Here is a 120,781-nt window from a genome sequence, read left to right as displayed (position 1 = left end):
ATAAAGATAACATTGTGACAAACAACCCCATAGTGTGTGACAACCGACCCCTTGATGGGGTTGGTTGTCACAATGTGTTAGAGTGTCTTTGATGGTAAATTTCTTCTTTATTACAATAAGTTAGAAAAAGTGAGGGGTTCACATTTCAAGCCAACACCTTAAGCTTCAATTTAATGTAGGAATGACTATTGAAAGATGTTTAGGTGATGAGCAATTCTCACTAGAGTAAAAAGTGTGCCTACTTACCCCGGTCTCCCCTAGGCCTTCTTTGAAACAGTTCACCCAATCCAGTTCCAAACCCTGAGGTAGGCCTCACACATGCACTGCAGAAACATACTAAAGCTCATCTCCCTCATCCCTTATCACATTTTCTCTATTTCCTACACATAGGTAGTCTATAATGACGTGATTAGTTCTCAGATAAGGTGGCAAATTTGTATAGCTGAACAATTCACATAAGCATTCATCTTACACAATACACACACCACCACAGTTAGTTATTCAGAAAAACGTTAGCTGTCCTTGAATGTGCATCTGAGCTGGCTTTGTACTTCAGCAGCAGCCATAATCCTAAAGCACTTTCTCACCGTGTTATCTCTGCTGTTCAAGGGAAGGAACCATTGTTCACACACATGTACATTAATCATTAATAAAGGACTGTTCCATATCTCTATGCAATGCACAAGAGCCTGATATGCTTTGGATACGAACAACTACAATGCCCTTTTCAAACCGTGCACTATATGTGACGTTATTTTGCATACCATGCAAATTATTCTCAACATGATCACGGCTGCATTCAGATTTTATGTAAATTACACGTAATAATTTGTTCACAAAGTTCAGGAAATGTGGAATAAATATTGCTGAGGCAGGCGACACAATGCGTTATCTTCAAACTTTTCTTGGGTGGGTCTAAACAGATAAGCCATTTAAAAAGGAAGGATCAGAGGCTTCTCTTATGTCAGTGATTAACACAAGTAAACAACTGTCCCGGGGGGTTATTGAGGAAACTGTACATGTGACAGAAAACCAAGAATACTCAACTACTGCGAGTTTGAAAATTGGTGTGAAGTTGCAGCAGAGAACAATCTCACTTCTGGAGTCATGTATTTCCACCGGCACCTTTTTTTTCAATATTTCATCCACTCTGTATTTCTAGTTGTCAGTTCAGGGATGAAATACTGCACTTTTTACTACACTAGTATTTATTTAACAACCCACCCACACCCCAAAGATAAATTTAAAAAAAAGTCAATCTTAAAACATTAGTCACATTCTCTTGTGTACATTGAACAAGTTATCAGTTGCTGTAATCTTACATGCTCTCAATACTGTCCGTGAAAAGATTTCTTTATAAGTCTCCCTTGAAAGAGATTGGGGACACCGCCCATTTTCAGGCCAAAAATATAAGCTTTTTAACAGCGTTAATTCTAGTGACTATTGTTTTTGTATTACAAATAAAGCCTGAATGAAAACTCATAATAACTTAAGTTGGACTTTTTTGTATACAGAATAAGGAATTTTTGTCCCCCATCACTTTAAATTGCTTGCACATTAACATTGCTTTCAGATTTCTGCAGTGTGTATGGACAGGAGGAAACGATTACAGTACAGTTGTACAGGAGTGAGCAGATTGTGTGTGTGTGTGTGTGTGTGTGTGTGTGTGTGTGTGTGTGTGTGTGTGTGTGTGTGTGTGTGTGTGTGTGTGTGTGTGTGTGTGTGTGTGTGTATATGTATAAAGAGGTCAATTTCAGAGTAATGTATTTATATTATATTCTTGGATTTTCATGTGTTAATGTCTACATCACTTTGATGTTGCAACATGAGTTCATATTACCTTAGGCCTATATACTGCTGGATAGTTAAACAGAAGCAGTCTCATCTTGCCTCTGGAGTAGAAGAAAAAAAACTAGCAGAAAATGTTAATACTCAAGTAAAGTACACAACTTCCTCTTCACCTCTGGCTGGTTCTATGTACCAGCTATGTCCCTGTGTGCTTCCCTCATGAATGATGCTGCAGCCTGTCTCCCTGCTCCTCTCTGGCGCCCCCTGTCGGTCCCTGCAGCCTGTCTAGCTTCCACAAGTCATTCACAAGCTCAGAGCAGATGCAAAGCGCCATCCACTGGCAGACACACTGAATGGAAACTTGTGCGTAATAAGGTCTCTCAACGTGGGTCACAGAGTTCACGAATTGGTTCAACACGCGTCTCATTCAAACAAACAAAAAATAACCCAATGTAGTAGCGTACAACACACAGCCGCTAAAAAACACTGTAGCTGCGACGTATTGAAGCAACAGTCTCAAAGTCTTACCTTTTATCTTCGGATAAGAATGAAGCTTTTATCCAGTCGTTTAAAACATGTCCCTCGCTTTCTACGGCCACCAATGACCTTTCAAAATGTCGACAGCAAAGTTAATCCTGATGTTATCCACTGGGACGGACGGGGTTTCTTAGAACAAATCCTCGAGGGTGAATCCTCGAAGCGGGGGCGGCGGCCAGCAGCCACCTGCATATCAACACACTTGATTAGGCTGCCAATCTCTGCTAATTACTATGCAGCCTATAGGCGCCACCTGGCGACCGTAATTAACGCCTTCGAATTCATTTTATTTTTAGCTGTTGACGATTTTCAGTGAAGGCAGGTGAGGGGTGTAAAAATAAATAACATAATTATATAAGTGCATAGGCATATGTGTGTGTGTGTGACGTGCATAATGCCTTTGAGTATGATTCATCTCAAGGCAACAGAAATATACGCTATTTCATCATAGATCCTTTTTTTTTTTTTGTCTTTTCATTTCATAATTCAGCTCCCTACCATCACAACAATTAACAGAACACTGGCTGTCAGTTCCTCAAAGTAGGCCTACAATTACAGTGGTGTTCAATTTACTTGGGGGCCCCTCGAGAGCCCTCGGAGGGCCCCTTTGACTCTGGATGGACCCCACTTTGTCAATGATTGATACAGTGACCTGAGATGGGTTTCACATCAATTGATAATTTAATTAAACTGGAATGCCAAGAAGCGGCACACAACCCACTCCTCGAGGCAAACTACACCAGCACGCCCGTCGCTATCAAGCTGTACAGATGGCCCATGTTGAATGGGGCCGTCGGTTTAATTCCCTGTGATCCCAAACTCATTTTATACACAAACAAACAAAACAGAAAAACACACACACACAAATTAAAAACAACTGAAGGGTGCTGCTGGAGATATTTCACAGAGCTTTTCATGGGCATGCTTATCATTATGTAACAGCTGAACATGAATTTCACATGGCCCATGTCATGGAGCGGTAAATGGTTTGTTTACATCCATAATGTTCATAAATAGTGTGGGTCACTAAGAGGCCTCGTGATTTCTGAGAAAATGAGGCCTGAGGAAAATACCCACGCTCGCTGTGATTGAAGCCTTTTCTCCGGCACTAAAACGGCACCTTCAGGGCAGTATGAGTTTGTCATCTGGAACTCTGGAAAATGATTGCGTATTCCAGGCAGCTCACTGTGCCCATCAAAATGCCCCATTATAAAAAGCCACAGTAAGTACCTTAAGAACCACAGGTGTCGCTTTCAAGGCACATTTTTTCTGAGGAAATGGAACAGTTCAACATGTGTCTGACCTTGTGGTAAAAGTGTGGTCCGAATGAATCAATCTCAAAATGAAATAAAATTGTGGAAGACTCAATTGCTTAAATAAAAGTACCACCATTTTAAATAGTTAAATACTGAAGTAATGAAAAGGACACTCTCAGAGTTATGTTATCATATACATTATTTGTACATAATTATTTAATTTTCGAGGTTATTGCGAGCTGCAGCTAATTGTATTTATCCAGTTAGTTTGTTTAAATTCAATGTACTTGAATTAAAGTTTCAATGTAATCAATGGGGTTATTGGGGAAAGGATGAATGCTGGAGGCAGTGTGGTTGAAAATAAATGTCTGACCATTTTCATAGTTCCTGGGCTTTGTCCTAAACTTCTTTCCATATTGGTTAGAGATTGCTAAAGAAATAAAGAAGATTTCTTTTGGATATGTAGTCGTATGCTGCTTTTTTTCTCATTATACTGTACCTGGGCAGCATCCCAGGCAAACTCATTGCTCAGCTGAATGTCTCTTTATAGTACTAATAGCTGCTCACAAGAACGCTTTCACATAGAAATGGCTGCAGACATACTCTCCAGCAGAAAAGTTGAATCCACACCAGGACAATCCATTCCCAGCGAGTTCTGGGTAACAATAAAACGAAACAAAAAGACAATTAAAACACAAGCATTTCACCATGTTTACTGGTGTCCAGATGTCACTTTCCACATTAAAAAGCTTGTATATTAGTTTGTTACCATTGTAGACCCGTCCAGCTCATTCCAAATTGTTGCACAATGAAAATGCAGGCTGCTCTTGAACGCAGCTTTCCTCAATAGTTTAGTAAATTGTCCACAATGTGGAAAAATTGTCTCTGGCTTCACCACAGAGCATTAAAAACAACACAAGACAGACATTTGTTTTACCATTATACATGATGGTGGACAGTTTAGTGGACAACAATGTATCAAATGAAATACGACCATATGTATGGTTTGTAATGTAAAATCTCAATCTGTTACGTAGCTGTTAAATGTAGCCATCAGATAAATGTAGTGTATAAATGTCCCTCTACAATGTAATGGAAGTACTAAGCAGCGGTGAAAGAAGTATCCAGTAGAAAATATAGAAAACAATACTATTCTATATTAGAGAAACCTCTATTCAAAGTTCTACTTGATCTTTACTTGTTTTACATGTAAGAGTACAGAATACTAACAGAAAGATGTACTAGTATCAAAAGCACTCAGAAGGAGAGTGGAGTGCTATATTATTGTGTTACAATTACATGCACAATATTTTACTACTTTATACACTTAAGCTGCATATATCTTATAAACTTATCATACCTTTCCCATGTAAAATCGTATCTGTATATTATATATTATCCTATGGTTCTTATTATTATTCCATTACTTATGATACATGTTTTAAAAGGAAAGAGTATCTACTATGCATCATATCTTTGATATTATAAATATATTGAAGTGCAACAGCACTGCATAATGTGCAATCGGGTGTAGGAGGGTTTTTTTTTTCGAAAAAGCCTTCATAATTCAGTGTCAACATTTTCTTCATTCAATGTGAACCAATCAGCAATTCTACAGTGTGATACAGATGCCATGACTCAAACCTTTTTGCCGATTGAAAGAATGCAATCTCTCATTGTGTACAGTAGAAGCAATATCTGAACCATGTGACTGACTGTCTGCGCTACATTTAATATAATGAGGAAAAACGAATGCCAAGGAGAAAGCAAAGAGCGATCAGGAGTTCAAAAAGCTCTTAGTGACGTGTGTGAGATCACCATCATACGGGAAACAAGTGGTGAGGTGAGCCTTACTCATCACTAGGCGTGTCAGCGGCTCCACAGCATCAATGTGATTAGTGAGACTGGGTGGGGGGGGGGGGGGGGGGAGTGAGAAGAGAGATGACCTAATACCCGTAAAAAGAAATGAAGTCATGCTACCTGACTCATATTCCCAGCTGACACAAGCTCTCCCAATCACAACGTCCCAGTGCATGTGTTTGTGCATGTTTGCATGTGAGTGTGTGTGTGTTTGTTGTTAAGAGCGTGAGGGGAAAGTGTGTATGTGCGTACGTGTAACAGCTTCATATGCATGTGAGTGTTTCACAGCAGGTAAGGACAGACTGTAACCTCTGTGAATGTGTGAAGGGTGAACCAAATAAAATGTGAAGACATTTTTTTATCCTACCAAATGATTATTACCGAACACGAAACAATGAGCTAATTAAGGACAAGATTTGGATCGACAATGGTTTTGAGAACTGATTATTCATTTATCAAGCAAATTAGTCAAACATTCTCTGGTTACAGCTTCTGATGATTTGGCTGTTTTTCTCTCTCTCTCTTTCATATCATTTCATTTTGAATATATATTCATACTTGGGTTTTGTACAGTCGGTCGAACTATCTCTGGAAAAACAGCAAATTGACTAAAACACTGAGATGTCTCACTCACACAGTCATTTTCCTCTGATCAATGAGCAAATCCCCAAGCATTGTAAGAAGTGAATAAGCATACCCAACAGGATTGATTCCAGTGAGGAATAAAAACAACCTAGGGCTGACATTAAATTTAAATGAAATTTGGGCTATGCTTGAAATTATCAGCAATAACTCATCTCTTTACACTCTCCTTAGAATGTCTTTAATTATGTAATCCAAAACGGTTGTTTTAAATCTGTATGTTTGACATGAACATTTAGCTTCACTTTTTACTAATAAAAGTGCAGCTTAATGTAGTGATCTTTGCTGACTTACATCGAAGACAGAACAGATTTTGGAAAAAAAAAAGAGATGTCATTGTCTGGGCCAATGCACGATGCCCAACCTGCAGGAGCAAACTGATGATTCCACATGATGTTAAAGAAACACCCAGATCCTCCACCAGCCTCTCCAACCTTCTCTCTCTCTCTCTCTCTATCTCTCTCTCTCTCTATTTTCACAGACCTATTGTTTGTTTGTGTTGTTTTTTATTATCATTGCATTCAGCTTGACCTGTGCTGCTGCCGCCCTGCTCTCCCTTCAAAAAGAAAAATATCTCAACTGTGGGAAAAGCAGAAACTTAAAATAAAATAAACAAACACAATTATTAAAATAATAAAATACAGAAGGGAAACCCCCACACACAAAGTGGCTTGTGCGTTTAGATTTTAATTTGTCCAGCTGATGGACTTCAGGGCCGTCGACATCTTATGAGCAGAGGATGTGGTATCATTTGCATGAGGTCTTACATCATCCCTGAGAGCCCGTTCACTGTGGCATCAGCACGTGGTGCTTAGCCAACATACCCCTTTGTGCTCGCAGAAGCCTCATTCAAGTAGCAGTGGGGCTCCAGAAAACTCTTGAAAAGGACATCTGGCCACGGAAAGTCAAAGGGATGTCCTTTAGGGATTCTCCAACATGTCTTCCCAGCCCATTAAGCCTGTCTTCACTGAAAGACAGACACTGTCCGTAGGTGAGAGCTACATTTGCATGAGCTCTCGGACAAAGGAATTGGTATGTGTCTCTGCGGCACAGTAAACCACAGCATCTCTCCCCAAAGATGCCAGTTAGGGGGAGAGAAGGAGAGAGAAACGGCACCACTGTGATGACCAGATGGTCAAGATCATTGAGTTTTCTATGTGCAAGTAACATGACCTCAGCACTCTGGGTTTCACAAGTATCCTGTAGCTCTGCCACACACACACACACACACATGCACACAGAGACATAAGTGTACAAATGACAATTGTAGCACACAGCTATATAGGCAGTGAGGTCTGAATGAAAATCAGACCTCCACTGTGGCCCATTCAGAGACAGAGAGAGGGTTTAGTTCAAGATTTCACATTTTATGTGGTGATACGGCAGCACAAATCAGGCCTCCAATAAGGCCACACCGTCCGAGCAGAGAGGGGTGTGTGTCGAAGATTGGTGGAAACATTATCCCAGATCCATGATTTTTATTGATTGGGACTCTGGACTCCCAGCGGACCCCTTTTAATGGAGCCAGACGACCTCTTGGACACACTGACACACTTGATGCAACACTGAGAGGTTTCTGGTCTGGCCCTTGTGTGGTGCTCGTCCCCATCCCTTCCCAGCTCCGGCTTTCACCCAATCATCGGGCCTCTCCACTGGGTGGGGTGGGGATTGGGGGCAGACCCCCCCTGGGGCCACCCTCTGGTCCTCCAGGCATCACGCTATCCCCTTCTCCTCCTGCTGCTGCTGTTCTTTATCCGTGTCATTGGATGGAGTGAGGATGTTTTAATCCCAGGACCAGGAGTCTCCCTGTAGGTTCTCATCTGCAACACACCCTCTGGGAAACAAGCCCCTTTTCCTGATTGGCACCCATAGAGCGCGTCTAGACTATACGATTATGTATGTAAATACACCTGCTCTGTCTTCCACTGGTGCCGTTCTATCACAACATTTATCTTGTTTCTATTTTCAGACGCAGTGTTTGGAAATTTGTGATTGTATTGTCACTCCATTCTATGTGTTATTAAAAGGCAGAAGGCATTCACACAAGAAATTATAAAATATTCATGCCGAATCTCTCTAGTCACATGCCACGCTCAGGCTGTCATATGAGACCCAATGAAAGACTGTATGTTTTTGTTTGTGTTATTACAGCTATGCAGTTGCAGCGTGGGGGATGCACCGCCTATGATAGAGGAAAACAAATTGTAAATACTAATGAGGTTAAACTGCAGAAAAAAAAACTACAGTGAATTCAACACCTCCCTTGGGGGAACACAAGCAACATACACACCAAGACATTTTACAGAAAGGTGTAGTCAGCAATTCTGGAGAACGCTTGTTGTCAATTTTTGTCAAATTCAGTGAATATCTCCTCAAGGTCTGCTACCTGTCCATGTGTGTGTGCTAAAAAAAATCCACTGTTAATACACAGCCTAAACTCTGTAAACCGGTATGTAAACAAAGGGTTTGTAAACAAAGGGGCCCACCACATGCCCGTTTACAAAGCCAAGGCTGTGTTTTACCACTGGATTTTTTTTTACTCCATCACACACATTAAGGACAGGTATCAAACTGTGAGGAGATATTCACTGATTTTGACAAAAAGTGATTTTGATAACAACAATTATACAGAATCACCAACTCCACCTTTAACAGCGGCTTAAACACATGCACTGATAGGCTATCTGTATTTTCTGGTGGGTTGAAGAAATACAATGTGGATGGTGAAGTGAAACATCTAGTGTTATCTAAACATCCCCGGAGTGTCCCTTGTCAGTCAGTCAGGTACTCTTGCGCAACACATCACTATTTACCACCATACATATGCACAGATGGTAACGGCAGGCTAAGCTGGAGCTATACTGACACTTTGAGGAAAACTAAAAACATGGACATCAGTTGTTGATCAGTACTGCATGGCAATTTACATAGCCTACCAGGTCCAATGTTTCCTCAACTAAGTATTTATGGTGGTGTGATTCAACTAGTGTAATAATACTTTACAACTCAGTGATAAAATATATTATGAGAAAATGTCTCTACTTTATTTATCTGATCATATTTGTTTATTGTTGTAGTTACTTTTCTGTTTAAAACCTAAACAATTCCAAAAAGGGACAAAGACAGCTTGATATACACAGACTGTATTGATTTATATTTTTATTGATATGTTTTCATCATTATTTTTTATTACTGCAGTTTGAGTCTTTGTGTTGTACTACAACCATGCCGTCAGGCGTGGCTTCTGTCGAGGACATCTTGGAGAGTGTGTGCGCGAAACGAACGGCGCGGTTCTTTGTTCACCGGGGCTGCTGCAAAACCCTTGCTTTTTTTTTAAGGGAAATGTGCGAGGGCTTTTCTGATGTTCCCCCGCTGCATAGGGTCTGCAACGCCTGTCTGACAACTCCCTTTCTCTTCTGCTGCTCGTATACAGCCCCCACCGCCCCCCTCCAGACACACACACACACACACTCTCTCTATCCCTCCTATACATAACATCCTCATGCGCAACGGCGCCGGAGAAACAACGCGGTGACCTGCCGCAAAGCACGGCTACATGGAGGTGTGGGCGGACCCTCCCCCCCCATCAAAAAATGTCCCTAAACTCCTTTCCTCCACAAAATTCATGTTAGATGGTCCACAGTGCACCTCATATTATGCAGGAGTTGCTTTCCCTTTTTTTGTATCTCTGAGTGAAAGAGTTGACATCATCTTTTTCAGCAGCACCGCCAGATCGATGACCATGTGCGCACTGTACTTGCACCTTTGTGATTAGCAACTGTTTACAACCTGGACGGTTACATAAGTCGCCCCAAATGCGTATTACCAGGCTACATTGCAGCTCCTAACTGATTCGCACAAGTATACCTTATAGAGCTGAACGATGAGGTATTTTCTTCATTTCTATAGGTGACTTTGGGAGGGAAGCTTAGGGTTTGTGAGGTGCCACAGGCTCGGGAACCTGAGACGGAATGGTACAACGGGAGGGCGGCTCGTTTTGTCTCGGCGAGCTGTGTAAACCAGACTGGGTGGAGTCAACACATTGCCCGCCCCCATCCATCGTGCAGACGGCCTTGTGTCCCGTTCGCCTGCCTGGAGCTCGGAGAGAGACTACTGTACTGAAAAGTCTGGCGGTTGGAGAGAGAGAGATAGAAAGAGAGAGAGAGAGAGAGACGGAGGGGGACGGTCTATGGGAGGGACTAGCGCATAGGGGGGAATTGGAAGGAGGAGGGGGCGAGCGAGGAGGAGGCGGCACGGGTGCTGTTTCTCCAGTCTCTTTCCCCTGTCTTTGTCTCACACACTCTTTTGTTAGCCATGCCTAGCCTGCTGGTTTTAGCAGGGATCATGGAGAAAAATGGGGGCTTCGGCGGGGATCTGGCCGGATCCGCGTTCGGAAGCGACGGTCTCCTCGTGCCGCCCGACGACGAGGAAGACGACTCCCGTGCCCTGCGGGTCGCGCTGGGCCAGTTGTCTCTGCTGGGGCTCGGGGAAGGCGAGGACGGCGGCGGTGCCCCAACCACGGGAGTACAGGACCGGAGTAACAATAACAACAACCTCCACAACCACTCGAACAACGTCGGTGGCGGGGACACGGCGATCCTGCAAGGCAAGAGCAAGTTGTGCGCCCTGTACGAGAGCTCCTCAAGTGAGACGAAAGGACGAGGCTGCAACATAACAGAATGCGTCCCAGTGCCCAGCTCTGAACATGTGGCCGAAATAGTGGGGAGACAAGGTAAACCGCTGGCTTGCAAATTATTTCCCTCCCTCAAACTTGTGTGCTTTTCTCTCGCTAACGGTGCTGCATTATTCCCGCCGTGGTTTCCTGCGTGCTTTGTTTTTTTTTGTTCCCTAACTGTTACCTGGTGTTATTTGACAAAGAAAAGGGAGTGGTGTGTGTGTGTGTGCTCGCATGCTTTTTGTACTCCCCCGAGACATCAGCCTCCCACTTTTTCTGCTACAATGTTGCAAGTTCTCTTGTGCACTCATCTTAGCGTACATTGAAACAAGTCGTCCGCTGCTGCCTTGTGTTTATTTATTTTTTATTTTTTGGGTGGGTAATTTTGCAGAGAGGCATGAGGGAGCCCCGCTCTCCACTGGGCGAATTATTCTACATCCACGCCATCAATGTCAGCGCACAGACACACACACTGGAGCACGGAGAGCACTTGCTTCCTTTGTCGTCTGAGACGCGCCAGACTGTTCAAAAAAAGCAACGTGCGGCTGGCTAAGAGAGGGGGAATTCCTTTCACTTTGAATAGATTGCTAGGGAAAATAACCACATTAACACATTTGCTCTCAACGGTTAAATATGTTTTACCCTCAGTCCACATTTATCCAGCTCGTTGTTGTTTATGTTGCGCACTGGCCCAGTGACACAATTGGACAATAGAGCGAGCGTGGCCCACTTGTTTTTTGTTTATTTTTTTCAATCCAGGCGATTTGGAAAGTTTAACTCCGGACACATTATAGACTCTTTACGTGTTTTCGTACAGTTTAGAGGTATTTTGGGGAACAAAGAGCTGAACTTGAATGACAGCAGCTGTCAAACAAAGGTGTGAAAGTCTGGGGGGGGGATGATGAGGGGAGGGGCGCATTAATACAGTGTTGCTGCCTGGCACACGGGGTGGCCTTAAAGGGTGACTCAGCGAGAAGTGGCACAAGGAGGTGGGAATCCCTTTTTAAATACAGAATATAATTTTTTTTGTGCATAGCTAAATTTGTTTTCAAGTGATTTTTCACTTCATTCAAGTTAATATTTATGTGTGCAATCCAGCTCAAAACAAGCTTGAAAATAAGTTGGATATGAAGCATGGAGGCCGTAGTAATAGTATTATTTTTGTCTTGTTCTTTGTGCCTTGTGGTGGTGTTTATGTGGCTGCACCCATTGTTAGCTGTTTGTGATGAACCCATGGGTGAGAGGGGAAGGGAAAACAAGGATAGGGACGGAAGGGCCAGTATATAGCATCTGAAAAAGCTGAATGGGAGTCACGCCTTGGAGCCCAGCACAAGGGGGGGCTCACTCCACTGCACACTCTCAATACCACATGGTTTTTTGTCAGGAGAGGGAGGAAAATGCGGGGGGGACCAGGGAGAAGTACAAAGACTGCAGGGTTTGGTAAGGTACCGTTGGCAGACCCTGATTTATCTCGCCCACAAAAACAAACATGTCTGGAATAATGTAAAAAAGCGTTCCAAAGGAGTTGAGATGGCTTCTTCTTTTTCCCAATACAATACAGTGGATTTGTGCTGCTAAGAGCCCCTTGTCTGAGTTGTCTCCCATCTACCATCTCCCCGTTTTCCTTTACTGTTAAGTTTTGAATTTTAATGGGGGGGGGGGTAACCAAAGACAGCCTGAGGGTGGATCCAGTGAGCGTGAGTGCAAGGAGAGAGGGCCCGTTTTGCCCTGATGGAGAAGATCTGCCGATTTGGGGGGATTTGAGTCGAATCGAGCTCCTTTTGATTCTGGCCCTTCGTTAGTTGGCAGTACTATACGTACACACGCCCATTCCCCATTAGCACCGTGCACCGGAGGCCGCCTGGTGAAATCTGGCCAACGGATCATCCTGCCACAGAGAATGGGTTGGATGTGATTGTTTTCCTCCTGTCAAGAGTCACAGGCATGGATGTGTACCGGATGCTATTCAGATCAAGGGTGGCGTTGTTTTGAATTGCGTCTTACACCACAGTGTAACAGTTGCAAAATAAACGAGTCTCAAGTGACCTTCATTTCTGGTGGTTAACTTGCGATTAATTAATCTCTGCCTATTTTGTTGACGGATAGTTCTGTAATGGAGACGTTACTTTGGACTAATTGAAAGGTGCGATGTAGGTCAAGGAAAATATATTTCGCAATTGCTCTTTGATCCCCTGTGACATGGACAGGTCTATTAGCCTAATACCAGGGAATGGCCACAAAGGGAATTTTCAGATTTTCGGTGTATGAGCAACACTAAACCTTTTAGAGTATCACTCCCCCTTCTGTCCGTACCAATGGCCCCAGAGAAGTAAGTGTTCCTGAACAAAGTGGGCCTATTTAGTAGCATTAGAGCAGCGTTCGACTTCAACTCAAGGTTTATTTTAAGCTCTTGATACCTGCTGCTGCTGTATGATAGGTAATGCAATGACATGCTGTGTGATCTGAAGCACATGGAGTGTAGTAAGATAGGACATATATTTTATTTTTCAGTGAGTACATGCCAGATGATTCTTGTTTGTCCAAAGAGACGCACTAGCCTTTTTTTTTTAGACAAGGCCAAAATGGAAAAAAAATAGATGCATAAATTGCATACATTTGATTACACACATACATGTGATTAAAAACTTACCTGCATAATGCTTGACGCATTCATCATGGGGTAACATAGACAAGATGTCTGACATGGCCAGTCCATGTGTTGTCTTTCCACCTTCCTCTTCACCTCAAATCTACCTTGAAATCCTCCGAAATAATCAAACGTACTGTTCCGTCCCATTACAACGTCAGGTCATTTGTTATTCAATAACATTTACCCATACTCCTCTCATAATTAGACTCTGCCTTAAAAGCACTTAGTGGAGTAAACTATTACACAACAACAGGGCAGACATGGAGGGATAAATTGCCCAAAAAGAACCATATGTGGGTTGACTGTATTGTCTCGGCAAGTTCAAGGAGAGGTCAGGAAGCGATTGCTCACCAGTGAAGTGCAAATGTATTGCGTCTGTTGTTACTCTTAAAAAGCTCACCAAAACAGTAATGTCTACCCTGCCGATACCTCCGCACCACTCATGTACAGTATCTCCTAGTTAGACATGTGTCTGATTCGGAGCTAGTGAATAAGTGCACTTATGCTACTTAGATGTCGGAAATATCATAAATCATGGTAATTAATCTGTCTTAATTATCAGTATGATTATGCAACTTGCTCATAATGGGTGAACAAATCTGAATTCACTGTGAACATTGGAGAGTTGAGGATTTCTCTTGGCTCCAGTAGTAAAGTGTGTTCTCACTAGTCACCGTTTGACGTTATTCGTGAATCACAACATTTAACCGATGTATCATGTTTACTTATTTTTAAAATGTATGTTGTTGTCTCCGCAGGTTGCAAGATCAAAGCCCTGCGGGCCAAGACCAACACCTACATCAAAACCCCCGTAAGAGGAGAGGAGCCTGTGTTCTTAATCACCGGTCGGAAGGAGGATGTTGCGCTGGCCCGCCGTGAAATCATCTCTGCTGCAGAGCACTTCTCCATGCTGCGGGCGTCCCGCAACAAGCTGGGCGTGTCCTTTAGCGGCTCCCCGCCCACGCCTCTGCCCGGTCAGACCACCATTCAGGTGAGAGTGCCATACCGTGTGGTGGGCCTGGTCGTGGGGCCTAAAGGCTCCACCATCAAACGCATCCAGCAGCAAACCTGCACGTACATCGTAACTCCCAGTCGAGACCGTGACCCCGTCTTTGAAATCACGGGGTCGCCAAGCAACGCCGAGCGGGCCCGCGAGGAGATCGAAGCACACATTGCCTTCCGAACAGGAGGCCTGCACGACCACAATAATGAGAATGACTGTCTGGGGCCGAACGGTGGAAGCAGCCCAGTGGGCAGCAGCAGCGGTCTGGAGAGCCGGCTACAGCAGGTGTGGGGGCTGCAGGGGGGCCAGCGCAAGCCTCTCACCAGCAGCTACCGCCAGAACTTCTCCGATGTCATGGTCGGAGGGGGAGGAGGCGAGGGAGTGGGGATCTACAACAAGAGCAACTTCTCCAGCTCTACGGAGAAGCCTTGCTCTTACTTTGGATCCGAGGGCACCCAGAGCTGGGGCGACCCAGACTACCCCAAACAGGTGGCCTTCTATGCCCAGCAGCGTTCCAAGAGCTTCGGAGGCCTCCCGCTCCCCCTGACCAGACTATCCCCTGGCTTAAATGAGTCCTGCGGAGGTGGAAACAACAACAACAACTCTTCAGTCACCAGCATTGTGCCCATATCCGGCTCACCTCACGCCCAGGCCCGCCGCGCCCACAGTGAGCCCACCTCAGTCGGTGAGGGGTTCCCGGGCCGTATGCCAGTGCCGGACTCGCCACCCATGGTGCGGGACTGCATGACCTGCTTTGAAAGCAAAGTGACGGCTGCCTTGGTGCCATGTGGCCACAACCTCTTCTGCATGGAGTGTGCCATCCGAATCTGTGAGCTCAACCACCCGGAGTGCCCAGTGTGCCACACCCAGGTCACACAGGCCATCCGAATATTCTCTTAAGGAACCACATCAGTTTTTATCATTAGTTTTGTCAGTGTTTGTTCAATAATGATTTACTGTTATTATGATTATTATTATTATAAGACACATTTTTGTTTTTCAGAAAATTTAAAAACAATCAAGCAGATATTTTAGAAGGCACTGCTTGCTTTACTAAAAACTATAAGAAATATTTTTAAGTTTTTCTTTTATATATATATGCATATATATTTTATAAAAGTTTTGTTTATAAGAGAAGTATAGTACCTTGCATTTTCAGTTTTTGACTGCTGCTGTTTTTCATTCATGAATCGCAGTGTAGGCAAAGGTAGACAGTAATGTGAACATTTTATTATTCAAATTTTTTATTTTACCATGAAGTGGGTTTATATGGAAGGAAGAAGATGATTGTTTAGGTACCCAATCTGCACCTGACTGACATAGGAAGTCAATGTTGTTATTAGAAGGAAAAAAAACATAGAATTTTCATTGCACCTTACAATCATCTTGGTCTAAAATAGGATTTTCAATCATACCTTGAAATTTCGGGAGCTGATATGAAGATGAATTCCGGCTTTTCAGTTTGACTGTGATTGTCGTATGATAGAATTGGTCCAAAATACATATTAATTGTAGCAAAATGAAAATGTGAATTGATTGGTTCCAGTCGAATCTTTGCAATCTTTACTAAAAAACAAAAAAAAGCACCCCCCTTGTTTCATTCTTACAGATTTAAAGTCTTATAAATGAGAGTAATTTTTAAAAGGGATTAGGCCGTTACATGATTTATTTAAATGTATTTTATTGATATCATTATTCACAGAAATAGATGCAAGTTGTGTAAAGTATCAGTCAAATTTCCTTTCCAGTAGCCATTGATTACACTTTGGTCACTGTTTGTTGAAAAGATTCAGTAATGCTTGCTCCTCGTGGCACTTGAAAAGCATGTGGTTCTTCGGTTGGCTTAAAGCACTGATTTAATTTGTGAGGCCGAAAGCCTTGGAATTGGTCCAGTTGGCTAGTTTCTCCATATCTGTCTCCCCAATGGACTTGTTTCAAAGCCACCTAAACCGCGCTTTATTGTCTCGCGTGGTCATTTGGCCACAGTCGCTGAACAATATAGGAAACGGCAAGAGCTCCAGTCACCAAGCTTTTTTTTGAGGTGTGCATTGTAAATAACGAGGAGAATTAGTATGTGGACAGAAGCCGAGTAAAACTGTAAAATGTTTCCCTGAATCAGCAGCAGACTCGTTTCAAAATAGTTGACACTGTAAAATGCAGAGTCCCAAATCAGTAATCCTTACTCCACGACGTCCCCAATGCTTACAGCATTATGTGTGAGCTCCAAGGGGCCAGCTGTCTCCCCTGTAATTAGCAAAGCTGTACAGGAGCAGGTGTTTCATGGCACACTGTGGCTGTGACCCAGAGTTGGAGGTCTCGCCTAGCCCTCTTTCTTTCTCTCTTTTCTTCGGCTTTTATGTCTCCCCCTGCTTACAGTTCCAACGTTTGCTTTGGAAGGCCTCTCTGAGCGCGGGGCGTATTGTCTGGGCCCGGTAGCGGCGTGGGCTGCAGAGTGCTTGCTCGGACACGGCCTGGATCTCCTCATTGATAATTAGGCAAATGGGGCTGGTCCAGGTGCGGACCGTGTGGGGACTCTGGAGCTGTATGTAGGGTAAGACAGGGTCCCGCAGCGAGCCCCCTTACTTTACCCCACCCCAATGTTACAAGCACAGAAGGGGCTGGATGGTCTGGATGCAGCTGGGCAAATGGGAACCCCTCCTTCCACTCCCTCTTGCCCCTTCCTCCCCCCCTTTTCCTCTCCTTTTTCTGCTGCTCTGAGCTGTCCCCACTGCGGAGAGAGGGGGCCTCTTTTGTCCCAAAAAGCGCACACACAAAATTTGAAAGACACTAGCTGAATTTGGCAGTGCCTGTGAAATGAGGGAAGGCTTGGAAGCGAAATAAATAATCTACCGTTTATCAGGAGACCAGTTACCTGTTCTCGACAATGACGGCACACAATTTGCCATAAACACTTTGTAAATGATGAACATGTACATGTTCGTAGACAAAAGAATGATTGCGTGATCTTATCACGCGGGTGCAGCATTAACTCCCCCCTCACTCCCCAACTGCACCGCCCTGGGGTCCTGTGTTATTGTGAAGGAGCCAGTTCAGGCCGTGTCAGCTCACTACTGTATGGGACATCCTGCAGCTGCCCCTTCACTATGGACACCCGGGCTTCAGCCAATGGCAGCCCCCCTTTTGCTTTTGAGCTTCCAGAAAGAAATCAGACAATTGTAATTGACAGGAAAGCAGAGGAAACGCCCCATTTAACCAGCACTCATGCTGAATCAAATTACACACCCTCTGCGTCTGCCTTAGCCCCAGCTTGGGGATTTTGGAGGGCTAGAGGAGAGCGGATGGGGGTAGGGATTAAAGCTGTTGAATGATAGAGGGGGTGTGAGTGGGGGGGGGGGGATTCATTTTGGCTGGAGAAAGAGAGAAGCATGCTCCCAAAAAATGAAACCTTGCACATCTAGCAATGGTCATACAAGATTTCAGTTGTTTCATGTGGTCCAGCTTTGAGGACAGGCAACACCGGAGATTCATTAGGCCTCTCTTGTGTGTTGCTTGGGACAACAATTCAACTCGGCTTCTGTCTCAGAAAATAATTTACAATTACAAATTGCGTCTTCTAGCACACAAAGGGCCCTCCTTTAAAAAACATCAAACATATAAATCAGACCACATGCATTACGTGTGGACTGCAGGGAAAGCACTGTACTTCACAAGTACCCTGTAATCTATGAAAAGTAGAAGTAAAGAATAGTTATGATTTTATGGATGGAGAAATTGCACAGTGGTTTGGCCTAAGCTTTCAATGTCAAATTCAAGGCAGTGTGACACTGTTCTTCGAACTTAATATTTTTGTTATTTTGTTTTCTGCCTTAATAGTTTTTTATCAAAATATTGCCATTACTTTGGTACAAGGTAGCGACTTTGGCCTTTGATAGCACCACCCCCGAAATAAACTTTTAAAGTACTTATTTTTGAAAGGAACAAAACAGAATGTGAATCAAACTGCTTGGGAGGGATTCAGGAAATTAGGCTCCTAAAACACACTTAACATATAAAGTACCATAGAGCACCTTATTGCAAACCATGCGCATTTAATTAATACCAAACCGACCACTGATGGTGAAATACATTTCATAGAATTTGAAAGACATGCACATAAGGATTCCCTATCATTTTTTTTTTGTATTATGGTGGTTCTTGTTCTTAATACTACAGTAGTACTAGTGATAATTTGGGAGAGCTCTCATCCATTTAGTCAATGCTGATGACTTGGTTGAGTTTTGCACTGGTTCAATGAAGAGCGGGCTAATTGGAGATTCTCCCTGTTTAGACGCTGTATAAGTTAATGAGTATTGTACTTTATGGGAAAGCACTCTGAGCATCTTTGTAAATACAGTATGTGTATTGGTTATGAACAGCCAGACAAAGGCCCGCTTAAAGTGAGGTTTTGATTATTTTTACAAACTGAAAGTGTCATTGTCAATGTTTAAAAGTATGGATTTCCAAATGTTTCCGAGTTTTTAGGGAGAGTAAATCTTTTATATATGCGCCCCATCATCCTTTTAACTATAATAGTATATGAGATAGATCCATACATTTTAAGAAATATTATTTAAACTGATTAACTTAGTATTTCATCCAAATATATATCAAAGAAATTAACCAGACACTACTATAAATTGTAATAATCCAGTCTGAAGTGTAAACACAGAAGAATAGTATGCGTAGTAACCTAACCCCTAATGAACAAATCCGTCTATATGTATATTAGGATGAAAAGCAATAATAGGACTATACTGGGACAATAAACAGAGTCAGTTCTTTAAATAATATTCTATTCAGAAATTGACCTTGATTATTAGGATAATACCGTCACATTTCTGTCTCATATCTGCCTAAAATTAATTATGGATTCATGCCAGTGAGGAAACAGAGCTATAATTAATTAGTAACAGTTTCAGGATATGTAATTCTTGTTGTGTTCATCAGGGTATTTTATTGCTTTTTCTATTTTATTTTTTAGGTTGAATATCAATCAGAACACAGGGCGAGTCAGGACAAACTTAAGGATTCCTTCTCCTGAGTAGCACTGAAATGATGAAACTGCAGTTTTTGTGACTTAGAGCAAATCTCATTGCGCTGTATAAAAGTGATCCCTCAAGTGTAAACAAACAGCAAGACCAGAGCGTAAGCACAGAGGTCTTTCGTGTTGGTTAAAAAGCAGGAGCTGGTGACTTCACTTATGACAGACTGACTGTCTGGAAGGCTTTGATGTCATTCACACAGCAGTGAGACGAAGTAGGGGGCAGGATAACAGGATGTGATGTACTGTATCGGTCACGCTTTGACTCTTTACACTCATTATTCTTAAACTACATAACGGGGTTGACATGTTGCTTATAGCATAACTTAATAGGATTTTTGTTTACATAGTAATATGTTGATTTCATGGCTCTATTTAATTCTTATTTTGCACCTACTTTTTTTCTTTGATTTTTTTTTTTAAACTGTATTGATTTGAAAGAAAAAAGGTCAGACATAGCCAAAGAACAAAATACAAGGAGAGAACATGAGCTCATTTACCACTTCAGTTAACTTATTTTAGCTTCAAAAACAGCTTGGTTTAGACTTTATTCAATCAGGATTATTAAGAAAATAATCTCATAGCTAGAATTACCCTGTTAACCCAAAAGTCTTGGAGGCCACTCAATCGATATCTGTGAAATGAAGGCAGTTCATGTTTCAGTGTTGTAAGATTAGTTAAACACTACAGAGGCGCCGGTAACAGACTTACTTCTCCCCAAAGAGATCAGTTTAAAGCACATCCTGGCACTTACACAGTCCTTTGAGTAGTTTTTTTTATTGGCCTGTTATGGTTATAAAGCAGTCCTGGGAAGGTTTTAGTCTTTCTGATAAACTCAAACCATCTCGACAGGTTTAGACAAAAAGGGTCTGCCCAAGTCATTTAAAAAAAATAAACTGAGAAGGAATCGTGTAGACAATGACAAGTCAGTGACAATTGAGGCTGAATTCCTTATATTTTAACACCCTCGGAGTAAACCGTAAGGGATTATGATTAGATGTAAACAAAGTGACAGTGTACTAGTAAACAAATCAACACTGTGGTTTTATTTGCTATCTTTTAGAGAGCCATTGACTGTATCCTTAAGTTTAACTGCATGTTAGTACAATATATTACAGTAGGTAAGATTTATCAGAAACATGTTAAGATGGCATAAAGAATCCAGCAGCCTGATACCTAAAGTGTATAAAAAAAAGCTTTAAGATCTTAAAGTGAACATCGGTTTAAAATCATATATTTACCGTGTAGTTTAACTAATTGATACATAAAGTTTAATTATGATTCTTAAGAATATGATAAGGTGTAAGTTTCATTTGTCCAACACACCCTGTATGAGATACGTTTTAATTCAGTGGTGCAACAAAGGTGTGGGGTGTCTCAGTGACATTTGATTCATTAAGTTCTTGTTAGTATTATTTACAATATTGTATTAAGCTTACTATTATAGTAATGGTAGAAACTGTTGATGTTTTTCTTCTCTTGATATGAAAAAGTCTTTATGCATTTATGTAGAATCCCTTTTAAGGAGTGATAGGAAATCCTTATTTTCAATGGATGCACTTAAGCAATTGTACCAACCTGTCTAAATCACACATTGAGCAAGAAATGCATTTGAATGTAAAAAAAAACTAAAAAACTAAAAAAAAAGACCACTCGATGCACTCCTTACGCTTTTTTTTCTACTTTGGTCAATTTACAAGTGAGCTTTAAGTTTTTGTTTGTTTTTTGGAAAGATTTTGCGACAGGTTTTCAACGTAGACTATATTTGAGTTCTTCCACGTACATTTATAGAAAGTAACATAAAATGAATAAAAAAAAAACATATTACAATTTCTCAAATCTATTTTGCTAACATGGGTTATTATTTCATAGAAAGCAGAGGAAAAAAAAGTCAGTATCTGGATGTTATTTATGAAAAGTGAAAAAAAAAATGAAGCAACATATTTATGAGTATCCTCAAGACATTTTGTTTTTTAATTAAAATTACAAGAAGTTAATATATTTCTAAACACAGGGAAGTCGGTTTCTACTAATAGGTCAAATGAGAAAAGAAGTTTAGAAGTTTTATTTATGAAAGTTATGGACGCTCGCCTTTTCCACGAACTTCATGGAAAATGAAGTCAATTAAAGGCGAGTTCCCCATAGCTTAAATTTTAACTTCAGACATGCACCATTGTAAATGCACTCAGTGCGTTCACAATGGAATAATTACAGAAAATAATATAATATTTTTTAGAATTTGGAGATATTTTAGTCACAGAGCATCAATTTTGTGCCTCAATTATATATTTTTCCTGCATCAGCATTCTTTGTACAGTGCTGCTTGCTGTAACCCCTTTCTCCCCCCTTCAACTAACCCCATGTTGCTGACTGAAACGCATAACTCATTTCCTCTGTAATCTAAACTCGCTTTTACTTATCAAACGTATAAAACATGTTACGACTGCAATGCTTGGTATGAATGAGGCAGCTGTGACCCACACACACCAATAGGGCCACAAATAACTTGTACACACTTTCATTCATACATTTTCTACATCTACTACTCAGACCGTTTGTCATCACTAGCGACCGCTTAAAGAAGGCCTGTGAGAGTTTCCCTAATGTGTACATTAGGCGAATTGTGCAAATTGACAGAGGCATCTGAGAGAGGACAACAGCGCACTGTGTAGTAGATCTATGTAACTAGATGCACACATTTACACACAACAGATTCATTACCGTACTAGTTTGCATGTATGTTGTATGGTCACTTAGACGGGAGAAGCGGCGCAGGTCCTGTGTTATCCGTTAACAATCAGTGCACTTGGGCTGTTTCTCCTCTGTAGATTTTCATAGTTGGAGTCTCTTTGGAAACTGGAAAGTTGACATGAGTTTGGAGCCAGGCAAACGAGGCCATTTCAGTCCCCACAAACAAAGTTGGATTTTGTATTCTCAGTAACCCGTTAGTGATGAAATGACTGCTTGCACCTCATAGGAATTGACTTGAAGTTCTTCGTTTGTATGAGAGCTGATACAGATCTCAAAGAAAACTTGACAAAATACACTACAATGGCACATTTTCTGCTGCATGAAAAGGACGGGGACTGAAGTGGCACTTGCTGGTCAAACACTAAACCTTTCCAAAGAGGCCAATACTGTCTGACAGTTTGTCTTTGGTAGCGTTTCCGATTTTTCCAGCACAGTAGAGGTTGTTCATACCGGTCTAATAGTGGTCGTAGTGCATTAGTTATTGGGCCAGCATCACCTGGCGTTAGTTTCTGGTTTCTCTGTGAACAGTGAAAGAGGGTTGCCAATGTGGCCCTCTGTGGCTGACCGTCAACTTTGATGGATGGACAAAAAAAAAAGAAGTCTTTGAACTCCATGCCCTTACAAGGCATGTGATATTGCAGGTTTATTTGTTATAGCACATGTTTTTTTGTGAATTACATTTTTTGGAGACTTTTATTATTATTATTGTATCTGCGCCATGTTAGTTCTGGTTCTTTGTTATTTTTCCAAGATTCAAGATGTATTGTAAATGTTTCTAATAAAACAAAAATGAAATGATCTCCAATTGAAACAAATTGTCTTTTTTTCTGCTTGAAAGAAGATTTTAGGGTTAAATTGATCTTTTGAAGGTGATGCATATTCATATTTCAATCTCAGTGATTAAAAAAGCATACATTTACAGCAAGTATCTTACATAAAAGTGGACATTCATAATTTAATAATATCTTATAGCTATTCTGTGATTAGCCTAAGGCTGTCTACCGTTTTCACTAATGAAGAAGCCAGTAACTTGCACCTTTTATTGAAAAGCATCTTTAAAAAGACATGAAAAAAGGCAGGCATATAACAAATGCAATTTATTTATACATATGCAGTCCAAATATACATATATTAGAATAAATGTTAAAAAGCCCTAACCTACACCACCCAGTTTTAAGACATGTGATTCCAACAGAAGACAATGTTGATGCAGAAACACATCAGCAGGATAAACACCATCTGTGTGCATAACCTTTGGATTTAATTAAGCCCCTCCTGACAATACCATCCTTTCTCCTTTTCCTCATCTATACCACTATTAGAAACTACCAACCCCAATGCTGGTTCCTTTAAACAAACCTGCGCCCTCTCTCAAAAGGAAATACAGACAAGTGAGGGCGAGGGCAGACCTCAGGGAGATCCCAGAGTCCTGTTCCAGTTACATACAGTATAGAGACACAGAAATGAGTAGGTGAGCAGCAGTGGAGGATTTCACTTACAGTAAAACAAGCCATCTAGCCAGACCAGAGGAGCAGGGCAGGGCTGAGTGCCCTCACTAACTCATCCCCTGAAACATTATCCATCTATCTATCTATCCCAGCAAGCAGGCAGCGAAAGCCGAAGGTTGTCCATGCATGCATTTAAACCAATTCCCTAAACTCTCTCCACACCCAAAGGGTCAGGGCAGGGCTAAAACCAGTCTTTTATCCCATCAACTCTCAAGGCAGTTAACCCATTCATTAGTGATGCAGCTATCCCATCTCATTTAGAGTTAACGCAGTGCACAGCTTGAAAGAGCATGACTCATCTGTAGAGAACAAAGTGTGCACAGAGCGGGAAAGCCTTCCAAACAAAGATCAAAAGCAATCAAAAAGAAATGACATGGCACTGTTAAGGGAGGGAGGCTTTTGCTCCGAGTGGTCTGGTGGAACACAACTTCAACCAACCAACTTAGACCAAATTCCAGCATGTGCATTTAGGAAAAAATTACTTTAAGCCCTTGTTCCTCCATTAGTGAGGGGTAGTTGCCCTTAGAAGCTCATTCACATACAGATATGATTGTGGGGGGAGAGGCGTTAAAAAAGCAAGAGAGCTCCCTTTTCTGTCAAGCGATCCGCGCGGAAAATCTAAATCAACTAGTGTTAAATTGCTAAACCCGTTGGCCTTAATCTAGTGTTCAATAAATATTGTAAGGGACTTAATCTTCTTAATATTATACATTTAGGGAGAATGGGAATGATAGTGGAGACAGAGGGGTTGCAGTTCAGTCTATTAACTGAGAGAAAGCATTCACTAGCTTGTTAAATAAGAGCTTTCAACAGGAGACAGTTTGCAAAGACAGAAATCGTGATGAGATACAAAAAAGGGACTTGAAAACTGTTTAATTTTTCATGAGATTTGAGAACCTGTTCTGATCATGTTCCTCTTTTGAAGCTTAATGTGCTGCGGTACAGTGCCTCTCACCTGTTGTCTTTCTATTGATACAAATCTTCCCTCATCACAGCCCCCCCTGTCTGTCTATCTACACTTCTTCACCATCTCTCCTACACTGGTCTTTCATACTGTATTACGTTTGCTTTACCAGATAAAACACAAATCAACTACAGTACAAATGTCCTTGTGTGAAATCTCTACCTGTCTCCCTGTCTGTCTGTGTGTCTGTCTGTCTGTCTGTTTCTTCAATTGCCTGGAGGTGAAAGAGGAGGTGAGTGGTACGGTGGGGGTCTCAGTTGCTCTGGCAGCACACACCCTTGCTGGCGGAGTTTTGGGTGGGCTCCACCGTGATGGGCACTACGTTGGAGGCTGGGGAGAAGTCGGAGTCGGTTCGCCCGGACATCTGTCTCTGTGACACAATGTTGTAGATGGCTGTGATAGGGAGAGAGAGAGAGAGGAGGGTGAAAGGGAATGATGATTATGTGAAGATTATTAGCCTGAAAAACCAGCCAACAGTGGGACATATTGTGATAAGGACAAACAGCATGACGACGCTGAACAACAACTGTTCCATCCAGACTCCTGGCAGCAGTGATATGAGGGGTTCTTTCCATCCTAAACTGGCATGGCTATGTCATGTGGCAGTACCAAGTCTCATTTTAGGCATTCCCTGATTCCTACAATATGCAATACATTTTAAATTTAAATTGCAATAAATTATACATACTGTCAATTGACCCTGCTGCTACTACTAAGCAGAAAAAACAATAAAGTTACATATGGCTGACAAGAGCTGTTCACCCAGGGGGAACTTCAGTGTATTTTCTTTTTTCAGGTTACTTGACATCTGCATTTGCTTCTTCAATACTTCAATGTTTCCAAATGTAATTAGCATACACTTCAGCTTAGATGCCATTGGGGTGGTTATGTCATTAACTTGAGAGAGGAGAACAGCCCTAGTACAAGCATCCCTCTGATTTACTGTTGCTTTACCTCTAAAGTAAAGCCAGATGTGGAACAAAACAGTCCTGAAATAAAAACTGCCGATGAAGCAGGAAGGTTTAATGCAAAGCAAAACTCCTGGCTGAGTCGTGACGCGAGCCATCAGGTGGTGAAACTATGAGTCATTACTACAGAGACTGCACAGCACCAGCAGCTGCTGGGCCTATTGAGACAATAATCCAGCAGGTTGACCCTCTGGGACCTGCACTCTGATATCTACACGTGACATCTTGTCTGCTGCACTGGGTCTAATTCTCAGTTCTTAGCAGAGCATTAGCAGGCCAGTAACTTCCTCTTCTCCCTTAATGAACTAATAACCAATGTTAGCTCAGTGGGGCTTGTTGTTTTGAAGATTTTATGAATTAGAAATGACTGATTAAGCTGTGGTACGGACAGAATGGCTCAAAGGGCTTAGGCGTATGGGTATTGAACATGCAGCAGAAGCTGAATACAAACAGTAAGCGGTACATCCTTGCAGACTGATAGCCCCTGGAGCAATTGAAGTGGAAGGACCACTCACTGTTGGATTGTCCCTTCAGGCACTCCAGGGGTTGACTCAGTCACATCAATTGCTTTTCTCTCCATGTTACCAAATCTCAAACATCAAATACGCTTGTTAGCATGGCAATATGCCTCCAGGGGAAATCGCTCAAAGACATTTTCTTGAGAAAATGTATCTGTGAACCAGGATCACAATTAACTTTTTGAACAGATGCATCTGTTGGATTTGAGTCCACAAATAAAGATTTCAATTTCCATTGTTTTGCTGGTGACTGGCCATCTTCATAAAGGATCTCATAGGGATTGACTGGCTGAGTGGGTTTCAGCGTGCCAATGACCCTTTTTTTTTTTTTACAAAATAAACCCCCACAATGATTCAGGTGCTATTCTTGCCACACACTCACTGCACATCAGTGAATGGGCCTGGATAACTGACAAGATAGATTTTTGCTGCCACCTACTGGCCACAATGGGTGTTGTCATGTAAAAAAAAAAAAAGACTTGATGGAGATGGAAGACTTTCTGGCAAATCAATATACGGTTTACATAAAGAATCAACACTAGGTGGCTTAGAAGCATTAGACACCACTGCCAGGACGGATCAACTGTCTTTTCATTCTACCATTTTATACAAACAAAGAGGGGAAACTTACCTGTGAGGATAGTCTGGAAAGCCAGCTCCACATTGGATGAGTCTAACGCTGATGTCTCCAGGAAAGACAGGCCATGCTTCTCTGTAAAACACACATGCACATGATGCCACAACAGGTTAGGGACCTGCATTATTATTTTTGCTTTTACTGTATAACTACCTACACTGAGCTGAGGAAGGCGTTGTGCCTTTGTACTGTAGTGACATCAGCACTGCACTGATTCAGTCATTGATTTCTTCTGCATAATGCAGTCACTCCAGGGTTCTCCACAAGAACTGTAGTCATTTCAAATGCCTCCTGTTTGATTGCTGATCTGCTTTGTAATTATAGAAAATATAATGAGTTGTGCGACTGGCAGCTGACTGGTCTGTTTGGTAATGTTGATTTACAATCTGATGAAATGCAATATTGTTATTCATAAAGACGGAGTAAAAATGAAAAAAAATAAACGTAATTGTATTTAAAAAAGGATCCAAGCGAAATGTAGCTTTTAGCTGATCATCACCTGCAGGTGGCTTTAGGAAGCTGTAAAGGGGAATTTGCTATGTTTTCTTATGCTTTACAGACCAGGTGATTAATTGATAATGTAAATAATTGTTGATAGCAGCCCTAAATAATATAGAAAACAATATATCAATCAAACCCATCAACATTTCTATTGATTTATTATCAATTTACTTATTTTTCAGCACTATTATATCATTTTCTCCATCAGTTACAATTTTAAGTATAAAAGGATATTATGAACATAAATTTGTATATTTGTGTATTCGTATATTTGATTTCTTTCAGGCACTCTCATAAAGAGTCATTTACCTGTTAAATGCAGATGTAACACAGATTCGGCCATAAGCCAATAAACTCAAGGTCAATGGTAAGCAAGTGTAACCACTGTAAAGTAATACAAGTGTCAAAAGGTTTGACAATTGAATAATACTTAAGTAACTACAGGCTGACTGTACAAACTAAAACCTGCTGTGAAAAATAAATAAATAACCAAAGCCTTGTAATTCACAGTGAGACTGAATCATTTTTTCTTTATAACCTTTTCAGTCCTTTTGACTAAGTGCTGTGATTTCTCAAACAAATTCAAGACAAGGACATGGGCCACCTGGTGGACACATTAATATAAATGTCTTAGCACAGTGCAAACCTTTCTAACATGGGTTCACCCAGTGGGAATGTCTGCACAACACTTAACAAAACAAAAAGCTGTTCAAAACTAAATTTAAAAAGGTAACCTATTACATGAGCATTAAGTACATTAACTGTTAGCATCACACATATAATATATTGTACATAAAGACCTCATAAATGACAAGATGGGGGGGTCAGTCCATCTATGCTCAATATCACAGTTTTAGCCTGATAATCACACACACACACACACAATACCTGCAAATGCCTTGGCCTCATCTGTGGGCACGGCCCTGAGGTGGCGTAGATCGCTTTTGTTGCCCACTAGCATGATGACGATGTTGCTGTCAGCGTGGTCCTGCAGTTCCTTCAGCCAGCGCTCAGCATTTTCATATGTCAGGTGTTTGGCAATGTCATAAACCAAGAGAGCTCCAACTGCTCCACGGTAGTATCTGCACAACATCATCATAATATTAATTGTGGTAGAAAACATTTTCTTGTCACAGCCTGTTGATTTTAGGATTATTCGTGGCTTTGTCACATGGGCTCCGTCAGTTCTGAAGTACACTGACATCTGATCAACTACAATGGTAGAAACACTAGTAATAAAACAGCTCAAGTGAACTTTGACTGACATGATTTATTTTAATTAGAGCCCGGCTGTGTTTGCTTCCTTCTTCCTTACTGCCTGCGGGGGCTTGACACAGCACAGGCCGATGCCTCAGGGCGGCCTGCTGCATCCAGGGGCAGACGACTCAAAAAGAGTCACTAATGTTTGGACGGGAACTTGACCATGACAGGAGGAGGAAGCTGTGATAACCAAAACACCTTCGGCCCCAGATGCCCCAGGCCAAAAAGGTGCAATTTGCAGCTTTAAATCACCTTTGGAAAATCTCTTTCTAGCATTTTTAGAAATTATACAGCAGTAAGGATTCTAACTTAGATTCATGGATGGATAGTAGGCCTTGGTTAGAAGTGGATAACCCTTAAACTACAACCCCAGCCATTCATAATCCAGCCAAACCTCCCCTGACTGAACAACAGCTTTAAAAGAGAATGGCACTATACACATGAATGAAGAAGCATAAGGGGCACTAGTTCCTGTGAATAGTATGCATGTAAATGTAAATGTAAATGTAGAGTGAGTGAGTGAGTGAGTGAGTGAGTGAGTGAGTGAGTGAGTGTGTGTGTGCATGTTTGCGTGTATGTTTGCGTGTGTGTGTGCATGTTTGCGTGTGTGTGTTTGCTCGACTTTTTTGTTTCTGCCTATTGTGAGTGAAGTGAGTCTATGTACACCATTGTGACGGTGCATCCACAAGGGTTTTCATTGATGCAGTGTACTCACGCAGAGGTGATGGCTCTGTATCGCTCTTGTCCTGCTGTGTCCCAGATCTGAGCCTTGACCGTCTTGCCTTCTACCGCGATGCTGCGTGTCGCAAACTCCACGCCGATGGTGCTCTTGCTCTCCAGGTTGAACTCATTACGGGTGAAGCGGGACAGAAGGTTACTCTTCCCTACACCTGAATCTCCAATCAGCACCACTACATGGGACAAAGGGGAAGAAAGAACAACCATCGTTATACTGAAGAGTCAACTCAAACAGTGAAAACACTATGTGCATCTAAAAGAATTTGAATATCAAGGAAAAGTCCATTCAAAAGTAAAACACTCATTTATTCAAGAGTCATTACACAAAGTGAAATACTGTATGTCAGGCCTTTCTTTTGATTTGATTTTGATAATTACAGCTTATGGAATAAAAAAAATCAAGTATCTCAAAATATAAGAATATTACATCAAATCAACCAACAACAAAAAAAAGATTTATAATACAGAAATGACAACCTTCTGAAAAGTATGTTCATTCTAGATTCATTCCACTTTATGTGCAATGAGTCTAAAAATATATGAACGTTTCACTTTTGGAATTTTGAAGAATATTTGCTTTTCATTGATATTCTTACTTTTTGAGATGCACTTGTATGTTTTTCACCATTTTTAATTCTAGTCTATTGACTGATAGGCACACAACAGAGTATCATTTTCAAGAACATAGAAATAATGGCAGCTGTAAAGGCATATCCATGATAGATATGTGGTGTAACAGTTAGTGAAACCACAAAAGAAGTTAAAATGAACAAGACAGATGCACTTAAAAAATAAAATAAAAGAAATCATTCTATGAGATAGCCTGCCTCGCCAGTGACACACATGTATGGCTCCCAGCCAAGGTGCAGCAGAAACTCAGGGGACTCCCACTGAGTTAACAAAATATTAGAACCACCTGCTGTTTTCAGGAAGTGCAGACAGACGGAGCGCATTAATCTAGGATACACCAGTGATTTGCTGCAGATTTCACACATCAAATATACTTCAGTCATCATGATAGTATTTGACTGAGGGGGAGTAAAGAAGTTTAATAGGTTTTTTATCATCTTCAATAAAACTGAGCCATAGAAAATACCACATTATGCTGCTTTTATTTGTATGAGTAAGTTGTCCTGCTGTTTTAAAGGCATATATATATATTTTTTTAAATCACTGCGTCATTACTGTGACTAAGCATTCAAACAAAAAAGCAATGGGCCCTTTAATAATATCTAAACCTTCCATTTGGAATAAGTTAGTTCCTCTACTAAATATTGTCCTAAATGTACTTGCTACTATAACAGCCATTATTAGGGTGAGTGTCAGAAAACTACTTCCACAATTGTTAGGTGAGTCAGTTTGTCAAAGGGAACCTGCCACACCAACACATCACCAGCTATTATGAAGTAGGAACTTGTTAAGGAATGTGGAAATTACATTTACAAAATCGACCAGTGTGTCTACACTTGCATTTAAGCAATGCTGCTCAAAGGGAATCTGAGTGTTACAGTTTGGCAGTGTTACTATGTTGTAACACAAGCACAAGAAGAAACCTGTTCATATTAAAAGTTTTCTTATTTTGACTCTGAAATAGTCGAATTATGGCAAACCTATGGGAACTACACGACAAGTGTGGCTCTCCTACACAACAGAAAATGGGAACACTGCCATTCTTTTTTATTTCGTCCGACACAAAAGATCTTGGGCGGAGAAGAAAAATCATTATGCAACCATTTCAAGGTGCCCTGCCATCAGACAGGTATTATCACGGTTGCATTACACACCCATTCACTAACCTATTGTTGGCTTTGCATTCTTCAGGTAAAAAGATGTGACGCCACTCTTTTATATTCTACAACCCTGCCTGCACCCAGTCATGTCCTAGCCTACACATTATGACTGTTTGAATGTAGACTGAATGGAGAATTAAACTGTAATACTGACAATCGGACTCTGCCTGTCTATTCAGTGAGATTAACTGATACACGAGATCTCCTGAATCCCTATAAATGGAATAAAAAGATCCTGGTCTTGTCTAATTTCACCTTTCCATTTCATGATGTGACATTAAAGCTGTGTATAATGCTGACAAAGGCTGGCAATTTAAAAGAGTTACCTTGTATTAACGTCTAATTATTTTCTCATCAGTGCTTAATTTATGGAAACAAATTGCACCAATGAGATTGAAAACATTAAAAATATAAATCAATAAATAAAAAGCAGATGTCTTTAACATAATTTACTCGGCCGGGTAGTGAAACGTGCTTGAATCCAATAAGATATGTCTTGTGAGAAAGAACCTAAGTGAAGCGGTTAGAATGAGATTGGTTGTGTAGGAGCCCCAGCATTGAGGCTCATAAACATCACATGACTAAAATGACAGTGAGCAGCACCAGGAAACCGGTATATGGCTATATCAGGATGGATGACTTCCTGTGCTGATGTGCCCATCATCACTGGGGAAAGGTTTTCAGTGACTCACTACGAGCTCACCCAACTTGAGTCATGCTATCCAACAGCAAAGGGACAAAAGGGAGGGCTGTAGGAACAAAGGAGAGCCTTAACACAAAACTCAAGCACTTTCCTGGTTGAAGCGTAAGACAGAATGGCAGCCACCTTATCAGCGACCTTGCTCCGCAAATTATTCAGATAACTTTGCCATTTGGTCACCACGAAATCATGTCACTTTACCCGAGAGTGAGTGAGAGAGAGAGAGAGAGAGAGAGAGAGCAAATCTCATCTCCTCTACGCTCAGAGACAGAGCTTCTTAGGGGCCAAAAACACACACACATCATGCAGGTATTTCCAGTTTGACAACACACACTTCTTGTTTAGTGTTCTATATTTGAACAGACCATGGGCATTTTATTTTCCCTTTGCTTATGACAAACTGCAGCTACGCACAACTGTTTCTTACAGGCATCAACAAGGGAAGAAAAATACACTGCCCCAATTACAGTATGGTTATTAGGCCTACAGATTGATCATTCAAACTAGCAAAGAAATATCTGGCCAGCAGGCAAGCCTTTTTATATATATAGCCCAACAATAAATACGTTTTTTTTGTTTAATTGTTTTTTCAACTATTTGTTGGACCATATTGACATCTGTTAATCATTCAAATGAAGGTGGTGTAATAGCCCAATTAGAGCTAGTACATGATAGCTGACAAAACAAAACAGGTGCCAAGACCTGTATTTTAACTAGCCTACTAAACACGGGTCATTTCCAGTAAATCCTGAAGTCCACTGTTACAACAGTTGTGTCTTTTCTAAGAAAGTCTGGACGGAGGGTGTTTATTTAGCCTATTGGTTGTCCTGCCACAGTTAATGCCCCCCCACTACATCACAAGATGATTGCATAATCGGCCTGGAATGATGATGACTCTACAGATGCTACATAAAAGTGTTTATAAGCTGACCAAGGTTGCAATCATATGGCTGGGTGGCTATAAAAACCGTGTCGTAATTTATGCCTCAACTAACAACAGTTAAAGTTACAGCTCGTAGCAGGTGCTTTTGACTCTAGGTCATTGTCGCGTTACACCTTGTTGTCATGCACGCGCGTTCAGCACCCAGGCATCAAATGACACAGGTGAAGCCTCGGTATAAAATAAATAAATAGCCTAATAAAAAGAATAGCCTAGATAAAACACCAACTCACCTTTAAAAAGATAGTCATATTCGTCTTCCCTGTTCGTCATGGCTTCTGCTCTTTGACGACTTTTTTACGTTTTTACTCGAAGTCGAACAAACTTCTGGTGTAGGCTGTTCAGCCACTTCTTCGACACCGTTCACGACTTCTAGCCTCACACGAAAAGACGTTTCCGTTCTCACTCAATACGACCACTAACGCCGAGTCACTGTCAAAGTCGAAGAATAGGACAAAGCTGTTGTTTTACAGCATGAAAAATTACAACGGCAACCAGCAGCTGGAAACAAAAAAAAGTTTCGCCTCGTCTTCCTCAACCTCTGTCACTTGCCATTACCGAGGATGCGACGTAACGTCAGTGTCTTTGTCCCGCCCCCTTTGTTCGCTCTTAATGGTCAATAGCTGATCAACACCTGTCACGAGCGGTGACGTGATTGGTCCGCCCCGCTGCCGTTCACGATTTCACCCTCTCGCTGATAACTGGGATGACGTTTGCGGCTCCAAGCCTCAACAGGTACTATCGAGCCTCAGGTAAGTTAACAGCAACATAAAAAAGCCAAGCCTGTAAACTGCGCTATCACAAATATGTCACTGCAGCAGGCATAGGCCTACGTGTCTTTAATTTGTTTAATGGACATTTGATTTTTTGATTGTGTTAGGCTATTTCTTTGCCACTAGATCTATTTCTATTTATCTCTGCAGCTTATTGATTTCCTAATTTTCTTTGCTTGCATCAGCAAATCCATTGAAGGCTTTGATTTGATTCAAATTGTGTCACATCAAAGCTGGCGTTCATTGCCTTCATAGTCAATAGTTGGGCTGTGGGTTTTGGCTATTAGAAGCAACCTTTTCGATACATGCAGTGCTCCCTTCCCATCTGCTTCGTGGAGGACAATACAAGATAGTAAAAACATTTGTGACCGAGCCAATATGTTGGCTAAAAGTGTGACAATCTGATTCATATTTTTGTAGGCTACTTCATCTATAATTGATGTTCATTGTACCTGCCCCACCTCCAAATCCATACATAAATCTGACAAACATAACAAACACATTCGCAGCAATGAGTTTTTTTCACACATCCTCTGCACTTTAAAGAAGCCTGTGCACACCTGCACTACATGCATTATATTCCGGAGCCACCATTCATTTTTTGGATGCAGTCAGAGGAAAAAGAGATATCATACTTAAAAAAGCTTGCCCATCCCTGACCAACTCCCATGGAGAAGAATCCCCACCAGTAAAATTAATTCCTGTTTTTGCTCTGAAGTTTTTGCTACATCTTTATAGCCTTTCATGTTGCTCCAGCATTTCAGACCTCATTATGGAGTTCCCATACGGTTATGAACCTCCAATGCAACAACTTATTAAATGTAAAGTAGTTTGAGAAAGGATTGGAAACAGAGATTGACCGAATATGGTTTAGTACTTTACTTTGACTCATAAAACAGAAGAGTTTCCTACATAGTTAAGCTAACCACAGATTTTGAATTATTGGTCAGTTAATCAGTGTGTGTGTGTGTGTGTGTGTGTGTGTGTGTGTGTGTGAGAGAGAAAACTGTCCTTTTATTAGAATTGAATCACAAGATTTAATAGGTCTTCATCACTGCAGACATTTTGACATTTCGTCATGAGTACAGAAGTTGTTTGTTTTAGTTTGCTCTATTTTTTTCAAATTTCCCAGAGCCGGCCCCTCAAAACCGAAGCAGCCAGACGGAGTTCACAATCGTGCATTTTATTATTTACACCTCTGATTTTCTACTGTTTCATTCCAAAATGTCCTCTGCCAAAAGACCCGTCTTTTTGTTAAAAGTAAAATATAACAAACAATGTTTCCACAAATCATTTATTACTCCACATTCCCACAATTCGCCACCAACCGATGATTTAGGAAAACACAAAACAGTCAAGCGTCATTTACATTTAAAAACATTTCACGTGTCCTGATGCATCGATCTTATTATACTCAAATTCCTTGCATGGATTATAAATATATTATCTTACAGGTGAAAGCACTTAGTGTTACCTGTAAATTTTAACTTTTTGACCTATATGTTCAATAGTCAGCATGGACTCTTTAAAGATTGATGTTAGTCTCTATAGCCAGTCACATTCATTCACATACTAATCATCTTTGAATACAGACAATGCTCATAGACCTTGTTTATCAGTCATTTTTCAAAGTGCCATCACTTTTCAAAGTGGCACCCCTGGTTGTGGCCCGCCTCTGCCCGGGCTTAAAGCACAGGGTTGTGGGTTTAAGGAGGATTTCAGCCGTCACCCACCCGGAGGCCCTGGGTCTCCTGAAGGACCTTGTGATCAGATATTCCTGCAGCAGGGCTTGTCCTCCTCTGTGGTTTCTGCTTTGGGTCTGTTCAAGGTCACAGCACTGATAGAGCCCCGGACCACCTCCTTACTGCTCACCTTCTTTTGAATCTCTGTGGCAGCAAATGTATAAATATATTTATTATACATTTACATTTACATTATGCTTGAATAGAAAAGAGCTCCAGTGTTCCCAGGCTTTGAGAGGAATAAGTAGTTCTATATAACAAAAAGCACATATACCACTTATTCCTGACTTACCTGATCCGCAAAATCTGACAAGCAAAGCTTTTAAGGGGGGGGGGGGGGGGTTACATTTTCTATGGAACAAATTGGAGTGAACCCACATGCACTTTGTATTTCTGCAGATTTAGACATGAACAATTTTTTTACACAGTAGAAAAAAGTGAAATGCATTCAAATGAATTACCTGCTAGCACATTGTTGAATGCTGCTTCCACATTAGTCGACTCCAAAGCAGAGGTCTCCAGAAACAATAGACCGTTCCGTTCTAGAAAATACAATTGAGCTGTGTTAGTTATTTGATATATGTTATTTATTCAATTCACATTTGTAGTTATTTTCTTGCAATTGTTACTTTAAAGATATATTTCCAATTCACAAAATATCATTGTTGATCCTCTCATTTATAATCGTCAAAATGAGGAATTAGGGGAGAAGTACTGTGCCCTATTAGCCTGTACAACATCACGCAATATATCATTAATCAACGATTAGAATAGGAATTAAGAGTCAGTTTTATCACCATGAAGTATTATTTATTTCAAGAATTTTGGTTGCTCTACCAGTTCCCCCTTTTGGAAGAGAGTCATTTGCATTATCTAGAAACCTCATGAATTCAGTTTCCAGTGACCAGTTATGAACAATGAGTATACACATCCTACGCAGTGCAGTGATTTTCAGCGTTGTACCTGCGAAGGCTTGAGCCTCCTCAGTGGGCACGGATCGGTCTGACTCCAGGTCAGTCTTGTTGCCCACCAGCATCACCACAATGTGTGGGTCGGCGTGGTCGTACAGCTCCTTCAGCCAGCGCTCCACGCTCTCATAGGTCAGGTGTTTGGTGATGTCATAGACCAACAGGGCTCCCACAGCACCTCTGTAATACCTGTGCAGAGAGGGCAGACTTTACAGTGACTGCCTATGTGCATTTTAGAGTGTCTTTGTTATCCGTAATGCTATTTTTAGGGCAGGTGTGGCGCTGCCTGTAAAAATAAATGAGTGATATAATATTGTCAAAGTCAAAATACGTCACGGAAGCTAAGCATTAATCCACACACACTCTCCAGCAGCACAACCTGTAATAACTGATTTCTTGGCCACTCGAGGGCAACAGGAAAAAGCTGTAAATGCTTCATTTACATCTCAATGTTTTTTGTTTGTTTTATTTTTATTTTGTAACAGTAATCTGTGTATCTGAATCCGAATTTGATGAAAATGGGGGCGGGACCTGATAAGCCTTTGGCTTCTTCCGTCTCCCTTCGGACAACACAAAGTATGATGTATGAATATTTGCAAGAGAAAATTGTGTATTGTGTGGAATTGTCCGAAAGAATAATAAATAAATAAATAAATCCATCATCATTTTCAAGTTATGGAGCAACATAAGCATACATTTGGAGTTGTGTTTGTGGCCAATTGATGAATTTACATCTTTACTGTCCTTTTAGCTCTGTTTTGGTATCCTCCAACTTTTTTGTAGCTGCTAAATACTTCACCAGCTCAGTGTTAACTTTGTCTGTCTGCTGTTATGGTGCGTGGCAAATAGCATATAATACAACGATATGAAAGCAGTGACAGTGAAATAAAAAACAGTAACGTCGGGGCCTGGCAAACCAAAATACCCTCTGCAGAGCTGAGGGCAGTCGGGTGATAATTCTCTGTGGATTCATCACTTAAAATGACCCAATTCAAAATATAGTCATTTTATTATGGGACTCTTTGAGTATTGTCCCCTCTTTCTTCATTGAGAAAAATCAGTTTCTCCTGCTGTCAATTGAAAGAAATCTAAAGGCCAACGATTGCGGTGAGGTCATGAACCAGCAAATACTTATACACAGTTAAATTTCTGCTCCCCTCTTTCAGTAGCATAATTAATTCCACTTTAATAGGTTTTAGCTGCTCGTTACAGCACAAATGGGAATTTCCATGGGAGCGTGAATTTGCATACTGGAATAAGTCGGCAAGTAATTACTCAAAAAGCCAAGCTGTCAAAAAAGAGCTAATCCAGCTGTGTAGAATATCCTCAGATTTTCCCATGTCTTAAAAATAAAACTGACATGGTCCCATTGTTTTAAAACCACTTTCCATGCTGTAAATCCTTGTACTTTAATTAAAAAACGAAAGAATCAGGGGCACCCTCAGATAGAACAGAATGTGTTCATACCAAAGGCCTCGGCTTTACCCAATTGGATTTTGGAACCCTAGTGTGCCAGTTTGAAACTGACATGAGACAAGAATGTGCTCGTTGTTCAGCTAATGTGGGAGGAAACCGAGGATCAGTGCCTGTACTTGCGCGTGTTTTGGCTGATAACAGCAACACCTTAAGATGCAGACACACAGGTTGCTCAACAACTATGGAGCAAGAGATGTTGATTTCAAATACTGTCTTCACTTTCCGCTTGCCTGCTTAAAAAGTGTGAATTTTTTTTCAAACAAGTGCAATACTCAAACACTATGCATAGTGACAGCTCCAGATACAATTAAAATAATTCAATACTTTCATCATAACACATAGGGAATGCACTTGTTTTTTAAAGTTGCATTAGATAGGCACTTATGAACAAACAACACTTGTATTAGTCATAATAGAATGATGTAAAATGTTGTTCACTAATTAACATGTTGACTGGTTGGCTGCATCCATTGTGTATACTGTATACGTATAAAATAGTGGGCTTTAGACCTGCAGCTATGGTAGGTTAGATGGACGAAGCCAGGCTAGCAGTTTCCCTTCTCAGACTCCTCAGTCTTTTTGCTGAGCTTTTTGGCCTTTTGTATGGATGTTTAACATTAATAGAGCTTGAAAATCCTAGTGGAATACAAAGAGATATTGACAGTAAGACCATACAATAATAATACAACAGTGATACATGTTAAAAATACAATTTAAATGATCTGCTCTTTGCTCTTTTAAATGTCAGCAAGCAGTAATTGGACTGAAAAGAACAAGATCACTACTTTTTCTCTTTGTGTTTGTGTAGGTAATCAATAAGTTAAGTGCATAGACTGTATGGTTTAGTGCAAGTGTAGTGAAGACAGTTCAATGTAAAGTTGCTGCGATGGGTCTCTTACGCAGAAGTGATGGCCCGGTATCTCTCCAGCCCGGCCGTGTCCCAGATCTGGGCCTTGATGGTGAAGCCGCTGAGCTGCACGGTGCGAGTGCTGAACTCCACCCCGATGGTTGTGCGACTGTCGAGGCAGAACTCGTTTTTGGTGAAGCGGGACAGCATATTGCTCTTTCCTACACCAGACTCTCCTATTAGAACCACTGCAGAGGACACACAAACACAGTCAGCACAAATATTAAAATCAGTTTTTTTTGAGTGGTTTGGCTGTTAAACAAACACAGTATTTTTTGGATAAAGGGGACGACACTCATAATAACAGAGCCTAATACTGTATGTGCCAATCCTGTGATGACGTCCACTTCATCCTATTGCAACCCTTCTTAATTGGAGACTTTAGTCTAGGTGTGTCTTTTTCTTGGTTTCTCCATAAGTCCTCAGTCTAAGACTAGGGCTAATCAGACCATTAGGGATATGATGCCCTATGTGTAACAACAGCACCACACCCTGAAGTTAAATGAGTTGATCGTATTAGCTCTTAAGCATGCAGAGCAAATAGTGCAGAGGGAAGACAAGTTGAGTGAACTACAGTGGAAATACTTGGGATGTTGATCTGTAACAGATTACACAAGGTTATTGATTGGTTAAATGATAACATTCTTGGGCTGTAGTCAATACCAGCATGCACCAGTGAGATGCCAGTGATAAAATACACGGATTGTATGGATTATTAAGACAGCAAGGAGTACATGTGACATTTGAGCACAGGCTGGTTTACAGTAGAATCCTAACTATTTTGGGCAGAGATGTGTTTGCAGAAGTGGATGACATTTTGAAGATATTCCTTTAGTTTTGATTCATTGAGTGTGTTTATGTTTATCTCTATTATATAATTATAAATATATTTTAATAATCATTTAAGCTCTGCAGCACAACCAGTTTAAATATTTGGTCAGTGCCTCACTTGTGGTACGAGGGGTTGGTTGTACAGACATTTTAGCTGAACTAATTTACTGTTATGTCTTTTCCTATACTCTACTGAAAACTTTTTTAGAGGGCGACCACGACACACTTCCCCCTCTGGAAATCTCTGGTAAAAAAAAAAAGAAGTCTCACAAGTGAACCTTTGTTTTCAGGATATTAAACAGTCCCTCAGAGAGTAGGGCGATTTCAAATCAGGTGGAACAAGTCCGGCCGCTACTTCCTTTTATCTTGGTCAGAGGAACCTACCTACTGGGTAAACAAGACTAGAAATAACACTGACACCCCCTATGTGCATTTTAGTGACTAATGTTTGGGTTTCAGTTGTGAGTCGCTGTACTGAGCACAAGAGAGAGAGAGAGAGAGAGAGAAAGAAAAAAGGCTTGGCTTAATTGGCCCAGATAGAACAGTTTAACGGCACTATGAAAACACAGTGGCACTGGGATCCCTGCACAACTGGGTAAGGCACAGTCACAGCTTGTTGCTGAGGCGTGTTGAGCATGTGAACACTGAGATAATGATCCAAATTCCGATGACATCTCCACCACCGCAATTAAATATGGATCAAGGGTGTGATGATGAGCGTTAAACGAGCAGTAGGACAATAAATGAAATATGCTTTCTTCCAGACAGTTAGAAGAGAGAGGATTGATGCAACTCTTAATACCTGTAGGCCTATGTGAAATATGAAGCTACAGTCAGTAGGTGATTAGCTTAGCTTAGCTTAAAGACTGGAAGTATTGGGAAACAGCTGGACTGTCTCAGTTAGAGGTGAAAAAAAGATCCAAGTCATTGATTAGCATGTCTTATCTTGTTTGTTAAAAAAACAAAATGTTTGGCCAAGTTTGAAAACGTTTCAGTGGTGGAGGTAAAGGGAGTTTTTTTTCCAGTACCTTATACATCTGTTTCAGTTACATTTCAAACGTGAATGAATATTATACTATTTTTCTTCACTGATCTGACAGTTATAGTAGCTAGGTACTTTTCAGTTCAAGATTTTATACCTTAAACATGATCGGTTTATGACTTTTTATAGATTAAAATAGCCAACATGAGTGGTTTGAATTAGCTACACCTTGATAACATTGAAATGCTGCTTACATGGGCACATGGATGAATCAGTAATAATATTCCAATAATATGTAATACAACATACTTTCAAAATTAGCACTTTTACTGTGATTCTTAATGTATGTAATCATAGTATTGTTTATTATCCTTAAGTAAAGGACATGCATACTTCTTCTCCCACAGTTGAGAAAACATTTTAACCACAAGGTCCATTTTAGTAACGGTGGAGCTTTCAATCATATCACATGACCCTCATCATCAGAGTTTCCCCAGTCATGGACTAACTGTTAGTCCATGATAAATTTCCACCGACGTCTGCGCAAGATCATCTGATATAACTGAAAGAGCCAGATCAGTTTGGCTACAAAGTGAACCTTGTATCAAGAGCATTTTCCAAACTTTTTTTTTATTTTGAGAATGGACTTCAACTTTTAAGCCCAACTTGGACATGAAGTACAAAATAAAAATTCCAAAATAAATGCTAACAACAATTTGTTTCCAACTGGGTAAACTTCTGCTGATGACGACTAGGCCTATGTGATTGAAAGTGCAAGAAAAGATGATAAATTGATTTCATGGTGCGATTGTTTTCTCAACCTCTGTATTCAAGGCCAAGAACTAACTTCAGTGGAAGTTTCCAAATCAATGAATCACCGTTCACTAGTCAGAGAATCGCAAATTCAAAAATGCTGGTTAGTTTTTCCTGCACCTCCTGCTGACTCCCATAACGGTATACTCTGAAAGCACACATTGCTTGGTCCCAATTCTTGACTAACATTAACCTGAAGTGTATAGGTCATGGCAAAGAATGTTTCTCAAGTTTGCTTAACTCTTGGAGGTAATTGTTCACTCTGCAGCCAAATGTAATGTTCTGCTTTTTGTTTCAGTGGGTGGGGTGAGAATGCCTGCTTTCGCCCTCTTCTCCACAACTGAGTAACTTCTTATGCAAACAATACCCCTGGTTTCTATGGAGATACAGGCTGAGAGGCCTTCAAGCTCTGCTCTGACTCCTGATACTAAGGAAGCTTGGGAGAAGTTGATGCGTTGCGGTGAAGATTAAATGATTTGTTTACATGACCTTCAAGAGTGGAAATGTAACTACTGTACTGTTCGCAGTAGCCCACTGCCACTGCTTACAGCCCTGACAACTTGGTGGAAATTTAAGAATAAGTTTATAATGAGGATTATAGGCTATGCAAAGCTTTATTCTGAAATGCTTCTTATTCATTTATAGATAAAAGTCACTATTAAGACAGATAGTTTTAATTTAAAATGTGTTTATACTTTTTTGATGAGTTAGATAATAATAACAATACTACTCTCATGTCTGTATGGAAAAGGCTACATATACTGTAGCAGGCAGTTAGATTAGTATAAAGACTGGAAGCAGGAGGAAATAGTGGTAACTTCCTTGTGGCAGTGTGCCTGACCAAGTAAATACTCTTCCCCTCCATAAAACCACAACATGTTGTCCTTACATCTCAGGATGAAGCAAATAAGATTGATGTGTTAATGAGTGAGCTTTGGAGGAGCTGGTAGGACTATTGTCTTACCTCTGGACAATGCCATGCTAACAGTTTCCCCTGTGTCTTTATGATAGGCTGAGCTAGGCAGATAACTATATTTAATTTTGTGTGTTTCTGGAAGTGTAAATCTAGAGAGGAAATGTAGGGCGAGAACGGGGTGCGTGACATATACAAACAAAGGTTCCCAGGTGAATGTGAACCAGGGATGTGGTTGTCATGGTATTCAACTGAACCATTAGGCTCCTGGCCCTGCCCCAAAAGCCCTCCAGGGCAAATGTATCATGTGTGATTGTGGGCTATATGAATACGATTAACTTGATCTCATTTTGCAGTGGAAGTCATTAGTGATGCTATTTGATGTTTTGGACTCCGTTACTTTAGCTTTACCATTCACCTGCAAATCCCTGTACCTGAACCAAACCACCTTAGTGTATGCCTTTCACTTCTCTCACACATCTGCTGAGAGCCTAAAGTGCCTTAAGTGGTTGCTTAACCAGCTGCTTATAAGGGTACTGTTCAATGTAGGTTGAGTTCAGAATAAATAGAGTGAGTAGGATAAGGTATAACTTTAAAAAAAGAAGAAGAAAAAACTTGTACTCACTATATGAGTGAAATGCAGCCTGTATGAGTGAAATGCACCGGTATCTCTTTTGGCACTGATAAACTGTTATAAACCAGACACTATGATACAATGGTGTTTTGCATGATAGGCAGATAAGCAGGAATTAAAGTACACATCCTGGTTTCAACAATAACCTGTTGCATGCATGCCTTCCCAGGGACAATGTGCTGGATTGGTAACATGATTTCAGTATCACTCACTCATCCTTGTACGCAACTCACCTCAAGTGTTTTGCATAGGCTACAGTATTTACCTAAACAGCTGATTTGAACTGCTAACAACCAGAAACATGAGTTCAGGTTATCAGCATTCTAAGCTGTGCATTACTATTTACTGTAGGTTGCACTACGCTGTTTACTACACATGACCTGTTGCATCTTGTTGACACACATATTCCTATTGAAAAAGACCACGTTGATAGTATAAACAAGGAAGTGAACTTTGAAGCACAAAGGAACATTACCAAAATGACACCTTCCAAAGACCGTTTAGGAAGGTATTTGGAGATCAGATCAAATGAGCAGGAGAACACTCACCCTTAAAGACAAAGTTGTAGGCCTCATCTGACCCCATATTATGTCCATTCAGTGTTGCCTCTCCACTGTTTACTGCTGTGTCTCCAGCGCTCCAGAGATTGCTCACTGGGTGTAAGGTGACACTGACTCACACCACCAACCAACCTGTCCCCCCCCTCCGATTCCTCAGGCTTCACGATAGAGAAAATGGCTTCAAATAATGTTTTGACAACATGAATGCCAGTCGTCGCCACCTTTTTCTCTGCCCTTCACTAGCCTTTCTCTATCTGAGTTAATAGGACGCTGGCTTGTTTGAACAAGACATGCTGAGTGTATCCCAGGTGGCTGTGCTGCATAAGGCGGAGCTTGTGTCAGGGAGTGGTGGTTGTTGCAGCAGCAGTAGCGGTGGAGGTGGAGGTGTGTTTTAGTAGCAGAGACAGTGCAGGGCAGGTTGGACAGGTGAGGCAACAGACAGGTACAGCTGACTGGCACTGGAGGGGACTGCCAGGCGCCCCCTGCTGGACCAATCAAATTACTCCATGCAGGAAGCAGGAAGCAAGTCTTCTTGCTACATCACTACAAAGGCTGTAACACAGAGATACCATTGTATTTCTCTAATACTGTACCACAAAGATAGGATTTCAGAATTTCTATCTGTTTAAGATGAACAGGTCTGTTGTTCTCATTTGATCCTATTTGGTCATAGAGACTAGATCATGTACAGTATGGATCATGTACATTATTGTATGTTTTTGTAAGGTCTGTTTCAAGATGCATCGTCAAAACATACTTTTATTGTATCATATAATTTGTTAAAAAAAATTCTATGACGTCTGATGTTGATACCTGAAGTTGTTCATTTAATTAATCATACCTATTTCATGTTCCTCCAGTTTGTCTATGCCAATCACTTCAAGGTCACAATAGAAGGGTCTTGGATTACATGACATAAATACACTAGAACCTATTCATAAGCCTTTTACTTATTGAGCTTTGTCGTGTTTAAATCGATTGTGTTTGTCAGACTGTAATTGTGCTAAACTATGTTCACATTTGAGTTTGGGGCTTGATCTTAAACAGTACTTTGTCAATATGTCTTAGAGTATTGCCCATGTTTGTCCATAATCACTGCAATGAAACAAACACACTGGAAATATATTATCTTGTTTGAATCAATTTGATTTAAATCTATGTGCAAGCCCCGGGCTGTGACTGCTCAAGTTTTTATTTATTCTTAGCTTTCCTGTCAGAACGCTACTCAAATCATTCTATCAATGTTTATTTCAGAATTTAAGGCAGGTGAGCAACCAAAGAGTCAAACATGTGATAAAAAAATAAGCTTTGTAAAACAGAAATAATACATTGAAACTAAACATAAACTTAAGAGGTTTGACATTGAAAGCACTATTAAATACATATCAGATAATAGTAATACTATGGCTCATCTCAAGGCCTGGTAATCCTGGTTATAATCTTAATAAACCTGATATAATGTTGTGAAATCTATGCTTCATCTTTCTCTTTGAACCCATCTCAGTTTAGAGAATAAACACAAAATATGTGAATAATAATCCAAACATTTTTTATTTGACAGCTTTGAAGCAAAACGAAACACATACTTTTAACTGGATTTCATCAGACAGAAATTCTGATGAGGGTTCCCACCAATATTTGTACAATATGTTTTTAGATATAATTCAAAGTGTTACATTTTCTGATTGACAAGCCTAAACTAAAATAGCAAACAAATAAATAAACCATGGGACCAGTTGTTTCAGCAGTACACCAGTTCTACACTCTTCTTACTGCAGACAAATTATGTGGAGTTTCAGAGCAAACCATCAGAAGAACATGTTAAAGGCAAGTAGTTAATGAGTTATGAATGATGCTTTTTTTTCCGAGGGTAGATGACAGGCACATCTTCAGGCACCTCTCCACTATGATGCTGCCACTTGGGTTAATGGCTCCTCCAGGTACAGCACCAGGGCTTCTGCCTATAAGCGCAAAATACACAGATTAGTGTTAACAAAGGATGTATTCAGAGTGACCAGTAATACTGCATTCGTTTAAGCCTTTGTTGTATGTGTGTTGTGTGTCCTTGTAGGCTTCCTTCAAAACTAAACTGAGAAAAACTTATTATATAATTAATTACTTACAGGTTTCTAACAGCTTACATGATTGTTTTTAAATTACTTCAAGCTGCACACTACAGGGTGCAGTATAGCATAAAGTATTTTTTAAACTATCAGTTCATCTTTTAAAATTTTACATGTTGCTTATATTGATCCAAAGTTGGAGGTTTCGAGACTCACAACCTTCAATATGACCCTGACATGGGGCTACATCTCCTATCAAATTCCAATACCTGAAACTGATCTGCAGTGTTTAAGAAAATGTCCAAATCTATTGGCAGACCATTTTTTCCATGAACAACCAGCTTGCAGTACAGCGCCAACCTTAGTGACGGAATTAAGGTTGAATAAAAACCAATTTTTCTCTACATAACCCCACCACATGTCAAATGAATGCATTTTTTGTTGACTACGGTGGAGGTCATAACAGTGCTGTAACCTTGAATACATAAACAAGCTTGGCCCGTGCCAACCACAATGAATGCATGACATACAGTGCCTTTGAAAGCAGGACAGTGCTTGTATGTGAAACAAATGACTGAGGTCAGCACTGTCTGCAAAAGTGTTAAAACTCTCACCTTGGCTTTAAGCATGCCAAAGCCCACCGTCTCTTTGGCGTACATACACAGTAGTAGGTTGGCTACCCGAGTGATGGCCACTCTTCCTTCCTGAGAGAGAAACACAGAGAGAGACAGAGACAGAGAGAGAGAGAGAGAGAGAGAGAGAGAGAGAGAGAGAGAGAGAGAGAGAGAGAGAGAGAGAGAGAGAGAGAAAGAAAGAGAAAAAGAGAGAAAATGCCCCAGTGTCAGGTGTCTGATTCACAGATTTATAATCAGAACTGAGCCTGTAATAGTTGAAACTGTTCATATGCGTTAGGGCAATTGCCCCCTTTACCATGCAATCCATGAGTATGAATTTGAGTTTGTCTTCGTTAAAGGCTTGGTGGCCATTCTTGTCGTAGGCCGCCCAGATGTTGCTGGCAATGGCGGCTGTCACGCGTGCGTCAGTGTCTCCGTACCCAGAGTAAGCCAGAAGTGAACCTTCATTATTCAGTAAGCTGGGGGGAAATGAAAAGGTGGCGTTTCAGTATCCAGCATAAATGTGAAATTATTTTACAATATAGGCTACTGCCAGGGTGGGGAGTTTACTTAAGCTGCTTAACACTGCTGGCAATACAGCTATATGGATAGGGAAGCAAGGGACCAGCTGAACACAAGATTACCCATACCAATATAGTAATAATGAAATATAATCAAATTAATTTCTCCTCAGAGGGGCCATTGATTGTGCAGCAGCAAACACAGTTAACCGATAATAATATACACACTATCATCAGATCATACACACAATTTTGTCAAAGTAATTCCATCAGAGCTGAAACTATTACTATCACACAAAAAAGGATTTCGCAACTGTATTGAACAATATTTTGTTGATTAGTCTAAAAAAACATGCAGACGTCAAGAGGACATTTCTTACGACTGTTATTTTCACTTTTTCTGAATATGTATAGCCTACACAACGAGAGCAATAATATGCATTTAAAGCTATTGTAGCTTAGCTTACTCACAGTGTGCTTTGGACTCCGTTAGTATTCGCTTGGCTGAGAACCTGCGTTAACGCTTTTGGTCGTAACATAACTACTCACTCACTAACCTTTAACAATGTTAAAATAAAAAAGAAATAAGCCGTTTCTATTCTTAAAACGACTAAGCAACTGCCTTCATACTGTCAAGAACTACTCATAAACACGGGCAGTCAAGTCAGCTGACTGGTTTCTTCCCGTTCCGGATGCTCACAATGCATTGTGGGAATTGTAGGCAGCTGACCCATTCTGAAAAAAATAGATAGATACCGTAGCCTACTAGTTTGTAGTGTTGCAGTAAAAATAATTCACAATTCTGGTGACCTTTCGGTGATCACTGGAAGCAGTAAACAATTTGTCACGGGCTGCAAGCAAAAAGCCCAATGTACTGTAGGTAGAAATGGAAATGACAATGAGGGATTCATATTATACAAATGTCAAATTTCATTGCCAAAATAAATCATTCAGACACACACAAACACATTGCAAATAATTTATTGGATTGAATAAAAATACTATTTTTTTCTGTCCACGGATAGACATACAATAGAATTCAATGATGATTTTGCAATATACTGAAGAAACCGACATTATACTTGTGCACTACAATGTTAGTATGGAAATTCACAACTATATTATTGTGAAAGGGTCTAATTCAATAAAATTATCCAATGGCTTCTCATCATGTTCTATTTTTATTCAGTTAATATTTTATTAATCCATAACCACAATTAATCACATCCTCTTTACACAATTCATGGGGAGACAACATTTTAATAGAATAACCAATTTGAAATCAACTTGGTCCAAAGCAGTTTGCTGAAGCCCATGTCAAAGTTTATGTACTTTTTAAGTCAATATTGTGATTTTGGACCTGCCATTGTAGAGTCGGCAATATAGCCAGATATATTAAAAGGGACGTCAACAAAACAGATTTTCTACCAGTTTGAAAAGTCTCCATTCTCCCACTGTGTAACTGTTCCTTCGTCCACACGCATTATAGCTTTGGTCATACAACCTGAAAACTCTCCCTCGCTTCTCCGTTTATAAACCATTTTGGGCAGCAACGCAAACAATACAAACAAGATTCAGTGCTGAGAAACAGACACATCCTAGAGTGTCAAGAAACCTGTCAGGGTTAAAAAAATAATGTTTTTAATAATATGAGAAGCTTCAATAAATACCAGTGAGTCAGGCAAGAAGATGAAGAGTTTTTTTTTAAAACAAAGCTAGGTCTCCAAACAGAGAGCTCAGAACGCCAACATCCAACCTGATGCAACCACAACCTGATTGGAAAAACTCTTTATCTCACCACCTGAAAACACAGCCTGTTAAAATGAAATGATGGAAAAGATGAATAACTATTACAAAGTGAATTCCTTTTGTTACAAAAAAAAAAGTAGACATCCAGTGAATGAGCACTTTGTCATGTCATAAATCATCGCTGGTGCACTGCAAGGAGGAAAACGCAGTGATATAGTCGTGCAAAGGACCCAAATCTCTCAGAAACCATCAACATCCCTCCTCCACCTTCCCTGCTCCCCCTTTTCCTATGATTTAAAGATCAGCTGAAGAGAGAACTAGTGATTGGGATACCACTGAGTCTATCAGGGCGATCACGAAAGAGGGCTGCGTGCCTGTTTTTTTTGTTTTTTTTCTGATCTTGTATGGCCTCTAGCCGTCTTCCACCCTCCTCTACCCCCTCAGAGTGGAGTGAGTTAGGAGGCCAGAATTCTCTCGATGGCAGCGTTGACGTCCCCTCCCGTGGCGATGAGCGCCTGCAGGTTGGCCGCGCGGTCACCAAAGCCCATGGCGGTGAGCTGGTCCAGTTGCATCTGGAAACGAACCTCTGGGGTCTGAAGCTGTGAGGGCAAGAGACGAGGCAGGAGGTCAGAGACTAAGTATTCACACATGGGAAGTATTTATAGGATTCTGATCTCATTGATTTGTATTCTTTATTGGAGTGAGTGTACCAACTGTTTCTTTATACCAGCTGATTTGAAATGGTTTGACACATTTGCTTTTTTGAATAAAATCAAGGCCTGGGTTTTTAACTTGTTGCCTAATTGATCAATCAAAATAAAATACTGAAATTTAAAACGCATATCAATTGACACTTTGATTGTTCAAAAATGTTCATTAATTAATTAATTAAACAACTTCCACTTTAACTCAAAGTTTTCAGCACTTCTCATTCATAATGAACTCCTAAGCAACTGAATCCCCCGATTTTATTTATATATATACACACGACACGGGTATATATTTTATTTTTGGTCATTTAACTTTCAGATCTCATCAATTCATTTGTTTTCATTCAATTTTTTTTATCTCTTTTTTGTCCAATTCACAAAATAAAAAAAAAAGGTTATTTTGCATTGTACTGATGTGTAAAACGTATTTTTCTGAAAACCAATTAACACAATACAAATAAAAAATGAATTCAGACAGTGGGATGAAACCTACCGATGGCCCTCCGCCTGCAAACATCTGTACCATCTGCTGCATGAGCTGCTGCTGAGAGGGGCTGCTGGCTGACAGGGGGCTGGAGCCTGTGGTCATGTCAGCGGGCTGGGGGTTAACTGGTGGGATGCTGCCCCCTGTGGCGGGAGGAACTGTGAAACCTCCGGGAGACATTCTAGAGAGGGCAGATAAATGTCAAAAATCCAGACAACTGAAGTGTACAGGGGGGTTAAAAGTATCTGATTTAAAAAAGGCAAAACAGCAGATACCTGGTCATGAATCCTGGGGCTTCTGTCTGTAAGGTCTGCAGGCCCTGTTGGATCTGCATGAGGGCCTGTGTGACTCTGGGGTTGGTCAGCATGGACAGTGTGTCAGGACTCTGCATCTGCTCAGTGACAAACATGAGTCAAGTTAACAACACATTGGATATTTGCAAACATTCTCTGGAGGGAATTTTTAAACCCCAAAGGACACTCTCGAGGTTACTAAGCGGCCAGTCACTGGTTAAGCAATGCCTCTTGCATCATCGCTAGATTCCTCACCGACTTCTTGAGTGGAACAATGGCCATCTGTGCTAATCTTCAAGCTTGTTAGGACTTGCTAGTGAACTTTTACAACTACTAAACTGTATTCCAGCCCATTTGACCTGATTAAGTTGCACTTGGGATCCTATTTCTGGCATAAACAGTATGTAAAACGATAAGTCAGAAGGGAACTACATCAGCCTCGTGGTTTGGGTGACCGACCGTAACAGAAAGAAAACTGTGATGTAAAGAGCATGGCTGGAAACTCCCTTAAACAATCCCTAGTCATTTGAAGACATTGCTTTTGACTCTTGGGAAATTATGGAGGGTATTTTTCACTAGTATTATCTGACTTTTTGATAGCCTAAACATTTGAGCAAACAAAAAGCCAACTTGAGCCCCAGCCCTGATATATTTTTTGTCTTCTGGTCTGCATATAGATTGATTTATTTGTATTATTTTGTCATGCATAACAACATACCCAAAAAAAAAAAAAAACAGCTTACAAGACAGCATTATTAACACAAAAAGATTAAATAAAATGTATAGACTATTTGAGGATTTTGAATGAACATGTGATTTATCAAAGGCATTCTCAGTGCACCGCCCCACCCCCTCTCCCCCCCATTGCTGAAGCCCTTATGACACTCTTACTGCTTCTCTTCTACGGTACATGTGCACAATCCCAGGTGTGAAACTGATAAAACTACTGCTTTTAATTACGACGCTTCTGTTTGTGTATATAACTCCACAAAGGCTCTTGAACATTAAAAGCGCTGTCTGTCTTCACCCACCTGTCTCATTAGCTCGGGGTTGTTGAACATGCGCGAGACGTCCGGGTTCTGATCCACCAGCTGCTGCATCTGAGGATTGCCGGCCATCATCTGTCTCATCATGTCCGGGTTGGACATCATGTTCTGGACCAGCGGGTTGCCCAGCACCTGGGACATCATCTGGGGGTCGGACATCAGCTGCCTCTGCACCTGCTGCTGCATGTCCATGAAGCTGGACGAACCCATGCCCAGCCCGCCTAGACCGCCGCCTAACCCGCCTAGCCCACCTAGCCCACCCAGACCCAACAAGCCTGAGAGGTCACCCAGTCCACCTGAGGAGGAAGAGGAGGAGGAGATGGAGGGGTAAAGCCAAGGGTTAGATCCATCCTGGTCACAATATCTTGCTGCAGTTTGAAAAGCTAGCGAGTTGTTAAAGCTATAGTGCGTGACTTTTGTCACCCCCATGAGGAATTCTGAGTAATTATACATGAAAAACACTATCGTCTCATCTACGCGAGGTAAGGCTTTGGTGATAGCGCGTGGTTTTTATAACATCTGCTGTACGTCCAGGTTTTTTCTAAGCAGTAGAATCGACAACTGAAACATTTCTTAGGCGGCACCAGTTTGTAAACGCTGCTATACATATACTGAGAAAATACAGAGAGTGTTTTGTGGAGCTGATGGGCTTCATCAACTTTGTGTCAACTCATTCGGCAATGACTAGAATGTAAGCGACATGAAAAAGTTACGGACTATAGCTCTAAATGTATACACAGACCTGCAAACTCATAGGAGGTGAAAAAGGTGACAAACACCCGTCCCTTCTAGGGGGGTCGGGTGTTTTTCGCTGTCCAAACGATTGGCTATTGTTAAATATCATTCACACAACCAGAGTTCTCCACTATTGCCTCCAATGTCCAGCTGGGTGAAAATAATAGCCAGCTGAGATCCTGACCCTCCTAGGGGGGTCCGGGGGTATGCCCCCCCGGGAGATTTTTTTTAAACTTTTTAAAGTGAAATGCATGAATCTGGTGCACTTTGAGAGGGAAATTAAGAGGCTAAATCTGAGGAATTTTGTGTGAACAAATAATTTGGAGACACTGGGTCGGATGAATTAGAAGCTTCTTGGATTTTCCATTAAAATGTTCATTTAAAATAAAATATTATGCAGGGTCCTCTGGGTTGGGCTTGGTGCTCTTTTTCTTTTATGGGACATATTTCTCTGTAATATAATGAATACATTTAAATGCAGTGAGAGGAATGAAGCAGAAGAACTCTGTTGTCCAGCTATCTTTTTTTCCACAGATGAGGCTGAAATAGGTTATACAGTGCATGGGCATCTGAGCCCCATTTCCAAATGTCTTTAAATAAACTCAATACACACTGGACGTGAACGTGACGTGATCAGTTAAACTTGGATTACCTCCCAGATGAACTGATTAAATTATTGGGCTATTAACTAGGCTATCTAGATCAAAACATTGTATTATTTTTTTTGTATGATATAATAATATGATGTTAATATCAAACACACAAACTAAAAAATAAAAATAAAAATAAATTGGGGGGGGCGGGGCTGTCGGTCGGCTCTGATTGTGAGCGCACTGCAGACACTTCATTTCTGCAATGTGCGCTCATTAAACTGTCAGCTTCACTTAAGAGTCCTGTGTGGGTCAACAGTGCAGTGCAAACTATGCAGCATAAAGTTATAACATTCGTCTACGACCGTGATGTTAAATCACCTTCACACAAAGTCTCCGCCCCAGCAAAGCAGCGAGTCGATCGCTGTGACGGTGAAAATCACCGGGACCCGGGAGACCCAGTGAGCGAGTGAGACGCCGCTCAGAAAAAACTCTGTGGTTTGATGGATGAAATCAGTCGGGGATATCCTGCCCGTTAACTTTGTCTACGGGAACGGCTTCCGCGATCTTTTTCTATGTCTCGAGTCTAACAGAGAGCCATGTCGGCAAACTGACAGCGTGACTAAATACAGTGAGCTGCGTCCCTCCGTATAGTTTCTGTTTCAGTAGGCTGTTACATTAACCTCTGAAGCATTGACAGTGTTTAATCAAAGCCTCTAATTTTTTATTATCAAAAGGGTTTTGATTGAGACTTTTAGCCAATTCTAAAGTCTGAACACACAGCGGCAGCAGTGATGCTTGTGCCCGATCTTAACGCTGATTGGACAATAGGCTACTCATGACGTCTACCAAAGATGTTTTATTGCCAAGATAACGATATTCCCTTGTCTCACACTACGGTAACTCGCCCACACAGTCCAGTCTGGGAAGCGCTGGCTGACTTCTCTGGCAGCTGCCGCTACCCCCCCCCCCCCCCTCCCTCCCAAAAACAAAAACTCTTCGGATCTATACGATTCACGTGGGTCATATATTTTGATTCTAAACGGCGATTTTCGCCGAAAAGCGACGAGTTTGCAGGTATGATACACTGTCTTACTCAATGCGTTAGCAGGTGGTGTTGGCGTCTGACTGATGCCACCTCCTGTTCTGTCTGTTGTGCCAGAGCTGCTGCTGCTGCTGCTGCTGCTGTAGCTATGAGTTGGTGCAGAACTGGAGCTCCCCTGAGATGAACTGCCACCTGTAGATCTAAGAGAGAAAGCAACCATCAAAAAAACAAAGTCTTGAGATTTTGCCTATTCACTTAAACACAGCTCATAGTAGATTGCACTTACTTCGGGGTTGCCTTTATAACGAGATGCACGGTCAACCCGTCTTTGATACCGTGCTGGGTTAAAGTGTCACCGTCCTTCAGAATCTTTCCCGCAAATATCAACACCAGCTGGTCCAGCTTGGCATCAAACTTTTTCGATACCTCCTGTTTAAACTGGACAAATAAAACAAGAGCAAGGGGGGGATTACCAACCAGGCAACGTGTTCTTAAATCATGTGAGGTGACACAGACTGTCGCTCTTTTAATAATGGGAACTTCTGAAATACTTTATCATCAGAAAATTCTGTAAACATAGAAGAGCCTGATTGAGTTACAGTGTAATCAAATCGATGTTCCTCGGCAGTGATCAAAGTATTCTTACATAGCCTAAATTATTGACCGAGAATATATAAATAAATATAGTATTTGATGAGTCTTGTGTGTGACTTGGTAAAACATGCTAAAAGGGATCAGTAAACGTCGGTGTGCAGCTTCACATTTATGACAGGCTGACAGAAATATGCTCAGTGTTATCGATGTAAGAACCCATTGATAAAAATGAAGCAGTGAAACAAACAATACTTTTGTATTGAGAGCATGTCCATGATGTCTCAAATGAACGATATGAGCGCTGAGAATATTGAGCTGTTTGATGATGGATACAAATGGGAAATCGATGAAGTGATCAAACATCCCGATGGAGATTTCTGTGGAGTATTTGAGTCATTGAAACAACACCTGCCATCAGCGAGCGGGTTAGGTTTGCTGAGGATGTTACCGTGGCATCCGAAAACTCAAAGAGTTTCCACTAAACCCGCTTTCTGAAACTAACCACTGCTCAATAATGTTGCTCGTCACCAGCACCACACCCAGCTACCGAGAAAGATGTTATCCAAGTGACAGCGACCTGTCACTCACACCATTTAAGATAGCGTCAATTTATTATCGCTTGTCTGAATTGTGCTATATAAATAAACTTGCCTTGACTTGCCTAAAAGCCAAACCGAACAGACAAAAATGTCAGTACACTTGAAATGTCAATGAGTGATGTAACGTTCACTTGCAACGCTAACTTCAATGCTATCTCACAGGTTTCTACTGGTTTTGGAAATACTGGATCTACACGTAGAATTTCGCCTCTTTTTGCATCTATGAGAACACGTAAATACACCTTAAAACACATCCCGCTGCTGTACAACAAGTCATAAATGAACATTTTGAACATTTCTCCTGAGGTTTCCGGGGCGACGCTATCAAACGCAGCGTGATTTCCCCCTGTCAGATGTTAAATATCGGTCTGTTAACGCACCTGGACGACGGAACAATCCTCCGAAATCCTAATTTCCTCTTTTCCATTTGGAGTTTTGACGTTGACAACCATGGTAGGTTCTGCGGGAGTAACATTTTGATCTACGTTGTCATCGCCAGCCTGCTCTGTGCCGCTGTTGTCCGCCATCTTTGCTGCTCCTTTTTCTTCCTCGGTACTTCCCGGGAGAGATGACGGTGCAATGGCGTGTTGCTGCCTCAACTTGTGGTGCATTACCGCCACCTTCTGGACTGGAGTTTGAATCAGAGTGGTTAGAATGAGACTTAATTTGCCTACTTTATTAACCCCAAGCTGTGTATAATTATTAAGCAATAAAGCATGTTTTGTTAATCTCTAGGGGATTACTATAGTTGTTGTTTTGACTATTTTATTTTGGCTGCTGCTATTTTGTTCTATCTTTCGTTATTTTAGGTCACACACACACACACACACACACACACACACACACACACACACACACACACACACACACACACACACACACACAGGACTGAGGGGGGTTAGGGGATGATGACAGATCCCCCCTAATATTAAAATGTGCTAATGGTGCCTCACTCCCCCCCGCCCCCTGGCCCAATATATATATATATATATAATGATAAAGAAAGAAAAAAAATTAAATTAAATTTGCCATTATCATTAAAAATACTACTGGTTCTGGTGTTACTGTTTAGTGCATTTCTGCTTGTGGTTTGTCTAGGGAGTCAATATTCACAGCACCTTTTATACAAGACCATGCAGAAGATAGAGGTAAAGTGCTTGATGCTGCAAAGATTAGAAAGGCATTTAAAGGCAGAGTATAGGTCAACACAACTTTACATGTAGACTATTGTATAGCAGTTCCTCAGTCGTGCCCTGTTTCCATCAGGTAATAGGCTTTTGTTTAGTTATTGTTGGCAGACGTTCAATAATGTCAGCAGTTATGTGGTAAACAAGGAGTGCTGCTAACCCCTTTGTTGGCTACTTCATTTTAGTCATCATTGTGGTTGGCGCACAGGTGTGGCTGCGTGCATTTAAGATATTTTTTTTTCCTGTTAGAAAATCTAATCTAATCTGGTCCAAATATTATTTTTTAGGGACCCGCCTTTCCAAGCTCTTGGGAAACAAACACCACAATCTGTGCAAACATGAACATGCATCAAGAATAATCAGTCTGAAATATTTGTGAAACACACCTAGAATTTTTCAGATTAAAAAAACACTATAAATGATGGATCTTATTTTTTGAGCAGTCCACGTTCTGACCATTGGTGCGGTTTGCTGTGAAATCCTCCTGGCTGGAAGGTAAAGTACAAAATTAGACTTTATAATTGACACTGTTAAAATCAAAACCTTACTAGTTTACGCTTACCTTGGATTCTGTATTTGTAATGATACCATGCATGTCTTTTATTAAAAATGTGTGGTTTTGATGTGATAAATGCATCATTGTTTTACACATTATTTCCTAGATTGCTCACCTTTCTGCAAGTATGAAGGCTGGTCACATGTCTCTGCTTTCCCACTACATTCTGCTCTCTGTCACGTAAGTATAATATGACATTTATTTATCTATAGTAAAATATATAAAAACTGATTGTTTTCATGTCACTGGAGTTCCTGTTTTATCACAAATGATTTCTCTCAATCCTCAGTTTGTTGTGCCATGGAAATGACCAGTTCTTCAACGACAATGAAAACCTGATTCTCCCGGGATCCTACGATATTCCATGGATGGCTGGCATTCAGGATTTCAAAACCCTCTCTCTCATCACCTTCCCTGGGACCCACGACAGCATGGCCCGGTATGGAGGTCCACTGGCTGAACGGCAGGCCTTGTCCCTGAGAGATCAGCTCAGGGCCGGCATTCGGTTCCTGGATCTCAAAGTGTTTGGACTGGGTGACACCCTCTATGTCATGCGCGGGGTGATGTACCAGCACAGCACTCTCAAGGAGGTCCTAGACACTGTCCGGGCCTTCCTGTCAGAGTTTAAGACCGAGGCTGTGCTCATTAGAGTAGAACCATCGTTGTCTCTTCAGAAGAAAAGTGTCAATAAAATGGTGCAGTATCTGACTGGCAACGACCAGCAACACGTCTGGTTGACGTCGGGAATGCCAACTTTCGGTCAGGTCAGGGGGAAAATTGTCTTTCTGCAAAAGAGCACTTTCACGCTGGGCATTCCCATGATAGATACAGACGCCAAAGGTAAAACCAAGGTTAGCAACGTCAAAGATAAGGACAACAAAATAATCAAACAGCTGAACAAAGCCAATGAAGCGTGCGGAGGTGACAATGCTATTTTGACCTACACTAGCGGCACTGGTTTGGGTACTTTCTGGGGAATGTTTCTGACTCCAAAAAGAGTGGCCGAGAAGGTGAACCCATGGCTCAATCAGTACATTAGACAGTTTTACCCCAATCAGCCCAGGCCATGCTTTGGTATCGTTGCCATGGACTTCCCTGGCATTGACCTCATTCAAACTGTTATCAAATTAAACTGGTGGTAGAGTACCGGTAGTAATGTAGGCTACAATGTGGCCCCATCATTTGTTCATCATTACTATCAATTCTGTATATCTTTCAAATCACTTGGTGATAAATCTGAAATATCTGCAAATCCAAAATGTTATCTGTAAACTGATACAGTCCTCGTCTTGTCAGTTGTATCCTACACTGCAGTAACATTTTCTGACCATAATTGTGACAATAATAAATTTCATTTTATTGCCTTCTCTTTGATCTGAAGCTTGTGTTTCTAGCATCTCAGTGACTGTGTGTAGTGTTATGCTGCCTTAATGCTCTCCTCTTAAATACGCTGTTGGAATAAGTACTGAGAAACTTTATTTGAGGTAAATTAAGCAATACAACAATGTTACAATCCTCCATTACAAGTAAAAGAATTGCATTCAAAATCCTACATAAGTAAAAGTACACATGTATTATCAGAAAAAGTTAAGATACTTAAAAGTGTAAGTTTATTTTATGACAGTGTGGCTGCTGTCAGTGTTATCATTTAATTAACTCACTTTTAATTATATTATATTATATTATATTATATTATAATCACTGTTGCTGCATGAAAGAAGTATGTTTATGTTGTAGCTAGATGGTTAGTTTAATTTACAAAAATATCATATTTAACAAAGTAATCATATGTTTAGTATTTAAAAAGTTAATTCTAAAAATATTAAGTTGTATGCTAAATAAATAAAATTATATGTTTTCCTTAATGAGAGGTAAGGAAGTCAGAGCATACATTTGCATAAAATGCAAATACTCTGAGTAATCCTCAAATATGATATCAGGCTATAGGCCTATGACTGAAAATATCAGTTTTGGCAGGGCACTAGATTCTAGGCTGTTCTATTGTTAGGATATGTCATGAATTTACAGTAGGACAGATCTATTTTTTTACAAGGTTTTAGCTCATGATTTCCTGGTAGTGTGCAAAACTTCCTAAAAACTGCATAATCACGTAGAGATGAAATTAACAGAAAATATGAACAATTTCACATCTAAATCTAAACTGTCTAGGTTTCTGGGAGGAATTTCACCTTTAAACTTGTGGTTGCAGGCAGCCCTGCATGTCTCGGAAACCATTGCGTTATAGCTTGTGAGAGAATAGCATAGCCTATTAGGCCTAATTAATGAATACAATCATTGATAAATGATAGTATTCACATCATCCTTGCGTTTAGCTAAATTATCTCAGTGGGTTAAGTTTATCTCTATAGCTTCCAGATGGGGGAGGTACTTCTGGGAACAGTTTGGCACAATTCAACTGCTTCCTGCTCTTCCAAACAATAACTGCGCAACAAAGGAAGGTGCAGTTGGACAGATACGGTTGGGTGGAGTAGTCTATTATTATCGCTTATTTCGCTTCTTCTATAAAAGGAACAAACAGGTAAGTCGTTCGTTCTATGTTTAGTTCACGTTGCGGTGTGCGCCATAGACTGTATTGAAGGCTTATTTGCCTGTAATGTTACTTTAACTCGTGCTTGGCTAACAAAGCAAAGCCAGAGGCAAAACCATAGATAGCATATAAAAGGGCAAAACTTGTCAAAACCATAGGTAAAAGTACGACGTAGTATATCCGCCGCGGTTGTTGACGCACACATACTATGACGTCATAGAGGAAAAGCAAACCAATGTTGAACCACCAGCCACCTGGAACCTGGTTTACGTTGGTGGAGGAAAGGGTTTTAGTAAACCCATCTATTTAAACCTTTCAGTGTTCATAAAGTTTGTTAATGGATAAACATTTCAAGTACGAACCCATCAAGCTGTGGCAACTTGTCAAGATTGTGAAGTAATCAGATGGGATACATATTTTACATTCAGTCTTTGGAGGGGGTGCAAGATACTTATTAAGCAAGGTGTAGTAGTGTGTACCGTACTCTCTGTAATATATATATATATATATATATATACACATTCTCTTGTCTCTTTCACTCAACAGGTGATATCAAGATGTCTGTGTCAATGACCAGGGCTGATGGGGTCACTGTGTTAACTTTGACCTCTGACCCCGAAAGTGCTTGTCCTCCACTGTGCCAAATCCTCAAAAACCTCTGCTACAGCCCCGTGTTGTGCTCCGTGTCTCAGCACCTGAGGAAGGTCCAGACAAATTCTCAGTCAGTACTCGGGGTGAGTTTACAACCTGATATGTTCGATATGTTTTTTTTAGAGTAAATCATTTGATTAGAGATTTTATTTAAAACTTAATTGTTGATTAAATCGTATTGCCTTTGGTCAAAAGCTGCACTTTACTTTCATCATCACATTTCAGTCATTTGCATACCATTGTCACAGCTCTGTTTCCTTATGGGAGCTTCAGCTAATATTTAGTTGATATCGGAAAGCAACGTTAAGAAAACACAAGTAATTATGAGAGTCAGTGTACTCATAACAGTATGCTCCTCACTGCAGGGTTTTTCTGTCCCCTGATATACCTGCTCTATCATACTGTACATGTGTCTGTTGTTCATACTTCCTCTCCTCCACAGACTCTGCAGATTATGGTTGGGTTGCTCAACGTCGGCCTTGGAGCCATCCTCCTTTGCAGTGCCAGCGCGTCTGGGTGGCAAATGGACGCCACCAAGTTTCCTTTATGGCTCGGAGGATTGGTATGAAATGCGGTTCAGAAGTCTCTCTCAAAGCTAGAATAAAAGCAAATCCAGACCTGCACCTGGCAAATTTAAATTTGCTCAAGCCTGATGGTCTGGACACTATCCATTGAAGCTCATTAACTATGTTGGAAAATTCCGACTTACCAATCAAATCTTTCTATCTGATATGGGGGCGGCCCAGAGCCCTATTTATTGGAGACCCTATATCTTTCTAGATGTGGATCTGGATTTCCAGGCTAGCTGTTTAGTTAATTTAACTCTGAAATCGTGTTGGTGTGGAAAAAATTAAAGATTAATGTTTTTATTTGTTGTTTTTTTTCTCTAGTTCGTGTTCTTTGGCATCATTAACATTTTGTCTGAGAAGTTCCCCACTCCATGTCTGGTGAGTAGTTCGGCTTTATAATATCTACATGTTACCTACAAATACTTTTTTGACTATTAGGTTGTATTTATTACTTCTGTTTAATTGTAATCTCTTCTCTTTTTTTTCAAGATTAATTATAGATTAGATAATAGTTTTTTTTTACTTGGCACATGTCACATATCCCTCAACAATATCCCCACATTGTCTCACATAAAGTTGGTTGGGCTCATTTTAATTAGTAGCCACTAGCCGCCCATCAGTTTCCATTGCAGAAATACAATGTTAACGGGTGAGATGGACTGTGACTTTTTAATTTTGGGACTGTTGCTTGTATATTGACTGATATGTTTTTTTTTTTTAGGTCATCCTCAATGTGATTCTGAACCTGGCGGGAGTTGGTTTCGCCATTGCAGCCATCGTACTCTACAGCATCAATATAGCTGACATAGATGTTTGGTGGATGTGTAGGGACGACTATAGTTCAAGACAGCTAAATCCAACTGTAAATCCTGATTGGGATCGCATGATCCAGAAATGCTTGTGGGGCAAAGCAATGGTTCTGGTAAGTGTGGAGTCCAAGCAGTCAAAAATACAATTATTTCACAGATATTGTCCTCAAAGATGCCATATATGATACTTCCTACAGAATGTATTATGAAAAACGTATGATTTTGTGATTTGAAAAATCTCATTTTGGAAAAAAACTGTAATTTTTTTTCCAGACAATTTCTGCAATTTCATAAAAAATATATATTTTAATATTTAACATATGAATAGAAAAATGGCATTTCAAAGGTAACACCTTTTTTTTTGTCTCTTAACAGAATCTTTCTCGGGGCGTGAATGCCGTGCTGATCATCCTGTCTGCTCTGGAGCTCTGCCTTGTCATCAGCTCTGTGGTCATGGGGATCAAGGCTTTGAGGAGCAAGAAGGGAGGAAGCAAGGTAGAATACGCAAAAATATATCTAACTTTTAACTTGAAACCTTGACTGAACCCAAATTCTCTATTTTATTTTATTGTTCTGTTCACATTACTTTTAGTTTGAATGTGTATTTGCTTTAGTGATATCATAGATATTTTCTTCTTTTATTTGTCTTATAGAACATTGATGACCCAGAAGGCTACAAACCACTGCTGGACGAAGTCACCAGTAACCCTACAGCCTAAATGGAAATGCTGTTTCAGTTAACTGGAACTAAAATCCTTTACATGTATACCAGTGACTGTGGGTACTGTAATGCCAATTATTTACACTCAAAATACAGATGGTAAAATCTATACCAAACTTCTGCTTAAAATATTTGCACTTATATTTGTTCTAGTTTGTTTGTGATAATGATCTACGGTACGTTGGAAATGCTGCTGTCCACTAAACTCTTTGTTATTGTTCCCTTTGATTTTCTTTTGAATAGTGTGCCTTACAGTCTGTTTTTAGTTAAAAGGGAGGTTTGAGCACGTGTGTGTTTGTTCAATGGCTTATTATTGTTTGCACTATTTATCCATTTAAAAAGAATAAAGGCAGTTAAATGATTGACTGTTATATATTTCAATATTTTTATTTTGTGCTGTGTACTTTGTATGACACATAAAAGCCAGAATGAGATTGTATCACTTTATTAGCTGCTTGTGCTGTTTGTGTACAAATAGGAAAGATTTAAAGATAAGTTGAGGTGAAAGCTGTGAAAATGTCATTATATTCCTCTTTTTCTAAATGTTGATTTTGACCAAATGCACCTTTTAAATAAAACAATTAAAGTTGTCTACTCAGTTGTGTTAGTACTTTTTACCTTACATAGAATTCATGTATACTATGTATGTGCTTTTACTCCTGTGTTACTGCAATGACCTTAACCAGACATGGATTTGACCAAATGTTCATACTTCCTGGATTATTTCTCTGGTCCAGCGTTACATTCACAGATCCTGGATTCTTTGCTCCTCCTCTCACTGAGTTGGTTGTGTTTGGTGTTGTGTATTGTGTCTGGGAATTTCCCCGTTTGGTAAATTGCACAACCTCAGTGAATCCTTCTCAAACAAAAACATCAAGCTCGAAACATTTAAGTTAAGGCCAGCTGTGCTCGATTAAGATGTTATTTTTTAGTTAATGTGGAACAGTTTCAAAATGATTAAAATGCTTTAATTCAATTGCAAACAGAAAGCAGTTTAATTGCAGAGAATGTTGGATCATTATCTGTGCATGTCAACAGTTTTTTTTTAGAATTAAATATTCATATTAGAGAAAATTTGAAGTTTCATCTTACATGATGAAGGAACCATTTAATGCAGGTTTGTTATATAAGACTGCTGTTAACCTTATAAACTGGGAACTGATCTCTCTACTGTGAAGCTGCAGGTGGTTTCATTTCATTCATTTTGTCAACCTGTGAAGACCCTGTTGGCCACTAGGTGGTGTAATTATTTTAAATTCGTGGGGGGGAAATGCACCAAACAGCTGTTCAGGGTATTCGGCCTTTCTAGAGACCCTGAATTGAGTCATGCATGGGGCTCTGGTAGGAGACTCCATAGTTCTGCTAGGAATCTTCACCGTGCACGTGGGCAACGATGCAGACACCTGGGGCCTCATTTATAAACGTGGCGTACGCCCAGTAGAGTTTCTACGCAAACATTGAGATTTATAAAAACCAAAGTGTGCACTGTTTTATAAAAAAAATATAAAATATTTTTGTTACCACGACGTACATCCTGAGTTTCTTCCGTACGCCAGCTTCCATGTAAATCCCACGCAAAGCTTTATAAATGAGGTCCCTGGAGTGGCGTGATTGGGAGGAACGGCCTCCCTGATCTGAATCCGAGTGGTTGTTTGTTATCAGACTTCTATGCTGGTCATATTTTGTCTATTACAAACACCATGTTACATAAGGATGCTCATAAGTGTACGTGGTACCAGAGCACCCTAGGTAGAAGGTCGATGATCGATTTTGTGATCGTATCATCTCGTCTGAGGCCGCATTTTCTGGACACTCGGGTAAAGAGAGGGGCGGTGCTGTCAAATGATCACCATCTGGTTTTGAGTTGGATCAGAGGGTGGGGGAAGACAGACCTGGTAAGCCCAAGTGGTAGTGCGGGTGAATTGGGAACGTCTGGACAAGGCCCCTTTTCGAGAGATCTTCAACTCACACCTCCGGCGAAGCTTTTCTGGCATCCCTGTGTGTTGGGGGCATTGAACCTGAGTGGTCAATGTTCAAAACTTCCATTGCTGAGCAGTGGTGGGGAGCTGTGGTCTCAAGGTCTTATGTGCCTCAAGGGGCGGTAACCCTCGAACGCTGTGGTGGACCTCGGCGGTCAGGGAAGCCGTCCGACTGAAGTGCTTTCTGGATATGTTATCCTGGGGGACTCCAGAGGCAGTTGCAAGGCACCGACAGTGTCACAACTACAGCCAATATTTAGTTTGTTTTCATATGTCTGTTTTCCTGGTTTCCTTTCTTACTCATGTAATTTCATACCAGGCCACTCCCTCCTGCTCTGCACTCCCTGTTAATTGCATTCACCTGGCCTCTCCATACTCACCTGCTCCCCATCAGCTCATCAGCCCCTCAGTATACAGGTCCTTCTCATATAATTAGCATATTGTGATAAAATTGATTATTTTCCATAATGTAATGATAATAATTGCACTTTCATATATTTTAGATTCATTGCACACCAACTGAAATATTTCAGGTCTTTTGTTGTTTTAATACTGATGATTTTGGCATACAGCTCATGAAAACCCCAAATTCCTATCTCAAAAAATTTGCATATCATGAAAAGGTACTCTAAACAAGCTCTTAACCTAATCATCTGAATCAACTAATTAACTCTAAACACCTGCAAAAGATTCCTGAGGCTTTTAAAAACTCCCAGCCTGGTTCATTACTCAAAACCGCAATCATGGGTAAGACTGCCGACCTGACTGCTGTCCAGAAGGCCATCATTGACACCCTCAAGCAAGAGGGTAAGACACAGAAAGAAATTTCTGAGCGAATAGGCTGTTCCCAGAGTGCTGTATCAAGGCACCTCAGTGGGAAGTCTGTGGGAAGGAAAAAGTGCGGCAGAAAACGCTGCACAACCAGAAGAGGTGACCGGACCCTGAGGAGGATTGTGGAGAAGGGCCGATTCCAGACCTTGGGGGACCTGCGGAAGCAGTGGACTGAGTCTGGAGTAGAAACATCCAGAGCCACCGTGCACAGGCGTGTGCAGGAAATGGGCTACAGGTGCCGCATTCCCCAGGTCAAGCCACTTTTGAACCAGAAACAGCGGCAGAAGCGCCTGCCCTGGGCTACAGAGAAGCAGCACTGGACTGTTGCTCAGTGGTCCAAAGTACTTTTTTCGGATGAAAGCAAATTTTGCATGTCATTCGGAAATCAATGTGCCAGAGTCTGGAGGAAGACTGGGGAGAAGGAAATGCCAAAATGCCTGAAGTCCAGTGTCAAGTACCCACAGTCAGTGATGGTCTGGGGTGCCATGTCAGCTGCTGGTGTTGGTCCACTGTGTTTTATCAAAGGCAGGGTCAATGCAGCTAGCTATCAGGAGATTTTGGAGCACTTCATGCTTCCATCTGCTGAAAAGCTTTATGGAGATGAAGATTTCATTTTTCAACAAGACCTGGCACCTGCTCACAGTGCCAAAACCACTGGTAAATGGTTTACTGACCATGGTATTACTGTGCTCAATTGGCCTGCCAACTCTCCTGACCTGAACCCCATAGAGAATCTGTGGGATATTGTGAAGAGGAAGTTGAGAGACACCAGACCCAACACTGTGGATGAGCTTAAGGCCGCTATCGAAGCATCCTGGGCCTCCATAACACCTCAGCAGTGCCACAGGCTGATTGCCTCCATGCCACGCTGCATTGAAGCAGTCATTTCTGCGAAAGGATTCCCGACCAAGTATTGAGTGCATAACTGAACATAATTATTTGAAGGTTGACTTTTTTGTATTAAAAACACTTTTCTTTTATTGGTCGGATGAAATATGCTAATTTTTTGAAATAGGGATTTTTGGTTTTTCTTTACTTTTTTGCCAAAATCATCAATATTAAAACAATAAAAGGCTTGAACTACTTCAGTTGTGTGTAATGAATCTAAAATATATGAAAGTCTAATGTTTATCAGTACATTACAGAAAATATTGAACTTTATCACAATATGCTAATTATATGAGAAGGACCTGTATATTCCACTCCATTTCCTCAGTTCTCTGCCAGATCGTCTAGTGTGTTATCCTAGCTCTCCAGCGTTCCAAATCATTTTGATCCTTACTGCCTGTTCCCGGTTCGTTCTGTATTTTTTGGACCTTGGACTCTCCCCTTTGCCTGCTCCCCTGGACTTGTTTGCCTCACCGTTTTAGCTGGTTTTACATCTTGATCTCATTAAAAGCCTTTTGTGAACCTGAACTGTTTTTTCATGTGTCATGCTATTGGGTTCTCGTCTGTCTATCCCAGAAACCTGACAGACAGGCCTGAAGGGCTGCAGCCTCTACCGTGTCAGTGGCAAAGCAGCGGGTGTGGGAGAAGAGAAACCATGGAGAAGGACTTTCGGTCGGCACCAAAGTGTTTCTGGAAGACCACCCGGCACCTCACGATGGGAAAATGGGGAATCATCCAAGCTGTGTACAGTAAGGATGGGACGCTGTTGACCTCAACTGAGGAGGTAATCGGCTGGTGGTACGAGCACTTTGAGGAACTCCTGAATCCCACTAAAAAGCCCTCTATGTGGAGGCCACAGTCGCAATAGATGCAAATTCCCAGAGATTCCTTGAGTAATCCTCAAATATCAATAGGTGACTAAAAAAATCAGTTTTGGCTGGGCTCTAGATTCTAGCTGTCATCTATTGGTTGGATATGTCATATTTACAGTAGGACAGATTTTCTGCAAGGTTTTATCTCATAATTTCCTGGTAGATGAAATTTACAGAAAATATAACTGAACAATTTAAATAACATAGGGAATATCAAAACATAAGGCTACGGTTCGGGGAGGAATTTCACATCTAAACTTGTGGTTGTATCCCTGCATGTCTCTGCAACCATTGCTTTATCATAGCTTTAAGTGAGAATAGCAAATTATAGCCTATTAGGCCTAATGAATCAATAACATAAATTATAAATATGATTCACATCATCCTTGCTTTTAGCTTAATGATCAGCAGTGGGTTAAGTTTCTCTCTATAGCTTCCAGATGGGGGAGGTACTTCTGGGAACAGTTTGGCGAAGTCATGGACATATAAAGAGGGCAAAGTTCAACTCCTTCCTGCTCTTCCAAACAATAACTGTGCAACAAAGGTACAGTTGGACAGATAGGGTTGGGTGGAGTAGGCTATAGCCGCTTAGGTTTCACTTCTTCTATAAAAGGAAAAAACAGGTAGGCCTAAGTCGTTTATTTTTAATTGGCTGAAAAAATTAAGATACATTTTCCCTGCCCGGCACCGAAGAGTATCGGCAGCCTAAGTGCTGGTGTTACTTAATGTAATCAAGTGCGAACCCATTGAAGGGTATTTATAAGCTCGTGTCAACTTGTCAAGAAAGTGAAGTCTTAATCAAATGGGATATTTTACATTCAGTCTATGGATGGGGTGCAAGAGGATTATTAAGCAAGGTGTAGTAGTGTGTACTGTACTCTGTGTGATATTAATGTAGGCTATTTACTTGATCAAAATGGGGTGGACAACAAATTATAGAAACATCTGTAGCCTCCTTACCATGGCTACTGTAACCTTACCTAGGCCTACTGTTACCCACTTACACACTACTTGCACCGATTTCATAATCAAAGCAAGACTCAGTAAGTATTAAGATCCACATTCATTCATTCATCCACATTTACACATTCTCTTGTCTCTTTCACTCAACAGGTGATATCAAGATGTCTGTGTCAATGACCAGGGATGATGGGGTCACTGTGTTAACTTTGACCTCTGACCCCGAAAGTGCTTGTCCTCCACTGTGCCAAATCCTCGAAAACCTCTGCTACAGCCCCGTGTTGTGCTCCGTGTCTCAGCACCTGAGGGATGTCCAGAGAAATTCTCAGTCAGTACTCGGGGTGAGTTTACAACCTGATATGTTCGATATGTTTTTTTTAATTAAACAAGTAAATCATTTGATTAGAGAATTGATTTAAAACTGAATTGTTGAATTGTTTTCACTTTGGCCAGAAGCTGCACGTTATTTTCTTTCATCACACTTCAGTCATATGCATTACATTGTCACAGCTCTTGTAACCTTATGGGAGCTTCAGTTAATATTCTGTTAATATTGGGAAGCAACATTAGAAAAACACAAGTAATTATAGAGTCAATGTATTCATAACAGTATGCTCCTCACTGCAGAGTTTTTCTGTCACCTGATATACCTGCTCTATCATACCGTATGTTTGTTGTTCATACTTCCTCTCCTCCACAGACTCTGCAAATTATGGTTGGGTTGCTCAACATCGGCCTTGGAGCCATCCTCCTTTGCAGTGGCAGCGCGTCTGGGTGGCAAATGGAATACACCAAGTTTCCTTTGTGGCTCGGAGGATCGGTAAGAAGTCTCTCAAAGATAAAGTAAAATTAAGGCACATAAAACTTTGTTGGGGCTGTTCAGTTTATTTCACTTTGAAATCAACGAAAAGCACAAGAGATTTCACAAACTGATAATAAAGGATCAATATCACCTCCAATTCAGATATCAAAAAGTCTGATCCTTTTTTACTGTGCTGTTTTTTGTTCTCCCTTAGCCTGCTAGGGTTGCACAGCTATATCAAAGCTCAGATAGATAGATGTATAATTAAAACAACAGTGATTCTTGAGAAGCGGGACAAAAGACCGTATTGCAATAGTATCTGCTGTTATGTTTTTTTTTTTTTTAAATGTTAGATGTTATTAAGGATTAAGAATATAATTTCTGGAGCACAATTATCTCCTTAAATTTAATTTCATAATTATTATTTAAAATATATGACACTTGTTATCTTCTCACAACGACCAAAACAGTGTGTTCACAGAGAAGGGTTCAACTGTATATTATTTTGATAATATTGCATAATGATATCTCATAGTTATTGAGGAATGGTTGGTCATTTGTGAAACTCTTACCAGTCACCTAACATAAGAATGTGTTTGGAAATTTGAAACACATCTTGATTGCTGTTAATTTTAAAGTAAAAATTGTTTTACACAGTTCAATTAAAGAACATAATATATATTCATATACATTTTGAAAATATTTTTTGTGGCCTCTGTCAGTCTTGGTGAATATTTGTGATCACTATACATCTCATGGGTCTAGCATAAATTGAGGGAAAATTAATTTGTGTTTTTGGTGTCTGACGGTGTTGACACAAAATAAGGAATGGCAAGGTAAAAAGCACATTTAAAAAAAAAAAAGGACAAAAGCTGGAATAAATGTTGGATACATACTTGTAATTTAATTTGCCTAAACATAGGGTTTGTATTTTTTCAACATTACATCCTGTTTTGTCCCACTTCTCAAGAATCACTGGTAAACAGTACTTTATCTGTGCTAGATACATTTTTAGCAACATTTTATATCTTCCCAGATATTAAAAATGTGGTATATTAGTGTTGGTGTGGAAAATGGAAGATAACATTTTTTGTTGTAATGTTTTTTCTCTAGTTCATGTTCTTTGGCGTTGTTAACATTTTGTCTGAGAAGTTCCCCAGTCCATATCTGGTGAGTTCTGCTTTATAACATCTTCATGTTACCTACAAATACAAATATTTTCAAGATAAATAAAATAGACGATAGTTTTCTTTACTTGGCACATGTCACATATCCCTCAACAATATCCCCACATTGTCTCACATGTATAAAGTTTGTATGTTCATTTGGAAAGGGCATAATAAAAGGTTTGTGACATGGTCCATGCCACTTTGGCAGAGTTTGTTGGGGTCATTATAATCAGTAGCCACTAGCTGCCCATCAGTTTCCATTGCAGAAATAATAATGATAATAATCAGTGTTAACAGGTGAGATTTTCTATGACTTTTTCATTATGCGAATGTTGCCTGTATATTGTCTGTCGTGGTTTTGTAAAGCCTTTTTATTTTTAGGTTATCTACAATTTGATTCTGAACCTGTCGGGAGTTGGTTTTGCCATTGCAGCCATCGTACTCTACAGCATCAATATCACTGAAATAGGTTTTGGTTATAATCCTGATTGGGATCCCATGAATGAAAAATGCATTTGGGCAGAAAAACTGGTAAGTGTGGAGTCGAATCAGTCAAAATACAAGTTGTATAACTGATGAGTGGGCTTTAACTATTTCACAGATATTGTCCTCAAAGTTACCATCCATGATACTTCGTACAGAGTTTATTATGAAACATTTATCATTTTTCATTGGACGAAATGGCCGATTTGAAAATTTTGTCTCGGGAAAAACTGGCATTTTTTGCCCAGACAATTTCTGCAATTTCATAAAAAATATAGGGGAGAACGGGGTTATATGTCACACGGGTTGGTTGTCACAATCGTTATATCTCGGAGCCAGAAGGCGCTGTCTGTGAAATTTTGGTATGTAAATATCCAGAATTGGGATCAGAGGTCACCTACTTAGTCTTCCTTGGAGTTAGACTGCTGAATTTGAGGTGAGAGGACTGTTTGTGTTTTTCATGTCAAATTGAAAATATTTAGCTCCTCAGTATTTTTCTACTAGGCTTTTACACAATGGGTTTATAAAAAAAAAGCACTTGTTACCCTAAAAAGTGTGAAGGGTAAGCCATAGTTAAGATTTTTGTTAGCAAGCTAATTAGTTGTCAGATGGTTGTTGGCCTTGATGCTAGCAAGAAATTCAAGTTGGGGTTGGTCAACACATTTTTTGGGGGGTTGGTTGTTATCCAAAGGCTGCAGCCAGAAAAGGAAACCAATAACGAAAGAAATTGTCAAGCTGTATCCTCACTGACACCCCAGAGAAGGAAATAATAGAGCAGTAAAAGGAAGCTAGCATGCAAAAGAAAAAAGGGCAACAAAATCAACACAACCCAGTGCATCCCAAACTAGACCAGCTGCCAAGGCTACTGCACCCCAGCAGGAGAAGAAGAAACAGTAAGTTATGTAGGCAAACGTCAAACTTTCAAATTTAGTTCTGCTTTCTTGCCTTCTTTTTAAGATTATTCCCATTAAAGGTGCTGTAAGCACAATGGTTCTTTTAGCTAACTTCCTGTCAGTTACTGCAGTTAGCGGTCCCCTCGTTCGTCCCTAAGTCACCACATTAATGCACTGCGGTCTCATCATCTCAGATCCCTAAGTGTGATAAAACATGATTAAAAACCATCGAAACAGACATTAGGAAGGATTTTTACCTGCTCCGCCATTGTAGGCACATAAACATTCCCCCATCTGTTGCTCTGGGGTGCACCGGCAGTGAGACCATGAGTGATACGGGTGTCGGTTTGTAGCGTTCTCTCTTGTGATTGGATACAAATTTCGGGATCCTCCAATATGTTTATTTGCCGATTACATGCAGAGCAGCTGAGAGATCGGCTTTATGAAACACCTTAAGCTTCAATTTAATGAAGGAATGACTATTGAAAGATGTTTAGGTGATGAGCAATTCTCACTAGAGTAAAAAGTGTGCCTACTAGCCCCGGTCTCCCCTATATTTTATTGTTTTGACCGGAGTAAATAAACTATGGGCAATTAGAAAGATAGCAGAATTGCATTCCCAAAAAAAAACCAACATCCCATAATTATGACTTAATATTTTGCAATTATAAGATCCTGATCTCATTTGGCGTCAAAATGTTTAAGAAATATGCAGTTTGACATTTGCCTCAAAGCAATGTGATTGTGTGAATGGAGGGCCATGGAAACCTGTATAGTGGAGTACGCCATGTTGGTTGTTTGTTTTGTTTTGTCTTTTGTGTTCCTTTTTCGGGGGGTTTCGTGTGTGCATGTGCAAAAAAATAATCTATATAAAATAAATATATATATTTTTAAGAAATAAAAAGCCAAATTTGAAGGAAATGGATCAAGTAACGTCTGAGTATACAGTATAGTTATACTTTTCTTAAATCTCTTTTTTTTATTAAGATTTAAAAGGTAACACTGTTTTTTGTCTCTTAACAGAAACTTTCTCGGGGCGTGAATGCCGTGCTGATCATCCTGTCTGCTCTGGAGCTCTGCCTTGTCATCAGCTCTGTGGTCATGGGGATCAAGGCTTTGAGGAGCAATAGGAGAAGGGAGGAAGCAAGGTAGAGTACGCAAAAATATATCTAACTTTTAACCTGAAACGTTGACTGAACCCAAATTCTCTATTTTATTTTTCTGTTGCTACTTTTTTCACGCCACTTTTGCTTTGAATGTTTATTTGCTTTATTGATGTTATAATTATGTGTTAATTTATTTGTCTTATACTGTAGAACATTGATGACCCAGGAGGCTACAAACCACTGATGGACGAAGTCACCAGTAACCCTGCAGCCTAAATGGAAATGCTGTTTCAGTTAACTGGAACTAAAATCCTTTACATGTATACCAGTGACTGTGGGTACTGTAATGCCAATTATTTACACACAAAATGCAGATGGTACAATCTATACCAAACTTCTGCTTAAAATATTTGCACTTATATTTGTTCTAGTTTGTTTGTGATAATGATCTACGGTACGTTGGAAATGCTGCTGTCCACTAAACTCTTTGTTATTGTTCCCTTTGATTTTCTTTTGAATAGTGTGCCTCACAGTGGGAGGTTTGAGCATGTGTGCGTTTGTCCAATGGCTTATTATTGTTTGCACTATTTATCCATTTAAAAAGAATAAAGGCAGTTAAACGATTGACTGTTATATATTTCAATATTTTTATTTTGTGCTGTGTACTTTGTATGACACGTACAATCCTGAATGAGATTGTATCACTTTGTTTACTACTTTGTGTACAAATTTGAAAGATATAAAGATAAGATGAGGTGAAAGATGTGAAAATGTCATAGTCCTCTGTTTCTAAATGTTGTTTTGGACCAAATGCACCTTTAAATAAAACAATTAAAGTTGTCTACTCAGTTGTGTTAGTACTTTTTACCTTACATAGAATGCATGTACTTACTATGTATGTGCTTTTACTCCTGTGTTACTGCAATTACCGTACCCAGACATGGATTTGACCAAATGTTCATACTTCCTGGATTATTTCTCTGGTCCAGCGTTACATTCACAGATCCTGGATTCTTTGCTCCTCCTCTCACTGAGTTGGTTGTGTTTGGTGTTGTGTATTGTGTCTGGGAATTTCCCCGTTGATAAATTGCACAACCTAAGTGAATATTTTTTCAAACTCAAACATCAGGCTGAAAACATTTACTGCAAGGCTGTTGTTGATTTATAGTATAGAAAATGTTGGATCATTATCTGTTCATTTTTGTGTTTGCATTACATGTTCAAATGAGAGAAAATTATAAGTTTCATCTTACATTATGATGGAACCATTTAATGCAGGTCTGTTATATAAGACTGCTGTTGGTAACCTAATAAACTGGAAATTGATTATTTTCTTTATTGTGAAGCTGCAGGTGGTTTAATTTAATTAATTTCTACAACCTGTGATGACCCTGTTTGCCACTAGGTGGTGTAATTCTTTTAAATTCATACTTATGCATCAGTTCAGCTGCTGAACTGACTTTTTTTCCTTTTTGCATTGTAAACCATTTCTTGAAATTGAACAAACCTACCCCATACTTTCACACATGACTAAATGCAAAATAAATATTGGATCAAATACAATACTATTGAAGATATATACGTTTTTAACCCCTGGCAATGAATTTAGAACATTAAGTTATGAAATAATATTCAGCATTTGTGAAAGCTGCATGCCATTTTTAAAATGTATTTATAAAAATATGTTGTCGAATTTTCAGCCTTTAAAGTACAAAATACATTTGCATTGAGAGGAATGCTGGAGGAGACGAAGGACACTGACAAATAATTAAATGTAATTAAAAACTAATGTTATTATAGAATTTGAGAACCAACTCAAAACGCGTGGGAAAATCATAAAGAACAACACTGGTTCATGGTGTTTTGATTGTCCGTATTGAAAAGGAAAACAAAAGGTGATTGGTTTAAACCAAAAGTTATTCTCAGTTTGTGTTGTCTGAGAGAAGGATTAGCTGAGTCAACCTGATGGCATTGTGCATGTTATCTTAGTCCATCTGTTTCTCATTTCTTAACTATTAGTCGCTCACTCATTTGTATGTACACTGATGTTGCCACCAATCTGATGCACTTAGATTAACAACGCTGAATCATTGCTTTGAGTTTCGAAATGAGCAAGCTCCAATTTGGTTTGATTTTTTTTTATTGTACAGATGGTTCTACATAAAAGTCATTCTAGATTTATTCAGACTTGATTCTACAATAAAAGTAAATCTGATGTTACTGTAGCTGTATTGCTTATATTTTAGGGTGAATGTAGACACAGTATGAACCTGAAGTACTCTGAGCTGTGATTCAAACCGACAACTATCATTAAATTACATTTTAATTAGCCCAAATAACACAATGTGTTTAACCAAAAAACCAAGCCACGTAACTCAATTTGATTCTTCTTTTGGTTTTGTCAGTCAAACTAAATACGTAATCCCTTTTTATGGAAATCCAAATTACCTTCCAAATAAATCAATAAATGTTGTACTTTTTACCTACTGTGACATATGATAATGAAGGGAAAGGTTTTATGCAGAGATACCCTTTTCCAGAACACAAGTGTTATTGTTGGAAAAACCCTAGACCCATGAATGTCTGAACATGACAGCAGCACCTGTCATATTGTTTCTGTTCTTATTGAAATTACAGCAGGTGCCTCGAATGTGCTTGTTGATTCATGTTAAAATTCCTGTTGCCCAATACAGTTCCAAACACACAAAGCGGCTTAAGGCAGAGCCACAGGTATGTCTGTGTTTTTCATGCATTTTCACTCCTGATTGATGATGAGGCGTAAGATGTCGACGTCACCCGCATTTAAAGGTATACAGCTCCCTGGGGCCAAAATTCAAAAACACACACAGGACTGGAAGTTGGTACTTGAACTAATTGCTTGATAAATCCTTTCAAATATTGCCTGACATTCGATATTAAATACATGTGTCATTGTTTGTTATGATATTGCAAATCAGATATTGGAGTCGTTCCTCACATTGTTTCAAGAAGGCAAGTGGTTAGAAAGAATCTGAGAGAGCTTCAGGTTACATTTTTGAAAACAATACCTGACCCACTACAGCTGTGAAACCACCTGGAAGCTCTGATAGTAGAGGATTTTCCATGAGTGAGATAGCCTTGCCCTTGCCGCATAAGCTTGTTGGGTCTTGCCCCGACATTGGTATGCACTGAGGGAGCACACAGGATCACAGTAACACGGGTGATGAAAGGGGACCAAAAGCTGTGGAGCAAAAACATGGTGTTTGGGGACAGAGATTACAAACTGTGACCAGTGCTTGACATGGACATCTGATATCTTTCCTTCTGGAAACTCTCAAGGATAAAAACAACATACAACCCTTTAAACCATTGCGTAAACAACAACAACAACACCTTTTGAAGTAATATAATAATCAAAAAGTTCATCCATAACCTAACCCCTAGCTAGAAAGACGTAACTGAAAGCTATTGACGATGACTCCATTTTGATGTAGGCTGCAGCGGGTGAGCCACAAAGAAGTCCTTCAAACAGTGATCAGGGATGCAAACATGGGCTCTTCGTGGGCGTGTATGAGTTACTGACTAACTTCATTGGGTTTCCTTTGAAGTCTTGTTCACTTCATTCAACATCAACAGCCTGTTTTCAGGTTCCTGATGAGAGAGAAACCCAACATATTTGTCTCCATGTCTTAAAGCTGCATTCAGGGCCCTGAGTGTATGATGCCTCTGAGAAACCTAGCCCCTCCCACACACCATCCGAGTAAATTATGTGATTCTTTTTTTTTTTTTTTTTTTTTTACCAAAATGACCTGCCATGCTACATCCATTTAGACTGAATTAAGTCCAGTGGTAAACCGAGGTAACGAGTGGCTGTACAATGTATTCCTGCAAGGCGGGCGAATCTTATCGCTGCCACGGGATGTTTTTCTGCGTTCCTGAGGTCACCTGATGGGCCGCGCTCAATGCAGGGCTGTGTGACCAAATCATATCCAGGTTATTCTGGTCTGATTGAAAGCATCACTTCCCTTATTCAACTGTTGTTTTGCGTTTTAACGTGAGCAGCCCCTTTATCCCACCTGGGCGTAGACACAAACTGGCCTGTAGAAAGAGAACAGACCCGAGAGAGCGCACCAAAAACATCTCTTCAAGGTCCATGGTATTATTTGTCTATTATGTATTACACTGACTTCTCCCAAACCCTCCTACAGAGCGATCTGATTGATAATTTTGTAGTTCCATAGAATTATAAAAATATGGGTTTAAATTATCATCGACTCACTAGAAGCATTGATTTCTCGTGATGTGTGTGTCTTTATGTTGGCCTACATTATTTGTTGCTTATTATGAATGAAAAGTCTTGATGTTGTGAATTATTTTTCTAATGGTACCCATTTACCCCATTACCATTCCTTCAAGGTCAAGGTCGAGGTCAAAGGTCAAAGTGTTAGCAGGAAGCTGTTGTATCCAGTGGAGCATTTAGCAGCTAAAAAGCTAAAAGTCTTCCTCAGTCCTTGGGGGAGACCAAAACAGGGCTAAAAGAGAGGGAATATTTTACTTTTATTCATCAAATGGAAACAAACACGACTCAAAATTAGTAAAAGGGTTGTTCTGTAACTGCAAGTTGCATAATGAGGCAACATGGCTTTTCTATCAATTTAGCCAAATCAAGAGAGCAATGGTTTGTGTATGGCTTGTAAATTGCAATAGTTTGTCAATGTTGATAATTGTTAGGCCCTTTTCTCTCAGAACTGCTGATGAAGCATTGTGTGGGCCTCAGCTGACTGAGCATTTGATGTAAGCGGGTCAGGTGCCAGTGGAAATTTGGAAAGCCCTTGTGAGAGATTTGCTTCGTTAAGAGGCAAAGGAAAAGTTTAAATTCCTCCTCTCTCAGTCTTGTTCCATTGGCAAACAGGTATCCAGACAAAAAGGCCTGTCGACTCTCCAAGCCTTCTTTGGTAATCGTATTATGTTTCCAGACATCAAAGGACTATCTGAGCACCCCTTGCCCAAATTTATGTCATGACGGAATATTTGATATTTCTTATGGTGGCACTTCTCAAAATCCCATTACTTCTGTGGGTTTCTTTACTCCAAACTGGAAAGTCCATGTCATTGTCCTTGTTATTGTACATTTGTACCACATTCAAGTTTATTTTTGCTGCCTGTTCTGGTCGCCTTTGTTTGAGTGTTTTTTAAAATCTCTTTTGAGTCTGTTTTGTCTTGCATTTGATAAAGGGAATGTATAAATAAATTGAATGATCCTGGACAGGAACTTGTGTATGAGTAGATGCAGATGCAGAGAGGGCAATGTCACCAGACCAAAGCTCACACATTCATAAAAACAGATCAATCCATCACCTCCAGGGGCGCCGTAAGTGGTTTAAAAGTTAGGAAGATTTTAAGGGCCCGTGACTGACAGGGGCCCAAAAAAATGTGTCAACAACAATTTGCGTCCTGGGTGGATCCCAAATATTACAGTATATTTACATGGGGCCCAAAATAAAAACCAATCCCTGGCGGCACCACTGCCTCTTAGCTAAGGTTACAGTTCATGTTTCTATGAGCATAGAGCATTTCAAATAAACGCTCTCAGAGTGGTTTATTTTGAATATTTTCTATGGCCTGAGGAAGTAAAACTACTACCCAGCACTTTTTTTAAAAGAGAAAAGACAAGAGTATAACCTGTCAGTTTTCCTTCTCTCCACACTGGTTACCTTGCTTGTGAGCCCTCAAGATTGACCTCTAGAGCTGATGTGACGGCAAACCCCCAGACTTGTTGTGGGTTGGGAACAAACCAATGTAACATTGCTTTAGCCTGTCGCGAAAAAAATGAATGTTTTCACCATATTTCAGGCCATTTTATCCTTTGATTGAAATAAAAAATCAACTAATTTTAGACATTTTTCAGTTCATTTGTAATCAAAAAACAATCTTTGAGCCACTTGTTTCCCTTTGCACTTAATCCTTTCTGTTGTGGCACTTGACCCAGCAGCCAGTGTGATGAACTGCCGGGACTTGGTTCTTTATATGCCGAAGATAGAAACGCCACAACCACATAATTACAGAGCACATTGGGTGTTTCCAAGCTTGCTAACCATATCCTTTTTCTGTTTCTTTCGCTAAGCTCTATACGTTTTCTCCACAAACCAGTTGGGTGTTAAATTGAGTATGATCTACTGGTTTTACTTGTTGCAGCAACCGGTCAATAGATATCCTATCTTCAGCTGGAGCTGCTCTGGAAGCTGACATTTAGCCTTTCTTTGGATGCCAAAAGACCAGAGTGTCAATAAAGTATCAATGAAAAAGATTTAAAATGCTGCAACTTTATTTATATCTAATAAATGGTTTATTAACACACTATAATGTAGTTAGCAGATACACATGTTCATAATGATTTGCCAACAACTGGGAACTCACAAGTAGAGTATGGTGTATAACAATATCACGTTAAATATGCTAATATACGCCCACAACAGTACAGTGTAGTGTGTTATAAATATCTCATGCAATGGGCTAAAAAAAAACTAAATAGGGGGACTTAACGATATGTGTTTTACCTGTAACATATACATGTTCTTCTTTTTAGATATTAAGAAAAATAAATAAATTACACTACAGTGTAACAATCAATATTGGGGTCATGGCAGGTGTTTCATTCTTTTGTTGATTGAAATATACATGTGTTCTCCTCTTATACAGGTTAGGTCTCATTACGGCAAATACCAAGCATACCACAAAAAACATGAATAATGATCAAAAAAAGAGAAAATGTCATTAATCAAATGTTATAATTAATAGTAAAATTATTATTTATTTGCAGAATCAATCAAAGTGTTGTCTTGTAACTACCAGACAAGTTATCCACAAAGAATTACAAACAAGTGGTTGAGTTTATTTAAACTATTTATTACATTCATTTATTTGGTGTACAAAACAGGATTTGGAAAATGAGAAACTGATAACCCATGTATGGAAATTCAAATAATATGGAACTGTGCAAAAAAACCTTTACAATCAATAATTTTACAGTAAAGATGGGATACGTTTTAGTCAGAAAATAAATCTCTTAAACTCAGGTAATGAAAAACAATACACAAACAAAGAAGAAAAACACATAAAATAGTGGTTTACATTTAAAAAAACAGATGAGATAAAACAATCAAAACAGGTTATTGGTTTACAAGATTACAAAAAATAATCTTGATGCAATGTGGACAGTCTTATTTCTTACAGCATAGTGTCAATTCATTTCATGGTCAGTTTATAAAATTTTTGATCAAAATCTCTTTATGAAAACAACATATTCCAAATCCCAAACACAAGATTTCCATTGTCCCAAATCCAACTAATTGTTCAATTTGATTTAAAGGTATATCCTCAATAAAAACATACAAATTAAGTTTAGGGTTTTGAGCAAGTAGAACTTTCCAGCTTAAATTTCACAACCACACAGGTACAAATGAAGATTAGCTATGCTAGGCATCTGTATGTAAACAAAGCATTGCCGTCACTACGCCTCGGCATGTCCGTGGCAGGGTGTGTTAATAAAGTTTCAAAAGGCACCAGGTCAGTACAGCAAATGGTTGTCTGAAGCATTGTCTCTTGTGCTTTGTTTGTGCTCTATAGCAGCCAGTAACAAAGTCTGCTATTTTTTGTCAGAGGCGGAATGTAAAATGAGGGCTTTTAGACTTCTGTTGCAGTTCCTGTGAAAGTCTGGAAACATTTTCTCTCATGGCCTTGGTGTGTATATGTCCTCATCTGGGCGAGGTCGCCGCTTATCACTACCAGCAAGACATAATCTCTGTATGACAGCCGGACACTTTCCAAGCACTGTAACAAAACAACCATGTATTCCTGAAATGTGTTTACTGTAGCAAAAAAATAGTATATATCTTAATTTATCCAAATCAAGGGGAAAAATTGTCGTATGCTGTGCAGATTGTAAACCCACTTAAGGCCAAATTTGTGTTTTGTGATATTGGGCTTCATGACTAAAACTGACTTGACTAGACACCACAGCGTCTGCAAGGAATTGTCCATAAACTTTAGTAGAAAAAGGAGAATAAGATAAAGAAATCACAAACTGTGTAATATTTCACAGCTGAAGCCAAGCAGAGAGGCAGCCATAGACTTAGTGACTATCTGTGTACATATAAAGCTGTGTCTAAAAACTTCAAGCCGAGTGCACGCAGACGTAGAAGTTCTTCTGCTCCTCCCAGTAGTGGAGCTCGCCTGTGAAGCTCCAGCAGCAGGCCAGGTCTTTGCTGCTTTTGACCGTGTGGACCACGCAGTCGCCCGGCAGCTTCTCAAAAAGGATCTCTGCTACGCTCACCACGGTGACTTTCTTCTGACTCTGGATCAGCCTCTGGATGTGCTCCTTATCCAGGGGCTCGGGCGAGGAGCTGTAGGACACCCACACGTTCAGTTTCTCGTCTGACGAATTGACCTGGAAGCGACTCTTCCCCGTCGGGCAGTGGTAGTCCTTCTTGTTGGCGAATAAGCCCGTTGGGGACTTGAATATGCGCACGGACCACCTCACCCAGTCGTACTTCTTCTTCAGTTTTTCTATGATGGCTTCGGCTAGCTGCTGGTTGGTCAGGTTGGGCTGGTCCCTCACCAGTCGACGGCAATCCTGCTCGGCCTGCGTTGGGAAGCTGATGATGCAGTCCTCAATGACGGCGTGCATTTTGTCCTGCACCGTTTTCATCTTCTCGCCCCAGTCTTTCAGAAGAGCCTCGTCCTCGTCGTAGCCCTTCAGAGCAGCGTGGCCCAACAGTGCGATGAGCCCGATACAGAAGAGCTTCTTGAGCCTGGCACAGAAGTCCTCCACCGGCCGGCGACTCTTGCCCTCGTAGTTCAGCGTGATCTCCAGCACAGATTCCCCGGAGAAGGTTTCTCCTGTCACAGAGTTGTAGAGCGTGGTCAGGTTCTTGTCCCCGCCGGTCTTGGCGAAGTGGTCCAGGAAAAGCTTCTTCTTGACCTCCCTGAACTTGGGTTTGGCGTTGAGGATGTCCATGTACTTCCTGAACTGGTTGGTGATGTTCTCCTCGATTGGGAAATACGCCGTGTCCAACCCGCTCTTCTTGATCTCATCGTTGATCAGCTGAATCTCCTCCGAGACCACCTCCAGACGGTCTCGCACCTTCTGGAACTGCTCCTTCATGAAGGCGGCCTCTTTGCTCTCTACGTTGTCCAGGGCCAGTCTGACGATCGGAGCAGCGATGGAGAACAGGGGGAAAAGGTCACCGGCAATACTGGCCACCACCTCGGCCCCCTGTTCAAACACCTCCATCACAGTCTCCACCATATCCTTCTTCTCCGATACAAGCCTCTGTAAGGTGTCCGCCATCTTTGCCGATGTCTCTCAGACTGATTCTAACAAGAGAAAGATATTGGTATGGTTAGAAACAGCCAATGTTGGACCTGTTATGATATCTAAACAAGTGAACATCTTGTTAAAAGAGAAGTAACAACGTGAACAACTAAGGTTAAATTTAGCACCGTTTTCAGTTTTAGAGACGGAAACACATGGTTAGTTTTCTTGATTAACTTACAGTTCTGTTCCTGTGTTGTTGGACTGCGGCCTGCTCCCTTGCTCCTCTTACAGCCCACAGAAAACTGATAAGGAAAGAGAGAAAATACCAAGTGAGCTTGAGAGTGCTGGCTGCTGGCCACACCCAGTGAGCAATGAGTCACCAATGCAAAGGGAATTCAGCAGTGACGAAAGGCCGGTATGGGTTGAACTGTTGGTATGTTATTTGTGTGTTGTTTAATGTTAGGAAATCCGCAGTTTTATTTAAAGACTCAATGGTTTGCTTTACAACGTGGACATTGTGGAAATGGCAAAAGGGGGAGACCTGTCATGTATCTTAAAACGTTGTTGCACCATTTATCTTATTACAGTTTGACTGGTTGGAATGCCAAGACAAAATGGAGGAAAAATGCCTGACTTCTAACCAAGCCTATGCTTATAAACATTTTTCACAACTCACAACAAAATCTGCCAATGATCATAAAGCTCACTGATTTACACATGATATTTTAGCTGTATCTTATTCTGTACAAAAACCAAGGTGTAAAACCAAGTTGGGGTTTAATGCTAGGTTGTGTGATGTGTTGTACTATTTCCTGGCCCCGAACCAGCCAGTAGACAATTTTTTTGTACATCAAATGTTGATACCTTTGGAAAGAGTCCTGCTAGTCAGTTCATTTAACAGACAGACATGAGAGTTGTATTGATAAGGATAATTTTTTACTCTTATTATTTTTTACACTCATACTTTATTTTGCACACTTTTGTATGTTAACATTAACTTCACATTCTTGAGCTGTGAGCCATCTAGTCTCTCCATACTAAGTGCACACTATGAACATTAGGCAAAAAGGGAGTACAGTTTCAGGAAATAATTGGCTTATCACATGCCCAAGGTCAGGGGAGAACTACATGACAACCAGCATAGCAACAATCCCACACCCTCCCTTCACCTCTCTTACAGTATGAGCAGGGTAGTGTAAACCCTGAAATGTATCTTCTAACCACTGTATGACCAGCCTGGAGAGACGTCATCGGGAGGTCAAGCATAACATCCACGGCCTGCCTCCAACACAGTCAACCAATCAGAAACATTGTATGTGTGTTTCCATATAACGTTGTATCACCATTTTAAAAGTCAGTCTTTCTGGGGTCGCTTTTTGAGAAGCAGTATTGCACTATGCCTGTACTCTGCTCATTCAATTTAGATAATACATCTTTAAGCTTTGAAGGAAATATTTTACTTGTTTTTCTTCTACAACTCTAGACAAAAGAACACGTTTTTTTTTATAACAATAGCCTACTCTCATCTTTAGAGTAGAATAACACAGATTAAGTTTAAAACTGCTACTGAAGAATTCATAACTACTACTGAACTCTTATCAACAGATTCATTTCCATGACAACTGAGCAAACTCCTTCTGCAGATTAAGACTGTCTCATAAGATTGAAAGGTCTAGGAAAAGCTATTGAGTGGACCTTGAGCTAGTATTGTTGTCTTTAGTTATGTCTGTAAATAAATCTGCTACATGTACACCCGGAAGGTCAATCATTGTTTTCAGTGGCCGTAACATAATAATAAAACAAAAGGTTAAAAGCAAGTATTCACTGATGCTATGAAGGAAATTGCCTGCTGTCTTGCACTTATGCACTTAAAAAACAAGAGGAAAATCTAAATCAAACACAAACCACTCCTCCCAAAGTCCAGGAGAAATAGCTGACTGTAAGTTCAACACCAGATAGAGAATCTGGGCATGTTCAGGCATGTCTCTTCTGCAAAAGTGCATATGTGTAATTTGGGTGGGAATCTACTTTTTTTGGTACAAAATGATGGTACAGTCGTCCACTGGCTTCACAAACCCAGTCATTGTCTATGTAGCAGCTCTAGGTAATGTGCATGTTGTGGCATGTTTTTATAACGTTTTTTTTTTTGGGCCTTCACAGTGCTATTTGTGTTCAGTTTTTGGATTGTTGCTTATGGAGAATTAGCAGTGGTGTTCGTCCACTCGGCCACACCAGTCAATATTGGAGCAGCGGGCGTGGGAAGTGATTAAGTGGAAGAGGTTAAACTTGCTGGGCAAGGGTGCGTTTTCCAATGCAACTCAGCATGTTACCACAGCAACAAGACAATGGAAAATAGTCTGTCAGCTGGTTGGTGTGTCTGCTGAGGTCTGCTGCTCTGTGGGGTTTATCAAGGAGCAGGGGCCTCTCCAAATAGTCCAATCTCCTAACCTATAAGCCTCCTTTCCTATACCTTAACCCCTAAACGTCATCGGGGTTAAGGAGAGATGAAAGGTGCTTCCTATCGAACATAATCATTAGGTTTTATTTCAATCATACAGCAAGGATCTCCGCGGAGAGGTCACTAATACAGACACAGAGATTGTATGAGCAAGAGTGACCAATTCTTCCTTAAAACGTCATGTATTTAAGGAACATTTGCCCCCCAGGGGGGAGGCGTCTAACAATGGTTCGAAGGGGAGATAGGTAGAGAGGCAGACAGTTCTAATGTGCATAACTTAACCATAGGAGGAGTTTGGGCATAGGACAATAGGAGACTGATACTTAAGCACATTGCTTTTCGACCGAAAGACAGACTAATTGTATATAACTTAACCATAGGCGTGGCTGTCCGAGTGGTCGTTGGGTAATCTACATTTCAGTTACAAACCACATGCAATATATCCAATAATATATCCAATTACACTTATAAGTCTATATAAAACAATGGTTAAGTAAGCATTCCAATATCTGAGTCCAGAGATATATTATATGCAAAATCTGCTACCACAGTAGACAAGATGGATGTCTATACTGGTGATTCAATTCCAACATAAATACACAGTTGTGATCAAGGATGTCTGGTTCATGTCCTGCTGAGAGTCTGTGAAAGATCTTTAGCACTATCATGTCATTTTCATTAAATATCAAGCTATAAGCACTAGGCAGCAAAATCCACCAACAATCCCCTCTAAAGCCTGCTAATTAACACAATATATCAGAACAAAAGCCCTGAAATAAACGTAACATTTTGTTTTAATCTTTGGTTTTGTGAGGGAGACACAACATGTTAATAACTGAGCTTTAGGGGCTTGTCGGTGGATTGTGTTACCTTCACACTCAACCCTCTGTCTCAACACTCTTTATGCTAAGATAAGCTAACCAGCTGCTGGCTATAGCTTCACATTTAATAAAAATACAAACACAATGTTATCAATCTTTTTATCTAACCTTCTGCAAGAAATCAAATGGGCGTATTTTCCCAAATTGTCCAACTATGCCTTTCAATTAAGCATCCCTTGAATGTCAACCACAACGCTCTAAAACTGATTTAATTGTGATATAAAGCAGATGCTAATTGCATAATTTTCCTGACCTGAGACTTGAGAAGAAAAACAACAGAGTATACAGGAAATTCCAGCAGGATGTTAGAGCGTTCACAGTTACAGTATCTCATTTGATTTGTCCTTGCTAAAACTGTGATTCCTGTTTCCCACTGATGTTCTCTGTCTCTCTCAGGGCCCCCGGGGGTCGTGTTACTGCAGACTGAGTGCATGGGAAGCACCTCCGCAGCACAGACAATTCAAACATGAAAGTGCTTCAGGAAATCTTATTTTCAGAGAGAAAAAAAAGAGCTGGATGTACCTCTGCAATTCACATGCCAGAGATAAGAATGCAAGGCCATAGACAAGCATAACAAGTCTTGTTTTTTTAATACTAATATTCCCACTTCTATTCAGCAATATACAGTTTTGAAAAGTGACTAAGTACATTTGCACGTACTGTACTGTACTTACAGTAAAAACCACTTAATTAGTATTTCCATGTATTGCTACTTTATGAGGGGAACGTTGTATCCATAACTCTACTGCATTTATTTGAAAGCAACAGTTACTACTATTACCTTAAATGGATCTTGTATAAGACATTGTAAAATAAAATGCTTTGATTAAACCAGTGGTTTCCAACCTTGTATGCCTTGTGACCCCTCACAGAAAACAGTGTTCACACTACACTACACAAATTACATTTGTCAGATGGGTTCATTCAAAGTGTGCACGTACCAAAGAGTTACATATATTTCACAACAATGTGATTCATATTGGATAGTTCAATGTTGCACAGTGGTACATCAGTATTAACTATCTAATAATGCAATTACTAATAAAACCTAAGTCATTGGGGGGCTTTTTCTACAGACTTTTAGACTTGTGTGAGATGGTACCTCTATAATATGTGCACTTCTTCACCACTGTAAGGTTTTATGACGTGTAGCCCCAGGTCGAAAAGAAGTATACTTAATTGCATAAAAAATATACTGGAAGTTCAAATAGTATGTTTGAAGTACATTGGTATTTCTAAAGTACTTACTTGAAATACATTAAAGATACCCTTTCTTGCACTTTAACATACTAGTCAAAAGTATACTTTGATTACTAGTGTATTAAATATATGCTAAATTATGCTTCTAAAAAATATACTAAAATGTAAGCATATTATTTTGAAAATTTTAGTGTACTTACCCAAAACATATTTATTTTATGCTTATTTATAGTGCTATTTTATAGTGCTTTGTTTAAGTACATTTAAAAATAATTCCACTTCAAGTGTTATAAATGTATAGGCTACTTATAGCATGTTTGCTTTAATTGGTACCAAATTATATTATTATGTAATGCACAAGTGCTTCAGTCTTCTTATCAGAAGTAGGATTTTTGAAGCATGTTTTTCTTATACATTTTAAGTATATTTTTATTAAAGCATATTAATTCATTTAAACTTCATTATACCAGTGATTTTCAACCTTTTTTGAGCCGCGGCACACTTTTTACATTTACAAAATCCTGGGGCACACCACCAACCAAAATGACACAAAATGACACTCTAACACAGTACATATAATACATATAGTTAATAATATAGTTTCTAAATGTATTTATACTCACTTAGTGTGAAACCTGGGCCTGTTTCGATGAACACAAAATGGATATCCTGGCAGGAATGGTAGAAAGACTGGGATTTTGACCCATTTATACCTCAACCCCTTCGACACCTGAGCCCAGGGCCGCCCATAAGGGGTAGAAAGTGGGAAGGATTTCTAGGGCCCAGCCACTTGAGGGGCCCATGGTCTTTGGAAGCCAAGAACCTAACTAAGCTAAACTTTATTTTTAGATTTTTAGATATTTATGTCAATATCTATTCAAAGTTGTGTGTTTACACAGAGCCGCAGGTCCGCTTACGGCCATTTAAAAAGCAGCAGAAAAGCAGAAATGTTCAAAATGTTTCAGATTGAGCACAGCGGAGTGTAACTGTTTCAAACATAATCCATCCTATAAACCCTTTGTGTGCCAAATGGTGACAAGATTGGGTTTTGATATCAAACAGTTTTGGCTGGATTATATTTCCTGAGTCGTTCCTGCTCATGGAAAACATATGTACCTGCTACTTGTGTCTGGGTGTGGTTGCGAAAAGTATTTGGACCCCATGAAAAAACAGGTCGGGTACCTTTTGTAGTTCTTCTACATTCTTATAAAGAGGACAGGCTAGTTACTCTGTAATTTTCCTGGGTCTACAAACAGGTTTAAATTATCTCTCCCTCATACATTTTTGTGAAAGAGAATTTCCCTTTGGGGACTGTAGTGGGAAATATTGCATGTGATATCTCTGGACTCAGATATTGGAATGCTTACTTAGCCATTGTTTTATATAGACTTATAAGTGTAATTGGATACATTGCATGTTGTTTGTGACTGAAACTGAGATGTAGATTGCCCAACGACCACTCGGACAGCCACGCCTATGGTTAAGTTATATACAATTAGTCTGTCTTTCGGTCGAAAAGCAATGTGCTTAAGTATCAGTCTCCTATTGTCCTATGCCCAAACTCCTCCCATGGTTAAGTTATGCACATTAGAACTGTCTGCCTCTCTACCTATCTCCCCTTCGAACCATTGTTAGACGCCTCCCCCCTTCTTTCGTGTATCGTTTCATATGTCCAACTTCGTGTCGTGTAGCCACTCCCTCGTCTCAGGTCCCACTTGGAAGAGGCCCTCCTCTGAAGGTGGTTTATGCCGGGGACAGGTGGTGATGATGTGGTCGGCAGTCTGCTCAGGCTCCCCGCACTCACACGCTGCACTGTCTGTTAGGCCCCACTTCTTCATGGACGCTTTGAAGCAGCCAACCCCTGTGCGAAGGCGGTTCAGGAGGGTCCATTGCCGGCGAGGTAGATCTTCTCCCTCAACGCCACCTCCAGGATCCTGGATGTAATGGTGTAGGCGTGTCTGTCCTGCTGACTCCCACTCCTGCTTCCATGCCGCTGCCAGCCAGGCTTTGGTTGTCAGATCCTCCGGGATGGAAATAAGCATCTCTTGTGCGGCCTGATTGTATGGGTGGCGGGACTTGAGTCTGCTTGGAGGTGTTGCCATGGTGGTGGTTTCATGGAGGAGGTGCCAGCTGTGTTCCTGGGCTTTCCTTGCCAGGGCGAGGGTAGCGGCCTCTCGCCGTAGGCCGGCTGGCGCTATTCCTGCTAGGACTGGCAGGTAGAACACAGGGGTGGGTTTCAGGCAGCCATTTATGATCCGGAGGGCATTGTTGATGGCCGTATCGACCTTCTTGACATGTGGGCTTCTACTCCAGGTTGGGGCACAGTACTCAGCTGCAGAGAATACGAGGGCTTGTGTGGAGATACGTAGAACCTTGGCCGAGGCCCCCCAGGTTGTACCAGCTAGGCGCCGGATGAGTGAGACCCTTGCTGTTACTTTAGCCCTCACTTCATCCAAGTGTTGTTTGTAGGACAGTGTCCTGTCCAGGCGTACGCCCAGGTACTTTGGGGCCTGCTGGAACTCCAGGGGTTTGTTGTCCACTGAGATCTCCAGCTCCCTTCTTGCTTCCCTGTTGCAGAGGTGGAATGCTGCTGATACAGTCTTTCCCTTACTGAGCTGCAGTCGCCAGCTTCGAAGGTAGGCAGCCAGGACGTCCATGTCCTGATTAAGACCCTCTTCAACCGCCTTCCATGTGGGCCGGTGTAGCATGATGGCTAGATCATCCGCGTATCCATACCTTCTAGATGTCGTCACCGGTAGGTCAAAGATGTAGATGTTGAAGAGCATCGGTGAGAGGACAGACCCTTGTGGGACCCCGTTTCTCAGCCTCCTGAGCCTGCTACGCTGGCCGTCACTGGTCTGGAGAATGAAGCTGCGGTTTGACAGCATCTCCATGATGAAGTTGACCATATGACGGTCCGGGATTGTTCTCAGCAGCTTCAGGTGGAGTCCGCGGTGCCAGACGGTGTCGTAAGCAGCAGTCAGGTCCAGTAGTACCACCCCAGCTTTGGTTTTGGCCTGGAAGCTGTCCTCGAGATCTTGTGTGAGAAGGGTTACCTGGTCCACTGTAGACCTGCCCCGGCGGAAGCCAGCCTGTTCCCTCGGTAGCTGTGAGTCAACTACTGGCTCAATTCGGCTGTGTATCATCCTCTCCAGGATTTTAAAAGGGACGCACAGCAACGAGATTGGTCTGTAGGCCTCCCCCCCTGGGGGTCAGATGTTCCTTAAATACATGACGTTTTAAGGAAGAATTTGTCACTCTTGCTCATACAATCTCTGTGTCTGTATTAGTGACCTCTCCGCGGAGATCCTTGCTGTATGATTTGAATAAAACCTAATGCTACTATTAACGTATCACGATTGCCTAATTTTCCTATTACAGGACAATAACTTCTAAAGGCTTTGACATAAGTCTTCAGGATGACACGACCAGCCAGGTCTGACCAGTTTTTCAGAAACTGTTTTTGTAATGATTTCAGTGCTTTTGCAGTGATGAGAGCAGAATGAACTAAGCCTAAATGTTGCAACCAAACATAGGCCAACTTTATAGTTTTGAGGGTAGGTTGGTTTGGTTATTCATGTAGAGAACCGCCTTTTTTAATTTTTGTTTGAAGAATTAGTTGTTGATGTTGATTTTTAAGTGTTATTTATTTCAACAATACCTTCAAACGATTTCAAATGATTTATTGTCATGTGCAGAAATACAAAAAAGTGCAATATTTGGTGCAGTCAATTAGTGTAAATGTATCTTATACCAGAAACTAGTAGCATAGAAAACGTGCAAATTGTGAAAAAACTGTTTGCTTTAATGAATACTAAAGCAGAACAATGTCTCTGTGTGAACTGATTCTAGAGATTTGTTAAACAATTGTGTGAGTGTAAGGGAATCAAAATAAATTGGTAGGTAGGCTGGGCTAAGTCAGAAATGTGCTACTATTTTAAAATAATAATGAGCCCTTGCTCCCCCAACTGTCCCTGCAAGTCCCTGGTTGATAAGATAGTTAGTCTATCTACAAATACATGTATGTGTTTATTGAGGGATGAGCACACTCACACTCATTGTTGATAGGAGTAATGGGTAAGGGGGGCCCATTGACTGGAGGTGTTCAGGGGCCCAGCCATTTGTGTGGGCAGGCCTGCCTGAGCCCTGTGATTTTTCCTTCTCTATCTCTGCTGACTCCTCTATAAGGAAAATAGTTATTGGCCCACAATTAACTAGTAGTAGCTGGATGACATTATCAACTAATTTGCATAATATGCAATTCTGAAAGAGGCTAAATGAATAGAAAATGCTGAGTAGTAGGCCTTACCAAATTACCTAGGCCTCTTTACATATTTACAAACTAACTTTAAAAACCTTGTTAGTTGCTATAAATACAAGGTTAGCTTTTTTTATATAGATGCAGTCGCCAATTGAATGTGGACCAATAAAACTTTTAACGTGTTTACAAACGTCACCTGGCAGCTCTTGCTCAGAGCGACACGGTGTTGCGTGTCTGCTGGCTGCTGCAGGTAGCAGGGGGCTGTTTTCACACACACACACAAACCGTGTGAGTGAGGGCTGTCAGCAGTGCGGAGGAGGAGACAGCAGCCGTTGCTAGTACTCGGCTCTGGTGAGCACGGTATTAAAAAAAAGTTGCAATATGTGTCTCTGGTCTTTAACTAGCCTTAGCGCTATGGCGGAAAGTCGGCAAATATAGCGGAAAAAGTCGCCAGTTGGCAATATGTTAACGAGGTGACGACACTGAGATGAGAGTTAGTCACGTGATCCCGCTGTTGATCGTTTCACTGATCAGTCGCATGGACCATGGACATATAAAGAAATGGACACCGTATTGAAACATGGCGCCCATTCATTCCTATGAAAGCTGCTCATTGGCGCAGAGAAGCAACAAGGAAGCGGCCATACTGCTCTCATGAGAGCCCTGGAGCAGTGTAACGTTATAATATGTCCGTGCATTAAGCTAAGCGGGACGAGCACAGTTGCATTGTTTATCGACCATGGAAGTATAAGTTACTAATCCCCGATGATTCTCTGTATGTAATCTTTAAATTACACCCCGTCGTTGTAAAGTAATATAGTGATAAACGAAGATTCCTCCCGCCATCGGAGGCCGGGCCGTCCGAAGCAACGGTTGTTTCACTACGGCTCCTTTTAGCGGCTACACGTCTAACGGCTAAAACTGAAAATAAAACGGCTATAAAACGCTTTCGGTGGCGTTTTGAAAAGCGAAAACTTCCATTCTATTAGTACATGGTCTAAAGAAAAGTATGAGCCTTTGATTGATATCCAGAAAAAATGTAGCGGAGATACATTCTTGTTTGACGAAATTGTATTGGGAATGAATGGGCCAGGGCTCTCTATGATCTCCATTTTGTTTTACGGACCCGTCCCAGACAGTCTAATGCCTGTTATACCAGGCGTGGCCACCTGGCCATGCTGGCGGCTCGGAAAAGACAGCGTCCTGGGGGCCTGGCATGGACCTATAAAGAAATGGACAGCGGACTGAAAACCGTTGGAACGTTGAAGCCATTCATTCCTCTGAAAGCTGCTCATTGGCGCAGGGCAACCATACAGGAAGTATTCCTTCCGCGGTACACGGTGCCAACACGCCCCTAAAGCGTGACGCGCAGTGCACGTTTCACTGACGTTCTTGGATGAAGAAAGCAGTGTAACAGTCTAATATGTCCATGCCGTAAACTAAGCTGAAGCTAAGCGGAGACGAGCACAGTTGTATTGTTTATCTACCATGGAAGTATACATTACATATCCCCGATGATTCTCTGTATGTAATCGTAAAATAACATCCCGTTGTTGTTAAGTAATATAGTGATTCACAAGTTCTAAACGAAGACTCCTCCTGCCATCAGGGCAGCACTATTAGCTAATGTAAGCTAAACCAGCTAGTGGGTTAGCGCTGTTTTCGTAGCGTGTGCTGTTAGGTAGTGAGCAAAGTTCTTAGTGCTCTATTGAAATAAAGCAAACAAATGTTCAAATGCCAAAGTGAGCTTTTTAAAGTTTAATTATAAGACCGAATGTGTGGTTGTCAAAGCAATTGCCTAATCAGAATGGGAACAGCAACGAAGTTGGAGTAGCCTATACCAACATAATTAATTACAATACACAACATTGTTAACTGTCATACGTAACAAGCAACTGCAAATTAAAAACCAACGTAACTGAAATGGTTATATTACACTAACAATGTTATAAAAATTACGTAGGACTCCCATAATCATTCAATTAATCAATACATCCGTGCCTGTTACAGGCATTTGATGTGTTTTGGTGTTTTCCACACCATGGGTAGCGCAAATGGCATAGTACCCTTAGAGATTATTAGAGCTCATCAGCACAGCTGGAGGTGATAGTGAGGCTCCCGCTGGATGAGCAACTAGTTTTTGTACATGATCCCGTAATGCACCCATCCTTTGCCTATGGATCTTTTGAATAAATGGATCAATATATGGTGAATCGCAATGATCGCAAGCAGAGGAACGTGAGAGTTGAGCTCACGCGACTAACAGCTGAACCAGTCTACAAATCCCTCGGCGAGTAATGTTAAAAAGTCACATGCCTAAAATCATCAACGTCCTTCATGTTAAGTAAAAGGAAAAACCTCAGACACGAGAAGTTAATGGAGCCCGAGCCTCGCACTGAAAGAGTCATGGACCTATAAAGAAACACTGAGCCCTCTCGGAGGCCGGAGCAGAAAACCGAAACATTTGTTTCACTACGACTCTATTCAGCTGGCCACGGCTGCCCACCCCTCCTCCTCCCGCGAAAACAAACTGAAAGACGTTGAAAGCCGTTGGGCTAATAAAACGCTTGAGGTGGCGTTTTTAGATGAGAAAACTTCAGTTTTATTAGTACATGGTCTAAAGATAAGTATGAGCCTATGATTGATATCCAGAAAAAATTTGCGGAGACACAATCTTGTTCGCCGTTGTATTGGGGTGGACGGGAAAATCTGCCTCTGGGCTCCATGGAAAATAAGCTCCCCATTCACAGCATGCAGTACTAATGGGTTGGCCACTAGTCCATGCTGGTTGCTCGGAGAAGGCAGCATCCTGGGGGCCTGATCAGTCGCGGACTGCTCTCTCTCTCTCTCTCTCTCTCTCTCTCTCTCTCTCTCTCTCTCTCAAACACAAAGCACTAATAATGGATGTAATAAATAATAATAATAATGAAAAGATGTGTCGGCGAATTTCCCGGTCGCGCGCGTGCCCCTAGTTGAAACTAGTAGGCTCACACTGTCTCAAAAATTGTCGCAAAATGTGAGCATTTGGTCGCAGTCTGGAGCCCTGCATCTTTGCACACCACTCATCACTTGCAAGCAGCTTTGAGTAATCGGACCTCTTTGTCAGAAAAACTTTAAGTTCCTCTCGCAGCTCATACACACGGGCCAGCACTTTGCCGCGCGACAGCCACCGGACCTTTATGTTCCGCTCCCATTTCCTCACACAAAGACGCTCAACAATAGTTAATTAGGTGATAGCCTATTAGATCATTTCCCACGGCACACCTGACGATCCCTCACGGCACACTAGTGTGCTGCGGCACACTGGTTGAAAATCACTGCATTATACTATACCGTAGGTAGCTATAATCCGTGCAGGTGTAGTTTAACAAAGTGCACTCCTAATGTATTATATCTCAGAGTATACTAATGTAACTTTTAATAAAAAAAATCTGATTTTTTTGTACTTATAAAATTTATTTTATGTAGCACTGTACATTATAGTTTAGGCCTACCTATTACAAAAAAAAGAAGAAAAAAACATCTCAATAGTTCATTACAACACTATACCAAATAGGCATATTGTTTAAACGTACCCCCTTTAATCTAACGTGTAAACATTGTTTTAAATGGCTTCAGCATTTTGCAGGTAGGTTCTGTTCTGAACGAATAGCAGCAGTGCACTTCCCAGAACCGAAAAAAAAAAAAAAAAAAACACAGTCATCACAGTGCATTTAATTCGACCAATCACAGTCCACGTTTCCGAATCAAATGTGCGTACTGGCCAATCGGGGGCCAGTCACCGAGTCACGTGACACATGAACGTTGCGAAGATTTCCGTTGCTGATAGAGACATACGGATAGGGCCAATAATCGTTTCCAAAGTTTGCTTTGCTTCATGATTCGGACATCGGAAGGTGGACTGCTCAGAAATAATAAAAGGGGAACAAATAAGAACGGAATATCAGTCAGCTCCGGTCAGCAACCGTGATGAACTTCACCGTGAAGAGGGCCAGTGTGTGTCTGCCAAGCCGAATCCGACATGGAAAAACGAAAATACTGCCAGCCAAACTACTTCTTCTTGACGGTAAGTTATATTTTTCGGCAGACAACACAGTTGGTTAATTTACTATTATATGGGCATCCCCCGAGTTTATAAAATATTTTGCGAGCTGGATAATGTTGGTGTGGAATTCTAACCGTTAGCAACAAAGTTATAGCATGGCTAAGCTCAGCTAGCTAGGCAGGGACACATGTCCACATTGTGAAATAACCCAGTAACAACATGTTAGAATGCATTCATCACTGAAATAACTAATTCTCAATTCATCCACAACATACAATTATATTCTAGTAAGAAAAAAATAAGGTTTTTAAATAGTGAGTGCATATTTAATCATGCACATTACAGCTAACCATAGGTTTTTACAGGTGTAGCTATATAGCATGAATGAACAAGAGGATCAAAATGGAAACCGAAAAGATGACAATTAAAGCCTTTTTTGCTAACTATATTAACTTTTTGTCCCTTTCAAAGACACCGCGATGGAGAAGTGTCCAAACAACACTGTTCACAACTTTGCAGAAGAATTTGCAGACCAGGCCTACTCAAAGGAAACCACTCCACTGGAAAGATGAAGATGGGAGAATGTAATGTTTAATTTCAGTTTGTGTTTTAGTTTGTGAAAAAAGCATTTTATTATTGTGCAGGACATTTCAATGCGGAGCATGCCTCTAAGATAATCATTCTTGTTGTGCTTTATATAATGGGATATTAATTTCTGTACATTTTGCTTCTTTAAATATGCTCTGCCATACCAGAATATTTGCATTTCATTTTGGTCAAGATATAATACTGTACTTGCTGTACTCTTGCCTCCACCCCTCCCTTACCCCCCACACTGCCACCATCCTTGTCCACAGTCTCGTCACTTCCCGTCCGGATTATTGCAACTCTCTCCTCCTCAGCCTACCTCACAAATCCGTCCATAAACTTCATCTAGTTCAGAATTCAGCTGCCCGCATCATAACTCGAACCCCCTCCATCCACCACATCACTTGTGTCCTCCAACAGCTCCACTGGCTCCCGGTCCAGATCCCTATCCAATTTGAAATCCTACTGAATACATACAAGGCCATCCCCATATTTGTCTGATCTCCTCCAGATTCCCACTGGCTCCTGTTCCCTCAGTTCATCTTCCTCCATACACCTGTCTGTCCACTCTGCCCGTCTCACCTCCATGGGGAGCAGAGCATTCAGCCGCTCTGCTCCCCGTCTCTGGAATTTACTACCACCCCAACTCAGAAACATTGGTTCATTTCAAGTCACAACTCAAAACACATCTGTTTAAAACTGCCTATTTCATTTGATGTAAATTGCTCTGCTTCTCTCTGTTGTTTTTATTGTTGCTTTTATTTTATATTGCTCACTACTGCTTTTTAAAAGTTTTAAATGTCTGTACGGTGTCTTTGAGTGCAGTGAAAGGCGCCTTTAGATAAAATGTATTATTATTACTCTGGAAATATTTTGTCTGTTATGTTAACGATCTCTACATTAAATTCAGTAAAATTATGTTCTCTGTGTGTGTTGGCATTTAAATACATTTTTTACAGCGTAATATATTTAAAATGCATGATTTTAAATGCATTATTAATGAGCTATAGTCTATATTAAGTTGTGTTAAAGTATGTTTTACTGTATGTTTTATTATACTTTTAGTGGCTCTTCAAGTATACTTAAAATAATATCATGAAAAAAGAACAAATTTAAATGAATTTAAAGATCTACAAAGAGAGCACTTCAAATGTGACTGAAAGGGTATTTTAAATATAATTTAAAGTAATACACTCAATTGCATTGAAGATCACTTAAAGTTGTTCCAATTTAACACAACTAAGTACACTTAATTGTATTTCTGTTCATTTAAAGTTGAACTTTAGCATATCTAAAAGAGCACTTATCATACTTAAAGTTGTTCCAAAATAACACACTTAGTATGCACTTAGTATTAGAGCACGCAAAATGCAATAAGTATGTTTGGGAAAAGATCTACTTAAGTATACTTCTTTTCGACCTGGGGCCCTACTACTGATTGAGAACAACATTGAACTACATTAGAATGGGGTGAATGTTTATGCGCCTACAATGGCGGAGCAGGTAAACATCCTTCCCAATGTCTGTTTTGATGGTTTTTATCATGTCTTATCACATATGGATCTGAGATGATGCTAGATAACTCGCTGCATGAAGACCGCAGTGCATTAATGTGGTGACGTAGGGACGAGCCATGGGACGAGCGAGGGGACTGCTCTATGTCCATGGGACTGCTAACTGCAGTAACAGACAGGAAGTTAGCTAAAATAACCATTAAGCTTACAGCACCTTAAACAGCAGTTGTGATTGTGATTAAAACTAAATAAACTGACATCACGTGCATGCTGTAATCCACTTCAAACGGAGAACACATTTGAAGACTTTTAAAACAGTTGGAATAGTTCATGTTTGACTTATGATATGTGCCACAGCTTCCTCTAAGCAGAAGGATGACCGAGCTCTCCCACTGACAGCATACCACTCTCTGGTCTGGCAACCGAAGGGAAAAACTAAGCGCTGTTAATGCGCCGTCTTAATGGAAAATGTATCGATCAGTCCGCGTGTACAAGGGCTCTAATTGCATACTTGTTTTCACAGAGGGCCAAACAAACATCGCAGGTTAACACCACAGATTAGGTGTTTTATTACAACAACACAGGCGAGTGGAATAACGCCTCTGAAAAGTTGACACTTCCTGGAAAACAAGTGAAGCGGGGGCACCAGAACTTGTGGCAACCACCAACGCCCATACAAAGTTTTCTCTCTTATAAACTGCATCACATTTTGCCGATTCATCTAACGACCCGCTCCACTTTATTAAACGGAGCTGCGTTAACCATTATGTCAACGTATTTGTCATTTTTAACGGCACAACGGCGCGTCAAAGAGGAATGAATATGAAGAAAAAAACGTAGGCCTATGTAAAGAACGACAGGACTGACGTCGATTAAGTTGAATCGATAATTATTTGCTATTAAAATGTTCTATCATTAGCCTACCACACACTTGACCTAAATGTGCCTGAAGCTTTTTCAACAGAAATGGACTCACCTTAAAAAGTTAGCGGAAGAAATACACTAAAACTTCCAGACAGTGTTTGTCTTCCTATTGGTCATGTGGCTCTCGTGTTACAGAGGAGAGACACACCCAGTCAGGCAGAAAAAAAGAAAAAAAAACTTGGGTGGTGAAGGAAACAAAAAGTTGTGAGCATAATAGGTTGTTGCTGTGGCGTTCTTATTAAAGGTCAACCTCCACCCTTTTAATAAACAATGGTACGCTGTTAAAGCTTTATTAACTGTTGAAGGAGATTGTTATAATGTGATCCTAGTAAAAATACTTGCTCAGAACATTAAGAGATAATGCTTAGTCATGATTTTCAACAGCTGAAGAAGGTTTGGACTCAAAAAGAGGCTTTAAAATATTACAGTAACGATTTCCAATGATGACAAAAACGTTCATATTTTTTTTGTTTATTACAAATTAAAGTATACACAGGTATCTTAAGGAATAGATTGTTGTCTACGTTTGCCTCACATCAATATAGATTGCACAAAAAGCAGCAACAAATATTAGAATTGATTTTGTTTTTTACACATTTATATCTAGGATTGAGTCATGTCGATAAAATCTGGTACCACAGTAGTATAAACCTAAACAATGATAATCTTAATCAAGGTTGAATTATGCGCTTGTTCTGGAGCTTTTCACCATATCACACACCCCTCATCAGCAGATTCAATTTACACAAGAGATGGTTATCTTCACATAAAGGCCAGTAACAGGGGTCACAGCTAGTCTGGCTCTGTCAAAAGGCAACCAAATCTAGCACTTCTAAAGCCCACTAAATACCACTTTGTATGATTAAAGCTTGATTTGCACACAAAAAAATATGCATTCAAATTGTACGATCATACAGAGGTTGTGTCTGAAGATGTCCTTTAAATGTTGAGCTTGACAGTTCATTCTTGATTTTAGAGGAGTAGTCAAAGCAGTTCCAACTCAAGACCCACTTCTTTTGCTTGTTCTACAGCTGTCAAAGTCCAATAATAAACTGTGAAACTCAAATAACCAATAATTATTGGTAAATCCAAATCTTGGTACTGCACCACATTGATGCTGTTTGTTGAATTACAGAAACGTCCACAAAAATGGGATTAAAGATTTTAAAGGGGAAGGACACCTTGGTACAAGCGTATGGCAAAGTCCCTGGCAGTAAAAACAGACTATCAACATATCGCCCAACCCTAGTAATATCCACTGGGGACAGAATCAGTCAAAAGCTGGCATGGGATGCATGGCTCTGAGATTTCTATAACACTCTTAAGCTGCTGTATCATCAACAGATGAAAGATATATAAATCAAGGAATAAAAAATCATTACAAGTAAGACAATGATTACATACCAGAAGGCAAACGGTTCAGATTATGAATCAACGCAGACAATTTTCATGGATAAATTCTATATTTCATGGACATTTTTCCACGTCAAGGACATTCATGAATCTATGTGTAGCCTCTTCAATGCAGCTGCACGTTATGTTTTTTCTTTGAGCCTATTCTGGGTGGATACATATGTAGGCTCTTTTGTGTTTTGCATAGTAATAACATTCTGCTTCAAAGTTGTTGGTCTCCACCACGTCCTTGTAATGGCTGACGGCATGGACCAGGTAGTTGGGGAAGCTCTTGTTCAAAGCCAGCGCCAGTGCCATCATGTTCATCTTCCTCAGGTTCTGGCTCTCAATCTGCTCTAGGATCTGACTCTTGCTAATGGGCTTTGGGTTAACGCAGAATGACACCACCACCTTGATCTTGTTCTTGGTCAAAATGTCAAACCATTTGGCTCCCCCGCTTCCGTGGTACTTCTTTCCCGCCAGCCAGTTGAAAAAGAAAATGCGCTCCCTGTCGCTGAAGGCCCTGACGGACCAGCTCACCCAGTCGTATTTCTTAGCGAGTGAATCCAGAAGGGATTTGGTGAAGTCCCTGTTGACGGTGCCGGGATTCTCCTGAAGCTGGTGCTCCATGTCCAGCTTGGCTTGATCGGCAAAGTTCTCCGTACAGTCGTCCACAGCCGCTTTCATTTGTTTCTCCACAACCTCCATCCTTTGCTGCCACTTCTTGACCATCTCCTCGCCCACCGCTCCTTCTTTGAGGGCTGAGTGGCCCATCACGGCGATAATGCCCACCACAAAGAGCTTCTTCAGCCGGGCGCAGAAACCCTCAACTGCCCGTCTGCTCCTCTGCTCTGTGGCCACCACCGTTTCCAGCATTGGGTCTCCTGAGGTGTTCTCCCCAGTGAAGGCATTGTAGAGGGCGTCCAAGTTCAAGTCGCTGTCCGTGTTCTCATAGTGGCTCAGGAACTTCTCCATCTTCTTCTCCTTGAACTTGGGCTTGGCGTTGACAAAGTCCTGGAACTTCTCGTACTGGCTGAGCATCTGCGCCTCACGGTCGAAGTTCTGCTTGTTCATGGACGTCCTCTGAAGCTCCAGGGCGATTTGATCGATCTCATCTTGGATTCCCTCAAGCTGCTGGTTGACCTGTTCGAATTGCTGGGTCAGGTAGCGAGCCTCTTTGCTGTCCGGGTTGCTGAGTAACTCGGCTGAAGCCATGAACACGGCCTCCAGGACAGGGTGAAGCTGGCCCACAGTGGAGGCCAGCACCTCGGAGGCCTGCCCCATGATCTCCACACCTTTCTCGATCTTGTCCCTGTTCGCTACGAGCCAGTCTGCCACGCTGTTCATCTTGGTATGATTTATTTCTCCCACTAACTAATCTAATTTGTTTTCCACAGTCAGAGACTTTGTTGGTGCCTGAAAGAAGAAGAAACATGAAACCCTTGTAAAGTTCATTATAGTGGGATATTATGACAGTTCAGATGATTTAATATGGCACTCCCTTTGCCTTTTTTCCAGGTACATTTGGCAAAGCAATTGTAATCAGCTGACGTGAAGTCATTTTTTTCTCACAGGACATTTTTCCTGACAAACAAAACTGTACAATAAAGCAAACGGCAGGTCATGTCAGAACATGTAGGCATCCAGTTTCATGCCGCGCCCTCAGACACAGTCACTCGTTTTTTAAGCCTTGGTGGCCTTAACAAACATCAGAAAAGCTCACGAAAGTACACAAATGAGACACACATGGATGGCAATATAGAACAGATATCAAACAAGGTCCGTGTTCTCTTGAATTATGACGTGTAAGTATTGTGCAACATTGCTGTATTGGCCCTTCGGGATGTAATTTCTTTTACTGCCCTAACGTTTGCCAAGACCTAAAGCAAACACAGATGTTCACAACGTGTTAGATAGATTTACTTTGGTAACGAAAGTATAGTTTTCGGTGTAAAATACTCAAGAGAGATGACCTAACTCATTTCTCACTCCCTGGATCCCGTATCCAGTTCAGAAAAAGGCACACCCAGGTCTGAGAGAAGAAAACCCCCTCCACTGCACTTGTTCAATAATGCAATCACACTTTGTCATTACAGCCTAAATGTAATTAATCCTAAACACATACAAATGTAATGTGTTTTAAAAGGATTTGGAATAAAAAAATAAGACAAATAAAGCTTTATATGTGTAACCAGAAAACACAAGCTAACCAATAATTGCTGCAGTGATGAGATCAGTGGTGTCATTTTACAGCCTTTCCTATCACTGCACTAATTACATTTACTTTATTCCGTCACATGCCAACACTGCTTTTACAATTTTTTCTACATTTTTATGTGAACCAACTGATGAGAATAACCAAAAAAGTACACCATTCGAAATTGGAATTTGTCATTACATAAGATAATTAAAATCCATTCTCTTAAAGGAAAACTAATAACAGTGAAAGATATAAATACTTACTGAGTAATTGTCTTGGTTTGTACTTGAAAATATCTTCCCTCGTTAAAGCAAAATCAAAAAAGTTGGTCTTCTTTTAGCACAAAAAGTGAAATATATTTTAGTGAGAAGGAAAAAAGGCGAGTCTCCCACACAGCACTTGTTCAAATACTGGTCTCCCCGTTCAGTGTGATTTGCTTTGCTGCAGAGCCACAGAGCTACAGAGCTTTAATAGAGACCACATACGTCAGTCCTAAACAAGACCACGTCCCCCAATGGACTTTACCTCTGGCATCCAACTTGAATTGGCCTGTATGGGCTGTTTCTCAGCTCAAAAACTTTTACATTTTTAGGAAAACCAAGATTCCAATCTCTCAAAACTTCTAATGAAGGCCACCTTTAATAATAAAATAACAGTTTTAGTTTTTTTCACATTTTTTTTTCCTTTTTATTTTATTGAAACTTTGAATGATGTCAAAGTGGTTGAGGTAGATGATGGAGATGCAGAAAAAAAGATGAAAGCAGACAAAGAAGAACTCACCTTTCTAGTTAAAATATCCAATGGGCGAAAGTCCAGTTATCCAGTAATCCAGCTGTGCCTGTGAGCACCAGCCTCCTTGGGATGTTTATATAGACTCTCTCTCTCTCTCTCTCTCTCTCTCTCTCTCTCTCTCTCTCTCTCTCTCTCTCTCTCTCTCTCTCTCTCTCTCAGTGTCTGTCTGTCTCCCTCTTGTCACTCCCCCTTTGGAACTCCTCCATCCCGTTCCAGCATTCCTCAGAAACCCACTCCGAGGGATGAGGGGCCGGCACTGACACAGATAACATCCTGTAAACACTCCCCAGATAGCAGACAAACATTGATTCAACATTGAATCAAGGTTAATGCCTTGATCTAATTAACATTGAAACAATGTTGTTTTCTGATGGTTTTGGTTGATTTATGACCAGGCTTTCACCCTAAAATAACATTGTTTCAACATCAAAATAGATGTAAAACCAATGTTGTTTCAAGTAAAATTCAATCATTGATTTGACATTGATTAAATATTGAATCAATGTTGATGCATTGATCTAATTAACATTGAAACAATGTTGTTTTCTGATGGTTTTGGTTGATTTATGACCAGGCTTGCATCCTGAAATAACATTGTTTCAATGATTGAAAAAACATCAAAATAGATGTAAAACCAATGTTGTTTCAAGTAAAATTCAATCATTGATTTGACATTGATTAAATATTGATTCAATGTTGATGCATTGATCTAATTAACATTGAAACAATGTGGTTTTCTGATGGTTTTGGTTGATTAATGACCAGGCTTGCACCCTGAAATAACATTGTTTCAATGATTGAAAAAACATCAAAATAGATGTAAAACCAATGTTGTTTCAAGTAAAATTCAATCATTGATTTGACGTTGATCTAATTAACATTGAAACAATGTTGTTTTCTGATGGTTTTGGTTGATTTATGACCAGGCTTGCACCCTGAAATAACATTGTTTCAATGATTGAAAAAACATCAAAATAGATGTAAAACCAATGTTGTTTCAAGTAAAATTCATTTTTTGAATTTTAGACGGGTATTTCAGATGATGATCAATATTGAAAAATGATTGTAATATGATCATCAGAGGACATAGAATGCTATATAATGGAATGTTGCTTTGATCTTGTTTTTGTAGTAGTATGATCGATTTAACATTGAAATTTCAACCATAATAATCTGGCTCTGGTGGTAATTCAACATTGAATAAATGTCAATTTTATCATTGAAACTTCAATCATAACAATGATCAGTCTATGGTGGTATTTCAACATTGAATTAATGTCCCATGTATCCTTGAAATTTCAACCATAACAATGATCAGGCTCTGGTGGTAATTCAACATTAAATAAATGTCAATTTTATCATTGAAACTTCAATCATAACAATGATCAGTCTCTGGTGGTATTTCAACATTGAATTCATGTCTCTTTTATCATTGAAATTTCAACCCTGACCATTCTGATGAAACAGATGGAATTTCAACATTGAATCAATGTCGCCCTGCTATCTGGGATAACATCCTGTAAACACTCCCCATGCAGGGACACCATGCACCCTGGGAAAAAGATACAAAAAAATACTGGTTGCTGTCCTATGTGTGTGTGTGTGTGAGTGTGTGTGTGCGCGCATGTGTGTGCACGTTTGTGTCTGTGTGGGAAAGAGAGACAGATAGACAAAGAGAGTAAAAAAGTAGACCAGTCACAGTGGGGTTCAGCCAGGCGACCCCTGAGGACAAAACCCTTCTTGTTGAGGCTCGAATGAGGTTGCCATGGCCACTGCACTGGTTCCACTAATGTCTGTGCGACTTTGCATGCTCGAAAGCTGAATTCAACTCACTCTGTTAGCAATGAGTTGGGATTCACAGCAAGTTAGTAGCCTAAATACCAAAATAAAACATGATTTAGACATGCAGGCTAAGATAAGTTGTCTAAAAAGTACTTTTTAAGAATGGCCTTTTGAGGTGATTTCGATGACATTGACCTAATTTACTCTGAAACTGCTAATTAGGGATGGAAAGCGATTGGCTACTGAATCCAAGCATCGCAGAGAGGGATGACATTTGCCCTGCAGAGGCAACAACACTCTCAGAATCAGTCCGTCACAGCGTCACCCAGTGAAAGACAGGCTGTGTTTCCGAGTACGCACCATGACAGTCAGAGCTCACTCATGGCCTTTGTGCTTTATAAAGCCCGGCTGTGACACACACACACACACGCTCACACACACACACGCACAAGCACGCGCGCACACACACACACACACGCACACACGCACACGCACACGCACACGCACACACACACACACATACACACACAGCTCTTTAATGGATCATAAAGAGGCGGGAACAGGAAGAGGAGGGAAGGATGTGTGCAGCAAATTGATGCTGGGCAGCCTGGCAGAAGGGGCCAGCACGTCCACCGCCGCCGCCCTTGTCCCTGTGTCGTCCCACTGTCATATCTCACACTTGACTCGCTTGTAACCATCAGAAAGTGGGGAGTAGCTTTCGCAGGCACTCAACAGTATGTGGCGTGATGGGTGGCACACAGGCTGATGCCGGTAAACACAATAACACACGCCTTGTATAGGCCTGAGCGTGACGTCACGCAGCCGAAGGACCTCATTTGATCTCTATGTTGTGCTGTGTGATCGTTTTCCAGACACATCTTTCTATGTACAGTGTGTATTACTGTGGCAAAGAAAATTATCTGCAAAACACAGAGACAGACGCACACATACACATACACACACAGACACAGACACACACACACACACACACACACACACACACACACACACACACACACACACACACACACACACACACACACACACACACACACACACACACACAGCACCCTGGGATTTGGAGCGTGTAACTGAACAAACGCAACATCCCATTAAAAGGCTCTTGCTCCTGCATCAAAGGAGAGTGTCAAATTTGTAGAAAGGTTTTGCCTTTGTTGTTTGTGGTTTTGGGCTCACCAGGTGGAAACATGGGTGAACTATGTGTGATAATGATAGCCAGCTGAGTGAAGAAGGGCAGAAAAAAGCTTTGTGTGCAACTATTGTAGCTGTTTAGTCTGGATTTACTCAGCCTGCATCCACTCAGCATGTTGGACTATAGCTTAGCTAAAGGGAATCTCTTTCATGGTTTGGTGTAATGCTGAATTTTCTTTCGAAGTATTGTGTCTACTTTTTCAAGTAATGATTTATGAGGCACAGAGCTGGCGTTGGTATTTCCAGGATCACAGGCTTTGATTTTAAGACAATATACCCAACAGTATAAATGTACTATATGCACCAATTGTACCATACGTTTTTTTTCTTGATTCAAGTGGAACTGTTATTCTTAGCTGATGATTTGATATGTGCATGGACAACACAAGAATGTTAACATTCTCTTAATGTAATCAGTCAATGTGTGTTGATAATGGAAAATTATCTGTAAATTGCAGCTGCATTGTGAAACTAGAATCAGTAGAATATGTTATGCATTTACAGTATGTCATTTTATGTTCAATACAATAAATCTAATAGCACAATCCAGTAACAGAGGTTGTGCCGTGTTCGTTGTCGTTTTTGTTTTGAAGCTGAAATGACGAATGACTTCCTTGTCCGAAGAAGCTATTGACCACGTTTTATCTCTTTGACCCCCCCGGCCAATGGCTAGTGTTTCCTCCTCACCACAAGATGTCTCTTAAGCTCACCAGAAAAAAGCCCCCTGTGGCCCACACCAAGGCAGAATATACACAGCATTTTCTGGAAAGGGTTGGTGTTTGAATACATCAATAGCACTTATCGTGAGACAAGAAAAAGCACAGGAATTTTGTATGGTTTAAAATCATAAAGTAGGAAGAGAGCGACAGTACAAAGGTACACAGAGTGACACATGCTCATTAGACAGAACTTTAAAGAGGATGATTAAGATGTCGAGCCTGAAATACAAGACTTATTTTTGGTGGAGCTTTCGTCCATCAAAATGTAAATGAACCTGCTCAGACCAGGTTTCAGTGCCAATTCGCTGTACAAACTGTACACGCTAATTACTTGTGTGAACCATTCTGATTGTAAGCACACCGTGATCTAAATCTGGAAACAACAATCACAACGCTGTAGTCACATCATAAAGAAAGCGATGATATGACATTGCTGCCTCTTGTTCTAAACATCCACTCCTCAGTATTACACAAGCGTATTGAAGGATTGCTTCACAGCATAGAAAGCTGTTAGTGGGATAGACCGGATTTAGTAACCGTCATGCAGGATTTAGCCGACTCCCATGGGAAAATAAATCCAGTTGGAGTGACAGGTCCTTTGAATACAGCTGAGCTGTAAAAAATGGAATCGTTTTCCTGGTGTAATAGGCACCTGATTGTGGGATATTGCCAGAGGCTGCAAACATCAGACAGATAGTTGGTCCCTGCCCAGATTATCACCTATTTACATTTCGCTCAAAACTGCATTGACTTGGAACGGATGTGTTTGTTGCAATTAAAACAGAGAATTATCCCTGCTGAGGTTTAAACATTATTTAGTAACTAATGAGAAAACACCAATGCAGTGCTTGGATATCATTTTTACAAGACCAAATTGAATATGTCTACAATAAATATGTGTGTCTTCACAAAGTAGGAGCAGGCTAAGTCTGTGGCTAGCTTCCTTTTGAAGTGGTGAATATTTCATGATTGCACTTCTGCTCTTGCGGCCACAGCGGGAGATTTAATGAAGGTGGATATTGCTGCTTCGGAAAAAAAAAAAAAAAAAGGAAATTAAAAAGCATAGGTAAGTGGTGTTTCATACTATGTCAGCATCAAAGTGGTTTGAAAGGAAGCATAAAACGAAGAATAACCTGCGTTATATCCCAGATAAACCTTTACAAATGTGATCTATACCTGGATATACCTTCTGGAAAATGAAAAATGTATTGTTAAAAAAAGGTGTATCTGCAATAATCAGACTGTATTCGTAGATGAACAGGAAGAAGAGGAAAAAGTCTGGTCATTAAAGTAATCAAGATTCATATATGGGCACCATGAGGGTCTGTACAAAATGTCATATCTGGACCAAAGTGGTGGGTTGACTTACAATGAGAGCCAAGCCTCTAGTGTGGTAACAAAGATGTACGGTATATGGCACAAATATACTGTTCATACTGAGACTAAGATTTCAGAAAAGTAAATGTCTAATTGTGGCCTTCAGGAAGTAAACAGCTCACAAAGACAGCATACTGTATTTTACCAGTCTATAGTTTTGGTTTTGAAGGTTGTGTTTTCAGTGTAGCCAGGCCAGCCCTCCCCCTTCCCTCTCCAGATGTTTCCAGGTCACAGAAAACATGGCGTTCGCTGACAGACTAAAACATCCCTTGGTCTAAAGAAGTCCATGGAGGGGACGGACAGAGGGAAAGTGCTTCCTTAGTTCATTTCAAGGGCGGTTTTATGGAAAATGAAAGGGACAGATCTGCTATCAGTCCCTTTTCGCTGACTGTTCATTGCTTATCTGGTGCTGTAATTTGAGCAGTAGGTTGAAAGTCCACAACATATAAAAGTTATAATATATAAGAAGGAACTTTCAAGATTATAAAATTGAACGTTATCACAAGATTACCCTGAACAATATAGGGCTACATCAGCTAACCATCCATTAGCATCGTAACTGTTATCATTGTAACATTTTGGCTACAGTATCGTGGATCAACACTTTCCCACTTATCTCTTCCCAATCTTATTTTTTATTGAGTTGCTGCGTACATGTCTGCTCATGATCCAAAACACATCTGAACTTTGACCAGTCTGAGTCACGCACCAACGATCTGTATGTGCAACAGCATAGATATGTGTGTTCTATATACTGTATATCTATGCGCAACAGTGACTCCAGCAGCGAAAGGCAGACACACTCCGCCTCGCTACGAGCCCGTCTGTCACTCACACAGATCAATACAAACTTGGGTTAGATCTGAGGAAACAGATTAAGGTTGGAGAAGGAGACTTATTGATCGCAGGCCAATCCACCCCCCTGTGTCCATCTTTGCCCTTACACAAGTCAGTCAAACCATCTTCATGCTAAATTGGAAATCCAATTACTCTTGCCGGCAGACTTTTTTGTTCAATTGTATTGTTGTAGGCCAACAAAAAATTTACCGGAAGCATCCAAAAGAAAACTCTACGAACTCATTTGATGTTAGACTGCTGGCCATATATATTACAGAAGTTAAACTAATTCAAGATTATTTAATTATATTTATACACCAATTTGTATTGTTTAATTTTCACAGAAAAAATATTGACTGTTGCCTGATCACATTTAGTCTTTGCATGGCACATCCAAGATGATAGGTAGTCACAAGAAAACACTCTGATGACTCTTTTTGGGTCACATGTAAAGACTGGCAAAGAGAAACCGATGCAGGGGACAGTACATTTCACGTTTTACAGAGCAGATCAATAAAGCAATTAAACCTGTAATTCACTAATGCTTTTGTGGACAGACAAATAAGCCTGGGGGACTATTTATACTCCTGCTTCTGGGGGGGGTGGGGGGGGGGAGGAACTCCCAGCACCTCCCGGAACCTTGAGGTTACACATCGTCATCCCCCAGTCTCCTGCTAAAATTATACTGTTGCTTCTTTTAGGAAAACCGCACTATGTTAGTTACAGGCTGGAGTCCTACACAGAAATCTAAATTAAAAAAAGCAGATGCAGGAGTTGTGTCTACAAAACTGGAAAAATTGCTGACAACAATCTCCCTTTCCCCTTACACCCACCTCAGCTCTATAACTCGGAACTGAATAGACACTTGTTACATTTCATTATAAGCAGTCCAGGCAGCCAGATGCAAGAGTAAAACGTTTCTTCCAGCTATTTCAAAGAACTTGTAAAGCAACTACACTTCCAGTACATTACAATTTAGGTTAAAGATAATCTTCCTTTCAGTTGTTTTAATGTGTTTTTAACAAAGAGTCCACTGCTGCACATCTGCTGCTATAACTATGACCATGGCTGCTATAGAAATCAAGTTCCATTAAACACACATTAGCTCTGTTTGAACTGTAACGGAGAGCCAAAGGCAAATAAAGGGTGAAATACTGGAAATAAAACATGAAGGAAAAATGCACGATGAGAATCTTTGTCGACACCTTTTACTATACAAGATTTGAAATTTGTAAATGAAAAAAAAAATCAAATGTATTAATGATTTATTGTGACATTTCCGCAACACATTAAAAATCAAATCTAAAAAAAAATTCACTAGAAAACATTATTTCCACTTAAAAAATATGGGCAGGATTTCCTAAAAAAAGTATCTGAAAGTAAAAAAATACATCTGTAGAATATAATCAAATCCAGTCCAGGCAATGCAGATCAGCTCCAGTGCCAAAGTTCAGACTCAGCGGGGCCCACGTTTCTGTTTACCTTGGGCCCTTAAATCATTAGGTCCGCTCCTACATCTGACCCTTATTTGTTGTAGTTCTCTTGAGGATTTGAATGAGTTTGTGAGGGATTATCCTGACTCTATGTGACGTGGCATTTCCTGGTTCTCCTCTCTTTCATTTCCTCTTTCTCACGCTTTTACTCATTTACCTCCCACTCCCTCGGGGTCATTATCCACAACTCCACATCCCCCATTAGTGTTGCACAATCAGACTCGCCTAGTTTACAAATGACTGTGACTGTTTTAAAAAAAAAATGTTTGTGATTGTTAAATTTTCTTTGGAAATATAAAAGCTTTCCTGATTTGAGTTAACTCCCTGACAGTCTGGAAACATTTACTTATTAATTCCTGATTACTATAATATGTGAAAACTATTCCCTTTTGCACAACATAGAGCAGGTTTGTTAGGCTGGTTTGAGGGTTTACCTCATCTGCTAAAGAAAGACTAACATGATGAGAGAAAGCAGACAGACAGGCAAAACGATGCAGACTACACATGGGCAAAGAAAGATGGGTAAGCAATATAAATACAGGGAGTGAGGTAAGTAAATGTCACACAGATTAATATTCTGTGCTGACAGGGTCGACGACCTACTGGAAATGACAGAGGGAGGAATCTGACTGTGTTTGTGTGTGTGTGTGTGTGTGTGTGTGTGTGTGTGTGTGTGTGTGTGTGTGTGTGTGTGTGTGTGTGTGTGTGTGTGTGTGTGTGTGTGTGTGTGTGTGTGTGTGTGTGCGTGCGTGTGTGCGGGAGTTAGAGTGAGACAACATGGGGCCTTGAGAGGGGAGGCAAGACAGCGATGGCAACAGAGGAGAAAGGGAAAGTGTTGGAAACCATGGGGGGACATTTTGAGGCTCTGCAGATGGCCAAGACACATGTTTACCATCCGATGGATTTCCACTTAAAAGCTTTAACGACAGATGGATTCCCCAGACATTCCAGATGCAGTCAGACATACAGACACAGGTCCTCTACAGATAGGCTATATACAGCAGGTAAAAGTGCCATGAAAGCTGAAATCTAACTATTTTATCAGCATCTGCATAGTCCATATCTATCTTTACGTATACCTCCAATGTAAATATATCATTACAAACTATTTACATTTACATTTAAATTAACACTTATTAAGTAAAGCTTTTGATACTTCAGTGTCTGGGTCTGCTGCTTCCATTGGCCTGTGTTTGGTTCTGATTGGATAATTGAAAATGAGTCAGCCATTTTGTTGTGTTTTTGTATATATTTGGCTAACCATGTGGTGGCCATATTTGAAGACCTGAACCTTGTGGTAACTTCTGTGTAACATCTGGTTGGATTCTCTTAAGGTAAAAACCAGTCATTTCAACACACACACACACACACACACACACACACACACACACACACACACACACACACACACACACACACACACACACACACACACACACACACACACACACACACACACACACTTAATACACACAACTCACACAGCTTGTGAGATGTGCTAGCTTCTTAGCATGGTACCTGAGTAAAATGCACAGAAGCTATAGTGGCAAGTAGTCGCATATTAACTACATTGAATGTCCACATGATAAACGGTTTCTTAGATGCTATAATTAATACAGTGTACTAAACATTGGGAGGAGTGTAACCTACAAGGTGTAAATGCTATTCCTACCGACTCTTTATTTCCTGCATTTACGAGGATTTGTGATGTCGATTTAAATGTACTTTGGGCATATATGACTTTAATAATTTGCACTCTTCAACAGTTGATGCCAAAAACAACTTTTTGTTTAAGGCAAGGCAAGGCAAGGCAAGTTTAAGTTAAATAAGATCACACCTTCCAACCATGACTTGGTGTTTATATCCTGAATCAATCAACCATATGTCCATCCAATCCATTAAATAATTTCCCTACAACCACACCATGTGTCGACATAAAATAACTATAACACTTCTTTAGCGCTACAGAAATCCATGTCTCCAGCTTCTAAAGTTAGATGGGATGGTCAGCCTGGAATTCTGGGCTCGGACCTGCAGCCAGTGTGTCACTGAACAAATGTTTTAATGCTTTTTATTGGATTAGTCCACTGGCAGAGCGGCAGGCCGGTCGATCGTCCACTCCGTTTGATGGGTAATAGCATTATCCAGCGTGGGCCGGGATTGGCAGACAGCAGCGGACAGAGCTATCCTACCATTGATCGGCTCTCCCCTCCAGGGCCGCTCTGATGCTAGCCTCCATCCAGTCTTTCATTTGTTTATGAAATATTGATATTGGCGGCTATCTCCTCTTAGAGATGAGGAGAGTCGGCTTGATGGAAAGGAGAGAGTTCAGGGATGCTGGAAATAGGTTTTTTTAGTGAACGTAAAGCTTTTTCTTCAAGTAAGGGGGTGTATCAGTTAATATCATGAATCACATCTTGACAGCTTTTGCCTTTTGTGCTATATATCCTTTTAAACCCAGCTTTATTTAGCCACAGCCTAAAGTCTGGGTTTTGGGTAAAGTTTTGGGGCGACTGTGGCTCAGGTGGTAGAGCGGGTCGGCCGATGATCAAAGGGTTGGAGGTTCGATCCCCGCCCTGCCACCTGTCATAGTTGTTGTGTCCTTGGGCAAGACACTTCACCCACCTTGCCTTGTGTGAATGTCGATAGTTAGCCTGCTATCGGTATATGAATGTGTGTGCGAATGGTAACGTGGGAATGAGAACAGGTCTCCCTTGCAAAAGAGTCTTCGGTCTCAATGGGATTTACCTGTATAAATAAAGGTTAAAAAAAAAAAAAAAAAGTCATATCAAAGACAAAAAAAAAACTTATAAAAATGCCTTAATGTGTTTTGGTAAATTAGGTGTGACAGTCACTTACTGCATCACTCATATATTAGAACTCACAAAACAACAAAAAAAGCAGCACGGATGTCACATTCACATTTGAATCCATCCTCTTTGTAAAAGAATCTCCATAATATTTATTTTTCAAATGTTTTTTTTGGAAGGCCCAACAGGCTGACGGGTATGTATCTTGGGTTGGGATTGTTCCCTTTAGATCTGTATGTTGATAGCGCCCTCTGTCTGCAAACCACTTCTGGTACCACTGTCCTCTCCAATATCCCTCTTTCCTTTTAGAAAACCTTCCTTTAACCTTCCCTCAACCGCAAAAACAAGCTTACTTCGGCTCCTGCGGTGAGAGACGGATGCAGTAGATCTTGTCAGTACACAGATGCTTCAGTCTTCCCCTAATGACAGTCTGGATTGACGGGCTACCACAGCCAAAGCCTTTTATGCAGGGGAAGAGCTTCTTGGATCAATAGTTGTTACCTAGGCAAAGCCCACACAACCACTAATGAATCCAGTGGCTTACAGCACAGGCATACTGCTGCTGCTCTTTGTATACACTGGAGAAAAATACTTAACAGTCCTTGACCAAATTTAAATAAAAAAAAAAACATCAAAATACATCCAGAGCATTGAATTAAAATATACAAATTAAGAGATGTCATAGTTGTATTGAAGGAACTGTAAATAGGAACGTAGGATCATAGTTAAATAGGCCTATTGTCCAGCAGGTACCAGAGTGACGGATTGTGTCGCAACACTTCAGTGGTCTTTTCTTTGCTTTGTGGTGTGATGGAAGACTGAGAGCTGTTGTCTGGCACACCCACCTGTCTGTCTGCTCCACATTTTCTGTTTTTTCAGCGTAGGATTAAGGTACTTGATATATCAAAGGTGCTAAAGCCTGTTAGTCACCTGTCTGGGAATTTTTCTAATTATTATAAAGGTTTTGTGCCAAGAAGGGAGCAGGTGCAGTGGTGTGTGTTTCAGAGCTGTCCATTAGTATTTGGACAGAGACACATTTTCTATTTGTTTTGTACTCAAGTATATTTGATTTAGAATTAAATAATTATGAGTCATAAGAGCTGAGATTGGAATTAGTTGTGTTAGTACGGCCGTGTTCAACTTGTGATGTTTCAATACACTTCCCTAACTGAGATGTAACGCCCATCAAATTTAAAGGAATAGTTCTACATTTTGAAAACTTTTCTATCAGAAAGTTAGATGGAAAGATTGATACCCCTTTACAAAGTGCAGACCTCAAAAACAATTATCTTAGCAAGCATATAGCTGGCATAACAACTACCGGTATAAGCAGTGGTTTACAACTATCCTGGCTCTGTACATATGTAGTTTAAACAAAATACACTCACCAACTAAAGGAATAGTTTGACATTTTTGTAAATATCTTTTTTTTTGCTGTATTATATAGAAAGACGACTGACATGCACATTGTTGTTCTGACATTTCTGCTTTTGCATGAATTGAACAAACTAGAAACAACATGTTAATTTGTGAGATTCTGGCCTGCCTATTTTTATTTATTTTTTTATCTTTAGAGAAAACCACTCTAGCTGTTTGCTTCCAATTGAATCTCCACTAAAGCAATGAACAAATACAAGGGTTTAAATACCAACTGTGATTACCAATAAACATAATCTATTGTTTCATGATAAATACACATAATTTGGATATTGGTAGGTATTGAACATAATTGTCCTTTTGGGCAAAGTTTGATTTTAGTAAAGATAGGAATTTTACATATTTTATCTTTAAAAACCCATTTCATAAACAATACTACTGGCCCTCATAATAACCTTGTCTTCCCACCAACAGCAGTTATTCTCCACTGCGCCCAGACAAACCTCTGATTCAACACAGTCCACTTCCTCCTGCTCTGTGCTGTGTGTTACAGATAGCAGTTGATGGATTGTGACATGGCTTGATTTACGAGAGAGAGAGACTCGGAGCAGCTAAAGACCCTTCCAGATCCACTGAGATATGAAATGATGGCCGTCTCTGCCAGCCCCTGCACCTGCACCACACATTATTACTGATAGCATCGTGCTAAGGCAAGCACTTTGCTGCTCGTCTGCATGGTATTAAGCTCAGCCAAAGGGTTATTCATAGACTATCAAACCAGATCTGCGGTCAGGAAATGCTGACTTATGTGTAAATATCAATTCAATTAGTGGGAGTCACTGTTGCTGAGGGTGCACTGCCTCGTTTTAATGGCCCACCACAGACACTAACAGTGCTGCGTAAATCACATTTGTACAAGAGAAGAGAGGCAGATATTAGATTATACTTGTTTACACATCCATTTACTATTTATATTTAGACGTTAATTGTCATAAGTCATAAATAGTATGACGAACAGTGATCATGCACAGATTTTATTGAGGATTTTTCTTTGGTTGAACTAAGAAGCAATCATACAAATGAATTACTTTCCCCTTCTTTTAATGCCCATGAAATTAAATGATTATGAATTTCTGGCAGAAAATAAATAAATCACAGTGTTTTGTTTTAAATAAGTCAGTGAGTGTTTAGTTTGAGCAGTTTTACAAGGAAAAAAGCCACTCACCTAAAATCAAACATGAATCATACATAATCCATCATTTAGCTGGGAAGTGCAAAACAACATAGAACTTATTGTTCCTCTCCGATTTTTACAAATAAAAGTGCACAAATAAAGAATCATGCAGACAAAGTCACTTGTTCTCATCCAGGCTGTATGAACTGACGCAAACCATTACGTAACTAGAGGCACAGCACTGGTGAGCAGTGCGGGTTGTTTTGGTTCAAGGGCTCTGAATGTGTTTAAAACACAAGGCACAATGTTGCGTCTCCGGTGCCAAACTCCCAGCCTCTTGTTTTTCACGCCTGAGAACGTAACCTCTGTCCCCCCTGTCAGAGTTATGTAGGCCAGCCTGCTGAGCAGCACAGACAAAATGGGAGCACAGCTCGGTAGATGCAGCCTCAGCGAAACCATCTCTTTAGGTGCAGAGGCCGTTTCTCATGGGAGACTGGATTGCAGCCGAGGTAAAAGCATAGACACTCCCCAATATTATATATAGAACAGTGTTAGTGTAACAGATCCTATAGTCATAAACAAACTTGTTTATAACTCAAACTTTAGAAAGAGTAGATACAACACAAGAAGCTAATAAAAGTGCATTTGTGATTAAATTATTTATCCATACAATCTGAAATATAATATTCCTGATAGGGATGCACCGATCTGACTTCTTCTCTCACAATACTGATTTCAATATATAAACTCTGTCCATTAGCTGAGTAGCATGAGGATAAAACTATATTATTTAAAATTTGGTCATCAATCGGATACAACTAAATAAAGCTGGAATGATTTGAAATGTATAATGACAGTGACTGAGAGACAGGTTTGAACGTAGATTCATTACATCTGACCGATACCATATTCATCTATTAGATCAGTATAGGCGCTGATGCACCAATCGTATTGGATTTGCATCCCCAGTTTTTTTGAGATTCTGTATTTTTGTTTTAGATAAATCACCATACTCATATTCTCATCTCAGCCTTGTAGATGGACAATCAACATGGAACTATACAGCATGTTTTATCTTTACTCCGAGTGCACACACACTGCCACGTTCTTGTGTCTGGCCCAGTAGTGACAGTCTTCCGGAAAGCTCCACGCGGCCGCCGACTCCTTGTGGCGACTGACGGCGTGAACCACAAACCCGCACAGCTGCTTCTCCAACACCTCCACCACTTCTGGAGCTTTTCCCTTCTTCCCCTGGCCCTCCATGGCCTGCTGGATGCAGTCCCGGGGCACGGGCTGGGGTTTGGTGCTGTACGACACCACCAGGTTAATGTTGTTCACTTGGAGCACCTCAAACCAGTTCTGACCGGCCACGTGATGGAAATGCTCCCCGGCTCTCCAGTTCCGATAGGTGCTTCCCGAATGGTTGATAAGCCTCACTGACCAGCTGACCCAATCGTACTTCTTCACCAGGAACTCTAGAAGCTGCTGAGTGGTATCTTGTAGGTTCTCTTCGTCCTTCTCCTGCAGGAGGTGCTGGGCGTCTAGCTTGGCCTGCTCGGGGAAGGCGGCGGTACAGGACTCGATGGTTGTCTTCATCCTGGACTCTACTTCCTCGATTTTGCCGCTCCACTCTTGGATCTTGTCCTCTTCTTCCTCCAGAGCCTGGGTCAAGGCACAGTGGCCCAGCAGAGCGATCAGGCCCAAACAGAAGAGCTCCTTCATTCGCACGCAGAAATCTTCCAGGAGACGGCGGTTCCTCGCCACGTATCTGCAAAAACAGAGGAACCATTTTACATTCATGGAATTTAACGTATGCTCCAGAGAAAGCCGACACCTGTGTTACGGACGCAAGAGCTGCAATGAATCCAAGAACATTAATTTGATGAAACAACTTACCTTTCAACCACGTCTAACACCGACTCTCCAAAGCTGTTTGTCCCCATCAGAGCGTCGTACAGCACAAACAGGTTCTTCTCGCCCCCGGTTTTGGCAAAGTGCTCCAGAAACAGCCTGGTCTTCACCTCCTTGAACTGCTGTTTGGCCTCCAAGATGTCCATGTATTTCCTGAACTGGTTCCTGATGTTCTCCTCCACCGAGAAGTACTGTGAGTCCAGTCTGCCCTTCTTGATCTCGCAGTCGATGTCTTCAAGTTGGGCGGAGAGCACGTCGAGCTTGTTCCTCACCGTCAGGAACTGCTCTTTGACGTAGAAGACCTCTTTGCTGTGGACGTTGTCTAGGGCCAGGCGGAGAACCGGAGCGGCTGCCTCACAGAGGGGGAAGAGCTCACCCACAGCACTGGCCAACACCTCGGCCCCCCTTTGAAACATGTCCATCACTGCCTCGATGGCCTCCTTCTTCTGGGCCACAACCCTCTCCAATGAACTGCTCATGTTCTGACAGACAGAAGGACCAAATCTGGCGTGAGCTATTAAACAAACATTTGGGAGAAAGATATGAATTGTGCTGTTAAGGAATGCAAAAACAAAAAATATGTTTTTAAATCCTTGACCTTCATTTGGTTGGGGAAGGACTGGCTATTATCACACAGACAATGTTAAGCAGCGGGTCTGAAACCCTTTTTATCTTGTGAACTCTTAAAATGAAGCTTAGTTACCTTTTACACACTTTGAATAGAACCGTAATGCTTTTCAATTGGTCATATACTTTATGTTAATAATGACAAAGTATTTAATTTAGCATTTTTATCAGTATCTTTTCAAACACTCTTGGCCTCATTTTCCTGAGGATTGTACGGTTTTTCATTGAGCACATTCCAATAATAACATGAGAAGAAGTTATAATAAATTGCTGAATAGTTATCCAAATATGTCAGAGCTGAATGGATAGGGACAGAGACAATGAATCTGAAACTAAATGTAACTGTACAGTTACATTCATTATTCAAGCAAACATACCAAACACTCTCTTCTTGCTTCTCTAATGAAGATTTGCAGCTTTTCTTCGGCTCGTATGATAATAAACATTTATTTGAGTTGAGGAGTATTGGTCATACAAAAGCAGCAGGCATCTGAAGCAGACAACATATACTCTCTATTTTAGCTATTACATTTTAATAAACAATCAAGAAAGTTGGTCAAATGTCAAAATCTAGATATGAATGGTCAGTTTCAAATGCTGGATTTAAGAGAAAAAAAACATGTTCAAATCAATCTCATTTCAAAATCAAGAGTAGGCTACTCAATCATTTGTAGTACAGCAAATCTACCCACTCAAAAGAATGTAGGTAATGATGTCATATAAACAAAATGGGGGCCTGCTGAGATATTATTGTATGAGAAAATGACACAGACGTCCTTGGGTCTGCATGTGACTCATACAAAGCAAAGCAGACCCGAGGCCAAACCATGTTTAAAAATCCCCTTTCGTCCTTGCTTTCAACCTGATGCACATAAATAACAGTGTCCTCTCATTTCAGATGTTTGTGTGTGGATGGACCCCAGATGCTGCGTCACTTAATTCCTCGACAAATTATTATCGACATTCATTTCTTTTAGTTTATTTGTTTTTGAACATGCTACTTATAGTGGGCGAGGGCAAATGGGCAAACGTCTGAACATGTAATAATCAGATTGATTTAGAGTGTATGAGAAAAAAGCATTCTTTAACTAAATAAAGTGGGGAAGGGTTGTGATGTGCCCAAACTACATCATGTTTAACAGTCATGCGCAACCACAATAAATGCGCAACGGAAGGCTTTTTTACGCACAAATCCCCCGAGATCACCGGACACACCTTACAGCATATTATCCCTTTCTAAAGGAAGATAAGGGCATTCATCACATTCCTACAATAACAGCGTTTGTTCCTGTACCTGAATGAAGTAACTCTGGTGCTCCTTCACGCCTGATGAACACCAACAGCTGCAAACAAGTTTTTTTCTTTCTTCAAGTTTGATACAAATTCCCACGGTTCTCTCGTCCACTGCGGAGCTGAGGAGGGTCCAAAAACAGGATCCAGAAAGAGGAGGAGATGCGCACTCAATATCTGCAAAGGAGAGAGAGAAAGAGAGAGAGAGAGTGAATGGAAAGGAGTGAGAGAGAGAGGGGGAGAGAAAGACAGGCGGACAGCGCAAACTGCAATAGGTGAAATATGTGGACGGCTCCATTTTCCTCTCAGTCTTCAAGTCACTGTCAAAGGACGGTTGAGTCTCTTCATAGCAAAACGGAACTGAATTTAAACCATTTTTGTTGTGTATTATTTTTCTCATATTTTCATCGGGTCTTTCCTGAGAGAGGTTATTTGCCCACTTGGTGCAAATGTCTCCTCACCATTATGTGCTTCAGCTGCAGTGAATGTTAAAGGATCTAAACTTGAGGTAAGACGATCGGAAAACTATTGTCTTGCTGTGCAGTGTTTGGATTAGACTTATTGTAATCATCATCATTCCTATTTTTACCACAATCACATCTTAAATACTAAATGGACCTCATATGGGTGTGCTGTACACGCACAGCTGTGGTGTGAAATAGGCTATAGACCCTTAACGTTTGGATTAAAAAAAGATATGATTCAGAATATGTTAGTCTATAATATATAAATTGAGTTTTTTTTGTGTACAATTTAAAGCGTAATTTTCAACCCCAGTGTTTATTTTTAACTGCTGCAGATACGTGCGTCACCTCTCACCAGTCAGATTGATCAAATATAAATATATATCGGGTAAAATATGCATTTCAAATCAAAATTAACACCGAACATAATTTTTCGTATAAATCAGAGGACTTTATGAGGATCAAATAAAACCTCACGCAACCTCTGTGCGCTCACGACGCGCCCAGTGAGCGCCCAAGCTGAACCTCATCACCAAAAAAAAAGGGAAAGAAAAATCATTACGCAAATCGTTTCTCCTCCAAACCATGATTCTATTCACGTCATGTCTGAAGATTTCTCTTTGATTTATGCTCAACACTTCCATTTGAATTTCTGAAATGATTTCCATTTTATTCAGGTGGAAATGGATGCTCGGAAACGGGCTCGTGTCATGGAGAGAATGATGAGCTCCATCCATGGACCTAATACAATCACATGATAGACGGCGTGCGTTGGTGACTCAGAGACACCCATCATCCATGCAGTCTGCGGGCCAGGTAAGAACCTCACATCTTTGTTTGTCAGTCATCTGCACTTCAAACGCCTGCAATGCACATTTTCCTGTTTTGGTTCCCCAACTCTGAGCCGTGAGTCAAACCTGTTCAGCTGGATAATGATGCATGAGGGCCATACCACAGGGACATAACCTCGGCCATGTGCCCATTTTACCTCATCACCTGTCGTACATTTTCCCCCCCTTTAGTTTATTTACATTCATTCGCCTTCTGGTGGTTCACGTTACATATCTGTTTGTTCCCTTAAAAGGGAAGCAGGTTTTACAGTAGCTTTTCAATTATGAAACAGATGCTTTAGTGCTGTGGGCCCTCGGGGAGTTCAGTGAAAACAGGTGCAACGGTGAAGAAAGTGAAGTAATCGCGCCCTCTTGCGTTCAAATCAGAAAATTGCACGTTAACGTCCCCTCTTCCTGATAATGCATAATTTACCTTGTGATAAATGATACACATTTGATACCTACAAAGATCTGTGGTTTAACAAAAAAGAAAAGAAAAAAACAGTCTGAATGTGGGAAAATAAAATGTTTTAGAAGAGCCCTAACATATTTCCTTTTGATGGACTGATGCTGGGGTCTGAACATTTTACGGTGAAATGTCTTGGGATGAGTACAAACTAAATATATCTGAACCATGAGAAACGTGGGGGAAAAGTTACTCGCGTACTTATTTTAGATAAGACACATCCAACACACATATTAGATTTTCTCATCCATTATCAAACAAAATCTCATATGAATCAAAAAGAAAAGATAACATTGTCAGTAAAAAAAGAAGATCATGTTAAACTTAAAAACGTACCCCAAATGTAAAACCTTGTTCAAAAGTTATTTTTTTTTTTAATTTTCGTAAATGTAACATTGGAGCCTGTTTGACAGTAGAGGGCGCAATTGTTGCGTACCTAAGGTGAGAAGCAATGTGATATTGTGTCTTTTCATCCACTATATTTTTTAGATCAAATATATACATATTGTACATACTATACTAAGGAATTCTTATATTAAGAAAATGTTCTACTACTGCTACTACCATTTTTGACACTTCATTTGTTGTTTTGATAAAGATTCAATAGAGATTTTATAGCCTACAGCTTAATTTGCCATGACCATTGTATACCTGCCCCCACTCTTTTTAGCAACCCTTTCTACAAGACTGGCATGATGCCGTTGACATTTCCATTCATCCTCAGGTGTTGAATGGCTTGGCGGTCAGGGCTCTGTGCAGACCTGTCAAGTTCTTCCACACCAAATTTTGTAACAAACTAGACACTGTTTTGTACAAAGGTCTATTGTCATACTGAAACAGGAACTATATTATTGACAGTTCCATTAAATGGAACTTGCCTTAAAGCAGCACAGACCAAAAGTACTCAGGTATGTGGACGGAGTCAAGTTGACTGTGTTAAAACTGGTGTATGGTAAAGGACTGTATAGGTAGTTCACGGACTGCTGGTGTCGCCTTGGTGTGTTGGTAAGAACACCTCTTGAGTCAGAAATGCAGTTTAGGATTTTTACTGGAGGTTTTAGGCAGTACAGATGCAAAGAATGTGGTCTACAAGGAAAGGGAAACAAATATACATTGGTATTTGTAATTAAGGAATATAAACCATACAAATCCTCATATGCAAATAACATAAAACAATGCACTCGCCACTTAATGGTAAATCTGGACTATTCTAATAACACATAAAATACAGGAAAATAATCGGCCATTAATATATTAAGAAAGTAAAACATATCCGAGGCCGTTACATAACGTGACCAAACAATGGCGATCCAACCGTTTCTAAATCAACGGCAATTAAACATATAACTTCTACAAACAGATGAAAATACTCACGAATCGTCATTGACACACACACTTGCATCCATACAATGGTGTTCAGCTACAACTTAACAGGAAAAGGAGTCATTGACAAGCCACGTAACGGGCAA

The 120,781-nt window shown here is 40.5% G+C and overlaps 11 protein-coding genes across 12 annotated transcripts; 4 read left to right on the top strand and 7 right to left on the bottom strand.

The window, feature by feature from the left end:
- Positions 1–10,363: 10,363 nt before the first annotated feature.
- Positions 10,364–17,710, top strand: mex3a (mex-3 RNA binding family member A). Its single transcript, XM_080040322.1, has 2 exons — positions 10,364–10,815; positions 14,167–17,710. The coding sequence occupies exons 1-2, from the start codon at positions 10,398–10,400 to the stop codon at positions 15,309–15,311; spliced, it is 1,563 nt and encodes a 520-aa protein (XP_079896448.1). The 5' UTR covers positions 10,364–10,397; the 3' UTR covers positions 15,312–17,710.
- Positions 17,711–23,229: 5,519 nt separating this feature from the next.
- On the bottom strand, positions 23,230–33,292 carry rab11al (RAB11a, member RAS oncogene family, like). Its single transcript, XM_080039524.1, has 5 exons — positions 32,961–33,292; positions 29,275–29,470; positions 28,188–28,381; positions 26,793–26,873; positions 23,230–25,068 (listed from the first exon to the last, which is right to left on the bottom strand). The coding sequence occupies exons 1-5, from the start codon at positions 32,998–33,000 to the stop codon at positions 24,929–24,931; spliced, it is 651 nt and encodes a 216-aa protein (XP_079895650.1). The 5' UTR covers positions 33,001–33,292; the 3' UTR covers positions 23,230–24,928.
- Positions 33,293–34,778: 1,486 nt separating this feature from the next.
- Positions 34,779–43,629, bottom strand: rab25b (RAB25, member RAS oncogene family b). Its single transcript, XM_080040206.1, has 5 exons — positions 43,315–43,629; positions 38,586–38,781; positions 36,206–36,399; positions 35,704–35,784; positions 34,779–35,386 (listed from the first exon to the last, which is right to left on the bottom strand). Exons 1-5 carry the CDS (start codon positions 43,349–43,351, stop codon positions 35,268–35,270), a joined length of 627 nt encoding a protein of 208 aa, XP_079896332.1. The 5' UTR covers positions 43,352–43,629; the 3' UTR covers positions 34,779–35,267.
- A 1,225-nt stretch (positions 43,630–44,854) lies between these two features.
- Positions 44,855–47,192, bottom strand: lamtor2 (late endosomal/lysosomal adaptor, MAPK and MTOR activator 2). The gene is made up of 4 exons (XM_080040106.1): positions 46,996–47,192; positions 46,320–46,482; positions 46,004–46,093; positions 44,855–45,287 (listed from the first exon to the last, which is right to left on the bottom strand). The coding sequence occupies exons 1-4, from the start codon at positions 47,061–47,063 to the stop codon at positions 45,231–45,233; spliced, it is 378 nt and encodes a 125-aa protein (XP_079896232.1). The 5' UTR covers positions 47,064–47,192; the 3' UTR covers positions 44,855–45,230.
- Positions 47,193–47,489: 297 nt separating this feature from the next.
- Positions 47,490–54,909, bottom strand: LOC307259827 (ubiquilin-4-like). Its single transcript, XM_080039845.1, has 7 exons — positions 54,750–54,909; positions 53,463–53,614; positions 53,228–53,376; positions 50,792–51,102; positions 49,743–49,858; positions 49,477–49,648; positions 47,490–48,872 (listed from the first exon to the last, which is right to left on the bottom strand). The coding sequence occupies exons 1-7, from the start codon at positions 54,894–54,896 to the stop codon at positions 48,729–48,731; spliced, it is 1,191 nt and encodes a 396-aa protein (XP_079895971.1). The 5' UTR covers positions 54,897–54,909; the 3' UTR covers positions 47,490–48,728.
- A 1,330-nt stretch (positions 54,910–56,239) lies between these two features.
- On the top strand, positions 56,240–57,254 carry LOC307259706 (1-phosphatidylinositol phosphodiesterase-like; the record flags this gene model as incomplete). The annotated part of the gene is made up of 2 exons (XM_080039651.1): positions 56,240–56,292; positions 56,402–57,254. The coding sequence occupies 2 exons, from the start codon at positions 56,240–56,242 to the stop codon at positions 57,252–57,254; spliced, it is 906 nt and encodes a 301-aa protein (XP_079895777.1).
- Positions 57,255–58,493: 1,239 nt separating this feature from the next.
- Positions 58,494–62,000, top strand: LOC307259424 (membrane-spanning 4-domains subfamily A member 15-like). The gene is made up of 7 exons (XM_080039261.1): positions 58,494–58,651; positions 59,207–59,394; positions 59,754–59,873; positions 60,202–60,258; positions 60,602–60,802; positions 61,065–61,184; positions 61,343–62,000. The coding sequence occupies exons 2-7, from the start codon at positions 59,218–59,220 to the stop codon at positions 61,406–61,408; spliced, it is 741 nt and encodes a 246-aa protein (XP_079895387.1). The 5' UTR covers positions 58,494–58,651; positions 59,207–59,217; the 3' UTR covers positions 61,409–62,000.
- Positions 62,001–65,763: 3,763 nt separating this feature from the next.
- Positions 65,764–71,637, top strand: LOC307259705 (uncharacterized protein; the record flags this gene model as incomplete). Its single annotated transcript, XM_080039650.1, has 7 exons — positions 65,764–65,857; positions 67,094–67,281; positions 67,641–67,760; positions 68,856–68,912; positions 69,293–69,442; positions 71,311–71,435; positions 71,604–71,637. The coding sequence occupies 7 exons, from the start codon at positions 65,764–65,766 to the stop codon at positions 71,635–71,637; spliced, it is 768 nt and encodes a 255-aa protein (XP_079895776.1).
- A 6,608-nt stretch (positions 71,638–78,245) lies between these two features.
- Positions 78,246–100,984, bottom strand: rpz4 (rapunzel 4). 2 transcript variants are annotated; one of them, XM_080040331.1, is made up of 3 exons: positions 100,932–100,984; positions 80,927–80,990; positions 78,246–80,747 (listed from the first exon to the last, which is right to left on the bottom strand). In XM_080040331.1, exon 3 carries the CDS (start codon positions 80,719–80,721, stop codon positions 79,546–79,548), a length of 1,176 nt encoding a protein of 391 aa, XP_079896457.1. In that variant the 5' UTR covers positions 80,722–80,747; positions 80,927–80,990; positions 100,932–100,984; the 3' UTR covers positions 78,246–79,545. The 2 variants fall into 2 exon arrangements, with proteins under 2 accessions (XP_079896457.1, XP_079896458.1); XM_080040332.1 differs by lacking the exon at positions 100,932–100,984 and adding an exon at positions 96,612–96,704.
- rpz5 (rapunzel 5) lies at positions 97,015–100,604 on the bottom strand. The gene is made up of 2 exons (XM_080040330.1): positions 100,415–100,604; positions 97,015–99,367 (listed from the first exon to the last, which is right to left on the bottom strand). Exon 2 carries the CDS (start codon positions 99,296–99,298, stop codon positions 98,114–98,116), a length of 1,185 nt encoding a protein of 394 aa, XP_079896456.1. The 5' UTR covers positions 99,299–99,367; positions 100,415–100,604; the 3' UTR covers positions 97,015–98,113.
- Positions 100,985–114,801: 13,817 nt separating the features above from the next.
- On the bottom strand, positions 114,802–116,114 carry LOC307259704 (protein rapunzel-like; the record flags this gene model as incomplete). The annotated part of the gene is made up of 2 exons (XM_080039649.1): positions 114,802–115,492; positions 115,621–116,114. 2 exons carry the CDS (start codon positions 116,112–116,114, stop codon positions 114,802–114,804), a joined length of 1,185 nt encoding a protein of 394 aa, XP_079895775.1.
- Positions 116,115–120,781: the final 4,667 nt, after the last annotated feature.

Source organism: Ammodytes marinus (genome assembly GCF_949987685.1).
Source record: "Ammodytes marinus genome assembly, chromosome: 13".
Classification (NCBI taxonomy): Eukaryota; Metazoa; Chordata; class Actinopteri; order Uranoscopiformes; family Ammodytidae; genus Ammodytes; species Ammodytes marinus.
Note: the sequence above shows the minus strand (reverse complement) of the source record. Positions and strands in the feature narration are given on the sequence as shown.

Excerpts from the sequence above, each read along its gene's own strand:
- mex3a (XM_080040322.1), top strand. The coding sequence starts at position 10,398 with ATGCCTAGCCTGCTGGTTTTAGCAGGGATCATGGAGAAAAATGGGGGC. Across the intron at positions 10,816-14,166 it reads CGAAATAGTGGGGAGACAAG|GTTGCAAGATCAAAGCCCTG; the intron begins GTAAACCGCTGG and ends TTGTCTCCGCAG.
- rab11al (XM_080039524.1), bottom strand. The coding sequence starts at position 33,000 with ATGACGAACAGGGAAGACGAATATGACTATCTTTTTAAAG. Across the intron at positions 29,471-32,960 it reads ATATGACTATCTTTTTAAAG|TGGTGCTGATTGGAGATTCA; the intron begins GTGAGTTGGTGT and ends TGTCCCATGTAG. Across the intron at positions 28,382-29,274 it reads TACAGAGCCATCACCTCTGC|ATACTACCGTGGAGCAGTTG; the intron begins GTGAGTACACTG and ends GATGTTGTGCAG.
- rab25b (XM_080040206.1), bottom strand. The coding sequence starts at position 43,351 with ATGGGGTCAGATGAGGCCTACAACTTTGTCTTTAAGG. Across the intron at positions 36,400-38,585 it reads TACCGGGCCATCACTTCTGC|GTATTACAGAGGTGCTGTGG; the intron begins GTAAGAGACCCA and ends CTCTCTGCACAG. Across the intron at positions 35,785-36,205 it reads GGAGGCTCAAGCCTTCGCAG|AACGGAACGGTCTATTGTTT; the intron begins GTACAACGCTGA and ends TGTATTTTCTAG.
- lamtor2 (XM_080040106.1), bottom strand. The coding sequence starts at position 47,063 with ATGTTACGACCAAAAGCGTTAACGCAGGTTCTCAGCCAAGCGAATACT. Across the intron at positions 46,483-46,995 it reads AACGGAGTCCAAAGCACACT|CTTACTGAATAATGAAGGTT; the intron begins GTGAGTAAGCTA and ends ATTTCCCCCCAG. Across the intron at positions 46,094-46,319 it reads TCATACTCATGGATTGCATG|GAAGGAAGAGTGGCCATCAC; the intron begins GTAAAGGGGGCA and ends TTTCTCTCTCAG.
- LOC307259827 (XM_080039845.1), bottom strand. The coding sequence starts at position 54,896 with ATGGCGGACAACAGCGGCACAGAGCAGGCTGGCGATGACAACGTAGAT. Across the intron at positions 53,377-53,462 it reads GTTATAAAGGCAACCCCGAA|ATCTACAGGTGGCAGTTCAT; the intron begins GTAAGTGCAATC and ends TTTCTCTCTTAG. Across the intron at positions 48,873-49,476 it reads TTGCAGGCGGAGGGCCATCG|CTTCAGACCCCAGAGGTTCG; the intron begins GTAGGTTTCATC and ends TTGCCCTCACAG.
- LOC307259424 (XM_080039261.1), top strand. The coding sequence starts at position 59,218 with ATGTCTGTGTCAATGACCAGGGCTGATGGGGTCACTGTGTTAACTTTG. Across the intron at positions 59,874-60,201 it reads CTTTATGGCTCGGAGGATTG|TTCGTGTTCTTTGGCATCAT; the intron begins GTATGAAATGCG and ends TTTTTTCTCTAG. Across the intron at positions 61,185-61,342 it reads GCAAGAAGGGAGGAAGCAAG|AACATTGATGACCCAGAAGG; the intron begins GTAGAATACGCA and ends TTTGTCTTATAG.
- rpz4 (XM_080040331.1), bottom strand. The coding sequence starts at position 80,721 with ATGGCGGACACCTTACAGAGGCTTGTATCGGAGAAGAAGGATATGGTG.
- rpz5 (XM_080040330.1), bottom strand. The coding sequence starts at position 99,298 with ATGAACAGCGTGGCAGACTGGCTCGTAGCGAACAGGGACAAGATCGAG.